Source organism: Giraffa tippelskirchi, chromosome 9 (assembly GCF_054371585.1).
Source record: "Giraffa tippelskirchi isolate mGirTip1 chromosome 9, T2T-mGirTip1v1.2.pri, whole genome shotgun sequence".
NCBI classification, from domain to species: Eukaryota; Metazoa; Chordata; class Mammalia; order Artiodactyla; family Giraffidae; genus Giraffa; species Giraffa tippelskirchi.
Window position 1 is genome coordinate 92,824,422 of NC_137283.1, and position 144,179 is coordinate 92,968,600.

Below are 144,179 nucleotides of genomic sequence, written 5' to 3' on the forward strand. Positions count from 1 at the left end.
CAGCAATGTGGCCTTGTGGGAAGAGCAGTGGTCCAAAGATTTCCAGATGACTCTGACTAATAAGTCATAACACTTTAGGCAAGTGACTTGGCCTCTCACTTACTGTTTTTAAACAGTGAAATTGGAAAAATAATGGCTATCTGAGAAAATTAATTCATAAGTAATACAAACTGCAAAAGTCATAAAAACATAAAATCCACCATTTTACTCAATAGCAGGATATGGCCTTAAGTTAACTACCTAATTTCCACAATAGATATGGTATTCTGAGAAGTCACAAAGTTTAACTAACGTATCTAGAATTTCTCCCTCCAGACAAATGGAGCCTAGCAGAACATCAGAAATTCAGAAACACAGAAGATACTATAATCATGATGGCTGATAGATTAAACACTCTATTGGTACAAAAAGCAAGCATAATATGAAAATAAATATACAGATTTTCATAAAGAAGATAAGAAAGATAATGTACTTGTTATTTTTTACACTTTCATTTTACAAGCTTTATCAAATTTTAGTTTTCTCCCTTCTGAAAGAGGTATTAAAAACAAACTTTCCAAAGGCCAGGAAAACTACTTTCAATAGGACAGAAAGCAATCCTTATTACACATAAAGTTGGGATGGTTTAAGACAAAGAAGGGAAGTTTTAACCCACTCTCTTAATGTAAAAGTTCATTCTGAAGAGGATATAACCAATCGTTCTGTACCATGAAATGAAAGAGTTTTAAAACATTAGCAGAGATACTTGTAAAATTTAGCACAATAGGCCACAATAGGGATTATTTTATAATGTTTCATTATTTGGATAAGCATTAAAACAGACTGTTATGACAAGGCATATCACTAGGATCTCTAAGAAAAGAATATAGTTCATCTGGAATGGCTTGGCCTTATCTTTGCTAAAGCTTGGGGTACTTGAACATTGATCTTTGAGATCACTTCCAGTACTTATATTTTATAGCTTAGTCTTAGAAAAGAATGGACATTCTCAGATTGACTGTGGTTTACAGTTTCTTATTTTATTACACTTATTGTACTTCTAACACACCATCTTTGCAAAGTTAATAGCAATATTTTAAAGGAAGATGAGAAGTTCTGTACTCAGTAATGAGCTTAATGCCAACTAATCACTTTAACAAGAGCAGTTTTGACACAGGTTAGCTATAAAGTGATTGAATTTCTAACTTATTTTAATACACACAATAAATACTAGTGGGTTTTTCATTTCTAAAGGTAAGCATAATTGCACATGTCTGGCCAGATATAATTAAGTCTGAAAAGCTGAAACCTTTTAGCCAATACTCAGAGAAAGACATGTAATAGTATGTGTTCATTATTAAATGTTACATACCCTATAAAATGCCACAGAAGAGACATTTCATTTTTTAAGTATTATTGGTTATATTCAAAATGACCTTCTGGACCATTAGGTAAAATTTGTTTTCTCAGAGAGCTGAAAGTGATACAGCCCCCATGATCTAACTGCTGATCTCTTGGTTCCCACAGATTCCAGAACTAGAATTTGGCCTGCTGAGTTTTGGCAAGCCTTATGTTGGTATCAAGCAAACTGCCTTCCAAAAAAGTGTTGGATAGCCCTACCATAACTCTGAATTGTACTGAAATTCAAATGTGAATTTCCTGGAACACATATGGGAACATGTAGTCAACAGATTTCTGAAACTGCATACCAACACTTTGCTTTTTTGTCTCTACAAGTGCTTGCCTATCTTGGAAGAAAATCTATTAAAGTCTTTTCCAATGGATTCAGAGATAAAATGCTGCAACTAAAATGGACACTTTGCTAGCTAGTCAGCTTCAAAGTATGGTATCCTGTGTGTGTGTGTCTGTGTGTCTAGTTGCTCAGTCGTGTCTGACTCTTGCAACCCCACGGGCTGTAGCCCACCAGACTCCTCTGTCCATGGGATACTCCAGGCCAGAATACCAGAGTGAGCTGCCATTCCCTTCTCCAGGTGATATTCCCAACCCAGGGTTCAGACCCACATCTTGAGCATTGCAGGCAGATTCTTTAGCCACCAGGCCATCAGGGAACTTCCAGATAAAGCTGAGTGAATATGAAATGTTTATTATGTATATATGAGGGAATACTTCCACTATAGCAAAAGCGTGTGTGTGTTAGTTACTCAGTCATGTCTGACTCTTTGTGACCCCATGGACTGTAGCCCACCAGGCTTCTCTGTCCATGGGATTCTCCAGGCAAGAATACTGGAGTGAGCTGCCATTCCCTTCTCCAGGGGATCTTCCTGACCCAGGGATTGAACCCAGGCCTCCCTCATTGCAGGCAGATTCTTTACCACCTGAGCCACCAGAGAAGCCTTAGCAAAAGAGTAGAGTGACAGTAACAAAATCACAATCATCATTATCCTCTATGCAAATTTCCTTAAATTCAGCTTTTTCTCCCTACAATTAGGACAAGGTAGAATCTTAAGACTCAAATTTGCTGTTTCTCCTTTGTCCAATTAGAGTTTTTGCTAAAGGCTGTTTTACATTGCATTTTCTTAAACTACCTGACTAAAACACTGGTTTCCAGATATTTTAAAAACTCTTTTTACTTATTTCCCACCGCCTGCCATGTCTTATTCCTAAAGAAATTCTCTTGAGTTTTACCTGAACATGTTCTCCACTTTTCAGATTTCAGGCACCACAAGGTCAAGGGTACAGCCCAGTCACTTTCTACTTTGTCAAACCAATAGTCTAGAAAGTCAAGTTAACTTGAGGAATGCTTAATCCACAAGTAACCAATGAGTTTGTGATGGATGCCAAGTATTTTACACTCTGGAACCTCTCAGGTAATCCTAGGATTCGGTAAGTATCAAGACAAATTCTGGCACAGCACCTAATATACAGTAAAAAGAGGGAAGGACAGGGGGAGTTACACATGGAAATAAATTTTCTGGAATCTGAAGAGCTGCTAAATATAGTAGAAATGATACCTCTCCTCAGAATAAAAATTATTTAAAAATAAGATCATGTATTTTCCTAAATGAAATTTGTCATACATTATCTAAAAAACATAAATGAATTTTTGAAGCTACTAGACTGGTGTATAGAATTGACATTGATAGAGATGAGCCTCAGAGCAAAGAATTCAGGACTGACAGGCCTCTGATGCGCAAGCTAGGCAAATTTACGTGAATCCAGGATGGTTGACACAAAGTCACTGTTTTCTCTTACCACTTCTAACCCAAAATGTGTGTGTGTGTGTTTTTTAATGTGTTTTGATCACAAAATGATCACCTGATAAAATGTCTTCTGATCTGAAGTAATAGAGTGAACTGTTGTTTTAGATCTGTTTGAGCCACGTTTATGGTAATGGCTATGAAATGGAGAGAGAGAGTCTGTCAACATGCAGAAAGTCCTCAGTAAAGCTTCGGACGTGTGCCCAGCTCAGATTCTTGACAGATGTGTCCAAGTCTGGGAGACTCTGGGTAAGCCAGAAAAATGCCTCCTTGGACACAAGTCCGTTCTATTGGGTTAGATAGCCAAGTTCAGAGACTTTCACAATAAAAACAATGAGCTGGTCAGTGAAGTTGATACAAAGTGTGATAGATAGTACAATAAAAAGTCCACTAATAATCAGATTTGCCTTCTGACTCATCTTGTTATATGAGTTTTAGGGAAATAAAGACTACAAGTTGAGGGGGGTAGGGAATGAGCTGTTAAAAAAAAAAAAAACCTTGTAAGATATTGAGGTTCAAGCCAATCTTTGAGTACATACACACTGGGAAAAAAAATAGTACTAAGACTATAAAAAGATATACTTCTCAATGGCCTCGCAGAATATTGTAGGGTACAGGATTTCAGCTGTACCCTAGCTCTGGGGGGAATGGGATGCAGCACACAGCTCACATGCCTGCAGTGGCTGTTCTTCCCAAAGCAATAATATTGGGGATGGAGAGGGTAGAGAGATCATGGCTACTTAAGGAGGCTGAGAACATGTTAGAGAGCATATGTATGTTAGCCAGCATAATTCTCAGATATAAGTAAGGAAGACTTGAATATAGTCAAGTCTCAAAGTGTACTGTTGAAGCCTGGCTTGGAGAATTTTGAGCATTATTTTACTAGTGTGTGAGATGAGTGCAACTGTGCAGTAGTGTGAGCATACTTTGGCATTGCCTTTCTTTGGGATTGGAATGAAAACTGACCTTTTCCAGTCCTGTGGCTACTACTGAGTTTTCCAAGTTTGCTGGCATATTGAGCGCAGCACTTTCACAGCATTATCATTTAGGATTTGAAATAGCTCAACTGGAATTCGATTACCTTCACTAGCTTTGTTCGAAGTGATGCTTCCTAAGGCCCACTTGACTTCACATTCCAGGATGTCTGGCCCTAAGTGAGTGATCACACCATTGTGGTTATCTGGGTCATTACAATCTTTTTTGTATAGTTTTTCTGTGTATTCTTGTCACTTCTTTTTAATATCTTCTGCTTCTTTTAGGTCCATACCATTTCTGTCCTTTATTGTGCCCATCTTTGCATAAAATGTTCCCTTGGTATCTCTAATTTTCTTGAAGAGATCTCTAGTCTTTCCCATTCTGTTGTTTTTCTCTATTTCTTTGCATTGATCACCTAGGAAGGCTTTCTTATTTCTCCTTGCTATTCTTTGGAACTCTACATTCAGATGGGTAAATGCTTTCTTTCCTCCTTTATCTTTCTAGAACCAAAAATTTTCAGATGCTCAACCTGGATTTAGAAAAGGCAGAGAAATGAGAGATCAAATCGCCAACATCCTTTGGATCATAGTAAAAGCAAGAGAATTCCAGAAAAAAAATCTACTTCTGCTTTACTGACTACGCCAAAGCCTTTGACTGTGTGGATCACAACAAACTGGAAGATTCTTAAAGGGATGGGAATCCCAGACCACCTTACTTGCCTCCTGGAAAATCTGTATGCAGGTCAGGAAGCAACAGTTAGAACCAGACATGGAACAAAGAACTGATTCCAAATTTGGAAAGGAGTTAAGTCAAGGCTGTATATTGTCACCCTGTTTATTTAATATCTATGCAGAGTACATCATGTGAAATGCCAGGCTGAATGAAGCACAAGCTGGAATCAAGATTGCCAGAAGAAATATCAATAACCTCAGATATGCAGAGATGACACCACCTTTATGGCAGAAAGTGAAGAGGGACTAAAGAGCCTCTTGAAGAAAGTGAAAGAGGAGAGTGAAAAAGCTGGCTTAAAACTCAAGATTCAAAAAAATAAGATCATGGCATCCAGTCCCATCACGTCACAACAAATAGATGGGGAAACAATGGAAACAGTGACAGACTTTATTTTCTTGGGCTCCAAAATCATTGCACATGGTGAGTGCAGCCATGAAATGAAAAAACGCTTACTTTTTGGAAGAAAAGCTATAACCTACCTGGACAGCATATTAAAAAGCAGAGACATTACTTTGCTGACAAAGTCCATCTACTCAAAGCTATGGTTTTTCCAGTAGTCATGTATGGATGTGAGAATTGGACCATAAGGAAAGCTGAGTGCTGTAGAATTGATGCCTTTGAGCTGTGGTGTTGGAGAGACTCTTGAAAGTCCCTTGGATGCAAGGTGATCCAACCAGTCCATCCTAAAGGAAATCAGTCCTGAATATTCATTGGAAGGACTGATCTTGAAGCTGAAGCTCCAATAGTTTGGCCACCTGATGCAAAGAACTGACTCACTGGAAAAGACCCTGATGCTGGGAAAGAGTGAAGGCAGGAGGAGAAGGGGATGAGAGGATAAGACGGTTGGATGGCATCACCAACTCGATGGACATGAGTTTGAATAAGCTCCGGAAATTGGTGATGGACAGGGAAACCTGGCGTACTGTAGTCCATGGAGTTGCAAAGAGTTGGAAATGACGGAGCGACTGAACTGAACGGACTGAAGTCTCAAAATAACAGATGAAAATGAGAGCTAAGGAATACTGTTCATTCCTAATAATCCATCTCCATACGCCATCCTTCAGGTTGCTCTGGCCTGGAACAACATGGGCTGCATATTTACCATACATATCAACTAGGGCTTAGAAGTAGTTCAGGTTAGAGTGAAAGTGAAAAGTGTTTGTTGCTCAGTTGTGTCCAACTCTTTGCAACGCCATGGACTGTAGCCTACCAGGCTCCTCTGTCCATGGGATTTCCCAGGCAGAATACTGGAGTGAGTTGCCATTTCCTCCTCCAGGGGATTATCCTGACTCAAGGATTGAACCCAGGTCTCCTGCAGTGCAGGCAAATTTTTTTTCCATTTGAACCACCAGGCAAGCCAGGTTACAAGAACTCAGGAAAAATCTGATTCTTTGCCATTTCCAACTGAAGCAAGCAGTTTGTTAGAAGCTCATAAAATTTATTACTTAATAAACTAGCTTCATTTTGAAGCAGATGATTAAATCAGAAAATTGCCTAAAATATCAAATGCTCTTACATTAATCACTACTTCCTTCTTATTAAAACTATTTCCTTGGTTTTTATAAACTTGATTTTTGTCCCAATTTCTGACCCTTCCATATTGGACTTCTCAATTCTCTTTCTTCAGCCTTAAGTGCTCATGAGCTACAAAGTTCCATCTTTTATTTTCATATCTTTCTCTGTATGTTTTCCCTGGAAGACCTCAACCCAAATAAAGTTCAATTTACAATGTAAATGCTGACAATCTTCTTATGTAGTTAGTAGAGTTAAGAAACAAATCATTAAATAAATCAGGGAAAAGGTGAGGATTGGCAACCTAGTGAGTAGAGGTAAAAGAAGAAAAACGTTCAGGTAGAAAAAAAATTAAATTTGCTTATACCATGGTGTTTACACTATCTTTCAGATAACTGGTCTACTCAAAAGACAATTTACATGAACATGTTAACACTCGTAACCAAGGAGAGGTGTTTGTATTCTTTTTACCCATATAATCAGGCCCAGTTTGTGTTTCAGAAACAATCCCCAAATCTTATACATTTTGTTTAGCCAGGAAAAATCCGTGAAGGATGAGGGAATCTCAGACATTGCTCTGTTTTATTTCACCGGTTCAATTGTACATTTTTTAAAAAACTATGATCCAACATTAGCAGATTCAGAAAAAAAACACCAGGGTCAGAAAACTTGAGAGGCAAAAGAGAAAGTTAGGGTTTAATATGCCAAATTCAGGTCCCAGAGGAAGGCCCTCCTTCTAATCATCCAATGGGTTAGAAGATTATGTACTTTTAAATCAACAGGTATTTATCTCATAAAATCCAAATATTATACTATTTAACAACCACATTGGCTGCCCTTAAGATATTCAAGAGAAAATAGGAGGAAAAAACTCTCTTGTCCCAGAGGCAATGATTTGAACTGGCTTGACCACGTCTGTGTGCATGTGTGCAGCACAGTGGAGAGGAAGATAAAGTGAAAATGTGGTCTTTCTTATTTTGAAAAACATTCACTAGATGAACTGAAGATATCGACTATACAGATGTCAACATCTGGCCTCTTCCAGCACCCACTGCTCTGGAAGAGACGTCAAATCCTTCCCAAATCAGTGGAAAGATTTTCTTCTCACCAAGGCTTCCCAGGTGGTGCTAGTGTTAAAGAAAACACCTACCAATGCAGGAGACATAAGAGAGGTAGGTTCGATCCCTGGGTTGGGAAGACCCTTTGCAGGAGGGCATGGCAACTGACTCCAGTATTCTTGCCTGGAGAATCCCCATAAACAGAGAAGGCTGGCGGGCTGCATACAGTCCATAGGGTTGCAAAGAGTTGGACACGACTGAAGCAACTGAGCACACAGGCACACAAAGCCACAGTAAGGAAACCTCAGTCAGTGCAAAATAACACTCTTCTTGCTTCATGTGTTCACTGCCTAGCAAATGAATACATTGCCTGATACAGGCAATGAATGGTGTAATATGTAAATTACACTGATATGGTCAGTTCAGTTCAGTTGTTCAGTTGTGTCCGACTCTTTGCATGCGACCCCATGGACCGCAGCACGCCAGGCTTCCCTGTCCATCACCAACCTCCAGACCTTGCTCAAACTCATGTCCATCGAGTCAGTGATGCCATCCAACCATCTCATCCTCTGTTGTCCCCTTCTCCTCTTGTCTTCAGTCTTGCCCAGCATCAGTGTCTTTTCCAAGGAGTCAGTGCTTTGCATCAGGTGGCCAAAGTATTGGAGCTTCAGCTACAGCATCAGCCCTTCCAATGAATATTCAGGACTGATTTCCTTTAGGATGGACTGGTTGGATCTCCTTGCAGTCCAAGGGACTCTCAAGAGTCTTCTCCAACACCACAGTTCAAAAGCATCAATTCTGCGGTGCTCAGCTTTGTTTATAGTCTAACTCTCACATCCATACATGACTACTGGAAAAACCATAGCTTTGACTAGACAGACCTTTGTTGGCAAAGCAATGTCTCTGCTTTTTAATATGCTATCTAGGTTGGTCATAACTTTCCTTCCAAGGAGCAAATGTCTTTTAATTTCACGGCTGCAGCCATCATCTGCAGTGATTTTGGAGCCCAAGAAAATAAGGTCTGTCAGTGTTTCTGTTGTTTCCCCATCTACTTGCCATGAAGTGAGGGGACCAGATACTATGATCATTTTTTGAATGCTAATGTGTATTTTATGTTTTATTTGAATATATATGTATATATATAGGCTTCCCTGGTAGCTCAGCAGTAGAAAAGCAGATTTGATCCCTGGGTTGGGAAAATCCCCTGAAGAAGGAAATGGCAACCCACTCCAGTATTCTTGCCTGGGAAATCCCACGGACAGTGGAGACTCAAGGGCTACAGTTCATGGGGTCTCATAGTGTCAGATGCGATTTAGTGACCAAACAACAACAATGTGTGTGTGTGTGTGTGTGTGTGTGTGTGTGTGTGTATTCATATATAAGCAATCTTATAATACTGAATTAACGTTTAAATATATACTAGGCAAATCATTTTTTTTATATTGAACACTGGCTCATGTGACTCAGAGTTATAAAATGCCAAACTGAGTTTTACTTATATTTCCCTTAATCACTTATTTGTCAGTTAAAATTTAATATGTGCTGCACACCAGATATGTTCAAGAAACTGTGCTAATAAATCAGAGGTGGGAGGAAGCACAGGGAGAAATAAGATGTGGTCCCTGGATGAAAGAGCTCACCACCTATTCCAGATCGAACACAGGTCACCAACCCCAAAGCCAGGTATCCCATGATAAGTGAGATAACAGAGGCCACAGAATACTGTGGGAGAACAGATAGAGGAGACCCAGGGATTTGAAGATAAGTCTTCCCCAAGTGAGGAAGGATATTGCAGGCAGGACAAGTCAAAGGTCAAAGGTATGGAGGCATGGAGAAAACATATCAAAATTAAAATACTTCTTGTTGTCTTTGGCAGGAAAGGAAACAATCTGGGGGATGAGCAGAGGGGCATTTTCAGTATTGTTTGTATTCCACTTACTCTAGGGAATTTCTATACCTGTGGAAATTGCTTGACACACATTAAACCTGAAAAGGAAGAACTCTAAATGACTAATACATCTATTTTAAAATGGCAACCTAACTGGATAGCAGAGAAAAACAAATTAAAATATTTATTTTTTACTTATCAAATTAGAAGATAAAGATAATACTCTGATTTGGCAAGAGTGTGCATTTTTTTTGTATATTTCTTTGGCTTTATCCTAAGGAAATAATCATTAACCTTCAAGAAGAAACAATAACAAAAAGAATCATAGGGGCATTATTTAGCAAATCAAGTTCAACAATATATTAAAAGGATCATGCAGCAGGATCAAGTGGGATTTATCCCAGGGATGCAAGGACAGCTCAATATTCACAAATCAATCAATATGATACACCACATTAACAAATTGAAGAATAAAAGTTATATATGAGCATCTCAAAACACACAGAAAAAGCTTTTGACAAAATTCAAAGGCCACTTATGGTTAAAAATTTCAAGAAAGTTAGTATAGAGGGACACATCTCAACATAATAAAGACCATATATGACAAGACCACAACTAACATCATACTAAAAGCTAAAAGCATTTATTGTAAGATCAGGAACAAGACAAGAATAAGGATGCCCACTCTTAACATTTTTATTCACCATCGTATTATAACTCTAGTCACAGCAAATATATAAATAAATGGAATCCAAATTGGAAAGAAAGAAGCAAAACTGTCACAAATTGCAAATGACATGATACTATATATAGAAAATCCTAAGGATATCAACAAAAAACTATTAGAACTCATCAATGAATTCAGTAAAGTTGCAAGACACAAAATTAATATGTATAAATCTGTTGCAGTTTTAGACAATAACAACAAACTATTAGAAAGAAAAATTAAGAAAACAACCCCATTTAAAATTGCATCAAGAAAAAATCTAGGAAAAATCTAACCAAGGAGTTGAAAGATCTATAACTTGGAAAACTACTAAGACATTGATGAAAGAAATTGAATATGACACAAACAAATGGACAGATATACTGTGTTCATGGACTGGAAGGATTAATATTGTTAAAGTTACCATACTAATCAAGGAATCTATAGCTTCAATGCAATTTCTATCTAAACAACAATAGCACTTTTCACAGAACTAGAACAAGTACATTGAACATTTGTAAAAAAACAGAAAAGATTCTGAAGAGTCAAAACAATCTTAAGAAACAACAAAATTCATAGTATCACACTCTCTGTTTTCAAACTATACTACAGAGCTACAATATCAAAAAAGTATAGTCCTGACACAAAAACAGACACATACATCAATGAAACTGAATAGAGTGTCCAGAAATAAACCCACATTTATGTGGTCAATTAATCTACAATGAAGGAGGCAAGAATATACAGTGGTGAAAATATCGCCTCTTCAATAAATGGTGCTGGGGGAATTGGACAGCTATATGCAAAAAAATCAAACAGAACTATTTTCTCACACCCTATACAAAAATAAACTCAAACTGGATTAAAAACTTAAAGGCGATACCAAAACCCATAAAAATCCTAGAAGAAAAAACAGGCAGTATGTCCTTTACATCAGCCTTGGAAATATTTTTTTTGGATTTGACTCTAAAAGCAAAAACTACATTTGTTGGATCATGGAGAAAGCAGGGAATTCCAGGAAAATATCTACTCCTGCTTCACTGACTACGTTAAAGCTCTGTGGATCACAACAAACTATGGAAAATTCTTAAAGAGATGAAAGTACCAGACCACCTTACTTGTCGCCTGAGAAACTTGTATATGGATTAAGAATCTACAGTTAGAACAAGACATGGAACAACGGACTGGTTCAAAATTGGGAAAGGAGTACAAAAAGGCTGTATACTGTCAACCTGGTTATTTAACTTACATGCAGAGTACATCATGTAAAACGCCAACCTGAATGAATCGCAAGCTAGAATGAAAATTACCAAGGGAAATATCAACATCCTCAGATATGCAGATGATGCAATTCTGATGGCAGAAAGTTAAGAGAAACTAAGGAGCCTCTTGATGAGGGTGAAAGAGGAGATCATAAATATGGATCTTAATTTTTTACCTGAAGTCATTCTGTATGGTATTTATCAGTAGTTTTATATCAATCTGTTCATTTCTGTACACTTAAAACAGATTCCATGAAGCGCCACACTGGACATCAATATAGCAGGTGGCAAAATTTTCTGCACCCTTTCTGTTTCCATTTAGAAAAAAATAGATGTAGAAGGTAGGGGAAGAGTCAGGTTCAAAAATAAAAAAACATTGAAATGATAATGACTACATTATAATGACTCATTCTCCTTTCTTGTTTTTAGTTTACAAAGATCTCCTTATACTTAAAACTGCACTTCTTTGAGATGAAAGAAATTTCTATAACCACTAGATGTCATTGTGATATAATTCAAATATTGATGGACAATCACATATCTGATAAAAAGTAAAGATTTAAGCAATTTTTCTGAAGGAGAAAATATGAAATGTCACTATCTTTTTAGAATTCATTTATGTTTTGCTTTGTAAGTTTTTAAATTTTTATTATAGTTGACTTAAAATGTTGCATAGTCTCTGCTGTACAGCAAAGTTTACCAGTTATACACATACATATATATACTCTTTTTTGGATTATTTTCCCATATACATCATTACGTAGTATTAAGAAGAGTTCCTTGTGCCATATACACAGTCAGTCTTTATCAGTTATCTATTTTATAATGAAATGTCATTATCTTGAAAATAGTGACAAAAACATTTCCTTCATCAAGGAAAGGCTTTATTCCCTGTTGAAAAGAATGCCCCAAAACTTGGGAAAACAGTTAAATGTGGTTATTTGACATCATTATAGTTTGACTGCCTCAGACGACGCTGTTCATTCTACACATGTGCTTTAATTCTGAAACTTTCAGCTGCTACTTTTGTTGTTACCTGCCTAACATTAAGTAGAAAAAAAATAAATGTGTGAAAGCAGTTCAAGGTAAACTTTCAGGTGAAGAGGAAAGGGAGAAAGATAAAGAGGTCCTTATCTCATAATCCCTATTTTCTCTGTGAGTTAGAGTGAAGGTAGGGTGATTTTTTTTTTTTTCATATTGACAAGAGGTGTGTAGCTGGTTGATAAAGAGAGATGAAGGTTTAACATACTTTTTTGCACCTAATGGAACAGTTTTATGGACTGTGTTATATGTTATAGATCTTACCATTTAAACTCATATGTTGAATCCCTAACCCCCAGTGTAACTATATTTGGAGACAGGGCCTTAAAGAGGTTAAGTAGGGTAAATGAGGTAATAAAGGTGGCGTCCTAATTCAATAGAACTACTGTGCTTGTAAGAAGAAGTGGAGACCCAGGACATGTATAGAGAGATGAAAGGCCATGTGAGGACACAGTGAGAAGGTGGTTATCAATGAGCCAAGGAGGCCTGTCAACTCAGTCAGTTCAGTCGCTCAGTCGTGTCCCACTCTTTGCAACCCTGTGAACTGCAGCACTCCAGGCCTCCCTGTCCATCACCAACTCCCGGAGTTTAGCCAAACTCATGTCCATCGAGTCAGTGATACCATCCAAGCATCTCATCCTCTGTCGTCCCCTTTACAGCCCACCTTCAATCTTTCCCAGCATCACGGTCTTTTCCAGTGAGTCAGTTCCTCCCATCAGGTGGCCAAAGTATTGGAGTTTCAGCTACAGCATCCATTCTTCCAATGAATATTCAGGACTTATTTCCTATAGGATGGACTGGTTGGAACTCCTTGCAGTCCAAGGGACTCTCAAGAGTCTTCTCCAACTGCACAGGTCAAAAGCATCAATTCTTCAGCACTCAGCTTTCTTTATGGTCCAATTCTCACATCCATACATGACTCCTGGAAAAACCATAGCTTTGACTAGACGGACCTTTGCTGGCAAAGTAATGTCTCTGCTTTTTAATATGCTGACTAGGTTGGTCATAGATTTTCTTCCAAGGAGCAAGTGTCTTTTAATTTCATGGCTACAGTCACTATTTGCAGTGATTTTGGAGCCCAAGAAAATAGACTGTCATTGTTTCCACTGTTTCCCAATCTATCTGTCATGAAGTGATGGGACCGGATGCCAAGATCGTAGTTTTCTGAATGTTGAGTTTTTAAGCCAATTTTTCACTCTCCTCTTTCACTTTCATCAACAGGCTCTTTAGTTCTTCACTTTCTGCCATAAGGGTGGTGTCATCTGCATATTTGAGGTTATTGATATTTCTCCCAGCAATCTTGATTCCAGCTTGTGCTTCCTCCAGCCCAGGGTTTCTCATGATGTACTGTGCATATAAGTTAAATAAGCAGGGTGACAATATACAGCCTTGAGGAAATCCTTTCCAGATTTGGAACCAGTCTATTGTTCCATTTTCAGTTTTAACTGTTGCTTCCTGACCTGCAAACTGATTTCTCAGGAGGCAGGTAAGGTGGTCTGGTAGTCCCATCTCTTTAAGAATTTTCCACAGTTTGTTGTGATCCACACATCAAAGGCTTTGGCATAGTCCATAAAGCAGAAGTAGATGTTCTTCAGGAATTCTCTTGCTTTTTCGATGATCCAACGGATGTTGGCAATTTGATCGCTGGTTCCTCTGCCTTTTTGAAATTCACTTGAACACCTGGAAGTTCAGGGTTAACATACTGTTGAAGTGTAGCTTGGAGAATTTTGAGCATTACTTTGCTAGCCTGTAAGATGAGTGCAATTGGGCGGTTGTATGAGCATTCTTTAGCATTGTCTTTCTTTGGGATTGGATTGAAAACTAAACTTTTATAGTTCTGTGGCCACTGCTGAGCTTTCTAAATTTGCTGGCATATTGAGTGCAGCACTTTGACAGCATCATCTTTTAGGATTTGAAATAGCTCAACTTGAATTCCATCACCTCCACTAGCTTTGTTCATAGCAAAGCTCCATAAAGCCCACTTGACTTTGCATTCCAGGATGTCTGGCTCTAGGTGAGTGATCACACCATCGTGATTTTCTGGGTCATAAAGATATTTTTTCTATAGTTCTTCTGTGTATTGTCGCCACGTCTTCTTAATATCTTCTGCTTCTGTTAGGTCCATACCATTTCTGTCCTTTACTGAGCCCATCTTTGCATGAAATGTTCCCTTGGTATTTCTTATTTTCTTGAAGAGATCTCTAATCTTTCTCATTCTATTGTTTTCCTCTATTTCTTTGCATTGATCACTGAAGAAGGCTTTCTTATCTCTCCTTTCTGTTTGGAACTCTGCATTCAGATGAGTATATCTTTCCTTTTCTTCTTCACCTTTCGCTTCTCTTCCTTTCACAGCTATTTGTAAGGCCTCCTCAGACAGCCATTTTGCCTTTTTGCATTTCTTTTTCTTGGGGATGGTCTTGATCTCTGCCTCCTGTACAATGTCACGAACCTCTGTCCATAGATCACCAGGCACTCTGTCTATCAGGTCTAATCCCTTGAATCTATTTGTCACTTCCACTGTATAATCATAAGGGATTTGATTTAGGTCATACCGGAATGGTCTAGTGGTTTTCTCTACTTTCTTCAATTTAAGTCTGATTTTTGCAAAAAGGAGTCCATGATCTGAGCCACAGTCAGCTCCCGGTCTTGATTTTGCTGACTATATAGAGCTTCTCCATCTTTGGGTGCAAAGAATATAATCAGTCTGATTTTGGTATTGACCATCAGGTGATGTCCATGTGTAGAGCCTTCTCTTGTGTTGTCAGAAGAGGGTTTTTGCTATGACTAGTGCGTTCTTTTGGCAAAACACTATTAGCCTTTGCCCTGCTTCATTCTGTACTCCAAGGCCATATTTGTCTGTTACTCCAGGTATTTTTTGACTTCCTACTTTTGCATTCCAGTCCCCTATGATGAAAAGGACATCTTTTATGGGTGTTAATTCTGGAAGGTCTTGTAGGTCTTCATAGAACCATTCAACTTCAGCTTCTTCAACGTTACTGGTTGGGGCATAGGCTTGGGTTACTGTGATATTAAATGGCTTACCTTGAAAATGAACAGAGATCATTCTGTCATTTTTGAGATTGGGTCCAAGTACTGCATTTTGGACTCTTTTGTTGACTATGATGGCTACTCCATTTCTTCTAAGCAATTCTTGCTCACAGTAATATATATAATGGTCATCTGTGTTAAATTCACCCATTCCAGTCCATTTTAGTTCACTGATTCCTAAAATGGCGATGTTCACTCTTGCCATCTCCTGATTGACCTCTTCCAGTTTGCCTTGATTCATGGACCTAACATTCTAGGTTCCTATGCAATATTGCTCTTTACAGCATTGTACTTTATTTCCATCACCAGTTACATCCACGATTGGCATTGTTTTTGCTTTGGCTCCATCTCTTCATTCTTTATGGAGTTATTTCTCCACTGATCTCCTGTAGCATGTTGGGCACATACCAATCTGGGAGTTCATGTTTCAGTGTCCTACCTTTTTGCCTTTTCATACTATTCATGGGGTTCTCAAGGCCAGAATATTGAAGTGGTTTGCCATTCCCTTCTCCAGTGAACCACATTTTGTCAGAACTCTCCACCATGACCCGTCCGTCTTGACCGGCCCTATGTGGCATTGCTCACAGTTTCATTGAGTTAGAAGATCCAAGGCTGTTGTCCTTGTTATCAGATCGCTTAGTTTTCTGTGATACCCCACGTCCAAGGACAAAGGAGAAGCCCCAGCAAGATGGTAGGAGGGGCAAAATTGCATTTAGAGTCAAACCCCATACCTCCAGAGACGCTCAGAGGGTTCAAACAAACCTTGTGCACAATAGGAGCCAGAGACCCCACAGAGACTGAGACAGAATTGGATTTGAGTATCTCCAGTGGAGATACGGGTCAGCAGTGGACTGCCGCAGGGGCAGGGGTTCTGGGTGCAACAGACCTGGGTATGGCATAAGCCCTCTTGGAGGAGGTCGCCATTAACCCCACCATAAAGGCACCAGAACTTACATAGGACTGGGAAACAGACTTTTGGAGGGCACAAACAGAGAAGTCTGAGGAAAAACCAAATTTTCTGATGCCTTGATCTTGGATTTCCAGACTCCAGAACTGTAAGAAAATAAATCTCTATTGTTTAAGCCTCTCATTCTGTGGCATTCTTTTTAAGGCAGTCCTAGCAAATTAATACAAAGAGGTATAAAGACACAGTTAGGTAAACCTCACCCATATATATTCTCTTCCCCTTCCTTACTAGGAAAATGTGATTTCATTAGGAGCAGCCATGTGTCCAGCTTCTATATTCATACCCTCTCTTTGGCCACAATTGGCGGTTCTGGACAAAACCAAAGAAGTTTGCTGAGGCATTTCTGAACTGTCTTGCTTTCCTAATATAGGCATTGTCACTTTTCTCCTTATTACTTCTTTTATTTTGTCCTGCCTGTTGTTTGTATGTGAGGCTGAAAAGAGTAAACGGCTTTCGGCCTTGAAACAATCGTGAGATAACCATGAGGATTAAAGCCAAATGATAAGGCTAGTGGAGCAAGAAGACAGAAGGAGCTTAGAATACTAATGACACAGGAATTACTATACCAGCCCTGGACTGTCAATGTCTGGACTTATTACTCTTATTAAAAGAATAAGCATCTTATTTAAGCCACTGTATTTGAGTATCCATTGCATGCATAAAATTGCAGTCCTTGACCGATAGAGATGATACATTTATAGACAGATTTATCAAAGACTGAAGTTTTGCCAGGAAATTACTGTAGAAACACTGAAGAATAAGTAAACTGAGGCAATTGATCAGAGACTGATGGAAGTCCAACTAGAGAATAAAACATGGGAAAAGTATAAAAGAAGATATATAAGGATGACACTGTTTAATTGGGAAAATTAGAAGAAAAAAGAATCTCTAAATAAAGTTGAATACTGTAAATGACTAGAAAAATAAAAGTGGTGATCAGAAAAATATAGTGTTTAAGATTTCATAATGGAATAGTTCCAGGTAGTGACAAGTTTCATGATCTAGCCAGAGGTAAGAGTGGCTCAGGGAGAGGAAAGTAAAGCTCTCTAAAGTTGAGATCAAGGATACTGCCATCTATTAAAACACAGCCAGGGATGACATGGGGGCAATATAGAAGCATATGAGCTTAAAAGGAAGACTACAAGTCATATTCTAAAAGTGTTAATGATCATATGTAAATGTCATCAACAGGTAACAATGTGTAAGAGAAGAGGATAGTATAGCTAGATTGCATGAATTTTAAGAGAATAAACATTCATAGAACAGGAGAGCAACAGGGGGATAAGCATACATATTTTCTCCCTAGTCTCTTAGTATGTGAAAGCAGTTTACCCCTATCTCCCCAATTCTCCCTTAAGCAGATAGTTATGAAATGTTTACTAAACAAATAAAGGAGGATTACCTACTCAGTCATAACCGTATTCATTCTTTCATGCCGAAGCCATCTGAATACCAGGAAGGAGCTAATGATATGATCTTAATTCACTTCCCTAAGAAAGAGAGCAGGTTGCCATTTTTAAAAGTTTTGAGACTTGGAAAGATGAACCTAGGCTCTGATGCGTGTCCCTATTTTAATACATTTTCACATAATAAATACCTTTTTCTCTGAAGGGCTCATTTGATTGTGAATCTTTTCCTTCGGTGGAAATAACAATACTTTCCAGTTAGGCCTCACAGTAGAACTTTCCTTCAAAGTTGCTTCCTGATGAGCACATAGAATGCCAGAATATCCATTTCTAAAGTCAATCTCCTCTTTCTTAATTGACCTCCCAGTGAATCTTTGCAGAAGATTTGGTCTAGATTTCGTGGCCTCTACCACAACAAAGAACTGGCTTCCCTGGTGGCTCAGCTGGTAAAGAATCCAGCTGCAATGTGGGAGACCTGAGTTCGATCCCTGGATTGGGAAAATCCCTTGGAGAAGGGAATGGCTACCCACTCTGGTATTCTGGCCGGGAGACTGTATATCCATGGGGTCACAAACAGTCGGACATGACTGAGCGACTTTCAAAACAAACAAACAAACAAAAAAAGAACTGCAGAGACATATATTCATCTTTACTAAGACAAATTAAGCTATACCACCAGAAGCTTTGATTTCCAGTTACTACACTGACAGATCATTTTAACCCTAATTATGTAAAGTTTATCTTTTAGTGCCTACCTAACATTTCTCTACTGAAATATAGCTAGAGAAGATACCAGATGCAAAGATACTTCTCTATTTGCTTACCCTAGTTTACTGAATCCTTAATCTGGCTTTAACCTCTTTCATCTCTGCTCATACTACTTTCCTGCATGCTAAGTCACTTTAGTCATGTCTGACTCTTTGCGATCCAGTGGACTGTAGCTCACCAGTCTCCTCTGTCCTTGGAATTCTCCAGGCAAGAATAGTGAAGTGGGCTGCCATGCCCTTCTTCCGGGGATCTTCCCAAACCAGGGAGCGAACCCTGGTTTTCCGCATTGCAGGCAGATTCTTTACTATCTGAGCCACCAGGGAAGATCTAGTTGGTACCTAAAGCACAGTACACTGATCTTCTTTATTTCCCTTGCACAGCCAAATCCTTTCTAATTTTGTCTTCTACCTGGAGTGCTCCACCATCCAATCCTTCCCACGTTTGGTTCCTTTATATTGCACAGATCTCAGCTTAAACATCCTTGTTCAGAGAGACTTTCCTGACCACCTAAAGAAGCAAGTTTGTGCTTTTTTAGCACCATCAATAGTAGTTCCCTTTGGCAGGCTGAATAATGGCCCTCTAAAGTTGCCTACATCCTCAAAGTAGGTGAATGTGCTACCATATAAGGCAAAAGACTACATGTCATTCAGTTAAGAATATAAGATGATTAGCCTGGACTAAACAAGGGGGTTGCAAAGTCAAGTGGGCCTTAGAAAGTATCACTATGAACAAAGCTAGTGGAGGTGCTGGAATTCCAGTTGAGCTATTTCAAAATCTAAAAGCTGATGCTGTGAAAGTGCTGCACTCAGTATGCCAGAAAATTTGGAAAACACAGCAATGGCCACAGGACTGGAAAATGTCAGTTTTCATTTCAATCCCAAAGAAAGGAAATGCCAAAGAATGTTCAAACTACCACACAATTGCACTCATCTCACATGCTGGCAAAGTAATGCTTAAAATTCTGCAAGACAGGCTTAAACAGAACATGAACTGAGAACTTCTAGATGTTCAAGCTGGATTTAGAAAAGGCAGATGAACCAGAGATCAAATTGCCAACATCCATTGAATCATAGAAAAAACAAAAGAATACCAGAAAAACATCTACTTCTGCCTTATTGACTACACCAAAGCCTTTGGTTGTGTGGATCACAACAAACTGTGGAAAACTCTTTTTTTTTTTTTTTTTTTTTATAAATTTATTTATTTTAGTTGGGGGCTAATTACTTTACAATATTGTAATAGTTTTTGCCATACATTGACATGAATCAGCCATGGGTTTACATGTGTTCCCCTTCCCGGACCCCCCACCCACCTCCCTCCCCATCCCATCCTTCTGGATCATCCCATTGCCCCGGCCCTGAGCCCTTGTCACATGCATCGAACATGGAAAAGGAAAACTCTTAAAGAGATGGGAATACCAGACCACCTGACCTTCCTCCTGAGAAATCTGTATGCAGGTCAAGAAGCAACAGTTAGAACCAGACATGGAACAATGGACTGGTTTCAAATTGGGAGAGGAGTAAGACAAGGCTGTATATTGTCATCCTGCTTATTTAACTTATATGCAGAGTACATCATGTGAAATGTCGGGCTGGATGAAGCTCAAGCTGGAATCAAGATTGCCAGGAGGAATATCAGTAACCTCAGATACGCAGATGACACCACCCTTATGGCAGAAAGTGAAGAACTAAAGAGCCTCTTGATGAATGTGAAAGAGGAAAGTGAAAAAGCTGGCTTAAAACTCAACATTCAAAAAACTGAGATCATGGCATCTGGTCCCATCACTTCTTGGCAAATAGATGGGGAAACAATGGAAACACTGACAGTCTTTATTTTCCTGGTCTCCAAAATCACTGCAGATGGTGACTGCAGCCATGAAATTAAAAGTCGCTTACTCCTTGGAAGGAAGGTTATGACCAACCTAGATAGCATATTAAAAAGCAGAGACATTACTTTGCTGACAAAGGTCATCTAGTCAAAATTATGGTTTTTCCAGTAGTCATGTATGGATGTGAGAGTTGGACTGTAAAGAAAGCTGAGCACTCAAGAACTGATTCTTTCAAACTGTGGTGCTGGAGAAGACTCTTGAGAGTCCTTTGGACTGCAAGGAGATAAACCAGGCCATCCTAAAGGAAATCAGTCCTGAATATTAATTGGAAGGATTGATGCTGAAGCTGAAGCTCCTATACTTTGGCCACCTGATGCAAAGAACTGACTCATTTGAAAAGACCCTGATGCTGGGAAAGATCGAAGGCAGTAGAAGGTGACGACTGAGGATGAGATGGTTGCATGGCATCACCAAGTGGATGGACATGAGTTTGAGCAAGCTCTTGGAGTTGGTGATGGACAGGGAAGTCTGGCATGCTGCAGTCCATGGAGTCACAAAGAGTTGGACAGGACAGAGTTACTGAACTCCAAACAAGTGGGTCTAATACAATTACAAGAATAATATATGATCCTACAAGCAGGAGGATCATGGTCAGAGAGAGGAAATATGATGACGGGAAAAGTTAGAGTTTTTCACTTTGAAAACGGAGAATGAACCAATAAGTCAAAGAATGCAGGAGGAATATAGAAGCTGGAAAAAAGCAAGAGAATGGATTCCCCCCTAGATTCCCAGAGAATGCATAGCTCAGCTGACACCTTGATTTTGGCTCAGTGAAATCTGTATCAGACGGTTACCTCCATAACTACAAGACAATAAATTTGAGTTAAGTTGTTGTTGTTGTTTATGGAGAAGGTTGTTGTTGTTTAGTTGCTGAAGTTATGTCCAACTCTTTTGCAACTCCATGGACTGTAGCCCACCAGGCTCCTCTGTCCATGGGATTTCCCATGCAAGAACACCGGAGTGTGTTGCCATTTCCTTCTCCAGGGGACCTTTCCAACCCAGGGATCAAACCTGCATCTCCTGCATTGCAGGTGGAGTCTTTACCACTGAGCCAGAAGGGAAGCCCTTTAAGTCACTAAGCTTTTGGTAATTTGTTATAGTGGCAATAGAAAACTAATGCTCTGACACCTTTCTTATTTTATTCACTTATATATCATGGGTCTCTCCTCATTAGAATGTAAACTGTCTAAGGACAAAAGCCTTGTGTTTTATACTGATTTCTGTTCATAGAGCTGTGCATGAAACACAGTAAGCACTCAATAAAGTTGAATTGAGTGAATAACACAAAATTTGCATTTTGTCTGCCAAAAAATTTTATTGTTTCCCTAAACTTCAAACTTTATGCTTTCTGACTAGGAAAGGAAAAAGAAATGCTTGGCAGAGATAAAAGTGCATTGGCCATTTAAATCTCAGTATCAGAGGATTGTCATGTTTAGTGATTCCTATACTAACAATATGATCCTTCTCATTTTGATTTAGCTCCCTTATAAAAAGGACAAGATGTTGCAATCCTTTTCCAAGGCACATGCTGTTGGGTTTTGAGTCTTCAGATCTCCATGTAGTCTATTAACTGGAGAGCTGACATAATTATCTTTAGAGCTATAAACAGTGGAGGAGCTGCCATCACCTTATCTGGAGTTTATTTGGAATTGAAAAATTATTTCATCATTGCTTATTTTTCTAGGGATATGTGAAAAATTCCTGGAAATATTGATTTTAAAATACACCTTAATATTTGTAGGTTTTAGCACATAAATATAGCAACCATTTTGCTTCTAGTTTTAGACTAAGACACTATTTATGAACTTTCACAAGATGGACTCTGTAGACCATGTCAAAAACAACATTTCCAAGTTTCTTTAACCACTGACATAATTTCCCCTGGGCCTATGTATATCCAGAGTTGGGCTGGAGGAATACAGAGTTGCAAAGACTGAGATAGTTAAGAGCTTTCAGTTTAAAAGTTATCTTTTGTTGAAGATTCTCACCAGTTCTATTCTCATGGATTTCACTTATTTTTAATCAAAATCTTATTGTCAGTGGTTGATGTCAGTCTTGTCTATATCCAGTGTTTCTAATCCAATGGTTATATCCTGATTTAGTAAAAAAAAAAAAAAAATATTGAGAAACAAACAACAACAAAAAGACTTAACCTTAGATTGTTAATGAGAAATTCAAAATAGAACATAAAAAGGCTATTTGGAAACATTCAACTTATATGTTAGAAACACTATTCTGCCTCCAAAAAGCCTAAGTTTAGTCAATAAATTTTGTAGACTCTGGGTTTAACCATGAGAATCAATAAGAGACATATTTGAGAGATTTAATCACAATATTATAGCTGTACTTTTTTTTAAAAAAAGAGAATTACAAAAAATAAAAATAAAAAAATAAAAAGAGAATTACAGAACACAAATTTCTATCAATGACTGTGAATATTAATCCTCTCAGATTTATCATTTCAGTTTATTATCTTAAATTTGGTAAAGTCTTCTATGACCAGATCTAGTTATTTCTCCTTTTATAGTTTATCTGAATAAAAATATTAAGTAAAACATATAGGAAAATATTTTGCACCAGGTTTTCTCAATATCTGTTCCAATTTATGAATTCTAATATAATCACTCCCCTTAAACCCAGGGCCATAAGGATCCCCCAAAATCTCACATAGGAACCTTCTTGACAATTTTGACTCAGATTAAGTACTTCAAACTCCACCTGCCATCCATCCGCTCATAACATTTTGCACTCATGATCTCTCCAATATTCATTACTTTGGCTTCATACTGGGATTTTTTCCCCCTCATTCTATCCACTTTGGATTTATGAATTCTGGCTGGTTTCTCTTTCTATCTCTTTCTCACTCCTTCTCTTCCTTTCTCCTTTTATTAAATTAATACAAAAAATTAAACAATAAAATTGTTACCAAAAACTAACAACAAACAAACAAAAACAATAGCACTAGTGCATAGTGCTGTTGTATCTCTGGATTTCAATCTCAAGAATTCAGCAGGATAAACTTGCAGCTGATTCACCTAGATGATTCCAAAAGATGTTCCTCTTCAAGTTAGGTTGTTTATTTGAGAGTTTTGTTTCTTGAGGCAGGTCTGCATCACTATAAACTTTTTTTTATAACTGTTTCTGTTGGATTCTATGGATTTTAGAATGTTGCATTTTCATTTTCTATTTGTCTTGAGGTATATAATTCTTTGTTATTCTCTTTCTGCCTTTAGAATTCTCTCTTTAGATTTTGCCTTTTAAATTAAATCTTGATGTGGGTCTGTTTGGGTTTATATTATCAGGGACCCTCTGCCATTCCTGTACCTGGATATCTGCTTCCTTCTTCAGGTTTGGGTTGTTTTAAGCCATAATTTCATCAAATATATTTTCAACACCCCTTTCTCTCTTACCCTTCTAGGATCCCTATCATGTAAATGCTGTCAAAGTTATGTTGTCCCGGATATCTTTTAAACAGATCTCTTTGTGTTTCTTTTTGCTCTTCTGATTGAATGATTTCCATTATTCTATCTTCGAGATCATTTATCTATTCTTCTGTGTCACTTAGTCGGCTGTAATTCTTTCTAGTGTGTTTTTCATTGCAGTTACTGTATTCTTCAGTTCCATTAATTTTTATATTTTCTAGTTCCTTGTTAAATGCCTCACATATTTATCTACTTTTTTCCGTAATTCAATAGCATTCTTATTACTAGTGCTTTGAACTCTTTATCTGGTAAATTGTTTATGTCGCTAATTTTTTTTTCAGAGGTTTTACTCTTGCTCTTTCAGTTGAAACAAAATCCTCTGTCTTCTTATTTTGCTTAACTTTCTCATCTTTAGAAAACTAGGTGCAATAGTTACCTACTATGCTCTTGCAGGGATGTCCCTGTATGGGAGCATCTCTTTACAGTTTGTGAATGCCCAGTGACTTTGGTGGAAGAGCTGGATCTGACATAAATACAATTTCTTTCCTTAGGGTGTGCTGGTAACTGTCACCTTGGTAGCAAGTGGAGATGGAGCTGGAGTTGCTGGGCCAGAGCCAGGTGTGAACAGGTGCTTCTTTTCTTCGGTAGCTGTCACTGCCTTATTTAGGACAGGGGCAGGTACCAAGTTTCTGGAGCAGAAGCCCTGGGAGCCAGGTCCGAGCTGGCTCTCCACACTCCCAGCACTGGCAACCTCACCAGAGGGTAGCAGTGCTGGGGCAACATTGGTAGTATGGGTGTTCAGCTTGGATCATGGAACAGGCTGTGGAGGTTGGGTCACGGAGAGAGATTGGGCTGCTTCTGACATACTGCCTGTGTTAGCATCAGTAATGCTCCCCCACTGTGCTCATTCAGTTACCCCTTGAGTCTGAGCTGCACTTGTCTCTTAGTCAAGGTCTCTCCTCAGTTGCAACAGCCCTCACCCCAGTGTGGAGCTGCATTGTGAAGCAAGTGAGCCTGGAGCAGTTGCTCTGCTCAGGCTGGGGTCAGGCAGGGGTCACACTGGGGCCATTGCAGGGAAACTGGTCATCTATGCTTACAGTTTTAATCCACCCTCTCCATCGTGCTCAGGGTGTAAGCAAACTTGTGTGCACTTTTCACGAGTCCAGACTTCCCATAGCTCTCCTATTAGTCCCTCCAGCCCTCCAACCAGTCAAGGGAACTGTCTTCCCAGTGTCAGAACCCAGGGTTGGGGTGCCCAATATGTGGCTCTAACTGCTCACTCCCCAGGGAGGGTCTCTGCCCATGCAATCTCGCTTCTCTTCTGAGTACCCTCCCAGGGCACTGATCACTTCTCTTCCATTCCAATCAAATTCTGTGTGGATCTTTAACAGCCTTGGCCATACAGGAGTCTTTCTGCCAGTCTCCTGTTAGTTTTCAATGAGAACCCTTCCACATGTAGATGTATTTTTGATGTGTTCATGGGAGGAAGTGAGTTTTGCATCCTCCTACTCCCACCATTTTGATCTCACTGTAATCGTTCAGTTTCTCAGTTTTCCATTTCTTTCAACGATGCTATGTAGTTTTCAGTTTGTCTTACGATTCCTTTGTTTATTTATTCCAAAGCATTTTATTCTTTCAGATGCTATTATATATTTTTTTTCTTTCTTCACACATTATAATAATTCATTCTCTGTTATGGTCCCTCCTTTTGTGTCCCTTGCACACCTTATATTTGCGCTCCATGTTTGGTAGGTCTATTATTCACCTTGTCAGTGGGGAAGAGAATTTCCATGAATGGAGGAATAACTTGCTGTGTCTCTTGGTGTGTAGTCCCAAACAATGATGCTTTCTAATACAGAAATATTAATACTAATTTATTAAAGCTTTATCTTTCTTCCTTTAAAACATACTCTTTTCTTTTAACTAATTAATCATTGAATGAGTTAGTACACCCCTGGATAATTAAGAGTTGGACATATTATTTTTGTGCACGTTTCCAAGTATTCTTTGCTTTATCCAGTACAAAATGGGAAACAAACGACTATACACATAAAAAGATAGTAGAATATTTGAGACTTATATTTGAAGCTAAGTTGAAGTCATTTGAGCACTGGCAAACTCTCAATAAAAAAACTTACGATTTGCTGGGATGAAGTAACAAGAGAGATATTTTCAAACCCAATAGCTTTCATTTTTCTTAACATTAGTCTCATATTGATCTAAAGAATAATTCCATCTTTTTTATAATAGAAAGAGAGAAACTAGAGAGAAGCAAGTATAATATAGAAGGGATGAGTAGAAAACAAGTTAAAGAATTCAAAATTTAGATAGTAAAGTTCATCTAGGGGAAATACTAAAGAAATAAAAGAGTCAGAGTTGATTACCTAATTGCTTTAATATATTAAACCAAAGGTAATAATCTGTATTTCCTCTCCACTGGGAGATAAGCTGGCAACAAGAAAATTATATTTCAGAAAAAAAAAAGAAGTTATTTTAGATATAAAGGATATATTGACTATAAAATAATTAGAACAGAAAAGAAACTATATAAAAGTTTTAAAATGCTTTCTAGTGAGGACCAGGATAACATAGTAAATGGACATCAGCTTTCTCATGGGTGGCCTAGGTTGTTGTGATAAGTTTCAAGTAAGATGGATCTAGCACCTTTTTCTATTTCTGAGGTTCTCCAACTCATCTGCATTATACTCAGCCTTCAACCAGTGGTTATATTTTTAAAGGGTAACATAACCCCAAATTCAGCTACCAGAGTTATCACTAAGTAAAAAAGAAAGCAATCACACACACACACAAGCCTATATATATATGGCACTTTATTTCCAGATTCAGTAATTCATTTAGTTATAAAAATAGACCTCATTGGAAAGTAGGTAAGAATAATTTTTTTATAACATACGTTGCTAAGCTGCTAAGTCACTTCAGTCGTGTCCGACTCTGTGTGACCCCACAGACGGCAGCCCACCAGGCTCCGCCGTCCCTGGGATTCTCCAGGCAAGAATACTGGAGTGGGTTGCCATTTCCTTCTCCAGTGCATGAAAGGGAAAAGTGAAAGTGAAGTCACTCAGTCGTGTCCGACTCCTAGCGACCCCATGGACTGTAGCCTACCAGGCTCCTCCGTCCATGGGTTTTTCCAGGCAAGAGTACTGGAGTGGGTTGCCATTTCCTTCTCCTATAACATACGTTAGGATTCCAAAAATATTTTTATACAGCAATTCCTCCTGTGTCTAATGTGTTTAGTTACAGTAGCCATGGAAAAACCTCAAGAAGTGTTAGATTTTGCAGATTCAACACATTTTAATTTTAGCGTCAAAAGAGCAGACAAGAATCTAATTTCCTACCATAGAATGCAGAGCTAAACATAGCATTTGGAGATAGATACCAGAAAAATCACTTCTCTAGAACATGACTTCATAGCACTACTGTTCTACCCAGAAGAAGATGAACAATCTGTGTTATCTGGTACTAACTGAATAGATGATTATTTGGCCTGCATAATTATCCAAAGTAAAACCACACAGGTTTACAGCCACTGAGTCTTATTTTGGTTATTAGCAATTTTAGTTTCCATAAGTATTTAGGATGATTGTTAATGGACAAAACCATAATTTGTCTTAATTTGCAAAATGTTCAGAAGAATTCAGTTACATTAAAATTAAAAAAAAAACTCAAATGCAAAACATTTTACCTGAAACACTTACATAATTAATGAAAGATAATACTTTTTCTCTTTAGATAAATTAGCTCACTAAATAAGTGAATTTACCAGGATACAGGGCTTCCCAGGTGGCTCAGACGGTAAAGCGTATGTCTGCAATGCTGGAGACCTGCGTTCGATCCCTGGGTCAGGAAGATCCCCTGGAGAAGGAAATGGCAACCCACTCCAGTACTCTTGCCTGGAAAATCCTATGGACAGAGGAGCCTGGTAGGCTACAGTCCATGGGGTTGCAAAGAGTCGGACACGACTGAGCTACTTTACTTTTTACTTTTACCAGGATACAAAGATCAATTGCATTTCTATACACTAACAATGAACAATCTGAAAAGGAAATCATAAAAAAAAGAAATGTCATCTGCAATAGCATCAGAAAAAAATACATACAAATGAATTTAACCAAGGAGGTGAAAGATTTGTCAAATAAAAACTACAAAACATTGCTGAAGAAAATGAAAGAAAACATAAATAAATGGAAACATATACCATTTTCATGAATTAAAATAGTTAATATTGTTAAGATGCCAATACTACCCAAGCAATCTAGAGATTCAATGCAATCCCTATCAAAATCCTAATGACATTTCATGCAAGAACAGAAAGCCTATCATAAAATTCTCATGGAAATTAAGGGGCCCCAAATAGCCAAAAAAAATCTTGAAAAAGATTCTTGTAGGAATCATACTTCCTGATGTCAAAACTTAACATAAAACTACAGTAATCAAAACAGTTTGGTACTAGCATAAACACAGACATGTAGAACAATGGAATAGAATAGAGAGTCCAAAAATAAACGTTCTTATATACAGTCAAATAATTTTTGACCATCGTGCCAAGACCATCAACAGGGAAAGGACAATCTTTTTAAGAAATGGTGCTGGGAAAACTGAATATTCACAAGAAAAGAATGAAGTTGGATTCTTACTTAACATTGTACACAGAATTAACTTAAAATGGATCAGTATCTAAATGTAAGCCATAAGCTATAAAACTCTTAAAAGAAAACACAGAGTAAAACCTTACAAAATTGAATTCGGCAGTGATTTCTTGGATATGTCACCAAAAGCTCATCAACAAGAGAAAAAATGGACAAGTTGAATTTCATGAAAATTTTTTAAATGTGTACATCAAATGATAGTATCAACAGAGTAAAATGGGAACTTCAGATAAAGAATCTCAGGAGAAAAATTCCTTATTGCTGAGCCACCTCTCCACTAAATAAGGTATAGAAATGGTGAACGAGCACATGAGAAAATGCTCAACATTAATAACAATTAGGAAAATGCAAATGAAAACTACAATGAGATACCACCTCATATCCATTAGTATTATTACTACCAAAAAAATCAGAAAATAAATATTAGTGAGGATCTGGAGAAATTAAAACCCTTGTGTATATTTGTTAGGACTGTAAAATGTTATAGCTGTAGAAAAAAAGTACAGCTTTTCCTCAAAAAATTAAAAATAAAAATACCATATCAAGCAGTTTCACTTTTGGGAGAAAGAATCCAAAGAATAGAAAGCAAGGTCTCAAAGAAATAATGGTACATCCAAGTGCATAGCAGCATTATTCAGCTAAAACGTGAAAGTCACCCAACTCTCCAATGACAGGAGAACAGATAGGGAAAAGTATAAACATATAATGGAGTACTATTCAGACTTTTAAGAAAGGAAATTCTGACATATGCTATAACATGGATGAAACTTGAGGACATTATGCTAAGTGAATTAAATCAGACAAGGACAAATATTGTATGATATTATTTATACGTGGAATAATAAGAAAAAAGACAAATATAGTATAACCCCATTTATATGAGGTACTTCGGTTCAGTTGAGTTGCTGAGTCGTGTCTAACTCTTTGCGACCCCATGGACTGCAGCACGCCAGGCTTCCCTGTCCATCACCAACCCCCAGTGGTGTCAAACTCATGTCCATCAAGTCAGTGATGCCATCCAGCCATCTCATCCTCCGTCATCCCCTTCTCCTGCCCTCAATCTTTCCCAGCATCAGGGACTTTTCCAGTGAGTCAGTTCTTCACATCAGGTGGCCAAAGTATTGGAGTTTCAGCTTCAGCATCAGTCCTTCCAATGAATATTCACGACTGATTTCCTTTAGGATGGACAGGTTTAATCTCCTTGCAGACCAAGAGACTTTCAAGAGTCTTCTCCAACCCCACAGTTCAAAATCATCAATTCTTTAGCATTCAGCTTTCTTTATAGTTCATCTCTCACATCCATACATGACTACTGGAAAAACCATAGCTTTGATTAGATGGACTTTTGTTGGCAAAGTAATGTCCCTGCTTTTTAATATACTGTCTAGGTTGGTCATAAATTTACTCCCAAGGAGAAAGCGTCTTTTAACTTTATGGCTGCAGTCACCATCTGCAGTGATTTTGGAACCCCCAAAATTAAAGTTTCTCACTGTTTCATTTCCCCATGTATTTGCCATGAAGTGATGGGACTAGATGCCATGATCTTAGTTTTTTGAATGTTGAGTTTTAAGCAGGCTTTTTCACTCTCCTCTTTCACTTTCATCAAGAGGCTCTTTAGTTCTTCACTTTCTGCCATAAGGGTGGTGCCATTTGCGTATCTGAGGTTATTGATATTTCTCCCAGCAATCTTGACTTCAGCTTGTGCTTCATCCAGCCTGACATTTCATGTGATGTACTCTGCATATAAGTTAAATAAGCAGAGTGACAATATACAGCCTTGACCTACTCCTTTCCTGATTTGGAACCAGTCTTTGTTCCATGTCCAGTTCTAACTGTTGCTTCTTGATCTGCATACAGATTTCTCAGGAGGCAGGTCAGGTGGTCTGGCATTCCCACCTCTTGAAGAATTTTCCCGTTTATTGTGATCCACACAGTCAAAGGATTTGGCATAGTCAATAAAGCAAAAGTAGATGTTTTTCTGGAACTCTCTTGCTTTTTTCATGATCCAGAGAATGTTGGCAATTTGATCTCTGGTTCCTCTGCCTTTCCCAAATCCAGCATGAACATCTGGAAGTTCACAGTTCACATACCGCTGAAGCCTGGTTTGGAGAATTTTGAGCATTACTTTGCTAGCATGTGAGATGAGCGCAATTGTGCCTTAGTTTGAACATTCTTTGGCATTGCCTTTCTTTGGGATTGGAATGAAAACTGACCTTTTCAGTCCTGTGGCCAGTGCTGAGTTTTCCAGATTTGCTGGCATATTGAGTGCAGCACTTTCACAGCATCAGCTTTTAGATTTTGAAATAGCTCAACTGGAATTCCAGCACCTCCACTAGCTTTGTTCATAGCAAAGCTTCATAAGGCCTATTTGATTTCACATTCCAGTATGTCTGGTACTAAGCGAGTGATCACACCATCATGGTTATTTGCGTCATGAAGATCTTTTTTGTATAGTTCTTCTGTATATTCTTGCCACCTCTTCTTAATATCTTCTGCTTCTGTTAGGTCCATAACATGTCTGTCCTTTATTGTGCCCATCTTTGCATGAAATTTTCCCTTGGTATCTCTAATTTTCTTGAAGAGATCTCTAGTCTTTCCCATTCTATTCTTTTCCTCTATTTCTTTGCATTGATAACTGAGCAAGGCTTTCTTATCTCCCCTTGCTATTCTTTGGAACTCTTCATTCAAATGGGTATATCTTTCCTTATCTCCTTTGCCTTTTGCTTCTCTTCTTTTCTCAGCTATTTGTAAGGCATCCTCAGACAACCATTTTGCCTTTTTGCATTTCTTTTTCTTGGGGATGGTCTTGATCACTGCCTCCTGTACAATGTTAGAACAGTCAAAATCATAGAGACAGAAAGTAGAATGGTGGTTCCTGGGTCTGAGGTGAGAGGGAAAAAAAACACTGTTTAACGGGTATAGAAGTTCAGTTTTACAAGATGAAAACAGTCAATGAAGATGGATGGCAGTGATGGTTATACATTTTGTATGCATTTAATGCACTGAATTATACACTTAAAAATTGTGAAGATGGTAAATTTTGTGTTATGTGTATTTTACCACAATAAAAATAAACTGCAAAAACCAATGTATCTAAAAAAGAGAGAGAGAATAATCGGGATGCATTGCAGAAAATGGATCATAAGATGGCAAGAACTGTTATAGTAAACCATTTTGATTTGCTAGAGCTGGGTATTATGGAACTCAAAATCTTAAGCCATGAAGATAATTGACGTAAGTTTACACACATAAAGCTCCATTGCTCTCACAATGTAAACTAGTTTGAGTAGATTGCATGAGGCTGAGTTTCAGAGAAAAGAGAAATGTACTCTTCTCTTCAGAGACAGAAATGGAGGGAGAAGTGGTGGACAACAGAATCCCTTGAGATGGCTTGGGGAAATCCATGCCTGGTTTACTAAATGAAGACTCGGGAGGTAGAAACCTCATGAAAAAGTTTCCTTTTTAATAAAGGGAAAAAGGTATGGCTTCAGCAACATTTAAAAAGTTTAACCAGCCCCATCTTCCCCATAAGGTCCCACACTGCAATGTCATGGCAGCAGCAGAGATGGCTGGAAATTATCCTGTGTTGGAAGGAAGTTGGAAGCAGTTAGAGACTGACAGGTAAAATGTAGCAAATGCACACAGAAGTATTATGCTACAGTTAAAAGAAACAGATCATGTAAACAAAGCTACAAAGATGAATCTTAAAATGATAGGGTTTAGGGAAAACCTCAGAAATAGAATGAGATCTACAAGCTTACCATTCATATACTAATCCACTCCCTTCATAACTATCAAGTGTATGAAAATTCTTTGAATGCTTGTTTTTCCATCTATTCATTAAACAAATATTTAAGCCCCTGTTACGTACCAGCCCCTAGGTACGTAACATAGCCCCTAGGCTATGTCCAGGCTATTCAGCATTGAATAAGGCATATGTATGCCCTCAAGAAGCTTAAAATCTACTAGCAGAGGCAGAGAAGTATATAGTCAATCACAATGCAATTGAGTAATTACTAAACTTTATTTATTCTCTTTCTTACCTTTTTCATGTTTTTCCAGGTGACATGTCAGTTTCATAAATGACAGAAAGAAATTTCACACTTTAGGAGGTACCACAATAAGTGCCTAAGAATTCAAATGGCTATCATAGCCTTTAAGTATGTCAACCAAGTGAGCAATGTCTTATACATTACCTCTTAGACAGCTGAAACTCATTAGTTGTCTTGGGCAGTCCCATGAAAAACGTCCTCCACCCAAACATGAACAACAGTAGGTCCTGACCTTAGTCAGAAAACAGACAACCAAACGTCCTGTGTGCTATCCATCTGTGGTATTCACTACGACAACAAGAACCACTTCAAAAAACAATATGTGGCATTTGATAAAATAGAAGGTGCTGGAGGGAAGAGGCCATCAGTTCAGTGAAATTAGATCCAGCTGTAAGCCACTCAGGCCAGGGCTATCTGTAAATCGCTTTTTTCCCTGCCCTGTACATTATTTAACAATCTACTACAGATCACAAGAGCACAGCCAAAAGCCATATGTTTGGCATCATGTGGACAGCATCTGGTATTTTTTAAGATACAACTAAAAACGTTGAAAACACAATAAAACAACTGTCATTCACTTAATGCTTGTGCTTATATCTCAGCTCATGGATGGTTTTATGACAAATAAACAGTTGTATAAAGTCTCAGTTTAGTCACCTTCCTTTATATATTTCTTTCCTTGGTGAATTACACTTTCATCTTTCCTTTTGGCTTTGTCCAAGTGTGCTTTTATATAATGCATGTGTGCTACTGTAGAAGGTGAAACATTGCTGTATAAGCAGAACGAAACTGTCTTTTAAGGTAGCTTCAGCCAAGTCATCTACATGACAATAAATATTATTTACACTCAATTCTTTTTACTAAAAGTCAGGATGGGTCTGGTTAATATGTTTCATAATGTCTAGAATTCAGGTTTATATTGGAGTAGTAAGGGAGAAACAAATGTGGTTGGCACTTGGGAAAGAGTACCTGGGCAATTTTGAAGGCCCTTCTAAATGATATATGAACTACCATTCCAGATCAAGTCTACCCTTTTATTTGAAAACTCATTTAGGTATTCTGACAAGTATACCTGTTAATAATTGGTAGCCCCAAAACAGTTTAGGTAAATCTTGGAAGAGTTGTAAGCCTCTTACTTATTGATTTAGGAAGACACTTAAGCTCTTGCTTGAACAAATTAATAACACTAATTCACTTCTTTGCATCTGTCCATACAGTACTGCTGTTAGCTTTAAAACTCTCAGATAGGGACATGTTAGCTTTCTCAGTTTGGATGTTCATTAAGGATAGTATACTAATTGCCTTTAAAAGCATTTAATATGTTACATCATATCGTGAAACTGTTAAAGTTATTATGACAGGTTTTTAATTTTAGTTAGAAAACCAAAGTTTAAAAATAGAAACTCTCTTCTGTAAAATTTGTATGTAATTTCCAAAATCAAAGTACATTGAGTATTAAGGTATGCAAAATCAAGGTACATCACATTTAAATTTGACTCCTCTAACCACTTTTTCATACTCTAGACATTTTTTCACTGTCATTTATTTGGAGGAGTTGCCAAGATGTGGCCTGGTCTGGCAGATACATAGATTTCATGTCCCAGAAAGATTTTGGTAGAGTTCACTGAGAGCTAGAACCAAAAAAAAAAAAACCAATTAGGATAGAGTTTTTAGCAGAAAGTAGAAAGGTTTAGCGGAGAAGGCAATGGCACCCCACTCCAGTACTCTTGCCTGGAAAATCCCATGGACGGAGGAGCCTGGTGGGCTGCAGTCCATGGGGTTGCTAAGAGTCGGACACGGCTGAGCGACTTCACTTTCACTTTTCCCTTTCATGCACTGGAGAAGGAAATGGCAACCCACTCCAGTGTTCTTGCCTGGAGAATCCCAGGGACGGGGGAGCCTGCTGGGCTGCCGTCTATGGGGTCGCACAGAGTCGGATATGACTGAAGCGACTTAGCAGCAGCAGCAGCAGCAGAAAGGTTTAGACTATACTTATATGGATAAAAACTAGAAAACAATCTTATTAGTTATTTAATTTATAACTAAAATTAAGTGATCATACTTTGGATTCATCTTTTTGTTAAGACACTGAGTTTCTTAGTTTGTGCATGCGTGCCAAGTTTCTATGGTTGTGTTCGACTCTTTGTGACCTCGTGGACCATAGCCCACCAGGCTCCTCTGTCCACAGGATTTGTCCAGCAAGAATTCTGGAGTGGGTTGCCATGCCCTCCTCCAGGGGATCTTCCTGACCCAGGGAACCTGCATCTCCTGTGTCTCCTGCGTTGCAGGTGGATTCTATACCCCTGAGCTACTGAGGAAGCCTCCTTAGCTGTGTTTCTCTAAATCTCTAAATAAATCACTGAGTTATTTAAAAAAAAATGTAATTCATCTACAGTAAGTTGTAAGTAATTGTTTAATTAGTGGTCATGTTTAATAGTGTTATTACATAGATTAAGTTCCAAAAGCTTGGCTCCATTCAAGTGGAGAATGTCATTTCAAATCTTGTTGCTTCTCACTTTTGTGCTTCACACAATTCATCTATATGCCAACCATAGTGCTTATCAAGATGCACTATAATGACTATTAATAGATTATTAATTCTTCAAGACGATGTGCCAAGGCCATGTCTTATTCATCTCTGTGACCCTAGTATTGACTTTGAAGAAGCTGACAAGGGGAAATAAAAGTATTGAATGAAAGAATAAATTATTTGACAATAAAGGGAAAAGCCAATTTGGGGATTGTTTCTCTGATGTACACTGTCCAGCTATTCAATCATCTCAAAAATTAAACACTAATCTGTTTAAGGGCTTCCCAGGTGACTCGGTGGTGAAGAATCTACCTGCCAATGCAGGAGACACAGAAGATACAGGCTCAATCCCTGGATCAGGCAGATCCCCTGGAGGAGGAAATAGCAACCCACTCTAGTATTCTTGCCTGGAAAATTCCATGGACAGAGGAGGCTGGTGGGCTGCAGTCCATAGGGTCACAAAGAGTTGGACATGACTGAGCAACTGAGCACACACGTGAAAATCTGTTTAAGGCTCTTGCCTACCTGAAGCATAAGACCATTAAAATGGCAGAAAACAGTATACAGGAATATGTGTAAACTCACTGACACAGTATACAAGAATGGATCCAAAGAAATGAACCAAAAAGAAATTAAAAAAAAAAAATGTTCAGAAAAATGGAGAGTGAAAAAGTTGGCTTAAAACTCAGTATTCAGAAAACTAAGATCATGACATCCAGTCCCATCACTTCATGGCAAATAGATGGGGAAACGGTAAGACTTTATTTTCTTGGGCTCCAAAATCACTGCAGATGGTGACTGCAGCCATTAAATTAAAAGACGATTGCTCCTTGGAAGAAAAGTTAGGACCAACCTAGACAGCGTATTAAAAAGCAGAGACATTACTTTGCCAATAAAAGTCTGTCTAGTCAAAGCTTTGGTTTTTCCAGTAGTCATGTATGCATGTGAGAGTTGGACTGTGAAGAAAGCTGAGTGCCGAAGAATTGATGCTTTTGAACTGTGGTGTTAGAGAAGACTCTTGAGAGTCCCTTGGACTGCAAGGAGATCCAACCAGTCCATCCTAAAGGAGATCAGTTCTGAATATTCATTGGAAGGACTGATGTTGAAGCTGAAACTCCAATGCTTTGGCCATCTAATGGGAGGAACTGACTCACTGGAAAAGACTCTGATGCTGGGAAAGATTGAAGGCAGGAGGAGAAGGTGACGACAGAGGATGAGATGGTTGGATTGCATCACCGACTCAATAGACATGAGTTGAGTAAGCTCTGGGAGTTGGTGATGGACAAGGAAGCCCAGCGTGCTGCAGTCCATGAGGTTGCAAAGAGTCCGACACAACTGAGCTGAACTGAGCTGAACTGAGGTGATCCCTGACCCAGGGATGGAACATGTGTCTCCTGCATTACAGGTGAATTCTTCACCACTGAGCCACAGGGGAAGCTTCCAAATCACTTTTACCTTTAATATAATTCTATATTTCAAAAGAATGTATTTATATTGCAATTTCTTGATTTATAATATTTATATATTATCAATTAAATTTCGGGTTATATATAAGTTTATTAGCTTATTTACAAGACTATCTCTTCACCTCTTTCTTCCCAATATGGGAAGTGGATACAATGATCATGATGATCATGGCGGGGGGCGGGGGGAGAGATGGGGAGGAGTATGTAGTGCCCTGCTGTTGCTTCAGTTGTGTCTGACTCTTTGCGACCCCATGGACCATAACCCACCAGGCTCCTCTGTCCATGGGATTCCCTAGACAAGAATACTGGAGTGGGTTGCCCTGCCCTCCTCGAGGGAATCTTCCCAATCCAGGGATTGAACCCATGTCTACTGTGGCTCCTGCATTGTAGACAGATTCTTTACTGCTGAGCCACCAGGGAAGCCAAAGTATGTAGTAGATGGTACCAAATGCAGTATTTTGAGAAGATGCCAAATCAAAAACTTGGTCAACTTCCCATCAATACAAAGAATGAATCAGAGGGAAAGATCCTGGAGCAAAATCAGCAGAATAGAGCCTGGGAAGCCCAGTCAAGAGAAAAGATTAGAAGTGAAACTGGGATTCGGGGAGATGATGGGGAGGAGGGGGTGCAGACAGATAGACAAATTTTCTACACCCACAATAACCCCTGGCAACTCTTACAGAGATTAGAACTGGACATGAGAAAACCAGTAGAAAAACTAAACTATGGTAAAAAGTACAGTAAGATTTTTTCTCTTAAATCATTTCAATTTCGAAGTAATTTATAGAAAATAATATGTTGGAAACACTGTAAAGTCTGTCACCAAATAACCAGTTATCCTAGTGAACGCTAACATTTGGGAGCCCTGGGGCAAGAGCAAGAATAGCAAGAACAAAAATGGAAGCCAACACACTATATTCTATACATTTAAAAGTTATAAATCAAGTCAACTTTTAAACAGAATATACTGTCTATTTACACTGACAAATATAATTTCATAACAGAGAGAAAATGTGCAAAGCTATGTTTTTTTATACATAAATGAAAGAAAAATAATGGATAATTAAATTTAATAGTTTTCTGTGATTGTGGGTTTCATTGTCTGCCCTCTGAAGGATAAGAGGTTTATGGAAGCTTCCTGTTGGGAGAGACTGACTGTAGGGGAAACTGGGTCAGGTTCTGATGGGAGGGGCAATTTTCTACTGATGGGCAGGGCTGTGTTCCCCCCCTGTTGTTTGACCTGAGACTAAACTATGGTGGAAGTAATGAAGATAATGGCGACCTCCTTCAAAACGTCCCATGCACCCATGGGACCACAGCCTTGTCTAACTAAGAAACTATGCACCATGCCATGTAGGGCCACTCAAGATGAACAGGTCAGGGTGGAGAGTTCTGAGAACACGTGGTTCACTGGAGAACAGAATGGCAAACCTCTTCAGTATTTTTGCCTTGAGAAACCCATAAACAGTATGAAAAGGCAAAAAGATAGGACATTGAAAGATGAACTCCCCAGGTTGGTAGGTGCCCAATATGCTACTGGAGAAGAGTGGAGAAATAACTCCAGAAAGAATGAAGAGACAGAGCCAAAGCGAAAACAACACCAGTTGTGGATGTGACTGGTGGTGGAAGTAAAGTCCGATGCTGTAAAGAACAATATTGCATAGGAACCTGGAATGTTAGGTTCAGGAATCAACGTAAATGGGTAGTGGTCAAATAGGATATTCCAAGAGTGAAAATCAACATTTTAGGAATCAGTGAACTAAAACGGACTGGAATGGGCACATTTAATTCAGATGATCATTATATCTACTACTGTGGGCAAGAATCCCTTAGAAAAAATGGAGTAGTGCTCATAGTTAACAAAAGAGTCTAAAATGCAGTTCTTGGGTACAATCTCAAAAATGACAGAATGATCTCTTGTTTGTTTCCAAGGTAGGCCATTCAATATCACAGTAATCCAAGTCTATGAACCTACCAGCAATGCTGAAGGTGAAGTTGAATGGTTCTATGAAGACCTACAAGACTTTCTAGAACTAACACCCAAAAAACATGTCCTTTTCATTATAGGGGACTGGAATGCAAAAGTAGGAACTCAAGAAATACTTGGAGTAACAGGCAAATTTGGCCTTGGAGTACAAAGTGAAGCAGGACAAAGGCTAACAGAGTTTTGCCAAGAGAACTCACTGGTCATAGCAAACACCCTCTTCCAACAACACAAGAGAAGACTCTACACATGGACATCACCAGATGGCCAATACCAAAATCAGATTCATTATAATCTTTGCAGCCAAAGATGGAGAAGCTCTATAGAGTTAGCAAAAACAAGACTGGGAGCTGACTGTGGCTGAGATAATGAACTCCTTATTGCAAAATTCAGACTTAAATTGAAGAAAGTAGGGAAAACAACTAGACCATTCAGGTATGACCTAAATCAAATCCCTTATGATTATACAGTGGAAGTGACGAATAGATTCAAGGGATTAGAGTTGATAGACAGAGTGCCTGAACAACTATGGACGGAGGTTCGTGACACTGTCAGGAGGCAAAGATCAAGACCATCCCCAAGAAAAAGAAATGCAAAAGGGAAAAATGGTGGTCTGAGGAGGCCTTACAAATAGCTGAGAAAAGAAGAAAAGCACAAGGCAAAGGAGAAAAGGAAAGATATACCCATTTGAATACAGAGTTCCAAAGAATCGCAAGGAGAGATAAGAAAGCCTTCCTCAGTGATCAATACAAAGAAATAGAGGAAAAGAATGGAATGGGAAAGACTAGAGATCTCTTCAAGAAAATTAGAGATACCAAGGGAACATTTAATGCAAAGATGGACACAATAAAGGACAGAAATGGTATGGACCTAACAGAAGCAGAAGATATTAAGAAGAGGTGGCAACAATACACAGAACTATACAAAAAAGATCTTCATGACGCAAATAACCATGATGGTGTGATCACTCACTTAGAACCAGACATACTGGAATGTGAAATCAAATAGGCCTTATGAAGCTTTGCTATGAACAAAGCTAGTGGAGGTGATGGAATTCCAGTTGAGCTATTTCAAATCCTAAAAGATGATGCTGTGAAATTGCTGCACTCAATATGCCAGCAAATTTGGAAAACTCAGCAGTGGCCACAGGACTGGAAAAGGTCAGTTTCATTCCAATTCCAAAGAAAGGCAATGCCAAAGAATGTTCAAACTACCATACAATTGCACTCATCTCACACACTAGCAAGGTAATGCTCAAAATTCTCCATGTCAGGCTTTGAACTTCCAGATGTTCAAGCTGGATTTAGAAAAGGTAGATGAACCAGAGATTAAATTGCCAACATCCGTTGGATCATCGAAAAAGCATGAGAATACCAGAAAAACATATACTTCTACTTTATTGATTACACCAAAGCTTTTGACTGTGTAGATCACATCTAACTGTGGGCAATTCTACAAGAGATGAGAATACCAGACCACCTGACCTGCCTCCTGAGAAATCTGCATGCAGGTCAATAAGCAACAGTTAGAACTGGACATGGAACAACAGACTGGTTCCAAATTGGGAAAGGAGTAAGTCAAGGCTATATATTGTCATCTAGCGTATTTAACTTATATGCAGAGTACATCATGCAAAATGTACTGGATGGATGCACAAGCTGGATGAAGCACAAGCTGGAATCAAGATTGCCTTGAGAAATATCAATAACCTCAGATACACAGATGACACCACCCTTACGGCAGAAAGTGAAGAACTAAAGAACCTCTTAATGAAATTGAAAGAGGAGAGTGAAAAAGCTGGATTAATATTCAACATTCAAAAAACTAAGATCATGTCATCCAGTCCCATCACTTCATGGCAAATAGATGGGGAAACAATGGAAAGAGTGACAGACTTTATTTTCCTGAGCTTCAAAATCACTGCAGATGGTGAGGGAAACCGAGTAATTAAAAGACGCTTGCTCCTTGGAAGAAAAGCTATGACCAACCTAGACAGCATATTAAAAGCAGAGACATTACTTTGCTGACAAAGGTCCATCTAATCAAAGCTATGGTTTTTCCAGTAGTCATGTATGGATGTGAGAATTGGACTATAAGGAAAGCTGAGTGCCAAAGAACTGATGCTTTTGAACTGTGGTGTTGGAGATAACTCTTAAGAGTCTCTTGGACTGCAAGTAGATCAGAACATTCAATCCTAAAGGAAATCAGTCCTGAATGTTCATTGGAAGAATTGATGCTGAAGCTGAAACTCCAATACTTTGGCCACGTGATGTGAAGAACTGACTCCTTGGAAAAGACCCTGATGCTGGTAAAGATTGAAGGCAAGAGGAGAAGGGGATGACAAAGGATGAGATGTTTGGATGACATCACCGACTCGATGGACATGAGTTTAAGCTAACTCCAGGAGTTGGTGATGGACAGGGAAGCCCGGTGTGCTGCAGTCCATGGGATCACAAAGAGTCGGACTCAACTGAGCAACTGAACTAACTGAAATTTAATAAGTATTATAGTTGTGTAAGTGGTCTGTGGATGGACTGAGTAATAAAATAAACAAATCCATAAATCATTAATTTTTTATAAAATCATTTTACTTACCTTAATTTCAGCAAAGCCACTATTACAACAGTGTCTTATAGAGGCCCCTGTTTGTTTACCCTGAATACTAGTTGCACCATACTTGGTGCATAATAGAATCTTAATAAATACTTGTTAAATAATGAAATATTTTGTGCCTACTACACATTATGTGATGGGGGCTTCCCTCATAGCTCTGTTGTTAAAGAATCTGCCTGCAATGCAGGAGACACTTTTCGATTCCTGGGTCGGGAAGATTCTCTGGAGAAGGGAATTGAAACCCACTCCAGTATTCTCACCTGGAGAATCCCATGGACAGAGGAGCCTGGTAGGCTACAGTCCATGGTATCACAGGAGTTGGACACGACTTAGCGACTAAACCACCACTACCACACATCATGTGATGTGTTAGCCTTAGAACAGGGAGTGCTTCCTGCCCATGACCTCATGGAGACATCTAAAACATGATTCACATGCCAGAGTAGGATTTGTCAACCTCTTCAGTCCTTTGAGTGACTTCTGTGACAGCTCAACCTAAAGCAGACAGAATCCTCTGTCATGATCGGCGTTAGAGACAACAGCATGGCCACTGCTCATCACTAATCTCAATGGTGGCTTTCTGGATTAAATCAGTACCAGATCTGAGGTCTCATTATTTCTATTCGATACACAATTTGAAAGCAACCCAGCGAATCTGGGAGAACCATTTCAGTACTATGACAGACTTATTCCAGCTTCAGTGTGGAGTTTGGCTCCTTCTCTCCCTCTGCTCCCCAGCTTAAATCAGCTGTCAGTCTCTGTTCCAAATTGGAGTCATGCCACAAGCATTTCCCCTGGCAATGAGTCATTTCACCCATATCTTTAGGGGATGGTGGCAGAACCCATGAACTCAAACTGGAGGGTAGGTCATTTGAAACTAGGTTCAGTTCATCAGCTGCCAAGATCTGATTGAAATATTTAAATCCATCTATCCAAGTTTCAGATAATTTATAGAGACTTTATAAAAAGAAAAATAAAGATTGTTACAACAAAATGAAACACATTTTTGGAAAATGCCTACTTTTATAACTGTCAAAAATTATAGTTTTCATGGAATTATACTATAATTCTTTTGATTTTTCTTTCTCCAGAATAATCACACTTAGCCAGACTGCCAGCCCAGGTAATTACCTGAGTATGTTGACTCATTTAATGTCAGCATGGAGCTTTTACCAGTTATGAGTAAATAATGTATTTGTACAACTGGAAGTGGTTTGCAACAAATTTGACTTATCAAGCAATACCAAGTTTAGCACTGATAAATATTAGTAAAATGTTGGATGGAATTCAGACCACATTGGTTGGAATAAATCAGTGTAGGTTTCAGGGGAAGCAGAACAGCATATAAAAATCAAAAGCATTAAATTCACCTAAAAGGCCAATCTGACAGCACTGGGGGCCAGTATCTTTTCTTCATTCCTAAAGTACATATAATGTAGACTTCAGGCTCAAGTATTAGCAAAATCTCCTCCAGTATTCTTCTGATAAATTTACCCATTTTCCATGAAGGAACATTTTACAAGGAGAAAAAGGCAAAGTCTTGACATCATAATTTTAGGGGTTACTCTTACAACTTTTCAACAATTTTTCGTGGGATTATGGGAACCTCCACCTTCAGTTTCATGTATTTGGGACTCCTTAGAGATAGGAAATGGCAACCCACTCCAGTGTTCTTGCCTGGAGAATCCCAGGGACTTGGGAGCCTGGTGGGCTGCCATCTATGGGGTCGCTCATAGTCGGACACGACTGAAGCGATTTAGCAGCAGCAGTAGCAGCAGAGATAGTCTATTACCTGTATAACCCATGTCCTTCCCAGAGAGGACTTGGTACCAAGCTGGTGCGCTGCTATGCTTAGCAAGTAGATTTATTAGTTACTATCACTGATTCATTTTTCAGCATTACATTTTTTATTTGTCAATCTCAATAAATAACAATTAACACAGAATTAGCAATCAGCATAAAGAGGCCAGATGCACGTGTGCATGTGTGTGTGCTAAGTTGCTTCAGTTGTGTCCGACTCTTTGCAACCCTATGGACTGTAGCACACCAGGTTCCTCTGTCTATGGGATTCTCCAGGCAAGCACACTGGAGTGGATTGCCATGCCCTCCTCCAGGGGATCTTCCCGACCCAGGGATCGAACCCGTGTCTCTTGTGTCTCATGCACTGGCAGGCAGGTTCTGTTGTTCACTAGCAACAGCTGCTGCTGCTAAGTCGCTTCAGTCGTGTCCGACTCTGTACAACCCCACAGAGGGCAGCCCACCAGGCTCCCCCATCCCTGGGATTCTCCAGGCAAGAACACTGGTGTGGGTTGCCATTGCCTTCTCCAATGCATGAAAGTGAAAAGTGAAAGTGAAGCCGCTCAGTCGTGTCCGACTCTTAGCGATCCCATGGACTGCAGCCTACCAGGCTCCTCCATCCATGGGATTTTCCAGGCAAGAGTACTGGAGTGGGGTGCCACCGGAAGCCCAAAAAGACCAGATACTGAAGTACCAATTATTTATCTACCAAAAAGAAAATGCTTCCTGAGATGTAACAACGTATCAACAGAAAAGAAAATGTTTATTTCTTCTACACTTAAAACCAGGTCAAAATTCTTTAAGTTTTAATATAAAATGTATTTTCATTTACAACACTAGTAGCTAACCTCTCCTGCTTCTTCTTTATTCACTTACTTATCCATGAACTTCTTCTTCCATCAAGAATCTGTAATGGATTTCCTCTTCCTCCAAGGAGTGCAGCTATGGGAATCAGGAACAATATTTTCAAATTGTCACAGAAATATGTCTGACATTATGCATTCTATGATTCTTATTGTGTGCACACAGCTCTGATTCTCTTCTGGACTTTAGTTCATACCATCAACATAAGATTAATAGCTCTTCCTTGTTTTATGCACCCAACGTGCATTCGGCAATTTATCACAGCAAGAATGAGTTCTGAAGCACTATGATAAAATATCTCACCACATAGCTTTACTTTATTCAGGGATAGAATGTTTAAGCTCAGTACATTATTTTTGTTTTGTTTCCATCTGTAGTGGTTGAAATAAATGTAATGTTAGAAAGAAACTCGAGGGACATTTTAACTTTAATGGCCCTTGTATTCGGAGTTATAACTAAGTGTAAAACTACTAAAATGAAGTTGGTGTACCATGGTTTTATGGTACTATAACAATTACCTGGGAATTGCATCCATGCTGAGAAACTCCACAAGTGATCAATCACTGTGGACTCTGCAGCAGAAAAGCACTAATACATGAAAATTGTATCTCTGTACAGAGTCACTAGTAGTCAGATGACAAATGCTTACAAGGCAGGAAATACAGAAGCATCAGAAATAATGGCACTTAACATTCACGCATACTCAACTCCTACCTTCATTCCAGCAGGTTAACAGTTGGAAGTATTTTGGTGGAAAAGTTTGTTTTCTTTGAAACAAAGGAAGAGATAATTTGTAACACTCAGACCTTAAGAGTGTTGGGTACAGCCAAGGCTGTAGCTAATTTGGGGTTTCAGAGATGGAAGAGCACCCCCTGGTTATTTCATACCACTTCCCCCTTTGAAGGAGTTCTTCAGCAAATATTTACCTTGTCATCATGTGTAACTTGGGCAATACGTCCTGAGTATTATAGGGTTATGTGTTCCCCACTGTGGGTTATTCACAAAATTTCCTGAAGTTGTGTAAAGCAAGTCACTGTGAAGGTTCTCCAAGGTTCTGGTTGACTTACGTTTGGAATAAGTCTTTTGTTGTTATTTGCTTTCTGACAGAGGAACTGGAAATTGTCTGGACTTGGAACTGACTTTGTAATGCTTGGATAGTGCTCTTAAAGTGTGTGGTGTGTTAGCATGTGGTTTACTTATGCAAAACAAGACAAAAGATGAATTTAAAGTACATTTAGGTGTGTTTTTGAGACAAGTTTCTAACAGTCCCAATTTTAGCCAGACTCACACTGGCTAAAAAAATCTGGCAATGTACTTAAATACCACCTTCTACAACCTGAGTTTAGCAACACTGTGGAAACTGTTACTAGGTTTGTTTCTCCCTTCCTCCTCATATTCACTTATTAAAAAAGGGTAGCTTACTTAAGAACCACATCTTGAAAATTAAGTAGACAGTGACAGCACTTGTCTGCTACTATATTTTACCAGAGATTAAAGTATTTTCAATAGCAGCAACTCAAACCTACCTCAATTCTGTAGCAAATAATTCTGGACTATTTCCTTTACAATAGGAAGCTGGGGGTAGATAAACTGATGCATATGTAAAGTGGTGAGCAGTTAATTGGAAAATGCATGTTTCCATAAAAGGATGCACTCTTTACCTTAAATTGTATCTCTGTAATTATTCGTATAACTTTAGTTGAAGGAAAGCAATATAATGTGATACTCTTCCTGAATAAAGGTCTGGGTCAAAGGGCTCTCCTGCTCTCCCCAATTCACACATCCCCCTTTCTGCACACAACTAGGAGAAAAGACCCTGCATTCTTTTATCTCTCTCTCCAATTTCTAAAATTTAAAAATAAAATTTAATTAAAGAATGTATTTAATTGACATACTGCTGAGTTCCTTCACCTATAAAAATAGAACATCACCTTTACCTAAAGATGTGTGCACACAGACTGAACTGCACATATAGAATAAATTAATCATGTGGCAGTTTTATCAAAATGAGAACCAGTGTGCCACCCATAGCACCATCCTAGACACACAGAAGCCCAAGGGTGCTGCCATCGGCACAAGGCATCTGTGTTCTTCCCACCTTCTCTCCTTTTATTAATCAATGGTACTTTACTTATCTTGAGGAATAGTTTTCTGCTGGCAGTTCCTAAGTTAACGAAAAGTATTACACACCCTTCAGTTTGCCTTTAGGGAATATTTAAGTGTTTTAATAATATAGCTAGAAACATGATTTGCATGGCAGCATGCATGCGTGCTCAGCTGTATCCAACTCTTTGAGACCCCCTGCCATTGACTGTAGCCCGCCAGGCTCCTCTGTCCATGGAATTTTCCCAGCAAGAATACTGGAATGAATTGCAATTTCCTACTCCAGGGGATTGAAACCACATCTCCTGCACTGGCAAGCAGATTCTTTACCATTGCGTCACCTGGGAAGCACTTGTATGGCAGAATTAGCCACAGAAATTCTGACAGTGGTCATTCCTAAGAAATGCCCAGTTCCAAAACTTCAGTTGCAGTAACTACTCTGGCTGTGCTCTCTTAACCATCCTGGCCCTTGCCTTGTTAACTCTATTACTGTTCATAGGAGATCTAACTGGCTAATCTAACATTAATGACAGGAATGACAAGAGAAGCTATTTATAACGTAGTATTATATAAAACAAAATGTAGATGGAATCCCAGGCCAGGAATATGTTGACCTTGAAAGACGCCCATCCTATCTCAGAAGGAAGGTGTACTGCCTGGTACACTTGTATGCCTATGTCCTAAGATTTGGTCTGGGAGATGAAAGCCACTAAGAAAGTATAAATATACACAAAGATACACGGCTATCAGCTTGGGTAGACTATAAAATCCTTCCTCTTCCGTAGCAAATTTTTATTTCATTTATTCACTTAGTCATTCCTAGCACCAAGTAAAACTCATAAGCACAGCCATATCAGAACTGGGTATCTCAGCCAGTTTCAGCTGCAGGACATGCATGCTGTATTTACTGATAGCTTCCTATTATGAGCCACTGCAATTTGAGACCTCTGCAGGGTCAGTCAAGGACACAATGAGAACTAGTTCTACACACCCCTGTATAGGACAGAAAAACTAGATCTGAGTATTTTAAATGGACCCCTCATTTGCCTCCTCAAAAGGATAAAAAAAATTAGTCTCATCAGTGAATAGGAGTAAGGCAGCCTATGTAAGGCTTGCATAAAGCTAAAGTAGTGATGAGTAACTGAGCGACTTCACTTTCACTTTTCACTCTCATGCATTAGAGAAGGAAATGGCAACCCACTCCAGTGTTCTTGCCTGGAGAATCCCATGGATGGGGGAGCCTGGTGGGCTGCCATCTATGGGGTCACACAGAGTCGGACACGACTAAAGTGACTTAGCAGCAGCAGGAGCAGTGATGAGTAACAGAGAAAAGGGAAAAATCAGAAACAAATGATACGAAAAAAAAAAAAACAGGAGAGGAATATGGGCAAGAAACAACAGAGGAAGTAAAGTAGGAGAGAAAAGAGGGCTGGAAAAGGTGTGAAATGCTGTGAGGCCCAAGATAGGCACTCACTAACTGGTCGACAGGAAAGGGGAAATATGTAGAGAGCAAAAATGGGATGGACAAAGGGGTAAGGGGCAGAGAGCATCCAGTTCAGTTCAGTTCAGGTGCTCAGTTGTGTCCTACTCTTTGCAAACCCATGAATCACAGCACACCAGGCCTCCCTGTCCATCACCAACTCCCGGAGTTTACCCAAACTCATGTACATCGAGTCGGTGATGCCATCCAACCATCTCATCCTCTGTCGTCCCCTTCTCCTCCCGCCCGCAATCCTTCCCAGCACTAGAGTCTTTTCCAATGAGTCAACTCTTCTCATGAGGTGGCCAAAGTATTGGAGTTTCAGCTTCAGCATCAGTCCTTTCAATGACTATTCAGAACTGATTTCCTTTAGGATGGACTGGTTGGATCTCCTTGCAGTCCAAGGGACTCTCAAGAGTCTTCTCCAACACCACAGTTCAAAAGCATCAATTCTTTGGCGCTCAGCTTTCTTCACAGTCCAACTTTCACATCCATACATGACTACTGGAAAAACCATAGCCTTGACTAGACGGACCTTTGTTGGCAAAGTAATATCTCAGCTTTTTAATATGCTAAGTTGGTCATAACTTTCCTTCTAAGGAGTAAGTGTCTTTTAATTTCATGGCTGCAATCACCATCTGCAGTATAACATGCCATTATATGTTGATCTCCTAGCCTGGCTTCCCTGGTAGCTCAGATAGAAAAGAATCTACCTACAGGAGACCTGGGTTTGATTCTTGGGTCTGGAAGATCCCCTGGAGAACGGAATGACAACCCACTCCCGTGTTCTTGTCTGGAGAATCCCACGGACAGAGGAACCTAGCAGGCTACAGTCCACTGGGTCATAAAGAGTCAGACATGACTGAGAGACTAACACCTTCACTCTTACTCTCAGCCTGGCACCTGCCTTTCTAAATCTTTCTGTGTATTCCAAATATTTCAAACATAGGGCCCTTACTATAGGAAATTGCCTTCCAAGAACATAGAAAGGTTAGAAACAGTAAACTGCAATACAAAAAGAATCCAAGTGAGAAACATAAAGGAGAAAAAAAACAAGTGATACCAGAGAACACGGGATATTAATACTCCTAGCTGGTAATACTCCTAGCTGGAGCCCATGAGCTCACATTTCCTAAAACATGACTGGAAATGCTCTCATATTCCCTTCTGTATTCACAACAAGAACAACCAATACTGCTTCTCCCTGACTGCTCAATTCACGAACTATCTCACCCACTGCTCTGTCCGTCACTTTCAGCACCTGCTAGCTGTGGGTTTCAGATGTAGGGATTTTTCTGCTGTTTTTCTATAATCTTATCTTCAGTTAGTGTCTGCTGGCCTCCCATTGGAAGTACCCAACAGGAAGTCATTTGGCAATTGAACTGGAAAATTAGAGTTTGTACATCCCCAGCCCAGCAACACACAGAGAGCATCCAACATCTCACCAATTCCTTACTTCAACCTAATGCAGGTGGCTATCATCTCTGTTGACTATTGTAACGTAACAGCTTCCTGACATCCTCCTAGCCCTTGCTCCTCTACACTTTCTCTTCCATCAAGAATCAGAAATAAAAGCTAAATTATAGTCATGTCACTTCCCTGCTCAAAACATTCCAATATCTTCCCTCCTCACTCAGAATAAATTTCAAAGTCCTTATTATGGCCTCAGATGCCACACGTTATCTGTTCTAACTTATCTCTTCTTCTGCATGCTACAGCAAGGCTAATATTCTGTCCCTTGAATACATTAGGTTTACTTTCTTCTTCAGGGCTTTTGTGCTCCAACCAGATCTCAAAGCTGAATCCTTCTCATAATACAGGTCACAGTTCAAAAGACATCTTGACTTGTTTCTAACTCATACATGGAATTCGACAAATGCCTGAATGAATGTGAATTACGAAAGCTTTAGCATAGCATTAACTTTGAAAAACCTAGGGAACAAACAAGACTTGGTCACTGGGAATGTTTGTTTCTCCAGATTGTTTAGGAATATCTTGTAGAAGAGATTAATTTATGTTCATCCCCTTGTGGCTCAGCTGATAAAAAATCTGCCTGTAATGTGGGAGACCTGCGTTCGATCCCTGGGTTGGGAAGATCCTCTGGAGAAGGGAAAGGCTACCCACTCCAGTATTCTGGCCTGGAGAATTCCATGGACTGTATAGTCCATGGGGTCTCAAAGAGTCGGACACGACTGAGAGACTTTCACTTCACTTCACTTCAGATCACAGAAAGTGTCAATATATGGAAATAACAGGAACATTCCAGACAAATAAAGAACTTCCTAAAAATGAGAACAGTTTACACATCATTGCATTTCCTCAGTATTGAACAATTCATATAGCAAATAGTCAACAAAAGTGTTGAATGAATGAATGGAATTATTATATGCCTGAAGCTAATTTTGTTATTCAAATTTCAAAGTGGCAGCAGTTTAATAATTTGCTTTACTAAGAATTCATATAAGACTCTTATTTCACAGTATACATAACTACATTAAGGTCAAGACTTCTTTGCTCTCAGGAGTGTGTATTGTCTGAGCTATTGGGTCTCACCTCGGTGCTGATAAATACAAGCTCAGTTGCCATAAATCTGCACTCTACCAAACTTAATCATCCAAGAGGCAAAATTCCCAAGCCATGTCTACATGTCTTTCTTTACTTGTCTTGCATTCAAGTGGCATGATGCATTAGACTGGCATTGTCGAGCTGCCTGAATAAAATCTCAACTCTTAAAAAAAAAAAAAAAGTCTCCCAAATCAAATTTTGCCATCTCATTTCTAAGTTCAAAATGGTTCAATTTTTAAAAGTCACTGGCCTTGCTGTTTTTAAATATGCTCCATATGTAGAACTACATCAGGCTTTTAAAATCATCTACTCCCTGTGCATCTTCACCAGTCCTTTCTATATTAATTGAAATAGGCAATGTTAGTTCTGATGGCTATTACTTTGGGCCAATTTTTTAAAAATTTTTATTAGAGTCCTTATTAACCTAATGACTTTGTTTTTCCATCTGTGTACCTTTGCAAATGCTATCCTTCTTGAGAATCCCATAACCCCCTCTGCTCCCAGCTTCCCTGATATCTCCTCCATGCCTCTTTTTAACTCAGGAAAAAGCCTAAGCTAATCTTTACGGATTTCCTTAGTCACTCAAATTCAGAGAAACCTCCATTTCTGAGAACTCCTAAAGCAAGGCCTAGACCGCGAATCAGGCAGTGTGCTGCCTAATCTCCAAAGACAGCCTTCAAGAATACCACCATTACCTATGTGCTCTCCCTCACATCCAGCGTTTATTCCCCTACCACAGCACAGGTTGCTCTTGTGACTGCCTTGACCAATGGAAAGGGGGTTAAAATGGATATCCTGGTACTTTTGATCCAAGTACATTTAACAGTACTAAAAATGTCTACTTCCTGATTCTTGGAGCCTTAATCAATGATTTAAAGCAGCCCCATTGGATAGAGGCCACATGAAGATGTTCTAGAGGATGAGACATTATGGGAAGAGAGAATCAACTTGGAAGAGACCCGAGGCCCAGATACATGAGTGAAGAAGTCATCTTGGATATCCCAGCCCAGTTATCATGACTGCAATGGTATGAGACTTCAAGTGAAACCAGCAGAAGAACAGCCCAGCTGAGCTCCAACCAATCCAAAAAATCATAAGAAACAATAAAAGCGCCATTGTCTTAAGCCATTAAGTTTTAGGGTGACTTGTCAAACAGCAATAACCAAAACAGGCAATCTATGCTGTTAGTAGCATAGATTTTTATGGGTGAAATTGCATTAAATATTGGTTAACTGTCCTGTGTCATGAGCTATTCCCTGTGCTATTTGCTCAAACTATATACTTCTTAAGGACAAAGAATGTGTTTTAATTGTTTTTATGCCCCTCACTTTCCAGCACAGTGCCCTAAAAATACCAGCTGCTGAAATAATACTAACTTGTCCACAGACTACTTTATAGAGACCCATCTAATTTATTTTGGCTCTTGGAAGTCTCAGAATAAAGCTAATTTTGTTACAAAATCATTTCCTTACATACATAAAAATCTTTGAGGACTATATAATTCACAAAATTTCAGAATCCAAAAACATTATCATTTATATCTTGCACCTTCATTATTTTTCACATGTGAAGAAACATTGTTTACATAGTTATTCAACTATAAGAAAATATAATCACTTTGAGGCCTCCCCTAGATACCAAAAAGAAAACTGACTCAGCTGCATCTAGAAATAAAGTAACATTTAAAATTCCAAATGACTAAGAGAAACATTTTATTTTATTACTCAAGGGCATAGAATCTATATTACTGGTAATATCCCAAAACACTTTAGAAGACTTATGTAACAATGAAATGATTGCATTTCCAGAAAGACACTTACCAAGTTTATTGCTGGTTCTTTCTGCACTTCTTCAGTGATTCAGTCTTTTGGCTAGACATTTTAACTTTTCTGCATCACTGGAAACTTGTCCAAAATATATTTCAAATAACCACATACATTCAGAACCTCATTCTTAAAACTTATAGGAATATTTCACCAATTCAGTGATCTCACTAACTAAATATCTTTGGCTATACAATTCCACACCTACATCACATATCATTTGGGGAACAGGGTGTACTAGGTACCCTGATAATCTATCTGGCTATATTTATTTCCTAGTATTGAATTGTTTTAAGTACACCAGTCATTTAAAGTGAAGGTTACTTTACCTGGGATCACAGATAATATTAGAAAGCAAGAGAATAAAATGACACACAACTTTGAAAATATAATTTAAGATGTTGAACATTAAAACTATAAATAAGATATATAAAATGTTTTATTTAAACATGTTTGAAACCACATATGTATGTATTATTTTTCATATTCATAAATTGGCCCTCCAATTACAAATCTTTTCCACATTTTCTCACTAGCAAAATCTGGATTTCCTCTGGCCACACAGTCTGAGAAAGCAATAAGATGAAAAAGAGTAACAAATGTCCTGATTCTGTACTCAACAGCTGAAAGAACTCCAGCCTAATATGTTAAGGCTTTAAACTTAATGATTTTAATATACATCTTTTGTAGAATCAGTGGGTTCTACAAAACAGCTCTTCTGCCAGAGACACATATCTAATATGTGCTTTTCCTTTCTTTAATGACAGAACCTTGACTGTGTTCAGAGAAAGTGCCAAAAACACTAAAATCCTTATGAATAAAATTTAACCAAGGATGTAAAAGGCCTGAATGCTGAAAAACTATGAGATCCTGAGGAAAGAAATTGAAGACACAAACAAATGGAAACAGATATCATGTTCTTGGATTTGAAGAAGCAATTTTGTCAAAACGTTCATACCCAAATCAATCTACAGATTCATTGCAATCCCTATCAGAAGTCCACTGGCATTTTTCACAAAAAAATAATAAATAAATAAACTATCCTAAAATTTCTATGGAACTGCAAAAGACCCCCAAAAGTCAAAGCAATCCTAAGATGGAAGAACAAAGCTGGAGGCATAATACTTCCTGGTTTCAAGCTATACTACAAAGCTATAGTAATCAAAATCATATGGTACAGGTATTAAAAAAAAAAGACACATAGACCAGGAGAACAGAGGAGAGAGTCCAGATATAATCCCATGCATATATGACCAACTCATTTTTAAAATATTCATTTGGCTGCATTGAGTCTTGGTTGTGGCATGGGAGATCTTCACTGCATCATGCAGGATATTTCAGTACGCAGGCTCAGTTGCTCTGTGACATATGGGATCTTAGATCCCAAACTAGAGATCAAACCTATTTCCCCTGCATTGTAAGGCAGATTCTTAACCACTGCAACACCAGAGAAGTCCCTGACCAACCCAATTTTGACAAGGGTGCCAAACACATAATGGGGAAATAATAGATCTTAAATAAATGGGGTTGGGAAAACTGAATATCTACATGCAAAGGAATGAAACCAAACCCCTTTCTTACACCACACACAAAAATTAACTCAAAATGGATCAAACACTAAATATAAGAACTGAAGCGAAACATAACTATAAGGCACATACATCAGATTGCATTGTTTTTCTCTGCACAGAAAATACTTATTAAAATAGCAATTTTATTTTTCAAATTTGAATTTTTAGTATTTATGCTTTACTACTACAAAGTCTTAAAATTTAATGCCAGTAGGGATCAAAATTAATGCTTTTCCTCATTTAAATCTTGGCAGACTTAACGCTCAAAACTCAGAGATAAAATTTGATTTAAAAGCCCACTAAGAACAAATTGCTTAACCAGAAACCTGGACTTCACAATTAAGGTATTTCATCACCCACAAAATACAGGGAAAAGAAACACATATGGCCACAAAACATAAAAATGCTCCTTTTCATTTAATGCTTTGTGGATAAGATGTAGGAAAAAGAAAAACAGAAATGTTTTTCTTGCTTAACTAGTTACTGAAATCCCTAAACAGTAGCTTTGAATAGACTCTTTTCATCATAAACACATATTTTTACACATAGATAACACTGTTTTTCTTTATACTGTGCTATGCTAGCTGTGGTTTGATCACAACTCACATATATCTCTGAAAATGTGTAAAAGAATCAAAGTTCCATTTTAATTATCTCTGAGCCCCAAGTTTACAATATTTAAAGATTAGGCTAGGTGAACTGAATTCATTATGCTATGACTCCAGCAGTATGTGGTTGTACCTGAAAATTATGAAATTCTAGTCATTTCACATCACTCAGATCTCAAGACTCACCAGGATCATTTTCTTCAGTGTTTTTATCTGCTTGAAAATTGCCCAGCACATGCAATTTTGAGCATGATTATGAGCACCAAACTACTGCTCTATGAATCTGAGTTTCCTGATTTGCATTGAAGTGCATAATTGTGAATAACAACTATCTTTTCAGGCCTCTAGTAAAAACAAAATATCTCTGTTCAGTTCAGTCGCTCAGTTGTGTCCAACTCTTTGTGACCCCATGGACTGCAGCACGCCAGGCTTACCTGTCAATCACCAACTTCCAGAGCTTATTCAAATTCATGTCCATCAAGGTGGTGACACCATCCAATCATCTCATCCTCTGTTGACCCCTTCTCCTCCCACACTCAATCTTTCCCAGCATCAGGGTCTTTTCAAATGAGTCTGTTCTAAGCATCAGGTGGCCAAAGGATTGGAGCTTCATTTTCAGCATCAGTCCTTCCAATGAATATTCAGGACTGATTTCCTTTAGGATTGATTGGTTTGATCTCCTTGCAGTCCAAGGGACTCTCAAGAGTCTTCTCTAACACCACAGTTCAAAAGGCATCAATTCCTCGGTGCTCAGCTTTCTTCACCATCCAACTCTCACATCCATACATGACCACTGGAAAAACCATAGCTTTGACTAGACGGACCTTTGTTGGCAAAATGTCTCTGGTTTTTAATATGCTGTCCAGCTTGGTCATAACTTTTCTTCCAAAGACTAAGTGTCTTTTAATTTCATGCCTGCAGTCACCATCTGCAGTGATTTTGGAGCCCCCAAAAAAGTCAGTCACTGTTTCCATTGTTTCCCCATCTATTTGCCATGAAGTGATGGGACCAGATGCCAAGATCTTAGTTTTCTGAATCTTGAACTTTAAGCCAACTTTTTCACTCTCTTCTTTCACTTTCATCAAGAAAAGAAGAACTCTAGTTCTTCTTCACTTTCTGCCATAGGGTGGTGTCATCTGCATATCTGAAGTTATTTCTCCCAGCAATCTTGATTCCAGCTTGTGCTTCATCCAGCCCGGCATTTCACATGATGTATTCTGCATATAAGTTAAACAAGCAGGGTGACAATATACAGCCTTGACATACTCCTTTTCCAATTTAGAACCAGTCTATTGTTCCATAATCTCAATCGTCATGAGACAAGATTGAGAAATATCTCAATCATCCTGCAAATGAGGTGTCTTCTGAGCTGCCTTTACTCAGTAACAACTTGCCTCAATACTAAATTTACTTTATCCTACACTATTTTATTAACTCTTCTTCATGTCTCTCAATCATGGTTAGGTAGATGTTGGGGAACTGTGTAATTTCCTTGGTTCTGTCTCACCGCAGCAAAAACCTGAAGCGAGGGGCAGACCAGTGTTACAGCTCTGTGTTACAACTCAGTTTTATCTGACAAGCAAAACAAAATACATCCTTGAGGCATGAGGGCGGGCCAACCCAAAAGATGAGAGAAGAGAGATTCCCGGCTCAATTTTGGCTCCTCTTCCTATATATTTTTTTCTCCTCCCCCTGAGCCTACCCTATGTAAACTGGGCTAGCCAGGAGGGCTGTTTATTTTGCCTGAGGTCCTCACTCCGGTCCTCAGACCTTCCTTTGTTCTACTTTCACATGTTTTTCCCTTCTTTGTCTTTTAGGCACAGCTATTCTGGACTCCTTTTTCCTATTCTAACTACATAACAGTAGATAAGAGAATTTTGAAAGCGAACAAGATAAGAAGCACACTAAATGTCTGTCATTCAAGTTTTCTAAAGTGGACAATTTTATTCACCCATTCACAAGAGCTGAGTCTCATGAGAAAAGCAACCTTGACAGAAAAGTTACATTTAGAATGGATAGTGGGTGGGGGTAGCACCAGACATAAAGGGTCAGGTGGTCACAGGAATATTTGAAAGCTCAGTGCAGGGGAAAAAGAGGAGGCACTATTAAACCCTGAGGGATAATGGTGTGGCAGTCTGGCAGAGAGAGTGAAAGAAGCAGAAATTTTCAGAAATCATAAGTAGGGAAGTGAAATCTATCAGAAGAAAAACTTCAGAAGCTTTCTGGATAAAATACAGAAAAGTGAATATTGTACCTTTAAGAAAGCCTGAAGTTACCTTTAGGTAAATTTTGAAGACAGGTTTTTATTCCTTTAAATGTGATACAAAAAAGACAACATCAAAAGGGGCTTGGTTTTAAGGTGTTAAGTGATGGTTTCTGTCTTTCATCCATTCAACAGTTATATAGTCAAATGCTTAATTGATGCTGGCACAGTAGCACATTCTGTGGGACTATAATGCAGAATTCTGGATCTCAGGTTTAGTACCAAATGCCTCTAGGAGACAGCTTAGAACTACGTGTAGAGTGCATCGCATCATTCCTGTCAAATTCTTTGACTCAGAATGCAATGGACTGAATGTAAGATAAATAGTGTGCACTGTTATGGTTCCTGGTACAGCATCATAAAGGAAAAAGAGACACTACTGAGCTAAGTACAATTTGAAAAGGTCTTTCTTGGTGCTGAATATACAGAAAAGCAAATTCTATATAGTTCTATTATTTGTGCACTATATGAAGGAAGTCTAAGAAACTCATGTGTGTTAGCCGCTCAGTTGTGTCCGACTTTTTGCAACACCATGGACTGTAACCCACCAGGCTCCCCTGCCTGGAATTCTCCAGGCAAGAATACTGGAGTGGGTAGCCATTCCCTTCTCTAGGGGATCTTCCCGACCCAGGGATCAAACCCGGGTCTCCTGGATTGCAGGCAGATTCTTTACCAACTGAGCCATGGGGAAGTTGCAAATTGGACAGAAGTCTTAATCCAACTTACACGGAAACAGGAAATCTTAAGATATTTGAGTCTCTTTTGGATGGGAGAGGTGACGTTGATGCGAGATATGCTTGAATGGGCTCAAATATTTAGCCCAACTTCTACTGCCCAAGACCAGATTCTTTAAGAATCTGGCTGCTACTATTCAACTTGTAATTGAGCAAGCTTTGGAACCAATGATACAAAGCTAAGTGCTACCAGAAACTTGAGAAACAGAAAATAACTGAGTCATAGCTAGGGCATGCCACTAAAATTGACCAGGAATGTCAAAAGAAATGCCAATTTTTAAGTGTTCAAATGGGTTGTGATTTCAAATACCTACAGAAATGTAGCAGTTAACTAAGGCAGGCCTGACTAAGTGAAGTGAACCAAATACCAAAGAATGTCTTCATCTGAAAGGAGAGGTTATATAGGACCAACTGATTCTGGCTGCATGATTTCCATATTGCACAATTTTTCAAAAGAAGCCAGAAATTAAAGTTGCATGTAGAATTTAATTATTAATATGTGATCAACTAATTCAGTGTTTAAAAAAATTATATGGATTAAACAATACTTCTCTGCAGGCCAAACACGGTACTTCGGAGAACAATTTATGATCTCTGGTTATTCCACCCCATAATAGATGGCCAGCTGGGAGTCCAACAAAGAATTTTCAAACTGAGAATTAACAGATGTAGGCCATTTTTCTTTTGAAATGTATTTCTATGTTTTGTTTTTAAAATAAAATTTGACTATAAATACCAAAACTGTCCCAACATCACCAAGATATATCCTTGAAACAACATCTATCTCCCAGCAGTGCTATTTTTACCTTTTAAATTTCCTAGTTCAGCTATTATTTTAAAATAAAGTCAAATGAAAAAATAAGATTAATTTTACCTACATTTACAGAACTCTTGAGCATTACAGGTTCTAGTTGCATTTTTTTTTCAAACTTACACTCATGAGAAATCCCATTATCTGTAATTTATCTTCATACTAAACAATTTCATATCAAAAATGTGTATTTATATTGCAAGTTAAGACATTGAAATCTTGGTACAATAATGCTTTAAAAGAATTGTGAACTTTTACGTCAGACTAAGAATCTATGAGGCTTTCTGTCCAAGATGAACCATACACACATGCTTTCCCTCCTTAGACTTTATTAAAATAATAAAGTATAAAAAGGTATAAACCAAAATTGAATAGCTAAGATGTAGACTTTAAGAATTTTCTAGATGCAAAGAGGATAATATTCTGAGTGCTGAGGCACAGCCAAAGAGGTTACAGGCAACAACAGGAGTAGCAGATGCTGCAGCAGACAGCTGACCTGTCCAAGCAGAACTCTGGGGCCTCTCCCGAGTCCAGATTGCCACATACGATGCAGGATGAGTGAGACGGGGCAATAACAAAATGATTAAGTGAAGACCTAAATGTTGGACAGTCCATTCTCAGAAAGTTTATCCCAGGAGGGAGAGGGGATGGATTCTTCTCTAAGGAAATCAGGTTAATTACAGAGAGGCCACGAGGATGAGTGTGGATAGTTCATGATAAAGTTCTCCATGTTCTGAATTTTTAGAGTTCCCTAGCATTAATACCCAGCTCTCGGCTCATTAATTCACTCACCTCCAAAGAAAGCTTGATAAAAAATAATCTCTGCCTATACATACATATCTCTAAGTTTCAGACCACAAATAGTAATAACCAGACTCAGAAGTTTCATTTTAATCTAAAATTATGAGCCACAGAAAGATGCTCAATGGAAACATGATTGGGTATACATTTTATTCAAAGACAATTCCAGTTCTGTGGAGATGGACTAGAGGCTGAAGATAGGATAGGAAACTATGGAGTCAAGGAAACCACATAGGATGCTGTAATAATTCAGGTGTCAGGTACATATTTCCTGTATTAGACATTGAAAGAGAATCTGAAATGAAGCAGTGGGTATGGAAAGAGGTAGGGATAGACTTAAGATTCAAAGTCAGATCTTCGCAACCTATTTAACTGAATAAGGGAAGGAGGCAGATGGATGTGAAACAGGAAGACTCAAGGATAAATCTCAGGTTTTTAGTTTAGCTAACTCCAAGAATGGACTGCAATGGAAAATAAATGAATTTGAGGGAAAAGTTGAGTTCAGATTTACATACATTAAAAGACAAATGGAGTTAAGGGTCAGCTTAACACTATCTGTATGTCCTATGTGCACTAGCTTACTAGATGCATGCCTTATAAAAAGAAGTGCTACAGGAAATCAGTGGATAGATTTGAGCAGGCTTACTAAGAAAGTGGTTAAGTTGGGTTTTAAGGAATTTAAATGTGAAGTGGATAAGACATAATTATACCTGAGATATGTTTCCCTCAAAGTGGATAGGAGGACAAATACAATTTCCTACTAATTTATATTATAAAATGTGATTGTTGTTATTCAGTTACTCAGTTGTGTCAAACTCTTTGTGACCCCATGGACTGCAGCACATCAGGCTTCCCTGTCCTTCGCTATCTCCCGGAGTTTGCTCAAACTCAAACTCATGTCCATTGAGTCGATGATGCCATCCAATTATCTCATCCTGTATTGCCCCCTTCTTCTCTTGCCCTCAATCTTTCCCAGCATCAGGGTCTTTTCCAATGAGTCAGTTCTTTGCATCAGGTGGTCAAAGTTTTGGAGCTTCAGCTTCAGCATCAGTCCTTCCTATGAACATTTAGGGTTGATTTCCTTTAGTATTGACTGGTTTGATCTCCAGCTTCAGCATCAGTCCTTCCTATGAACATTTAGGGTTGATTTCCTTTAGTATTGACTGGTTTGATCTCCTTGCTGTCCAAGGGACTCTCGAGAGTCTTCTCCAACACCACAGTTCAAAAACATCAATTCTTTGTCCCTCAGCCTTCTTTACAGTCCAACTCTCACTACTGAAATAACTATAGCTTTGACTAGATGGACCTTTGTTGGCAAAGTATTATTTCTGAGTTTTCCAAATTTGCTGGCATATTGAGTGCAGCACTATAAGAGCATAATCTTTTAGGATTTGATATAGCTCAGCTGGAATTCCATCACCTCCATTAGCTTTGTCCATAGCAATGCTTCCTGAGGCCCACTTGACTTGGCATTCCAGGATGTCTGGCTCCAGGTGAGTGATCACATCATCATGGTTATCCAGGTCATTAAGACATTTTTTGTACAGTTCTGTATATTCTTGCCACTGGTTCTTCATATCTTCTGCTTCTGTTAGTTCCATACTGTTTCTGTACTTTATTGTGCCCATCTTTGCATGAACATTCCCTTGGTATCTCTAATCTTCTTGAAGAGGTCTTTCCAAACCTATTGTTTTCCTCTATTTCTTTGCATTGATCACTGAGGAAGATTCTCTTATCTCTCATGCTATTTTTGGAACTCTGCATTCAGATGGGTGTATCTTTCCTTTTCTTCTTTGCCTTTTGCTTTTCTTTTGTCAGCTATTTGTCAGGCCATCTTAGACAACCATTTTGCTTTTTCACATTTCTTTTTCTTGGGCATGGTTTTGGTCACCACCTCTTGTACAATGTTATGAACCTCCATCCGCAGTACTTCAGACACTCTGTCTGAACATATAAAACGTGATACATACACTTAAAGAATTTACATGTTCCACAACCCAGCAATCCCACTGCTGGGCATACACACTAAGGAAACCAGAATTGAAAGAGACACGTGTACCCCAATGTTCATCGCAGCACTGTTTACAATAGCCAGGATGTGGAAGAAACCTAGATGTCCATCAGCAGATGAATGGATAAGAAAGCTGTGGTACATATACACAATGGAATATTACTCAGCCATTAAAGAGAATGCATTTGAATCAGTTCTAATGAGGTGGATGAAATTGGAGCCTATTTTACAGAGTGAAGTAAATCAGAAAGAAAAACACCAGTACAGTATACTAATGCATATATATGGAATTTAGAAAGATAGTAACGATGACCCTAAATGCGAGATAGCAAAAGAGACACAGGTGTAAAGAACAGTCTTTTGGACTCTGTGGGAGAAGGCGAGGGTGGGATGATTTGAGAGAATAGCATTGAAACATGTATATTATCATATGTGAATCAGATTGCCAGTCCAGGTCTGATGCATGAGACAGGGTGCTCAGAGCTGCTGCACTGGGATGACCCTGAGGGATGGAATAGGGCGGGAGGTGGGAGGGGGGGTTCAGGATGGGGAACACATGTACACCCATGGCTGATTCATGTCAATGTATGGTAAAAACCACTACAATATTGTAAAGTAATTAGCTTCCAATTAAAAAAAAAAGATTTACATGTTCCAAGCCATGTATTGGACACTAGAAGAAGTGAAGTCCTAGTCAGCTATATACTGGATGCTGTTTTGCTGTTTAGCTGCTAAGTCGTGTCTGTCTCTTTGTGACCCCACAGACTGTAGCCCACCAGGCTTCTACCCACCAGGCTTCTATGTCCATGGCATTTCCTAGGCAAGAATACTCGAGTGGGTTGCCATTTTCTTCTCCAGGGGATCTTTCTGACCCAGGGATTGAACCCAGGTCTCCTGCTAAGGAGGCAGATTCTTTACCACAGAGCCACCTGGGAAGCCCCATACTGTATAGAGAAATTTAAAAAAAAAAATGTTTAAGATAAATTCTTTTAAGTTGGTGGTAGATTTCCACATCTGCCAGATGTACAGTACATGTACACCAGACAGTACAAGAGAGGAAAGTAAAAAATTATGGGAAGGGTTGAGGCATTTTTCAACATAAGTATCAAAAGGAACAAGCCAAAGCTGCTTAACAATTGGAGGACCCAATCTTCAAAAGGAAAACAAAGTTTCAGTTCATCTCATAGGGGAATTATGTTAAGTACATTTCAAGAATTGCAATATCGTTATAATAGGATATCCTAGAACTCTCATTTTATTTCCAAATTGTGCTAAACTGTAATTATGTAATTCAAAATAATTGATTTTATTCAACATACCATCATTAACTAAAACCAAGAGCCAACTCTATGTTGGGCACTTTCTGTAATACTTCAAAACTCCGAGGAAACCAGGACATAAATTACAAGTAGGACAAAATTCTGATTTACCTAGCAAGCCACAAGGGAAGCCCATTAAAATTTTAGGTGGGAGAATCCAAAATAAATATAAATGGACTTGTGATTCATTAATTAGGGGTCTCAAATCTATCTACTAACCACAAAAGCAGTACTGGCATTCACCAGGGCCAAAAGTATATTACAAAACTCTGACAAATTCCAAACTGGCACTGTAGTTAATGAGATCATTTTGTGTGACAATTTTCAAGATTTTTTTTTCCTTTTGTAATATTTATTAACAATAAAATATTTTACTTAGCTGCTGGTAATTCCATCAAAGTCTTTCAGAACTTCTGTTTTCAAGAAGATAGAACAAACATATTTTACATACATGTGTGGGCAGATGTGTGTGAAACAGAAGAAAAGACAAAGAACTAGCTATGAACTTAGGACCAAAGGAAAATAACAGTGCTGAGTTCCCTATATTTGTCAAAAATCAAACACAAAGATTCAGTGACCTCTAAATAGTATATACCCAATAAAATCCATGGCAAAACACAATCACAGTCAAATTTCATTGCCAGGAGAAACATCAATAACCTCAGATATGCAGATGACACCACCCTTAAGGCAGAAAGTGAAGAAGAACTAGAGTCTTTTGATGAAAGTGAGAGGAAAGTGAAAAAGTTGGCTTAAAGCTCAACATTCAGAAAACTAAGACCTTGGCATCTGGTCCCACCACTTCATGGCAAATAGATGGGGAAACAGTGGAAACAGTGGCTGACTTTATTTTTCTAGGCTCCAAAATCACCGCAGATGGTGATTGCAGCCATGAAATTAAAAGACGCTTACTCCTTGGAAGGAAAGTTATGACCAACCTAGACAGCATATTAAAATGCAGAGACATTACTTTGTCAATAAAGGTCCGTCTAGTCAAGGCTATGGTTTTTCCAGTAGTCATGTATGGATGTGAGAGTTGGACTAGAAAGAAAGTTGAGTGCCGAAGAATTGATGCCTTTGAACTGTGGTGTTGGAGAAGACTCTTGAGAGTCCCTTGGACTGCAAGAAGATCCAACCAGTCCATCTTAAAGGAAATCAGTTCTGAATAGTCATTGGAAGGACTGATGCTGAAGCTGAAACTTCAATACTTGTGAAGAACTGACTCATTTGAAAAGACCCTGATGCTGGGAAATATTGAAGGCAGGAGGAGACGGGGACGAGAAAGGATGCGATGTTTGGATGGCATCACCAAGTCGATGGACATGAGTGTGAGCAAGCTCCAGGAGTTGGTGATGGACAGGGAGGCCTGGAATGCTGCAGTCCATCGGGTTGCAAAGAGTCAGACACGACTGACTGATTGAACTGAACTGAAATATTAACTTACCATTCAATCCAGCACCAATCATACTCCTGGGCATTTATCCCAGTGAAATTAAAATTGCATAAAAGCTGGTACACAATTGTTCATAACAGCTTTATTTATGATAACCAAAAAAAAAAAAAAACCTAGAAATAATCAAAATATCCCTAATGAGTAAACTGTGGTATATAAATACCAGGAAATAGGATGACTCAGTAATAAAACAGGAACAAAGTGCTATATGCAACAACTTGGAGGATCAAGAAAGTTAAGACAACTGAAAAAATCAAATTTCCCAAAGTCAAAACCTGTATGATTCCATCAGAATGGCAAAACCATAAAGATGGAGAACAGATTAGCGGTTGCCAGGGCTTAGAGATGGTAGGGGTATGAGGGGGGTTGTATGTGCAGTGGTTGTGGGGAGCTGGGTGTAATTATTAAAGAAAAGCACAATGGAGAACTTTGTGGTGATGAAATAGTTCTATATCTTGATAGTAGTGGTGGTTACATAAATCTGCAAATGTGCTAAAATGGTACAGAATTATGCACATATTGTACCAAGTCAAATTCCTGGCTTTGATACTGTACCCTAATTATTTACATTGGGAGAAAACAAGGGGACTTCTCTGTACTACTTTTGCAACTTCAAGTTGCAACATAATTATTTAAAAGCAAAATGGAAAAACACAACTATTAGATGATATGCAAAAACTTCTAAAAGATTTCTTGGGGGGAACAGATGCTCATCTATTAAATCTGTGTGACTTGAAGAAAATCAGTCCGTTTGCTCTGTAACTTTTTTTTTTTGGTTTTGAAGAGAAATAGGTTTTGAAAACACTCTGCTGGTGTTTACAGTCAAGAAATTATTTCAGTATACTATTGGCCTAACATAAAAGCAGACTGCATTGCTTATGCAAAGGTATTAAATAGTTAAAATATTTAAAATGTATCTAGATTTGACTGTACATTGTCTTCCTTCAGAGATTAAATTGATTCCCTAACTAACAGTGAGTACATCTAAATACTTATAAACTTAATTCTAAGAAATACATTTCTTCAAGCTACTTCATACACTAAGATTTCATTTTTGATATGTAAAACATTTGCAATACCAACAAAAGGGAAGTAGGATGAACTTGAAATAATTCCTCAAAAACAAAGATTATATAGTTCTATGTGTTTGAGATATTTCAATACCAGCAAAAAAACATACAAATACACAACTAGCCAATATTTTAATACACAATATTAACTGCTTTATAAAAAGTGCTTTCATGATCTGTTACCACCTAAAATAATACATCATACAATTTTCAAAAATGTGTTCTTTGACTTCTAACCTCTGCTCTTCTTTAGAATTACCTGTGAGGGGGAGAAAATGAAGATTTACATTATACCTAGGGCAAATGAAACACAATTCCTCAACAAAAAGTTTAAAAGTCCTATGTGTATAATACGCAAGTCTCTGAATCCATAAAAACCCAATTTGGAATGTGATTAGGGAATCTTTTGCCTTATAAATTGTCTTAGACTTTTCTAAAATAGTCTAATTCTCTCAGAGAATGTGAAACATGCCTAGATTCTCAAAATCTGGTTTTATAATAGTCACTTCTAGATGTTAACTTCTTCAATTGTGCCAAAAGTGTTCAGATTAATGGCTCTTGAGGTTTATAGAAAATTTAGTAATTCAGGGAATTAAGATATGTTCTAAAGCTTGAAAATCCTATTATAAACCAGGAATGTAACAACCATAAAGCAATACAAATCCATCCAAACACCAAATTTCCTGTATTTAGGGTGGAATTATATCAGAGACCAAGGCCAGTTATCTCAAGCTGAAAAGCTTGTTATGTAGGTAATTTTCACAACATGAAGCCCAGAAGAAAAAGTAAACAAAATGAAATCTTAAGTTGTAAGGGACAAAGAACATTAAAGACCAGAAATATATATATATATAAAAATGCTTTTATAGAACTTACCTTCTTTTAGGTAAGTCTACTTATAATTCACTAATAAAAGCAAACCAATACTAAATTTAAGATATACACATAGACTCCTCATGTTTTTAAGCTTTGCTTTACCTGTAGAAAACACTTACATTGACTTTAACAGTCCAGAAACTAGTTGAAATGTTTATAATTGTAAGAGAATTTAAAGCCCCTTAAAAAATGCCAGGGCATGCCATTTCTAGAATCTCACAAAAGTCATCAATCTCTAGACTCTCTCACTGGCCTAGAAGTACTAGGCCAGTACTTCTCTGTTCTACAAGATGTTAATATGGGGACTGCAAAATAAAATACTATGTACTCAAATTCATTTAAAAAATTCTAAGTACATTATATACCCAAATTTACAAAAAGGTAAGTTAAACAGAGTTCAACAAATTACTGGTGTATTTCTCATAACTGTTGATAACTATATATATATTATAACTATAACTATATATGAGATAACTTCTCATAACTTTACATTAACTATAGTTACATAAAAATGTTTACATTGTGGGAAGCTGGATAAAAGGTACAGTGGAAATAGTATAGTATTTTTGTACCTTCCATGGGTCTATAATTAGTTCAAAATATTGAAATGTTAAATAAAAAATGCTTATAAAGCGGTAAACCATAAAAAATAAGTCTCTCTCACATCATCCCCTAGTGAACCATGTGCCCGTTCCTTGCATATCCTCACAGAAAGGAGCTCTCTATACATAACACTGTAACTGTTCAGGGAGGTACAGTAAGTTAGGCTATATAAACTCATCTGACCCCAGAAGCCTTTCCTGTTGGGGCCTCTATTAACATCACGTGAAAATAATCTTGGGAACATATATGGAAAAAAACTCTGCCTTAAGTTATCACACTCTTACATTATATAGAAGTATCAGTAAGAAGCAATCTTCTCTGCTTATGTAAGCAATTTGATTCAGAAGTCACTCAACTCAAAACAAGTTTAGAAAAATAATTAGGTAAACTTAAAATGATCAAGAAGAAAAGTTTTCATAAATTTTAAGGTAATAACGCTACTACAAATCACACAGATTAGCAGTCAAACATTCATTTTCCCCTAAAGCAATAAAGCAATGGCCATGAATCTTTCCATCAGAAATCCATACTATATATAATAAAGAAAATCTAACTGTAATTAAAATTCATGAAAAGCTAAGCATCAACTCAGTCAAGAAAACTGAATAAGGAATCTAAATCAGGCAGCGGTGACGAACTAGGTGGTGTTTCAAGGTAACTGTGCTCAAGAAAAGAACTTCAGATCTTACCTTCGCTGCAGCCAGTACATGCTCCTTTTTAATGACTCCACACTTACTCCCACAAGCATTTATCCGTGACTCTTCTGCTAATCGATGAACAAAGAGTAAACAGTTCAGATGTATCTGTAAAAAAGAAAATTCAAAATGATTTTTAAACTCAAACATTGATATTTTGAAATAATGACTTTTAAAAAGAAGATCCCAAATTTTAATGCTACACTATTTACTACTGTGATTCAATCACTTAACTTATTTAAGGTAACACAGAATTCATTTTAATATAGGTCCATGTTAAAATTCCATAAAAAAGAGACTTAGTTACTACAGTACATGAAATAAGGCTGTGTAAAGCTGATCAAAGGCCATAGACAACAGTATTACTTTAAAGGATCATTATATAAAACCTTAGGTAGGACTCTAACAAGAACAAATATTTCTGTTTTCCATTCCAGCTAAAGTTAAGTTTCTAATGTAATTTAAAATCCCCCCTAAGAAAAACATATCAACTACTGTATTTAAGGCTAATCATCTCTCATTCTACAATCCAAGGTGTAAAAATTTTTAAGCAGATATTTAATTTAAAATGTCTAATCAAAAAAAATTTAATAATTGAAATTTTAAAAGTTTATTGAATTGAAAAGAGTAGATACAAAGGTCAAGTTACTTGTCATACAACAACATGAGAATAATCATATCTACTATTAATAATTTTAAAATTTCTTTAAAAATAGCCTTAAACTAGATAAAATAAGCAGAGAATACAAAATTAAAAAGTGCACAAAGAACTAGAGTTATATATTAGCATTGTGGGAAGCTGAAGAAAACGAATGGGAATTCTGTAGTATTTTTGCCACTTCTTATGAATCTACAGTTATTTCAAAATTAACATATAAAGCAAAAAATCTATAAAGATAAACTGACAAAAGTAAACCTCTCTTCAACTTCATTCCCCAGTCAATTATGATTGCCAGTTTCTTGCATATTCTTATAGAAATAACTTCTACATATATGTAAAATATATATATGTATCATAAGAAGTGTGTATAGATATGTACCTTTATTTAACCTCACTATTTGAATATGTACAACATTTTGCCAAATATATTACTCAAAGTTCACTAGTCAGTCAAAAAGTGCTACTCATTCTATATGCATATACCTTGAAAACAGTTAAAAGTAGAGCACAAAACCCAAGCAAGTGAGAATGTATCCTAAAAATTCCCACCAAATAAAATGTAACTCTCAACTCTTAAAAAAAAAGCAAGACTAAAGTGAGTTGCTGTCCTGTTTCAATTCTCCACTAGTATTGACTCTAGTGCTCTTGTATTTAAGTTATTGGTAATACGCCATCCTTTGTTTCTGACAGGTACCTGAAGGCACTACCAATTCAGGTTCAATTATACAGTATCTTTAACATATAACTTCTTTGGTCATTTACTTAAGGTACACATTCTTTGGGCTTCTCTGGTAGCTCAGATGGTAAAGAATCCGCCTACAATGAAGGAGACCTGGATTCCATTTTTGGGTTGAGAAGATCCCCTGGAGAAGGGAATGGCAGCCCATGCCAATATTCTTGCCTGGAGAATTCCATGGACAGAGGAGCCTGGCGGGCTATGGTCCATGGCATCGCAAAGAGTCTGACATACTGGGCAACTAACACTTTCTTTCACTTTTACACATTCTTTGCAGTGAGATCAATTAATACACAACACTTAACTCTTCCCCCACAATTCACTAAATGCTAAATAACTAGGTAATGTGGTCCTTTAAATTATTACTTATTATTATATAGCAGAAATCTTTAGTGGATTGTTGATGTTTAGGAATGTTTTAGTGATAACTGGGAAAGTAGAGTAGGGGATTTAAATTGAACGTGACAGAGAACCTTTGGAAGGAGATTTTCTTTTGGTCTTCTTTAACTTTTGTAAGAACTCTGAGGTAAATCACCCAATTGATTCTTTACACTATACCATGTCATTCAAAATATGTTTAAATTTCCAGTGATATACCATTTCGTTTTGCAACAAAAACACTCCATAATATGGCACAATTTCTTCCATTAATCTTCATTCTCTACTTCTAAACCTAAATAGCTTCCAGATACCCTCAGGATAAATTCCAAATTCCTTAATACTAAACCCCATCTGACTAGGACTTTCCAATTCCGTCTCACCTTTTCCAGCTTCCAGTTCTACGCTAGGCCTTCTGAATTTCTTTCAGTATTCAAATACAATTTTGCCTACTGCCATGCTACTGGTCTATACTGAAAAGCCAAGTCCTCCCAATACATAAGGTTACACTGATCTATGGTACCCCGAACTTCTTATAACTGTACATACACATACATTAGGCAGCAATTTCTCACCTCTCTTCCTCAATGTAAGGGCAAAACCATGTCTACCTTCCCAGACATTGTATCCCAGTGACCTGTAGCCTGTGGCCCAGTTAAGCAGTCTATAATTATCATTGCATGAGCAAAAAATCCATCCATATCTCCCCAAATTAGGCAAACAAAAATTTTTAGGCTATCCCAAATAAACTACATTCTGTTTTGAGACTTGAGTCCTTTACTCTTCATGGGCATGAAACATAGACACTGAGTTAATATTTTTTTTTAACATCAGAATTTTTTTTTTAAACAACCTATTTCTCTGTCATAAAACAGTTAACTGGTGCCACTCAAGTGCACTAAGGTTTAAATTTAAATAGTCAGAAAAAAGCAAATTTTAAGGTTTCAGGTAGATATTCAACCTTGGAAAAGGTAAGCCATTCTGTTAAGAACTTACTTTGGAAAAATTTAAAAATTAGCTTCTTTGAAAGGTAAGCTAAAAGATAATTTAAAAAGAAATACCCATTTGATTAAAAGACTGGGCCAGCATGACTTCCTCCCCACTTCCTCATAGCACTTTTGAGTTTTACATAAACCATAAGTACTCAGATATTTGCACAGTATCCCTTAGTGATAAATCTAAAAACTAACTCAGCTACAAGAAAGCTGAACAATTTGAGATTAACGTATGCTCCCCAGTACTGGCCCTGGTGACATAAAATCAAGTAAGCTATAAAACAAAACAACAACAAAAAGCCAGTGCAGGAGAACTATAACATAACACAAAGAAGTTATGAATAAAATGTTACAAATATCAATCCACACATAGTTACATCACTCTCAAATTGTACACTCAGAATGTTCAAGGTATAATGCTAAACACTAGGAATACAAAAAGTTCCCAATTTAAAGTTCCCAGTCAGACAGGAGAACAAAACCCTTAAGAAACTAAAGACAAATGTGTGACAGTAGATGATAATGGAAGATAAGATGGATCGTTTCTAAGATGACGAAGGAAGACTTCACTGAGTAAGAGGCATTTGAACTCAATTTTGAAAGAACTGGGGTTTGCCAAGTGGAGTGGAATGAGGACATCTTCATGCAGAAGAAACATCTTATGCAAAGACAGCAGAAAAGTAGATTAGTTTTGTGTTAAAGACAATGGGAGACACAAAAGGAGATATGTTTGGTTCCTTCTCCTCAAGAAGCTGTGTACCACACTGGGAGACAACACTGATATACAAAACTCTTAGAGAACACTGTCAGGGTCCCAGTAGCTAAACTGTATGATGTAAACTCTTACGGCTATCAAAGTTTAGAAAAAAAGAAATAAAAACAGACTGCCTCAATTGTAGAGAAGTTTACGGATGCTGTGGGACACCTGCTGGGTAAGATTATTAAGTGCCAATGGCAAGCAGAAAACCATAAGTAAAGAAACCAGACAGTGAAGGAGAAATAATGAAAGCCAAAGATAAGCATACAATCTAGGGATACACAGTGGCCAAAAGAACTTCCTTTGCCCTACCACTGCAAATGCTTATGAATTTCACCTCCCATCCTTTCCTGTACCACTTGGATCCCACTCCACAACAGAGCCCACCTGTCCATGGGTCACTTTGGGGCAGGCAAGTTTGAATGTGGGAGGAATCTGACTACTTGAGAAATTTCTGGCCAACAATTTGCACCAACTGGTAATCTCCTTCCCCTCCATTTAGAACCCCAACACCAGTGAAAATTTCAGAATTAATAACCTAAAATTCTTTTGAAAATCAATTTCACTTTAATACAGCTCACTTGTGCCACCTTAATCACTACCTTTGGAGAAGGAAAGTAATAAAACAATATGTATTGTCTTTTCTTACAGAGTCTAAGAAAGGAACCAAAAAGAAGGACAGGAGATATTAGAAAGGCTACTTTTATAAGAAAAAAAAACCAGTAGTTTTGGCTTCAGAGAAAGGAAAAGTGAGGACAATTCTATAGTAATCTAGCAAAAATAGAAATCCTAAAATTACCGGAGCCAGTAGAGAACTGGCAGAGGCTACAGAGAAAAGAGATGGGGAGGTGAGGGAGAAAAAAAAACAATGTAGCTTAGGAACAAACAATTGCATTCTGAAGACACTCTCCATGTCATATATTCCTATTATCCAAAATTCTTTATCCTTGATCTCCTGGAAATTAGGTGCCCACCTGTAGTGGTTCCTTTACTCAAAGAGCTCTTATAACAAACCACAGGAGGTGCCTCCTATGGTACAAACCCAGGGAAAGTGTTCATTCTGCTAGAGGGATAATATATTCCAGGCATTCAACATAAAAGCCCTCAATTTATTTCAAAACAGAAATATTAGAGTGGTTTGACTGTGGCTTTTTATTAGGTGAGCATTATGCAGTAGTTACTATGAGTCAGGTAAAATTTTAACTGTTGGCTTGAAAACTAAACTAATAGGTGTTCTCCTTGTCTAGGAAAACGAATTCACACTTGGGAGCATACTATTTACAAACTTTTGGATCAGTGTTCTTTAGTAAGTAAGCTGAAGTGGAAGAAATGGCAATATATTTAATAATATACTTAATAACATAAAGAGAAGGGGAAGGAAAGAAGACCAGGAGAAATGCACTTTTGAAAAGCATGCCACAAATGCCTTTTACAGTAGTTAAATGAAAGTAACCCACCCTGAATTTCAAAATCGATTTTTAAAAAACTCTATCTTCGAACCTTCACAAATTACACTAAGCACGGTGTAAGTACCAGACTGCTCCTGAAGAGTGATACCTAAAAACTAAAAGCAGTTAATTTTTTCCTTAAACTGATGTGGCTAAAAGCCTCCCGTTTGAAAAAAAAAAAAAAGACAGGATATCTACATTTCAGCGGGCCCCAAAACAACTTAGCGTCGGGAATACTAACAGGCCCAGGTTTTGCTGCGAATGCCTCAAGCGTAGGCCTCAAAGAGCTAAATTAGCTGTTACCGTTCAGTCGCTGAGTTGTGTTCGACCCTATGAACTGCAGCACACCAGGCTTCCCCGTCCTTCCTTATTCTCCCTGAGTTTTCTCAAACTCATGTCGATTGAGTCAATGATGCCAGCCAACCATCTCATCCTCTGTTGCCCTCTTCTCCTCTTGCCCTGTCTTTCCCAGCATCAAAACCTTTACCATCCCAGCATCAGAGTCTTTACCAACGAGTGGACTCTTTGGCATCAGGTGGTCAAAGTATTGGAGCTTTAGCAGACTGGCTGGGGGTGGCAGCGAAATACAGCCTGGGGTTTATTTCCCCGATTTATCGCAGCCCCACTGCCAGTCTATGAAGGGACAAAATCTCACCAGTAGGTCGCTACTCGTCTCCAAACGAAGGTGAGGCTTCTGTCGTTTGAAAACGCGCTTTAGAAAGCCGCGAGGAGCCTTGCGCCTTATCATCTTCCTCTGCGAGACCGTGGTGGACAGCGCCATTCTCACCCTCGGGTTTTAGCAGCAGCCGTCTCAACTTCCCGGCTCCTCCCTGCGCCGCACTGAAGCTCACGCCAGCGAGTACACCAAGAACCCCGACTCAGACGCTCCCACAGGCCCCGAGACGCCGGCCGGAACTTTTGAATCTACCGCCACAGAGCGCGCCCGGCGCCCGGTAGTGACGTTAGGGGTGCGCAAGCCCTCCCCTTGGCGCCCGGATGTTGGTGGAACACACCCTCGGTGGGCGTTCCATGACGTCACAGACGGGGAGGGCTGCGGGTTTCACCGTAAGTAGCTGTTGGAAGCAATTCCTCCAGTGTTCCATAAAGATGTTGGAAATTTGTGGAAAATGCTGGTATGCCAAGTCAGTCACGCTTACTGTCCCAGCTCTCACTCTCTACTGAGCCTAAGACCAATGAACGAAAAAGTAGATGAATAGAAGGAAGTTTGTCATGTTTTATAAGGCTTCTTAAAGAGCCAATGCCTTCTTAGCAGGGCTTGATTTTCTGCCGCCGTCTATGGGGTCACACAGAGTTGGACACGACTGAAGTGACTTAGCAGCAGCAGCAGCTAATATTTTTCACTTTTACATAATTTTATCTGATCTTACCTGAAGTCTTTTCATGAGTCAGGCTTTCCTTTACAAATGCTGCTCACTTTAATTTAAGCCCTCTCTGCTTAACCTTGCGATAACTTCTGGCGTAGTTTAAATGCTACCTGTTTGAAATCTTCATTTGCAAGCAGTTAACTCGTTTTCCGTGCCACCCCTGTAAATTCTCACACTTCATCCTACAGCACCTGGAGCACCACCCACTGGTTTCTTGGTTTAATAGATCTGGATGTGCCTGCACTAAGTCACTTCAGTCCTGTCTGATTCTTTAGGACCCTATGGACTGTAGCCCACCAGGCCACTCTGTCCGTGGGATTCTCCAGGCAAGAATACTGGAATAGATTGCCATGCCCTCCTCCAGGGGATATTCCCTGCCAATGGATCCAACAGGTCTATTGCCTCTCCTGCAATGACAGGCTGTTTACTTTGGCCACCTCATGCGAAGAGTTGACTCATTGGAAAAGACCCTAATGCTGGGTAGGATTGGGGGCAGAAGGAGAAGGGGACGACAGAGGATGAGATGGCTGGATGGCATCACTGACTCGATGGGCATGGGTTTGGATAGACTCTGGGAGTTGGTGATGGACAGAGAGGCCTGGCGTGCTGCAATTCATGGGGTCGCTAAGAGTCGGACACGACTGAGCGACTGAACTGAACTGAGCACCACCTAGGAAGCCCCAATAGGTCTGGATGAGACTTTAGAATTTGCGTTTCTCAGCTCAGTTCAGTCGCTCAGTCGTATCCGACACTTTGTGACCCCATGGACCTCAGCATGCCAGGCCTCCTGGTCCATTGCCAACTCCTGGAGTTTAACCAGACTCATGTCCATTGAGTTGGTGATGCCATCCAAGCATCTCATCCTGTGTTGTCTCCTTCTCCTCCTGCTTTCAGTCTTTTCCAGCATCAGGGTCTTTTCAAGTGAGTCGCGTTTCTAACAAGTACTTAAGTTATGTTGGCACTGCTAGTCTGACCACTCTGGTATCTCTGTGGTTTATTTTAATTACCTCTACCACTGGGCTTCCCTGGTGGCTCAGCTGGTAAAGAATCCACGTGAAATGCGGGAGACCCAGGTTTGCTCCCTGGGTGGGAAAGATCCCCTGGAAAAGAGAATGGCTTCCTGCTCCAGTGTTCTTCCTGGAGAATCCCATGGACACCCTGGCAGGATACAGTCCAGAGGGTCCCAAAGAGTCCGACATGACTGCTGTGGTAGTGATTGTGCTTTCAGAATCCACATGGATGATCTATCTGGCCTCGCATTTTCAAGCTCTGGCTCTGCCAATAATCTTATCTTTCACCCTATGTGCTATTTACACCTGTGTTCATACACTAGGCCTTATCATTGCTAATACCTCTCCATATTCCCAGTTCAGTTGCATTACTCGTCAACCTTCTCTCTTGAACTCACTCCCTCCAGTATCTACACTTCAACAATTTTTACATGCCGTCCTCTCTGTCTCTACTATGCCCTTAACCTTAATCTGTATTTTTATCCTCCTTCATGTAGTCTGTTGTGCATCATCATAATATTGCCTTGCATTTCTCCTTAACTCTGTTCAGGCTCTTTTTTCCCCCTCATGCCACTTGACAAAAACCTAGCTCTGCTTAAGTTAAAAATCTCAATCCATCTATGTTTGCATCTGTGCATTGACATTGGATGATGCCTTCTGCTTTTAAAGCTTTACATACTTAAAAGAATATTTGAATAGAATATGATGGTAATAAGTGTTTATCCCTGTAATGAAGTATGTTCTTACACATTATCTTATTTGATTTAACAAAATTATAACATTAGTAAGGCTCAAATGGGTGTCATTGTTTCTATTTGACATGAAATTAAATAGAGTTTAAGTGGCTCTAAGTAAAAGAGTTTATGTGGAAAATTTAAGACATTAATCCTGGTGTTTCAACTTTCCATTATGTTGTACTGTCTTTAAGTGTAAAGGAAGCATCTAAATTCTGCTTATTGCTTTTCTAAAGTTTTTATTTTTTATAGATTTCACCTTCATTTAGTAGTCACAGAGTAAAACATTAGTAAATTTCATCATAATTTAAATGTTCACAATGGCCTCCTTTTCTCTTATGGTTTTTCAATAATTTAAGTTTCTTTGATCCAAAGAGTTAAAAATCACAAGGCAGGTATTGAAACCCTAACCACACAAGTAGACTCTTCTCCCCAAACTGTACATGCTTTGAGTGATGACAGCCCTTGACTCCAAATCCAGGGAAAGTAAAAGGGAATCTAGATAGGAAGGACAAGATCTGGACAGGATCTTGACACCAGCAGGATAAATACATCCCTTTCTTTATCCCAACTTTTTTTTCTTCTAAAGTAAATTTTGCCTTCATTTGAAAAGGGCAAGTTCCCTTTGACACTGCTGTTTACATTGAGAAGACAAAAATAAAATGTATTCACGAAAAACTATTGAAGGATTTTACCCCCTCTCATGTTATTCTAAGGAGTTGCTGTAAATCAGAAACGATCAAGCTATTGAGAATTTTTGTCTTTTCTTGATGACTACTGCTAAGATTCTTTTTAAAACAATGATGCATTTGTTTTTCAAAATCTGTCCTATAAGGAAATTACCCTAAATATAAGATTCATTTTATGCACAGAGTTTTTTTTTGAAAGTTTTTAAAACATGTCTAATGTGTAAATTTGGGTACATGCATTCAGTTAACTATTACTATGGCCAGGTTAAAAATGACACTTATGAAAGTTATCAATAGCCTGGAAGAAGGTTCAAGTTTGTGCCAAATGGGAGAAAAATACCTGTACACCAAACTAAATCTAATATGATCCCAATAATATTGAATGCATGCACACATACACAACATTGGGAGGAAGCATACTGAAATATGAGCAGTTTTTAGGTACTGGGAATATGGATAATTTTGTTTTATTATTTTAATGTTATCCAACATTCTGTAATAAACATACCTAAAGAAATAATAAGATGCTTCATATTTTAGGTAACTGATGTTGTATATGGTTTAAGTGTTTACTGAATGAATTTCATTAAAATACCTCTATAAGAAAATTACTTACATTAGAAAAACCTAAAAATTGACAATACTTTCTGATGTGTGACAAAATCTTGGAAAATAATTTGACTTTGCTTTTCATGTTTTTCAGTCCCTCAGTCGTGTCCTACTCTTTGCAACCCCATGGACTGCAGCTCGCCAGGCTTCCCTGTCCTTCACCATCTCCCGGAGCTTGCTCAGACTCATGTCCATTGAGTCAGTGATGCCATCCAACCATCTCATCCTCTGTCATCCCCTTCTCCTCCCCTGCCTTTAATGTTTCCCAACATTAAGGTATTTTCTAATGAATCAGCTCTTTGCATCAGGTAGCCAAAGTATTGGAGCTTCAGTGTCAGTCCTTCCAATGAATATTCAGGATTAATTTCCTTTAGGATTCCTTTTCATAAGTTGTACTAATGCATACATATGGAAAATGCTACTAGTAATGTATTCCTGTGAATTAGCATTTTTGGATCATTTTTAAGTGAAATGAATGATTTAAAAGATTATGTCTGTCTTGTACTTTTGTGCTCATCAGCAAAATGTTACAAATTGTTAATTGTAATTAACACTGTTTAGGTAGAATCTTGGGCTTGCCTGGCTCAGACTATAGAGAATTTGCCTGCAATATAGGAGGACAAGAGTTCAATCCCTGGGCCAGGAAGTTACCCTGGAGAAGGGAATGGCAACTGATTCCAGCATTCTTGCCTGGAGAATCTCATGAACAGAGGAGCATGGTGGGCTACAGTCCATGATGTTGTAGAGTTGGACATGACTTAGCAAACACTTCATGCTTTCACAGGTAGAATCTCATAGTTTGCAAAAGGTTTTGACACATTGTGTTGTTTGGTCCTTAAAATATCATGTTGATTATAATGGTTAAAATAAAAATTTAATCTGCCACTTGAAGCACAGTTGCCAAAAATTTCTGTAACTTTAAAACACCTGTTATGGCTTCCATTCATCATTTGTGAGATACAGAACTTCACAAAACTTTGGAATGTGCACTATTTCAGTTTTTCATCAGTCCAGTGGTTTGTAAGACTAATTGCTCCAGGAGCTTTAGAAATGTTCACCTTACTTGTGAGGCCTCTTAAATAATATTCATATTTCAAATGTTTGGCTCTCATAAGTACATCTCTTCTTCCCATCACTAGTTATGTCATTTTTTCAGATTGCATATAGAGTGGTTACAGGGACACAAATTTGTTATCTAGTATTGATAAAAAGATACTGGCTTCGAAACCAATTCTTGTTAAAGAGTGCCAGACATCTTAGACTTCTTGATGTGTTTTCCATAATAAAAGATGCCTTTAAATAAGACATAATAATTCAAAAGAAATGGATATTGTTATGAAATACAAAGTGGAAATAAAATCATAAGTTAGAGTAAAATCTACATTACTAACAATAATTTTTCTGCAACATTTTATGTTGGTTGGTACACTAAGATGAATAACAGTTAGTAGAATATTATTTGGGACAGGATAGGGTAAAAAAAAGTGAAAGTCACTCAGTCGTGTCCAACTCCTTGTAGCCAGAATACTGGAGTGAGTAACCTTTCCCTTCTCCAGGGGATCTTCCCAACCCAGGGAACAAACCCAGGTCTCCCACATTGCAGGCAGATTCTTTACCATCTGAGCCACCAGGGAAGCCCAAGAATATTGGAGTGGGCAGCCTATCCCTTCTCCAGGGGTCTTGCTGACCCAGGAATTGAACCGGGGTCTCCCGCATTGCAGGCGGATTCTTTACCAGCTAAGCCACACTGAAAGATAAACTCTCCATGTAGATAAGTACCCAACAGGCTACTGCAGAAGAGTGGAGAAATGACTCCAGAGTGAAAGAAGAGATGGAGTCAAAGTGAAAACAACACCCAGTTGTGGATATGACTGGTGATGGAAGTAAAGTCTGAAGCTGTCAAGCGCAATATTGCATAGGAACCTGGAATGTTAGGTCCAGGAATCAAGGTAAATCAGAAGTGGTCAAATAGGAGATGGCAAGAGTGAACTAAAATAGACTGGAATGAGTGAATTTAATTCAGAAGATGACCATTGTATCTACTACTGTGGGCAAGAAACCCTTAGAAGAAATGGATTAGCCATCATAGTCAACAAAAGAGTCCAAAATGTAGTACTTGGGTGCAATCTCAGAAATGTAACAGAATGATCTCTGTTCATTTCCAAGGCAAACCATTAAAATCACAGTAATCCAAGTCTATGCCCCAACCAGTAATGCTTAAGAGGCTAAAGTTGAATTGTATTGTAAAGACCTACAAGACCTTCTAGAATTAACACCCAAAAAAGATGTCCTTTTCATCATAGGGGACGGGATTGCAAAAGTAGGAAGTCAAGAGATACCTGGAAAGTGAAAGTGAAAGTTGCTCAGATATGTCTGACTCTTTGCTACCCCATGGACTATACAGTCCATGGAATTCTCCAGGCCAGAATATTGGAGTGGGTAGCCGCTCCCTTCTCCAGGGTATCTTCCCAACCCATGGATTGAACCCAGGTCTCCTGAATTGCAGGTGGATTCTTTACCAGCTGAGCCACAAGGGAAGCCCAAGAATACTGGAGTGGGTAGCCTATCCCTTCTCTAGCGGACCTTCACGACCCAGGAATTGAATAGGGGTCTCCTGCATTGCAGGCAGATTCTTTATCAACTGAGCTATGAGAGATACCTGGAGTAACAGGTATCTCTGTATCTCTTCATTTTGTACTCCAAGTTTGGCCCTGGAGTACAAAATGAAGCAGGGCAAAGGCTAGCAGACACCCTCTTCCAACAACACAAGAGAAGACTCTACACATGGACATCACCAGATGGTCAATACCAAAATCAGATTCATTATATTCTTTGCAGCCAAAGATGGAGAAGCTCTATATAGTCAGCAAAAACAAGACTGGAAGCTGACTGTGGCTCAGATCATGAACTCCTTAGTGCAAAATTCTGACTTAAATTAAAGAAAGCAGGAAAAACCACTAGACCATTCAGGTATGACCTAAATCAAATCCCTTATGATTATACAGTGGAAGTGACAAATAGATTCAAGGGATTAGGTCTGATAGAGTGCCTTAAGAAATATGGACAGAGAGAGGTTTGTGACATTGTACAGAAGGCAGTGATCAAGACGATCCCCAAGAAAAAGAAATGCAAAAAGGCAAAATGTTGTCTGAAGATGCCTTACAAATACCTGAGCAAAGAAGAGAAGTGAAAGGCAAAGGAGAAAAGGAAAGATATACTCATTTGAATGAAGAGTTCCAAAGAATAGCAAAGAGAGATAAGAAAGCCTTTCTCAGTGATCAATGCAAAGAAATAGAGGAAAACAATAGAATGGGAAAGACTAGAGATCTCTTCAAGAAAATCAGGGATGCCGAGGGAATATTTCATGTAAAGATGGGCACAATAAAGGACAGAAACGGTATGGACCTAACAGAAGCAGAAAATAGTAAGAAGAGGTGACAAGAATACACAGAAGAACTATTAAAAAAAAAAAAAAGATCTTCATGACCCAGATAACCACAATGGTGTGATCACCCACTCACCTAGAGCCAGACATCCTGGAATGTGAAGTCAAGTGGGCCTTAAGAAGCATCACTATGAATAAAGCAAGTGGAGGTGATGGAATTCCAGTTGAGCTATTTCAAATCCTATAAGATGATGCTATGAAAGTGCTGCACTCAATATGCCAGCAAATCTGGAAAACTCAGCAGTGGCCACAGGACTGGAAATGATCAGTTTTCATTCCAATCCTAAGAAAGGCAATGCTAAAGAATGCTCAAACTACCACACAATTGCACTCATCTCACACACTAGTAAAGTAATGCTCAAAATTCTCCAAGCCAGGCTTCAACAGTACATGAACTATGAATTTCCAGGTGTTCAAGCTGGATTCAGGAAAGGCAGAGGAACCAGAGATCACATTGCCAACATCTGTTGGATCATAGAAACAGCAAGAGAATTCCAGAGAGAAACATCTGCTTTTGCTTTACTCATTGTGCCAAAGCCTTTGACTGTGTAGATCACTACAAACTGGAAAATTCTTCAAGAGATGGGAATACCAGACCACCTGACCTGCCTCCTGAGAAATCTGTATGCAGGTCAAGAAACAGTAGTTAGAACTGGACATGGAACAACAGACTAATTCCAAATTGGGAAAAGAGTACACCAAGGTTTGTCACCCTGCTTATTTAACATATGCAGAGTACATCATGAGAAACACTGGGCTGGATGAAGCACAAGTTGGGAATCAAGATTGCTGGGAGAAATATCAATAACCTCAGATACACAGATGACACCACCTTTACGGCAGAAAGTGAAGAGGAACAGAAGAGCCTCTTGATGCAAGTGAAAGAGGAAAGTGAAAAAGCTAGCTTAAAACTCAGCATTCAAAAAACTAAGATCATGGTATCCTGGTCCCATCACTTCATGTCAAATAGATGGGGAAACAATGGAAACAGTGAGAAGACTTTATTTTCTTGGGTTCCAAAATCACTGCAGATGGTGACTGCAGCCATGAAATTAAAAGACGCTTGCTCTTTGGGAGTAAAGCTATGACCAACCTAGACAGCATATTGAAAAGCAGAGACATTACTTTGCCAACAAAGTTCCATCTAGTCAAAGCTGTGTTTTTTCCAGTAGTCATGTATGGATGTGAGAGTTGGACTATAAAGAAAGCTGAGCACCGAAGAATTGATGCTTTTGAACTGTGGTGTTGGAGAAGACTTTTGAGAGTCTCTTGGACTGCAAGGAGATCCAACCAGTCAATCCTAAAGGAAATCAGTTCTGAATATACATTGGAAGGACTGATGCTTAAGCTGAAGCTCCAATATTTTGGCCACCTGATGCAAAGAACTGACTCCTTGGAAAAGACCCTGATGATGGGAAAAATTGAAAGCAAGGGGAGAAGGGGATGACAGAGGATGAGATGGTTGGATGGCACCACCCACTCGATGGATATGAGTTTGAGCAAGCTCCAGGCATTGGTTATGGACAGAGAGGCCTGGTGTGCTGCAGTCCATGGGGTCGCAAAGGGTCAGACACGACTGAGGGACTGAACCGAACTCAGGGCAAAAGAAGAGAAACACTACAGTTTAAAAATTTTACTCATCTGGTAATGGACCCACCTCAGATCATCAGGGGTTGTTTTTTTTTATTTTCCTCATTTTGTGACTACAGGGATTTTTCAAATTGGCAAGGTTTTCAATGAACAGATAGTTAAGATTTCTGTAAGAAAGCTGAATGACATCCATATCAGTTAATACCCAAAAAAAGAAAAGAATGCTAATCATTTCTCGAAGGGCAAAACTTTTTGTCTTAAATCCCTAAAAAAGCCGTGACATTTATCTGGGAGAAAAAAACAAAATGAAGAAATTTTCAACATTACTTATTACTTAGCAAATTTTATTAGAAAGTAGGAGGGGAGAGAGCATGTAGCTGTAATGAAGAAAGTAATACATGTTTCTCTCCCACTTCAGGATCCCAGTCTGGATCAGGTACAAGGATTAGCTGGAGAGAAGCTTTAAATTGTGTATGAGTTCAAAGTTTAAAGTTTTACTCTAGACTGTATTGCAATGATGGACTAATTATGAGAGTAGACTAGATGTTTTATCATCAAAACAGGGGGCTTTTAGTTTATTACCAATGAGAGACAGTTAAATTGTGAACTTTCCATCTAAGAAAGAGAAAAAGAACAGGTTTTGAGGGAGAAAGAGAGAAGGAATAGAGTTAGTTTCTGCTTAGACTTCATCAAGTCTATCTTTCTCAATCAACTCAAGCGATTAAAATATATGACTTTGAAAAGTTTTGTCCTTTATGTTTACCATGTGCCAGGAATTGCTCTGTACACCTAGGAGCAAATGTGAATTTAATCTTCTCTAGGATTTTAAAAATAAGTATCATCATTATCTTCTTTTAAAGAGAAAGAAAGAGAGACCCAGAGGTAACGTTCTAAAATGGACCCTTTCGGTACATGGTGAAAATAAAATTTATCACAGAAAATAACTGGCAACAATATAAAATGCACAATTAAATAAATGCAGTGGCTCCACAGAGTGTCATGCACTCACTTAAAATGATGGTTTTAACCCCAGGTAGAAATATATAAAAATATAGCTTAATTGAAAAAAACAAATAAGATATTCTATTATTGGTGCTTTTGTTTGTATGTCTTTTGTTAAAAATAAAGCTTATTAAAATTGTTAGAAAAATCACAAAATGTGAATGAAAAGATGTGAATTTATGGGTGACTTTCTTCTCCATAATTTCCTACTTGTTTCTAATGTGGTGACATTACTCATCTATAGGAAAATAAATGTATAATAAAATGGGGAGAGGAATCAACTTTTGAAACTTTTGAACATATCTAGTCAACGTGATTTATATTTTAAAAGTTGATTTAAACTAGGTTTTTCGTACAACTGACTGCTGAACAACATGGGTTTGAACTACTGAAGTCCATTCATATGTGGATTTTTCCCCCAATAAATATATACTACACAATTAGTCTGATTGAATTTGTGGATATGAAACCTTCAATAAGGGTAATTTACTAACTGTGGTGACATAGATTTCTGACTGTGGTAGGTGTGGGTGCTCTTAACCCCTGCATTGCTCAAGTATTAACTGTGTTATGAATCTAGCAATGGCCATAGCAAAATTGTCTTATTATTTTTTAACTATTTTTCTTAACTTGGGTACATCCTTAAACTTGATCTTCTATAAGCATCAGTGCTCCAGCAAGAACAAACGAGAAAGTGGAAATGAACCACATGCCCCTTTCTTTACAATCAGTATCTGAAAATCACACATACAGTTGATCCTCCATCAGTTCAGTTCAGTTCAGTTGCTCAGTCGTGTCCAACTCTTTGCAACCTCATGGACTGCAGCACACCAGGCCTCCTTGTTCTTCATCTCCCAGAGTTTACTCAACTCATGTCAATCGAGTCGGTGATCCCATCCAACCATCTCATCCTCTGTCATCCCCTTCTCCTCCCACCTTCAATCTTTCCCAGCATCAGGGTCATTTCAAATGAGTCAGTTCAAAAACATCAATTCTTCGGCACTCAGCTTTCTTTATGGTCCAACTCTCACATCCATGGATGACTACTGGAAAAATCATAGCTTTGACTAGATGGAACTTTGTTGGCAAAGTAATGTCTCTGCTTTTAATATGCTGTCTAGGTTGGTCATAGCTTTTCTTCCAAGGAGCAAGTGTCTTTTAATTTCATGGCTGCAGTCACCACCTGCAGTGATCTTGGAGCCCCCCCCACCCCGGCCAAAAAAGTCTGTCACTGATTCCATTGTCTCCCCATCTATTTGCCATTAAGTATTGGGACCAGATGCCACAATCTTAGTTTTCTGAATGTTGAGTTTTAAGCCAACTTTTTCACTCTCCTCTTTCACTTTCATCAAGAGGCTCTTTAGTTCTTCTTTGCTTTCTGCCATAAGGGTGATGTCATCTGCATATCTGAGGTTATTGATATTTCTCCCGGCAATCTTGATTTCAGCTTGTGCTTCATCCAGCCCAGCATTTCTCATGATGTACTCTGCATATAAGTTAAATAAGCAGGGTGACAACATACAGCCTTGATGTACTCCTTTTCCTACTTGGAACCAGTCTGTTGTTCCATGTCCAGTTCTAACTGTTGCTTCTTGACCTGCATACAGATTTCTTAGGAGGCAGGTGAGGTGGTCTGGTATTCCCATCTCTTGAAGAATTTTCCACAGTTTGTTGTGATCCACACAGTCAAAGGCTTTGGCATAGTCAGTAAAGCAGAAGTAGATGATTTTCGGGTATGGGGTTTGATTCTAAATATGACTTCACCCCTCCTACCATCTTGCTGGGGCTTCTCCTTTGCTTGACTCTCCATATCAGCAGATGTATAACCAGCCCACTGTGCTGTGCCATGTTATATAAGGAACTTGAGCATGGAGAGTTTGGTATGTGGCAGGAAGGCGAGGGTCCTAGAATCAGTTCTACCCCTTCAACCAAGGGACAATGATACCATATCATTTCTAGTCCTCCGGACAGAACTCTGATACATGACCACTCCAAGATATAACTTGGGGTACAAAATGCTATTTGTATTTGGGCTACCATGTATCTAGCTAAAAACCAAAGGATGTGTAAAACAGTCAGGCTGTGACACTGGAGATTTTTACTGGAAGTCAATATGTGTAGAGATTACAATGGATTTTGAACTCAAATGAACTGGAATCAGACTACATATCTGTCACTTTTTAGCTTTGAGAATTTGGGTGAGTGGCTTAATCTCTCTAAACAAGGATTATGTTATCTGAAAAGAGGGAAATACCTAGGGCTATAGTGATAGTGTACATTTCCCATATTTTGGCAACCTTCTTGTTTTCATAGGAAATAATCATTGTGTGACTCTTGTAAAGCTATCATCACATTATATGACACACAATTTTCTATACATATCAAGATCCCATAATGGTTTATTATTATGCTGTGTAAAATATTTTTCTACCAAAATTAATTAATCATTAAATTTTATGATTAGTTCAATTATAATAATCATACACCAAATATAAAGATGTGCTTTAAAATAAAAAACTTGCATTTAACTTCGCAGTAGATGATGACAGCAGTATCCTTGTATTAGCCTCCAAAATTCAAGTTTCTATTTACCTCTGTACATAATTTTAATGCACTATTAGAGAACATGTAAAGAAACTAACCAACAGCAGCAAACACAAGAGAAGTAACAGACACCTGAAATAGATCCTTAAGAATATTAGATGAAGAAATAATTGAATAAAGATATAAAATAAATATGTTAAAAGATTCTAAATTAAAATTGTCATTACCAAAATATGAAGTCAGTCATTTTTTAAAAAATAAAACAAACAAAAAAAAGTTAAAAAAAAAAACAACAAAAAAAAACAGAATATCAATAAATTTTCAAAGAATATTCTAGAAACACATTAGAAAGACTCCTTAATACATTGACAAAGGAAACATGGTAAACGGGTCTAGAAGTTAACCACAGCCTACAAAAGAAGAAAAATAAGCTAATAACATAATTCTCTATAGTAACCATAGAAGCCTAAAGACAGTGAAAAATAACTTCTGTTTAAAGCTAGTAACACTCAATGTAGAATTTTACAACTATCATTCAGAGAGAGGGCAATATAAAAGACATTTTCAGACAAACCAAACAAGATCAATACTGTCAATAACTTTTACAGAAAGAATGTCTATAGGATCCTCTTTGGGAAAAAAGAAATTAAAACCAGAAAGAAGAAATTGGATATAAACAGCAAAACACAAGTGAATAAATCTAAACAAACATTGATTCTATGAAATAATAATATACAATTTGGGAGAATTTAATGGAAATTAAATCTTGGACAACAATGACGTGTGAGATAGGAGAAAGGATAATCAGAATGAAAATCTTCTATTTTGGGGAAATAAAATGGAAATATTGGATAAGTTTATATTTTACTAAATGTGTATATTAAAATATTAAATCAATGTTTTTAAAAGAAGAGAAATAAAAATATAATTATACACACACACTGCCATCCAAAGAAAGCAGAATTAGCCAAGTCATATGGTACAAACAGCAACATTTTATTCACAGGTATATGAAATAATAGAGTAAAAATTTAAAGGAGAATAGAAATATCAGTCTTAAAATGACTAAAGATGGAATAAAAGCTAAAGAGAGTCATTTAACTGGAAAACAGATTTAAGGAAATTATCTAGAACATGGAACAGAGATACATTGTATAAAATTGTGAAGTGAAGTGAAATCACTGAAGTGAAATGAAGAGATGTTGAGATTAGAATGAAAATGCCCAACATAAATTAAAGATGAGTTTCATATTGAGGGACTAGAGAGAATAAGGGAGAGGCAATACCTTTTTAAAATGGCTTAGAATTTTCCAGAGTTGACTAACAACATGAAATCTCAGATTCCTAAAGTAGAAGCAGGAAAAAAGAAATTAGTATACAGCAAATGCACCTTAGGAAAATGGCAGAAAACCTCAGAAATAAGAAGATATTAACAAGAGAAAGATGAGAGGGAATATTTCTTAACTATTTTAAGGAAGACAATATAGTTGTCACATAAAACTATATAGATAAGAACAATAAAACAAAAAGTATATAGGAAGATCTTACTTGTGAACTAGACAGAAAATTCTAAACAAAAATCTTTCCAAAAAGAATCAGCAATAGATTGAGAAATACATTTAACCCAGGAATATAAGGACTATTAACTTTGGAATAACTACTAATAAAAATCTATCTCAGTTACGTATTAAAGGAGAAAAATACCATATGATGATCCTTACAGTGACATAAGACAAAAGAGAGGGAAAAAATAGGAGGTAGAAGAAAGAAGAATTTGGAAAACTGTCACTATTTTTAGAAAATATTGTAAGAATGCTGATAATTTCAGAGAATACAAGAGGATAGCAGGTTTGTTTGATATGATTTTAGTATATAAAATTAGGCGTCTCAATGCACTTTAACAACAAACGAAAATACACCTTATAAAATGATATTACTACAATGGTAACAAAAACCATACATTTCCTGAGAATAAATCTAATAAATGAGATACAATCAACAACCTAGGTTCCAGGTTCATCCATCTCATTAGAATTGACTCAAATGCATTCCTTTTTATAGCTGAGTAATATTCCATTGTGTTGTATGTACTTTATCCATTCAGGATAAGGATAACTTCCTTATCCATTCAGCTGTCAATGGACATCTAGGCTGCTCCCATGTCCTAGCTATTATAAATAGTGCTGCAATGAACATGAGGGTACATGTGTCTCTTTCAAATTCTGGTTTCCTCAGGGTTTATGCCCAGCAGTGGGATTGCTGGGTTGTATGGCAGTTCTATTCCCAGTTTTTTAAGGAATCTCCATACTGTTCTCCATAGTGAGTGTACCAGTTTGCATTCGCACCAACAGTGTAAAAGGGTTCCCTTTTCTCCACACCCTCTCCAGCATTTATTGTTTGTGGACTTTTTGATGATGGCCATTCTGACTGGTGTGAGATGATACCTCAGTGTGGTTTTGATCTGCATTTCTCTAATAATGAGTGATGTTAAGCATCTTTTCATGTGTTTATTAGTCATCTATATGTCTTCTTTGGAGAGCTATCTGTTTAGGTCTTTTGCCCACTTTTTGACCGTGTTGTTCATTTTTCTGGTATTGAGCTGTATGAGCTGCTTGTATATTTTGGAGGTTAGTTCTTTGTCAGTTGTTTCATTTATTTTCATTTTCTCCCATTCTGAGGGCTGTTGTTTCACCTTACTTATAGTTTTCTTCGTTGTGCAACAGTTTTTAAGTTTAATTAGGTCCCATTTGTTTATTTTTGTTTTTATTTCCATTACTACAGCAGCACTGCCTGTAATTGCAAAGAAATAATTTCTCTATTTATGGATGTTCAAATGGATCAACTTGAACATCTGTAAATACAGAAATTATTAAGCAAATTATAGTACATCATACTCAGGAGAGCTATCAAAGAGTAGTATAAACCTATATGAATGTGTGTTTGATTGATTGCATTGATGGCCCCAATTCTTTACTCCTTCTATTAAAGGTAGGGCATTCTGCTCCACTCTTTCACTCTGAGCTAGATACAATACTCTCATTGGCCACTGAAATGTTATCAATCAGGACACAGTCAGAGGTGAGAGAAGTTCCTGTGCGTTGGGATTCACTCTCTTACTGCCCTTGCTCCTTCTCCAGAACCATGAGGACATCTCTGGGTGAGCTTGCCAGGAAATTGTGAGGAACACCTGGAGGAGAGCTGTGTTATCACTATGCTCACTATGTGGACCATCCTACTCCAACCAGGCCCTTCAGAGCCTCCAGCTGACTAGAGATAGAGGTCTGAGAGACCCACACTGTGATCAGCCAGACTAAACCCAGATCGGTAGTGCCTAGATGATCACAGACTTACGAAACAAAAATAAATTGTTTCAGTCCTTTTACCCAAATGGTAAATAACCAAGGAAAATTCTAGTTGAAAAAAGACTGTCATAGAATATTTACAACATCATTTTCTAATCAGAATTTTTCCTGATAATTTATCTTTTGGGTAAAAGAGAACTGAAACATTTGTCACCATCACCTCCCCTTAAATGTATCCTTTTTTAATTGGCTCTAAAGAGAGTTATTTTGATTTGAAACAAATAGACTGCCAGATATTTCTCTAGCAAAGATGGGTTTATTTGGGATGAGCTATACTGTGCTTAGTTGCTCAGTTGTGTCCAACTCTTTGATACCCCATGGACTATAGTCTGCCAGGCTCCTCTGTCCATGGAGGTTCTCCAGGCAAGAATACTGGAGTGGGTTGCCATTTCCTTCTCCAGGGGATCTTCCTGACCCAGGGATCAAACCCAGGTCTCCCACGTTGCAGGCAGATTCTTTGCCATCTGAGCCACCATGGAAGCAGAGTTTGAATTTACAGTCTGCAACTATAAAGAAATGCATGCAAATCCCTTGAAGGCAAGGGAAGAAGAACTCTTTTATAGAAAAAGTAAGTTGGAAGGCTGTAGTTACTATAGTCATGTCTGACTATGACTGCAACTGTATGGACTATATCCCGCCAGGCTCCTCTGTCCATGGGATTCTCAAGGCAAGAATACTCGAGTGGGTTGCCCTCCTCTCTTCCAGGGGATCTTCCCTACCCAGGGATCAAACTTGCGGATCGAATCTGCTTCTCTTACATCTCCTGCATTGGCAGGCAGGGTTTTTTTTTACCACTACCACCACCTGGGAAGCCCATAGAATCCATGGCTTTTCACTGGCTGAGCCGTTGCCAGGAAAGAACAGTCTTCCTTTTTCTTGTTGGGCTCTGTTTCTGTCACAGGGCATAACAGCTTCCCTTTCTGGTCTCCTATATCTAATTGAAATTTCTGTTATTAAGTTTTTTACAGAATTGAATTTGCATTCAGTACTTCAGTTATAATTAGTATCTAGAAATTTACATTTGCTAAAATTTAGAGTTAGAAAACCTCAGCGTATATCAGAAACAAACTTCTGTAAGGACCAGTTGCTTCCAGAATGTAACATTTTAACAAGTGGTTAAAGAGAATTATTAACAGGGTTTCAAAAAGTCTAAAGCAAGTTCTTTACATTAAAAATGTAAATACACTTTACAATTGTACCGTTATAAGATTGGAATTACTCAGCCATTAAAAAAAATACATTTGAATCGGTTCTATTGAGATGGATGAAACTGGAGCCCATTATACAGAGTGAAGTAAGCCAGAAAGAAAAACACCAATACAGTATACTAATGCATATATATGGAATTTGAAAGATGGTAATGATAACCCTATATGCGAGACAGAATAAGAGACACAGATGTATAGAACAGTCTTATGGACTCTGAGGGAGAAGGTAAGGGTGGGACGTTCTGGGAGAATAGCATTGAAACATGTATATTATCATATGTGAAACAGAACACCATTCCATGTTCGATGCATAAGACAAATGCTCAGGGCTGGGGCAATGGGATGACCGAGAGGGATGGGATGGGGAGGGAGGTGGGAGAGGGGTTCAGGAAGGGGAACACATGTAAACCCATGGCTGATTCATGTCTATGTATGGCAAAAACTACTACAATATTGTAAAGTAATTAGCCCCCAACTAAAATAAATAAATTTATTAAAAAAAAAAAAAGATTGGAAGGATCCACAGGAGATTGCTTGGTTTCAACGCCTAAATTTTAAATCATCATTCATTTTAGGAAATAAATTAATATGTGCATCTCTTTTATCTCTGCTCTCTATTTTATTTTTTTCTCTCTATTTTATTAAAATACTATGCTATGCAGAGTAGAGTCATGATTTGTTTGTCAGAATTTTGCAAAGCAGGTACTGTCTTAGAAAACAAATAGCAGACACATTTTTCTGTTTGGGTAAATGTTAATAATCACAGCTGGTTTGGTAATTCAGTTATTCAGCCAAGACATTATAAACTACTTAAAAAGAAACCATCTGGTTTGCAGTTGTAAAACTGAAACCAATTAAAACATTTAAATGGCATTTTGTTTTTCATATTAATCTGTAAAAATATATTTCGCAAGTTCTAATTAGTGGTTGATTTTTCTCTATTACTTTTATAATATGAATCTGACTCTCGAATAACTTTTAAGTTCAACAAAGCTGTTTGTATGGTTATTTTATTGGGATGCGAGGTGAGTTAAATGATAAAGAATATGAAATATCCATACACTGATACCCATAGACCCAAACAGTATAATATACAGAGTTCATCGTATCAGACTTGATAAAACAAAAGATGCCGCTTCACAAGAATTGATTGGTTAGGTATAGCTTAAGAACCTGCAAATTCAGTTCAGGTACTATCACTGTGAAAGAAAGAAGAGGAAGAAAGATTGTAATCAAAAATATACTTTTTTCCCACTCTTACTTTGAAACTTATTCGGTGATGTGAGCTTTTCACTTTGCCTATGGAATAAAGCACAAGTAGCCCCATGACTCTTCTTCTCACTTTCAGATAATAAAAAGAGTTATGATCACTCTGGGTTTGGTACTATAGTCAAAGCCTGGATTTGGTACTAGAATGTCCAATCTCATGTTACAGTCAAAGCATCGAACTGCATTCAAAATTAGAGCTACTCCCAGTCCTCCAGGTGGATCTTGGAGGCCTGTAATTAGCAATAAACCAGTAAAGCTGAGAGGATACTAATTTTGTATCTTTTTGTCTCTGATTCTTCCCCTTAGATCTTCTCTCCTTCACCTCCATCTAACCATGATATTTGAACCTTCCCTCCAGACCCAGTGTGAGAGGAGGACAAGGGATGAGCTGGGGGCAGGAAAATTCTTGACTGCCACTATCTTAAGTTGCTTTCTCTTTCTCAAGGGCTGGCAGATGTTCAAAGTCAACACTTTCTCCTTTGGGCAACTTTTACGTTTGTATAGATACAGAGACGGAGAAGGCAATGGCAACCCACTTCAGTCCTCTTGCCTGGAAAATCCCATGGATGGAGGAGCCTGGTAGACTGCAGTCCATGGGGTCGCTAGGAGTCAGAGACGACTGAGCGACTTCACTTTCACTTTTCACTTTCACGCATTGGAGAAGGAGATGGCAACCCACTCCAGTGGTCTTGCCTGGAGAATCCCAGGGATGGGGGAGCCTGGTGGGCTGCCATCTATGGGGTCACACAGAGTCAGACACGACTGAAGCGACTTAGCAGCAGCAGCAGCAGCAGCAGATACAGAGAACAGTAGTGATTACCAAAAGTAAAGGGGGTAGGGAGGGCAACCTGGGTCAAAAGAGTCAACAGTATGGTTATGGAAACTAAACTTTTGGTGATGAGTTCCCTGTAGTATAAACAGAAGTCCAAGTATAATACTGTATACATGAAACTTACATAGTGTTAGAAAAACCAATTGAAAAAGAAAACAAATAACCCACCCACCAAAATGCCTAGCCTACCCATTCCCCATTCCAAGTGGTCCCTGGCCTGCAGTTCCCCTGACAAGAGCAAATGCACTCCCTTTCAGTGGTTGCTGACTTCTCCACCATAATGAGTCTGATGATTCACCTCTAACTTCTCCTTTTGAGGCTCGTTTGGCCTCTTGTGGACTTGCTTGTATAGTATCTTATAAAGCATCTGCTCCAACTCTCTCGCTGAACCTTCTATGATGTGCAACAAACACTCAGACATCCTTAACCCCACATACCTAATACAGCGTGACACTCCCCATAGAGGAACTTCATTCCACTTTCATTGCTGCTAACCATTCCCTCACTCTCTAGACTTCCCTGTGACTCCCTAGCTGCAGGGCCATAGCTCAGCCTTTCTGAGTAATCCTGGTAGAAATCCTCTCTTGAGATGAAGAGGGAATCATAATTTTGTTCAAAAGAGACTTTTCACTAATCTCTCCTCCCTGCTTTCTTTATTATTTATATTTCTAATGAGAGTAAAGAAGGCTGAGTGCTGAAGAATTGATGCTTTCAAATTGTGATGCCGGAGAAGACTCTTGAGAGTCACTTGGACAGCAAGGAGGTTAAACCAGTCAATCCTAAAGGATATCAACCCCGAATATTAGTTGAAAGGACTGATGCTGAAGCTCCAATACTCGGCCACCTATTGTGAAGTCGTGTTTATGTGTTAGTCACTCAGTTGTGTCCAACTCTTCGCCGTCTCATAGACTGTAGCCTACCAGGCTCCCCTGTCCGTAGAATTCTCCAGGCAAGAATACTGGAGTGGGTTGCCATTCCCTTAGCCAGGGGATTTTCCCAACCCAGATCTCCTGCATTGCGGGCAGATTCTTTACCTCCTGAGCTACCAGGGAAGCCCGAGGAGCCAACTCATTGGAAAAGCCCCTAGTGCTGAGAAAGACTAACGGCAGGAGGAGATGGGGGTGACAGAGGATTAGATGGTCAGATGTCATCACCAACTCAATGGACATGAATCTGAGTAAACTCTGGGAGATAGTGAAGGACAGGGAAGCCTAGCATGCTGCAGTCCATGGGTCGTGAAGAGTCAGATACAACTTAGCAACTGAACAACAACGCTAGTAAGGAGTCTTTTTTAACAGACAATTCCTTTGAAAAATATCATCTTGGCCTGGCAGCTCACTTTAAAATTTCATAACCCATTACATATTAATATTGCAATTAAATTTTCTTGTTAACATCTGGCCTCAATAGTGGTGGTTTCTTATTCTTTTTTTTTTTCCCATAATAATTCCTGTGCTCTGCTACGCTTAGTCGCTCAGTCGTGTCTGACTCTTTGCAACCTCATGGACTGTGGCCCATCAGGCTCCTCTGTCCATGGGGATTCTCCAGGCAAGAATACTGGAGTAGGTTGTTGCGCCTCCTCCAGGGGCTCGTCCCAACCCAGGGATCAAACCTAGGTCTCCCACATTGCAGGCAGATTCTTACCAGCTGAGCTACCAGGAAAGGTAGTAGTAATCCCTAGCCAGAGCAAATATTTAAATGTTATACAGACACCTTTCCACCTTTACATTAATAGTACCATTACAAATATTTGAGTCTTTTTTTCCCTTATAATCTCAATAATGTTATAGACTTAGGAATCAAGATTGCCGGGAGAAATATCAATAACCTCAGATATGTGGATGACACCACCCTTATGGCAGAAAGTGAAGAAGAACTAAAGAGCCTCTTGATGAAGGTGAAAGACGAGAGTGAAAAAGTTGGCTTAAAGCTCAATGTTCAGAAAACTAAGATCATGGCATCTGGTCCCATCACTTCATGGGAAATAGATGGGGAAACAGTGGAAACAGTGTCAGACTTTATTTTTTTGGGCTCCAGAATCACTGCTGATGGTGACTGCAGCCATGAAATTAAAAGACGCTTACTCCTTGGAAGGAAGGTTATGGCCAACCTAGATAGTATATTTAAAAGCAGAGACATTACTTTGCCAACAAAAGTCCGTCTAGTCAAGGCTATGGTTTTTCCAGTGGTCATGTATGGATGTGAGAGTTGGACGGTGAAGAAAGCTGAGCACCGAAGAACTGATGCTTTTGAACTGTGGTGTTGGAGAAGACGCTTGAGAGTCCCTTGGACTACAAGGAGATCCAATCAGTCCTTAAAAGAGATCAATCCTGGGTGTTCATTGGAAGGTCTGATGTTGAAGCTGAAACTCCAATACTTTGGCCACCTCATGCGAAGGGTTGACTCATTGGAAAAGACCCTAATGCTGGGTAGGATTGGGGGCGGGAGGAGAAGGGGACGACAGAGGATGAGATGGTTGGATGGCATCACCGACTCGATGGACATGGGTTTGAGTAGACTCCGGGAGTTGGTGATGGACAGAGAGGCCTGGCGTGCTGCAATTCATGGGGTCGCAAAGAGTCGGATACGACTGAGCGACTGAACTGAACTGAACTGAAATCAAAGGGGTTTCTTTTTGTAGTGGCTATTGCCATGGCTGGCCCAGTATCCCCATCATCATCCTTTGAAAAACAGTCCCCTACTACCCTGACCACAGAGATGATCATGTGACCCAGGCTGGATCACTTTTAATTTGCTTTAGTTGGGGTCAGAGGGATTGGTCCGGGAATGTGTACATGCATCAAGGTGAGCCAATCAGAGTTCTTCCCAAGGATTTTTTTGCTAGAAATGATAAAAATCTTTCTTTCCTCCCTGGTCACGAAGCTCCAAGTCTGAGACCCCAGAACTTCCAGCAACCATGTCCGGAATGCCCAGAAAGAAGCACAGATTAGAGGCAGAATGTTTCTGACATCCCTTAGGCTATCATAGCTCTCAATAGCTTCCTTCATGTGGTCTCTCCCAGCATCTTTCCAATAAATCTCCTTTTTCATTAAGCTAGTTTGAGAAACAGCTTTACATTAAGCTGTTTCTATCACTTTTAATCCAACATGATGGACTCTTGATTGTTAATTTCTCCAAGTATATATTGTATCTGGGATCTTAAAACATTCTACACCCAAATAAACAGGATTAAGCTCAATTTTAAAGGCATATAGTATCAATGATACTAAAAGTAGCTACAATTATTCTAAAGGTATGGACAAAATAAAAATAGACATTCACTATTAAACATTCAAAGGAATGAATTGACAGTAACAATGGAAAACAATAAGCACATCCTTTCAATTACTTGATTTTTGTGATACCTAAGTGACCAATGCTCCTGTTTCTTTGAGGTCTTTTGGGGGGACTAAAGATCAATGTAGCAAGCTCAAATAGATTAATTAATAATTAAATAAGAGCATTGTTTTTAATTACAAAATATATATAGTAGGAAAAACATGTAAATGTCTTCTCAACAAAAACAAAAACATAAGAGGACATACAGAGAATTAATTACCTAAATCCAAATATTTAAAAAATATATACATGCTGTTACCTGGTTGTTACTCTTCTCATTCAAAGAAAGACTTGAAGTAGTAAAGGAGCAAGCACTTGTTTTCCAAACAGCAATTTGAACACTCTTTTCAAAGAGTCTCAGATATACTTTAGACACATCATATTCATGTAATCATCTTATGAATAATTTCTCCATTATTATTTGTTTCTGGATTCAGACACTTTTCATAGAACGTATAAAGTTGAAATCCATTTAATTCTCTTGAAATTTAGAAATATTGTCATGTGAGCAGTACAGTTTCATATTTAAATAACAAGCTGAACTAAATCATATTTCTCATCTTGCCTTTAAATGCATTTTAGATTATGAACCTAGAGACAGCCTTATGTAGAATGAAGAAAGAATTCATAGGATGGATAACTTATCTGTGATTCATGGTGTCAACTTATTTTCTCCTAGCTACTTTTAACCAGATCATTTATTTATTTACTCATCATATATTAATTGAGCTTTATTTATTTAATAAGTGTACAATAAGAAGGTATATTCCATGTCTTTCTGTGATCACATAGAGAAGATAACCAGGCAAACAGGATATACGTTAAAATGTGAGCATGGCTCCAATGCAAGTGTGCATGTGTGTTTACATGTGTATGTGTGTCCATGTAAAATGTAATAACATCTTAGAGGAGGAAGACTTAAACTTACCTCAGTTGGGGTGGGGTTAGAACATTGAAGAAATTTACACAGAAGAGGTAACGTCTGATTTGAGAATTGAATTGAAGTTTCACTTTAGGCCTGAAAAGCTTATGCCTGGTGCAGAAGTGACTTTAGTGACCAAATTACTAGTTAGGAGTCTATATAGTTATATTTACAGAGCTAGTGGGAAGGATGCTGAATTCAGGTTGGAGGGGGATAGTCCAATGTAGTAAGTATTCCGTATAGACTGAGTGAAAAGTGGTTGCCAGCTGAGTCACTTGAAGTTTTCCAGGACTTCATGGAACCTCCAGAGCTTCTTAAGGGGGACCTTATATTTCTTAATGCATTGTAAATTTTTAAAATTATATCTATATTAATTATAAATGGATATTCTTGAAGTGTTAATTTGTCTAAATATACTGTTAAAATAAAAATGCTTTTTCTTAGAACTTTTTAAAGTAGTTTGTTTTTAGAAAGAACACAACAGTTTGCCAGAATCTTATCATTATAAAGTAGCTTTTCTTGAGTAGAAAAAAAGGCCTTAAATCAAATATAATTATCTTCTAAATTTCCATTTTCTCTTTGTAAAGTAGAACATTCAGAACAGAAGAAACTTTGAACTCTATTATCAAACAAACATGTATCTATTACCTTTCATGTGTTTCTTATAATCCCTTTAACTATCACAGACAGTTGTCAAAGCTACAGTTAAACAGGATTTTGCTTTCTCCTAGCTTGAGTTCTCTATCTATTTGATCCTAAAGTGAGATGTTGAATTTGTGACATCAAAACCCTATCTAGGGCAACCATTTATTATTGTGGTCAATCATGGCTTTACAATCTCACTGTAAGAAATGAGAAAAAGTGCAGAAAAGAGACTATTTGTACAAATTGTTCTCACAGTGGTAAAAAAATTATTCTCTTAGCAAAAGAAAATAATAGCTAACATAGCTGCTTCTTTATTATAGTTCTCAGTTCCTACATTCACAGAAGTATAAAACATCCCTTTTTTAAAAATTAGCACCATCCCTTTTTTAAAGACCCTGTTCTTACATACATGCAAATATATGCAACTTGTACCAAATCACCATGTAATGTTCCCATTTGATCAGATTAAATATTAAATATTAAAGTTGGGGGTGGGGGCAGAGAGACAGTGAGAGGCCAGAAAGGAGATGACTTGGTTATATCTCCCAGAACTTTGAACCATATTTTTGGCATCAAAAACAAAGAGAAACATATTATCCATTGCTGCAGTGTTTCAATACAAATGAGCTTTATGCACAAGGGTCATATATTTGTATTTTTCTCTATTGTAATGGATTAAGTTTGAATCCCATAGCACTATAATATTTGTATTTACAAATAGAAACCATATTTATTCTGAATGCATTTGTAACCAAGTATACAATTCACAGCTTTATCACTTGTTTTATGAGTCCATTTGCGTTGGCACAGAAAAAAAATAATCAGGTCTGTCGATTGCAGGGCCTGGTCTTTATTTATGCAGAAACTGCTTATTTATTAACATTAAGCATCTCCCATTTGGTCTAAAAGAGATGTATAGTTACATGGAAACAGAACAGCTTTCAGTGGATGATTGCAAAACTACAGATGCTTTTTTCCTGACACTGTCACAGCTGAGGAGGTCCCACCAAATGAAAAACAGTTCTGATGAAGTGAGAAACAGAACAGCGGTACCATGCTAACGCTCTTACATAATAAAATGCAGGCCAGCACATATTTTTTTAACTCTCTTTATTAAATTTACGTGAATCAAGAGAAAAGGGTGAAAAGTATATTTACTGATGATAAAAATGATTTTCTGGATAATCTTAGCCATCTCATTTAAAATTTATTTTTTATAAGTTTCTAGTTTTCTCTACTTCCTTTTAGCTCTCTGTCATCTACCCCAAAGTTAAACTTTGGGGATTTAATAAAGAAATAGAATTTGCAGGTGGTATGCTCCTGAACATTCTAATATTAAGTGACATTACAGAACAACTAAATGAAAATTAGTAGGCTGTCCTCACTAATCCTAGCCTTAAAAATATTTTCATATCATTTGTCTTAACCTGTTTCAATAGTCATGTTGGAGTGTGTGTCAATTCTGCCCCACTGGGAATGATGCCAGCCAGAAAATGCATGAAATCATGGGATGTGTTATGATGCTATTCCTGAAAGATTTCCAGCCTCAGCTATACTCACAGCATTATACCACAGGGAGCCTAGCACCCCGATGGATTCTTAAAGTACATGCAGATGTGTTTTACTGAATATACAGAGCTAGAAATATTGCTTATCCTCCTGGAATGTGCTAATATAGACAAAGATACAAATATTAGAATCAGTAGTTGTAAAACATATATAAATGGGTTAAGGATATTTATTTCTTGCTTCCAAAAGCATTGTTTCTCTATTACTTATTATATGTGTTTGTGTGTGCATATATATATAAAGTTTTGCCATATACTCTATTGTTTTAGTTAAAGCAATTATCACTGAGCATATTCCCTCATATTCAATTAGTGTACCTGTATTGGTACTGAGAATAATTTTTGTTCATTGCCATTAACATACATTAAGCTTTTATTATTTGCCCAAAAAGTGTGTTGAATGTTTAATGTATATCATCTCACTTAATAGTTACAACAGCTTTATGAATTAGGTATTTTTATGCTGTTTCACCAGTGAGGAAACCGTTCATCTGAGAAACTGGAGAATATGTGAGACAACCCATTCTTTACCCTCTGAGCCACCAGGGAAGTCCAGTTAACAAGTAGAGAAACCAAAATCCAAATTCAGGCTCTAGTTTCAAAGCTATTCTGCTTAACCAGTATTTCTTTCAAGCCAGCTAACCAATAAACTAACTCAATATTTTAGCACAAAAGGGATAAAAAAAGGATTGCAATTAAGTATGCTTCATTAAAGAGATCCTAACAAATGAATAAAATGCATTCATTTTAACTAAATGCACTAGGAGAGAATTTATAGCTCTACTGATTCTTTAGCCCTAAATGTCTTTCTGCTTCCTTATACCAACATCCAAAAATATTTGAGAGAAATATAAATCTATCATAGGGTCTGACATAGGTTGATGCTTTACATTTGTATACCATTTCTTTCAATATTATTAATTATTTAATTTATATGGCTTTGTTATTTGCTCAAGTTAAAGCCACCCAAGAATGCTTTGCAAACTCTTCCTTCAAGAGATTGCATCACACATTTAGTTTCTATACAGTGAGTTCTATTCTTTCAGCATTCATTTTCCCTTCTGCCTTTTGTACTCTCTTCAGAGATACATCGAAAGATAGAAAAGATAGGAATGAAATGAAAGGGTCCTATTACCATAAACTTCCGAGAAAGCAGGGATGAAGTATTATCGAAGTCTGTTGCTTGTTTGGATTTAATGGTCATCTGTAGTGTTGCTTCCAGCATAACCATTTTGAATTCTTTTCCTGAGAGAGCAAAAGAGGATGAAGCTAGCATCTATTTTAATATAAGTAAATCTAGAGTCAGCCATTCACGCTGGCAAGTAATATTTGAAGCCCCAATCTACTAGACTTGTCAAAGTTTGCATCATCATTCCTTTTTATTGGACAGCAAAAGTAGGTATAGTCTTCACCCAGGACATACAAACAGATCAATAAAACATACTTTGATGCTATAGCCAATGAGATTGTTTTTGACAGACTAATACAGAGTCAATTCCTTTTTCAAAATGTGGGAAATTAAGTAGTACTGAACTTGTAAATCTTCTTTTTCCTTCCTCTACTCTAAGTGAATCTATATAACCTTTTTTCTCAAGGACAGAGAGAAATTATGCAAAGACAGAGCAGTGTAAAGAAAGAGGGTTGAATTTTAGAGCAGATATTTTTCCAACTTTAGTGTTGGAGAAGAGTGAAAATCTTTTTATGTTATAATTTTACAGAATATATTTTCTGTAGCAATTTGGGAACAATAGTAGCTTTAGTCACAAAAATGCAATTAAATGTGACTGATCTGAACTCTAAGCAATAGTAGATTAAGAGATTATGAATTCTTTATAGTCACTATAAAATCATGATAAAATAATGCAACCATTCTGCCATTGTCTAGCCTGAGATATGTTGTTGAAACTAAAAGAGAACAAACACATGACGTGGAGACAGGATGATAAATGAATGGCAGAATCTATATAAGAGTCAGACAAGGCTTTCCCATAACACATCTGAACAAAATTCTCACCATTTCATTGTAATGAAAATTAAAAGTTAATACATATTTGTACTATTTAAATTACAAATGCATGTACCCTTTAAACTGGGATATTAATTATAGGAACTGACATATATACATGGTTAACCACTTCAGCATTTCTGAAACAACAAAAGATTGGAAACAAACCAGATTTCCATCAAACGGCACTCATTTTCTATATCCATAAAATAGAATACTAGCAGCTATAAGAAATAATAAGGAATCTCTCTATGCACTATTGATAGACAGAGTGCCTGATGAACTATAGACAGAGGTTCCTGACATTGTACAGGAGACAGGGATCAAGACCATCCCAGTTAAGTCTAACAGATGGCTAACAAACACATGAAAACATGCTCAACATCACTAATTATCAGAGAAATGCAAATCAAGACCACAATGAGGTACCATTTCACGCCAGTCAGAATGGCTGCTATCCAAAAGTCTACAAGCAATAAATGCTGGAGAGGGTGTGGAGAAAAGGAAACCCTATTACGTTGTTGGTGGGAATGCAAACTAGTACAGCCACTGTGGAGAACAGTGTGGAGATTCCTCAAAAAACTGGACATAGAACTGCCATATGACCCAGCAATCCCACTGCTGGGCATACACACTGAGGAAACCAGAATTGAAAGAGACACGTGTACCCCAATGTTCATCGCAGCACTGTTTATAATAGCCAGGACATGGAAGCAGCCTAGATGCCCATCAGCAGACAAACGGATAAGGAAGCTGTGGTACATACACACTATGGAATATTACTCAGCTATTAAAAAGAATACATTCGAATCAGTTCTAATGAAGTGGATGAAACTGGAGCCTATTATACTGAGTGAAGTAAGCCAGAAAGAAAAACACCAATACAGTATACTAACGCATATATATGGAATTTAGTAAATCGGTAAAGATAACCCAGTATGCGAGACAGCAAAAGAGACACAGATGTATAGAACAGTATTTTGGGCTCTATGGGAGAGGGTGAGGGTGTGATGATATGGGAGAATGACATTGAAGCATGTAAATTATCATATGTGAAATGAATTGCCAGCCCAGGTTCAATGGGATACAGGGTGTTCGTGGCTGGTGCACTGGGATGACCCAGAGGGATGGGATGGGGAGGGAGGTGGGAGGGGGGTTCTGGGAGGGGAACACATGTACACCCATGGTGGATTCATGTCAATGTATGGCAAAACCAATACAATATTGTAAAGCAAAATAAACAAATAAATAAATTTTTAAAAAATGAAAAAAAAAAGACCATCTTCAAGAAAAAGAAATGCAAAAAAGCAAAATGGCTGTCTGAGGAGGCCTTACGAATAACTGTGAAAAGAAGAAAAGCAAAAAGCAAAGGAGAAAAGGAAAGATATACCCATTTGAATGCAGAGTTCCAAAGAATAGCAAGGAGAGATGAGAAAGCATTCCTCAGCAATCAGTGGAAAGAAATAGAGAAAAAACAATAGAATGGGAAAGACGACAGATCTCGTCAAGAAAATTAGAGATACCAAGGGAATATTTCATGCAAAGATGGGCTCAATAAAAGACAGAAACTGTATGGATCTAACAGAAGCAGAAGATATTAAGAAAAGGGGGCAAGAATACACAGAGTTACGTTCATTCAGTCGCTCAGTCGTGTCCGACTCTTTGCAACCCTATGAATGGCAGCACGCCAGGCCTCCCTGTCCATCACCAACTCCTGGAGTCTACCCAAACCCACGTCCATCAAGTCGGTGATGCCATCCAGCCATCTCATCCTCTATCGTCCTCTTCTCCTCCTGCCCCCAATCCTTCCCAGCATTAGGGTCTTTTCCAATGGGTCAACTCTTTGCATGACGTGGCCAAAGTTTTGGAGTTTCAGCTTCAACATCAGTCCTTCCACTGAACACCCAAGATTGATCTCCTTTAGGATGGACTGGTTGGATCTCCTTGCAGTCCAAGGGACTCTCAAGAGTCTTCTCTAACACCACAGTTCAAAAGCATCAGTTCTTCAGCACTCAGCTTTCTTCACCGTCCAACTCTCACATCCATACATGCCCACTGGAAAAACCACAGCCTGGACTAGACGGACCTTTGTTGGCAAAGTAATGTCTCTGCTTTTAAATATGTTATCTAGGTTGGCTATAACCTTCCTTCCAAGGAGTAAGCGCCTTTTAATTTCATGGCTGCAATCACCATCTGCAGTGATTTTGGAGCCCCCAAAAATAAAGTCTGACACTGTTTCCACTGTTTGCCCATCTATTTCCCATGAAGTGATGGGACCAGATGCCATGATCTTAGTCTTCTGAACATTGAGCTTTAAGCCAACTTTTTCACTCTCCTCTTTCACTTTCATCAAGAAGCTCTTAAGTTCTTCTTTGCTTTCTGCCATAAGGGTGATGTCATCTGCATATCTGAGGTTATTTATATTTCTCCCAGCAATCTTGATTCCAGCTTGTGTTTCTTCCAGCACAGCAATTCTCATGATGTACTCTGCATATAAGTTAAATAAGCAGGGTGACAATATACAGCCTTGATGTACTCCTTTTCCTATTTGGAACCAGTCTGTTATTCCATGTCCAGTTCTAACTATTGCTTCCTGACATGCATACAGGTTTCTCAAGAGGCAGGTCAGGTGGTATGGTATTCCCATCTCTTTCAGAATTTTCCACAGTTTATTGTGATCCACACAGTCAAAGGCTTTGGCATAGTCAATAAAGCAGAAGCAGAAGTTTTTCTGGAACTCTCTTGTTTTTTCGATAATCCAGCAGATGTTGGCAATTTGATCTCTGGTTCCTCTGCCTTTTAAAAACCAGCTTGAACATCTGGAAATTCACAGTTCAGGTATTGCTGGCTTGGAAAATTCTGAGCAGTACTTTACTAGCATGTGAGATGAGTGCAATTGTGCAGTAGTTCGAGCATTCTTTGGCATTGCCTTTCTTTGGGATTGGAATGAAAACTGGACTTTTCCAGTCCTGTGGCCACTGCTGAGTTTTCCAGATTTGCTGGCATATTGAGTGCAGCACTTTCACGGCATCATCTTTCAGGATTTGAAATAGCTCAATGGGAATTCCATCACCTCCACTAGTTTTGTTTGTAGTGATGCTTTCTAAGGCCCACTTGACGTCACATTCCAGGATGTCTGGCTCTAGGTGAGTGATCACACCATCGTGATTATCTGGGTCTTGAAGATATTTTTTGTACAGTTCTTCTGTGTATTCTTGCCACCTATTCTTAATAGCTTCTGCTTCTGTTAGGTCCATACCATTTCTGTCCTTTATTGAGCCCATCTTTGCATGAAATATTCCCTTGGTATCGCTAATTTTCTTGAAGAGATCTGTAGTCTTTCCCACTCTGTTGTTTCCCTCTATTTCTTTGCACTGATCACTGAGGAAGGCTTTCTTATCTTTCCTTGCTATTCTTTGGAACTCTGCATTCAGATGGGAATATCTTTCCTTTTCTCCTTTGCTTTTCACTTCTCTTCTTTTTACAGCTATTTGTAAGGCTTCTTCAGACAGGCATTTTGCTTTTTTGCATTTCTTTCCCATGGGGATGGTCTTGATCCCTCTCTCCCATACAATGTCACGAACCTCTGTCCATAGTTCATCAGGCACTCTGTCTATCAGATCTAGTCCCTTAAATCGATTTGTCACTTCCACTGTATAATCATAAGGAATTTGATTTAGGTCATACCTGAATGGTCTAGTTGTTTTCCATACTTTCTTCAATTTAAGTCTGAATTTGACAATAAGGAGTTCATGATCTGAGCCACAGTCCATTCCTGGTCTTGTTTTTGCTGACTGTATAGAGCTTCTTCATCTTTGGCTGCAAAGAATACAATCAATCTGATTTCGGTATTGACCATCTGGTGATGTCCATGTGTAGAGTCTTCTCTTGTGTTATTGGATGAGGATGTTTGCTATTACCAGTGCATTCTCTTGGCAAAACTCTATTAGCCTTTGCCTTGCTTCATTCTGTATTCAAAGGCCAAATTTGCCTGTTATGCCAGGTGTTTCCTGACTTCCTACTTTTGCATTCCAGTCCTCTATAATGCAAAGGACATCTTTCTTGGGTGTTAGTTCTAAAAGGTCTCGTAGGTCTTCATAGAACCGTTCAACTTCAGCTTCTTCAGCGTTACTGGTCGGGGCATAGACTTGGATTACCGTTATATTGAATGGTTTGCCTCGGAAACAAACACAGATCATCCTGTCATTTTTGAGATTGCATCCAAGTACTGCATTTCAGACTCTTTTGTTGACCATGATGGCTACTCCATTTCTTCTGAGGGATTCCTGTCCACAGTAGTAGATATAATGGTCATCTGAGTTAAATTCACCCATTCCAGTCCATCTTAGGTGGCTGTTTCCTAGAATGTCGATGTTTAATCTTGCCATCTCCTGTTCGACCACTTCCAAACACAGAAGAACTGTACAAAAAAGATCTTCATGATCCAGATAATCACGATAGTGTGATCACTCACCTAGAGCCAGATATCCTGGAATGTGAAGTCAAGTGGGCCTTAGGAAATATCACTACAAACAAAGCTAGTGAAGGCGATGGAATTCCAAGTGAGCTATTTCAAATCCTAAAAGAGGATGCTGTGAAAGTGTTGCACTCAATATGTCAGCAAATTTGGAAAACTCATCAGTGGCCACAGGACTGGAAGTCCAATCCCAAAGAAAGGCAACGCGGAAGAATGCTCAAACTACTGCACAATTGCACTCATCTCATACGCTAGTAAAGTAATGCACAAAATTCTCTAAGCCAGGCTTCAGCAATACCTGAACCGTGAATTTCCAGATGTTCAAGCTGGTTTTTAAAAGGCAGAGGAACCAGAGATCAAATTGCCAACATCCGCTGGATCATTGAGAAAGCAAGAGAGTTCCAGGAAAACATCTACTTTTGCTTTATTGACTGTGCCAAAGCCTTTGACTGTGTGGATCACAATAAACTGGAAAATTCTGAAAGAGATGGGAATACCAGACCACCTGACCTGCCTCTTGAGAAACTTGTATGCATGTCAGGAAGCAACAGTTAGAACTGGACATGGAACAACAGACTGGTTCCAAATAGGAAAAGGAGTACATCAAAGCTGTATATTATCACTCTGCTTATTTAACTTATATGCAGAGTATGTCATGAGAAACTCTGGGCTGGAAGAAGCACAAACTGGAATCAAGATTGCTGGGAGAAATATCAATAACCTCAGATATGCAGATGACATCACCCTTACGGCAGAAAGCGAAGAAGAACTAAAGAGTCTCCTGATGAAAGTGAAAGAGGAGAGTGAAAAAGTTGGCTTAAAGCTCAACGTTCAGAAAACTAAGATCATGGCATCTGGTCCCATCACTTCATGGCAAATAGATGGAGAATCAATGAAAACAATGCTGACTTTATTTTCTGGGTTCCAAAATCACTGCAGATGGTGATTGCAGCCATGAAATTCGACGGCTCCGCGCAGAAGCGAGGCGGCTGCAACGGCTCTGCGCAGAAGCGTGGCCGAGAGGTGCTAGGCCAGGCGGGGGGCCGAGGGCGATGGCCGGCATGGGCTAGGTGGTGCTGGTGGGCTGGGGGCGGCTGCCGACAGGAGCTAGGCCAGGCCGGGGGCCGAGAGGGGCTAGGCGGCGCCGGGGGTGGCTGCCGACAGGGGGTGGCTGCAGACGGGGGCTAGGCCGGGCCGGGGGCTGGGGGCGGCAGCAAAAGGAGTTACCCAAGGCCCAAGGAGCAGGGGCTGCGTGGGCACAGGAGGGCGGAGAGGATTTACTCCACATTCAAGGTCAGGAGGGGCTGTCATGAGTAGATACCCCTTGTCCAAGGTAAGGAGCAACGGCTGTACTTTGCTGGAGCAGCCGTGAAGAAATACCCCACGTACAACGTAAGGGAAACCCAAGTAAGACGGTAAGTGTTGTGAGAGGGCATCAGAAGGCAGACACACTGAAACTAAAATTACAGAAAACTAGCTAATCTGATCACACGGACCACGGCCTTGTCTATCTCAGTGAAACTAAGCCATGCCATGTGGGGCCACCCAAGATGGATGGGTCATGGTGGAGAGGTCTGACAGAATGTGGTCCACTGGAGAAGGGCATGGCAAACCACTTCAGTATTCTTGCCTTGAGAACCCCATGAACAGTATGAAAAGGCAAAAAGATAGGACTCTGAAAGATGAACTCCCCAGGTCAGTACGTGCCCAATATGCTAATGGAGATCAGTGGAGAAATAACTCCAGAAAGCATGATGGGATGGAGCCAAAGCAAAAACAATACCCAGCTGTGGAGGTGACTGGTGATAGACGCAAAGTTCGATGCTGTAAAGAGCAATATTGCATAGGAACCTGGAATGTTAGGTCCATGAATCAAGGCAAATTAGAAGTGGTCAAACAGGAGATGGCAAGAGTGAACGTCGACATTCTAGGAATCAGTGAACTCAGATGGACTGGAATGGGTGAATTTAACTCAGATGACCATTATATCTACTACTGTGGGCAAGAATCCCTTAGAAGAAATGGAGTAGCCATCATGGTCAACAAAAGAGTCAGAAATGCAGTACTTGGATACAATCTCAAAAACGATAGAATGATCTCTGTTCGTTACCAAGGCAAACCATTCAATATAACGGTAATCCAAGTCTATGCCCCGACCAGCTACGCCGAAGAAGCTGAAGTTGAACAGTTCTATGAAGACCTACAAGACCTTCTAGAACTAACACCCAAAAAAGATGTCCTTTTCATTATAGAGGACTGGAATGCAAAAGTAGGAAGTCAAGAAACACCTGGCGTAACAGGCAAATTTGGCCTTGGAGTACAGAATGAAGTAGGGCAAAGGCTAATAGAGTTTTGCCAAGAGAACTCGCTGGTAATAGCAAACACCCTCTTCCAACAACACAAGAGAAGACTACACGTGGACATCACCAGATGGTCAACACCGAAATCAGATTGATTGTATTCTTTGCAGCCAAAGATGAAGAAGCTCTCTCTATACAGTCAGCAAAAACAAGACCGGGAGCTGACTGTGGCTCAGATCATGAACTGCTTATTGCCAAATTCAGACTTAAATTGAAGATGGGGTCACAAAGAGTCAGACAGAACTGAGCAACTGAACTGAACTGATTCAAAAATAAAATTTTAAAAAATAAAAGAAAAATTGCATGGATACTGTAGTTGAATAAAGTGAAACAATAATAAAATGTGTGGTTGATGTAAAAGAAGTAGGAGTGAATACGATAGTAGCTAGAAGAAACCTAAATATCAAGGCCAACTTTGGTGACCTTAACCCATTTATCATGATAGAACATTTGTATCCCAGAGTGAATTCACCAAAGTAATACAAATTTCAAATTTTGGTTTTCATTGTAACAATGCTGGATTACCTGCTATTGTTTTCCTTCAAATTCTTGCTAAAAAAAAAATAAATAAATAAGGTATGAACATGAAATCCAACAAAGGACTACAGGCTAGATTATTGGTCATAAGTAAAGTTTAAGATTTTAAATTTTTGGCAAATGGATGTGTCACATTTGTAAGGAATTTTCAAATTCATAATTATTAGTCATCCTTTTCCATTATATAGTTCAATATGGTGGTGATAAGCTACATAGTTCAAAATGCAACAAGTTCTAAACTCTCAGCCTCAAATCTTGGCCCCTTGTTTTGACTCTAATCAATGCGAAGTTCAGATTTGAAAGTCAGTCAGTATGTTCAAATGAAAATCCCAATAAAGAAGTCAGCAGTTGATAATCTTAGCAGACTCATGGCAATTGGTATCTATCCACTATCTTTGCTGGCACAGAGCTGATACTCCCATCATAGCAAGTGTTGTCATTTATCAGGGGTTCATCATAGTAAAATGAAACTAAACTTGAAAGAATTGAAAGCAAAACTTCATAGAATGTCTGTACACTCCAGAAATAAGAAGATGTTTTACAGGAATAAATACGTGTTGGCAACACATCTCTTCTCCTATTTCAAGGACAAAATTGAAACCACGTTTCCATGGGGTGCAAACATTGATTGCTATATGTTCTTGTAAACAGAGAACTACAAACAGTACTGCAGCATTCTCTTGATCCTCCTTTACTTTCATGTGCATTCCAAAAATGTATCAGTTAAAGGGGGCTTCTGAATTCAATTCAGAACACAGACAGGAATTCATATGCCAAGAAGAGAGGCAGAGCATGCTCCAGGTAAGAGTAAAAACAAACAAAACACAGTTGTATTCAATTTGAAAGATTTAAAACTATTATTCATTAATGGGTATAAAATAAGCAAGCACAAATTATAGATTATCTCAGTTTCATTTAAATTGGGAGTTTTGTCCTTTCATTTCTCTTCCTTCCTCCACTAATGGTCAGGCTGGGTCATTCAGTGCCACGCAGCCAAAGTATTTCTTAATCCCTCCCCACTTAATTCCCTTCAGAAGCTTCATCGTCACTCACAAGGCACTGCATTGTTTAGCTCCTACCATCCTTTGAAGCCTCAGCTCTCACCCGTCTCCTTTCTCTACTAGGCCCCAGCCACACTGAATTTCTTTCAGTTCCGAATGCTCCCAGGGCCTTTCTTCTTAGGATATTAGCATGTTACTCCCTCTGCCGGGAAAACCATTTCCACTAGATGCCACCTGGCTATTTGTATGCATTCTTTAGATTTCAATTTTTATGCCATTCACTCCACAAAGATGACACCCCCCCTCCATCAAGATGGTCTCAAGACTCCTATAATGTTCTTCCATCACAACATTTGCTTCTTAGTAGTATTTATGATTACAGCCAAATCATTACTTTTGAAATTATTTATGGATTGCTTGAGTGACGGTTTCTTAAAGACTGACATCTGTCTTGTTGGTCACTGGGTCCTAAGTACAAAAGTAGTGCTCTCAATACTTAAGCACATGAACAATCGTTTGGGAGGGAAGGAAAGTAGGTAGAGAAGGAGGTGGAAAGTGAAAAAGGGAGGAGGAGAAAGAAAATAAGAAAGGTGGAAGAGAGAAAAGAGAAATGAAAGGAGGAGGGGAATGGAGGGAAGGAAAAAAATGGAGGAAAAAGTTGAATGTCTATTAACTAAGTTCTATTGTGTGAAACCAGAGGGCAATTATCAAATGTTATGTATAAGGATTCAATCACCAAGTGGAAAATCATGTTTAAAACTTATCCTAAGCAAGTGTCAAGAGTTCAGGGAGGAAAAGCAGAGAAATTGAACTCAAATAGCAGCAGGTGGGATCATAGAGTGTGATGGTTAGTGTTATGTCAACTTGACTGCACATGGTGTGTCTGGATTAAAAGTTACTTGCAGGTGTGTCTATGAGGGTGCTTCTGGATGGGATCAGCATTTGAATTGGTGGACTCAGTAAAATAGATTGCCCTCCCCAATGTGAATGGATATCATCCAATCCATTGAGGGTCTGAGTAGAAGGAAAGGCAGAGTGCTTAAAGATAATAATATGGTTGTTGTATTAAGAAACTAAGCTTGGGTATCATTAGTACCACAGCAGTAGATGAAAAGCATACAGCCATGAAATTTATTTTACTATAGATTAAACACCACAGAAATAAATGCTACAAAGTTTGAATACTGTGTAGAAAAGTTCTGATTTGCATTTTTAGTTCTCTTTAGAGATTAATTCATAAATACCTTCAATCTCTTTAAGAGTAAAGATTCTGAATGGGTTCGTTCTAGATTTTATCTCAAATATTCTGCAAGTTCTGCATTTCCTCTTCTACCTAGTCCATGCTTTACTCATACTAAAGTGTCCACGTTAAGATTATGTTCCAAGTTTTTTTCAGCATAATACAAAAATCATTATTTTGTTTAAATACATTTTCCAAGCTGATGTTTCCTGTAGCATCATTTTATTGAACACGATGTATTCAGTAGAAGACGAGCAAAAAACAACTACATTCTTTCTTAAAAGTTCCTGCTAAATGTAGTTTGACAGATAGTTCTTTCCCTGCCCTTAAGCCAAATCTTGCAGAATTTCTCATAGCTTTAATAATAACTCATAAATAATTGATGGATACTCTCCTTTTCAAGGTATTATAAAGTCCTGTTCCATGTCTCCTTTCATGTAGCTTGAGACTTCCCTGGGCTCAGAAGATGGCTAAGGTAGAGGAAGTGTGGGTGGAGGACGGGATGAGTTGGTGTCAGAGCACCTTGGCTCTATCTCCCACCCTCCTCACTTGGCTGGTGCATTTGAAATCTGGTGTCGGTTTACAGTAGGGGCAGAAGTGCATGTCTTATCCCGTGAAGGACAATTGTGGGTTCCTCCAGAATCTGCTTGCTGGGGGACTCTGACATCGTTTCCCTTCATCCTGGAAGTATATCCTCTGGATGCCGCTATTGATTTCTCCCTCAGCTCTTACTTTATGGCAATCCATTTCTCCATTAGGGTTCCTTCTCCCCTAGGACAACTTCAGGCCCGTTTTGTTTGTGGGATCCACACTGGTTTGGGGAAACAGCCACTTTTCCCCTCCAGGACTATACACACACTTCACTCTCACTATGATACCTCTTTGCTCTGCTGCCAGTCTGTTTGATCCAGCCCTTAGGCTTGTGCAAGTTTCCTGATGGGAGGGACTGGCTGGGGGGAAAACTGGGTCTTGCTGTGGTCAAGGCAGGGTCATGCTCAGTAAAACTTTTATACAATTGCTGATGAGTGGGGCTGTGCTCCATCCCTGTTAGTTGCTTGGCCTGAGGTGACTCAGTCCTGGAGTACAGACTTCTACAGTAGGGCTATTGGTGACCCCCAAGAGAACTTATGCTAGGATGCATCTCCCAGGACTGTTTCTGCCAGTGCCCCTGTCCCTGTGGCAGGCCACTACCAACCCACACCTCTGCAGGAGACTCTCAAACACTCACAAGCAGCTCTGATTCAGTATCCTGTGGGGTCACTGCTCCTTTCTCCTGGGTCCTGGTGTGCACAAGATTTTGTTTGTAACTTCCAAGAGTCTCTATTTCCCCCCGTCCTAAGGAAGCTCTGTAATCAAATCCCTCTGGCCTTCAAAGTCAGATTCCCTGGGGATTCCTAATTCCTTGGCTGGATCCCCAGGCTGGGGAGACTGCTGTGGGGTCTTGAACCTTCACAAAACTGCGAGAACTTCTTTGGTATTATTGTTCTCCAGTTTGTGAGTCACCCACCCAGAGGGTATAGGATTTGATTTATCATAATTGTGCCCCTCCTATCATTTCTTTGTGGCTTCTCCTTTGTCCTTGGGTGTGGGGTATCTTTTTTTTAAATGGGCTTCAGTGTCTTCCTGTCAATGGTTGTTCAACAACTAGTTGCAATTTTGGTGCTATGGCAGGAGAAGATGAGTGCATGTCCTTCTACTCTGCCATCTTGAACTCATCCCTGATCTAGTCCTTAGGTTTGAATAGGTGAGAGTCAAATATCAATCCTTATGCCCCTCTAATCACCTAATGAGACATATCTTGAAGCCTCCCTTGGTTAATTTGAATTGAAGAGAATGTTCCCTGTCACTTTTACCCTACAGTAGGATAAAAGGAACAGACAGTACTCTACTAATGCTTTCTCAAGAAAAAAATTCATTAGCTCATCTTAGTTCTCCAAGTGAACACTGTCCTTCTTTCTTGTAGGCTAGGGACAAATGATGGGTCAGTGGAAATTCGGTCCCTCCTCCAGTGTTTGAAGGAGCCTGATCAAGGGTACAAATGGAGGCCCACCTGACATGCATCTGAATCAGGCTAATAAACAGTTCAATAAAATATGTTCTATCCTCTGACCTTGACAAATATACCTTCCTAACATTAAAATTAAAGATATGTGTATAGCTCTGTTTCTACATGAACTAAAATTGATAAAATGAGCTGAATTTAACTACCATTGGGTATTTCTGAGCATGCTGTTTGCCAACTAGTGATGTTTTGTTGTTGTTTAGTCACTAAGTTGTGTCTGACTCTTTTGTGACTCAGTGGACTGTAGCCTGCCAGGCTTCTCTGTCCATGGGATTTCCCAGGCAAGAGTACTAGAGCGAGTTGCCATTTCCTTCTCCAGGGCATCTACCCAATCCAAAGATCAAACCCATGTCTCCTGCTTGGCAGGTGGATTCTTTACCACTGAGCCACCAGAGAAGCCTAAGCAATGTTTAGATAAGTAATGAAATAAAGACAAACTAATTGCACTCATCTCACACGCTAGTAAAGTAATGCTCAAAATTCTCCAAGCCAGGCTTCAGCAATACGTGAACCGTGAACTTCCAGATGTTCAAGCTGGTTGTAGAAAAGGCAGAGGAACCAGAGATCAAATTGCCAATATCCGCTGGATCATCGAAAAAGCAAGAGAGTTCCAGAAAAACATCTATTTCTGCTTTATCGACTATGCCAAAGCCTTTGACTGTGTGGATCACAATAAACTGTGGACAATTCTGAAAGAGATGGGAATACCAGACCATCTGACCTGTCTCTTGAGAAACCTGTATGCAGGTCAGGAAGCAACAGTTAGAACTGGACACGGAACAACAGACTGGTTCCAAATAGGAAAAGGAGTACGTCAAGGCTGTATATTGTCACCCTGCTTATTTAACTTATATGCAGAGTACATCATGAGAAACGCTGGGCTGGAAGAAACACAAGCTGGAATCAAGATTGCCGGGAGAAATATCAATAACCTCAGATATGCGGATGACACCACTCTTATGGCGGAGAGTGAAGAAGAACTAAAGAGCCTCTAGATGAAGGTGAAGGAGGAGAGTGAAAAAGTTGGCTTAAAGCTCAACATTCAGAAAACCAAGATCATGGCATCTGGTCCCATCACTCCATGGGAAATAGATGGGGAAACAGTGGAAACAGTGTCAGACTTTACTTTTTTGGGCTCCAAAATCACTGCTGATGGTGACTGCAGCCATGAAATTAAAAGACGCTTACTCCTTGGAAGGAAGGTTATGGCCAACCTAGATAGCATATTTAAAAGCAGAAACATTACTTTGCCAACAAAAGTCCATCTAGTCAAGGCTATGGTTTTTCCAGTGGTCATGTATGGATGTGAGAGTTGGACGGTGAAGAAAGCTGAGCGCCGCAGAATTGATGCTTTTGAACTGTGGTGTTGGAGAAGACTCTTGAGAGTCCCTTGGACTGCAAGGAGATCCAATCAATCCATCCTAAAAGAGATCAATCCTGGGTGTTCATTGGAAGGTCTGATGTTGAAGCTGAAACTCCAATACTTTGGCCACCTCATGCGAAGGGTTGACTCATTGGAAAAGACCCTAATGCTGGGTAGGATTGGGGGTGGGAGGAGAAGGGGACGACAGAGGATGAGATGGTTGGATGGCATCACCGACTCGATGGACATGGGTTTGAGTAGACTCCGGGAGTTGGTGATGGACAGAGAGGCCTGGCGTGCTGCAATTCATGGGGTTGCAGAGAGTCGGACACGACTGAGCGACTGAACTGAACTGATGGTTATATATTTATGTCATAAAATATGCCTTGCCCTAGTGATTTAACAAAATCACTATTTATGTCATTATAATCAGTAGTTTTACATAATTTATTTTCTATTAAGAGTGATGTCAAATTAAACAACATTTCTTGAACCAATGTACTTCTTAAGTAGGATTTTATAAAATGCAATTTGTAGAAACTTTTTTCTTCTGGGAAAGTAGAAATAAAATCAATAAAATTGTTTACAAAATTGTTTAGGATTTGGAAATGAACCATAAATGTTACATATCATTTTTAAATAATAAAATGAATAATAAATATTTATAATCATAGAAATGTTAAAAAATATTTTGAATTTCATCAAATGAAGATTTCATGGAATTACTACTGCTTCATGAATTTTCACCCATCTTTTAAAGCAATGTCTGGATCCATGCAATAATGTAAACTCAGTATCATCCTTCACTTATGTCCATAATTATACAAGAACTTAAGAATAATATAAATTATTTACTATTGCTGTTTTCATATTGCTAAATGTTCTTCACCAACCATGTGCAATGGCTACATTAATCACATAAATTTGTGATTGCTTCTGAAATCATAAAATGGAATATGAAGAGAAGGAAGAAATGGACAGTGAGTATTCCTGGGACACCATACTTTAACGTGTAAGACTCTACTATGTTAGCACTAAGAGAAAGGATTTGACAAGCTAATTAATTTGCCTTTTCTCTTACCCCTAAGCTCTTTTGCCATTCAAATCCTCTCTCTACTTCAAATCTCTGTCCACCACCAATATTGATAGTTGCATATACAAGCAGCATAGGAATAATGGGCAGAAAGGTGATGATGAGGCTGAAAATCATAATAATGACAATGACAATCTTTTACACGGAGAATTCAAACTCTGTCACTAAAGTTGCACACACAGTACTTCCTTTGTGGTGAATGCTTAATAAATTGCTGCTTTATTTGGACTTTATTAGACTCATAGGAAAGAAATGCAAATATTTATGGAATATCTTAGAAGACATTCTATTGTAAAGACTTTGATGGACAAAATAAAACTTTCTACCTTATTTTAAATCCCCAAAACCCATGACAATTCTGGATATATAATAGATGCTCATGAACTAAAGTTTATCAAATGTTGAATAGCAAATAAATACCAAAAAACTTTGCCAATCAGAGCTAGGGGAGTAGTACATCTTGTCTTGCATTTCCTTATATATTAGCCTTTTAAGTTCTTGGAACTAATGTTTTTTGGTTTTCACAATATGACAGCATCTATGAAAGGATCTGACTTATAATGATTTGATTTGGGCTTAGGAACAAATTGCAACTGAACATACCATAGGGTTGGTTCACTAGAAAGAGACTAACCTACTAGCAAGAATCCACTTCTTGATATAATTAATTATTTTCTTATTTTAACAGAAATAGTAAAACTTCTGAAATCACAAATTTTATTTCTTGGGAAAATATCTCTGAAAATGAAATCAACCCCTAGTTGTCATGATGGGAGTGAAGTCCAAGCATGGTAGTGAATGGAGCAGTGGGTGTAAGAAAACATATTCTAGTGGTTCAGAAGTTCAGGATAATGCTAGTGAGTTTTTTTTTTCCCTCCCCACATCCACATTTCACTAAATTCTTTTTTATGACCATATTCAATTAGTGATCAGCAATGAAATTTAAATAAATTATGAGAGCAGATAGAAAATTCTCTGATGGTTTTATTGTGTGAATGATTCTACCATGTTTCTTTTGTAAACAAGAAAGTAATTTGTAAAATTACTTTAGTAGGTGCTTTTAGCCTGACAAAATTATAAGTAGAAAAAAAAGTAAACATTGTAAAGATGTTAGCTTATAACCTATTCAGAAAATGTGCAGCTGTTAACATAAATTTATTTGGGAAAATGTCAGGAGCCTGTAGAAATACATCTCTAAAGCTATAGTTGGCATATTACTAGTGTAAGTAAAGGAATAATTTTTTCTAAAACTACAACAAGATATCACCCCACACCAGTCAAAATGGCTGTCATCAAAAAAAAAAAATAAATTCACAAACAACAAATGCTAGAGAGTGTATGGAGAGAAGGGAGCCCTCATACACTGTTGGTGGGAATGTAAATTGGTTCAGCCACTATGGAGAACAGTATGGAGGTTCCAATGGACACGAGTTTAAGCAAACTCTCAGAGACAGTGAAGGACAGAGAAGTCTGATGTGCTGAGTTCATAGGCTCACAAAGAGTCAGATACAACTTAATGACTAAACAACAACAACAATGGTGGTTCCTTAAAAAACTAAAAATAGAGCTGCCATATGACCCTGCAATCCCACTCTTGGGCATATAGCCAAAGAAATACATGGTCCAAAAGGGTACATACACCCTAATGTTCATTGCAGCTCTATTTACAATAGCCAAGACATGGAAGCAACCTAAATGTCCATCAACAGAGGGAAGGATGAAGATTTGGTACATATATACAATGGAATATTACTCAGCTATTAAAAAGAATGAAATAATGCCATCCATTTGCAGCAACATGGATGGACTTAGAGGCTGTCATACTGAGTGAAGCAAGTCAGACAGAGAAGGAGAAATATCCCATGACATCCCTTATATGCAGAATCTAAAAAGAAATGATGCAAATGAACTTATTTTCAAAATAGAAACAGACTCACAGACTCAGAGAAGAAGCTTGAGGTTGCCAGCAGGGAAGGATAGGTGGAAGGGATAGTCAGGGAGTTTGGTATGGACATGTATACTAAAAATGGATAACCAACAAGGACCTACTGTATAGTACAGAGAACTCTGCTCAATGTTATGTGGCAGCCTGGATTGGAGGGGTATTTGGGGGAGAGTAGATACGCGTATATGTATGGCTGAGTCCCTTTGCAGTCCACCTGAAACCATTACAACATTGTTCATTGGCTTTACTCCAAAATAAAATAAAAGGTGAAGAAAAATAAAAAATAGACTTCAAAAAATTTAGGAGTCTGTAGAAACATGTCTTTAATGCTGTAGATGGCATATTACTAGTTCAGGTACAGGAGTAATTTTTTATCATGCAGTAAGATTTTTTTTAAATTTGAAGGACCATGTAACTTTGCATAATGTGAAGTAAATTGAAAAGGCAGAATTTTAAGACCTCTAGATAGAATCTAAACCTCATACATAGAATCATAACCTCATACATATGTTATCCTCCCAAGCTAAAGAAACACATAAAGAAGGCTAAAATAACATTCAGCCTAAAATGAAACTGGTTGGAAGAAATTGCCTTGGTGAGAATACCCAAGGGAAAGAAAGCACAAGTTTTCAGTTGCCAGAGTCAAACTGGCTTTGAATTTAGGGCAGTGCAGTTGGTAGGGTATTAAGCCATGCTTATTTACCATTCTACAAAATGCAGGGCACCAAGAGCCCAGATTTTCTTGGCAGATATGTATGAAAATGTGGATCATGGCAGATCTCTTTTGAGACAGGTTTAATAAATGTTTTGGCCAAAAGTATAAAAATATATTACTTCCCATAACTGTGAATTTAAGGTTCTGTTAATAATATATCAAATATGCACAAGGTCTTCCATTTTTATGGCTAAGTGTCAGTTAATATGCTATTCCTTCCCTCTAATATCATGACTCTCTCCCAGCCTTCTAAACCAAAGCATGATTACATAAACACTATGGGGAAAAAAAAAATCTAAGTGCTGTGCCAGTGTTTGGCAGAATGAGAACTTGCTTCTATGACCACACTGCTACAAGACTGATGAATATTAAATCTTTAGTGGGTGAGGTGAAATCTAAAAAGTGAATTTTTTAGAAAGCTATGTGGGTGAGGGCAGTGTTCCATCCACAGATGATGGCATGATGCCATCATGAGAGTTGCATAGAAAGTGAGTGGTGAAGATCTTGTGGGCAACATTGTAGGCCATGAAGAAGAGCTGGTTCACAGTGCAGAAAACCAGGGAATCTGATTTCAAAGTGGCAACAACTGCAACATTAAGGAATTAGAGCCAACTATTTTGGATTTTTGAAAATATGCTGAGGCCTTTTAATATGCAAATGCAAAGCTGCCAACACATAAATCTATTAGTCATGATTAATAAATAATCATTAGCTATTTTTCAGGAAATGCAAAAATAATTGTCAAAGGCAAAATAATACTGCCATTCATAATGTTCCTTAATAACCTAACATTTTGCAAGCCACCTCCCTCTGGTATCCTTCCATAAAGTGCTTTCCCATTCTTTCCCTCCTATTCTTTGCCACCCACTTCTTCCATAAGGTCTACATGCATTATAAAAGAGAAAGCCTCATCTAAAATTAGTATTGTTAGATAAGGTTAAAGTTAATATTACAAAATAATAATGCCTGCTGTGTCATGTACAGCTTACTTTATGGTGCAATCTATGTAAAATCCTTGTAAATGGCTTCACCCCTATATTAAAAGAATCATGAATGGACTGAAGGAGTCACATTTTAAAATATAAAGTAATTCGTTGGGGGCAAAGGGTAAAGCATGTGTCATAGGATTATTTGAAAATTTGGAGATTCACAGATTTCCAAGGATATAGCTCAATGGTACACACACTAGAAAGAATGACAGTGAACCTTCCCTGTTATCCTTTTGTAATGAAAATAGGATCCATGTACACTGTCCTTCCCTTAAGCTTTGTAATCATATTTTCAGTTTGTGGAGAATGGAAACTATACCCTTCAGAATATGAAGTCTTCCTTTATATCATGATCTATAGAAGTTGTAAGTTAAAATGCTTAAGTAGGAGATGAAAGTATTTCTACAGACTGAGTGTTTGATTTCAGTTGATACTGTGTTTTCATAACTGTTGGACTTTAGAGGTAAATCAAGATTTTTCTTCATCTCCAAACCCACCCATCTTTTATCTCCACTTGTCTCTCAAGGTGGAGCAGGGTTAGTATAACTAGTCAAAGTCCCAGACCTTACATTAGTTACAGTTGCATTGGGTAGAGTCTTAAAGGAGAGGAAATGCAGAGCTTCCTTAAATGCGGCCTTTTTGAGTGCACCCTCTCCTCCCACACAGCTTTGTAAAACAGGAAGCACCAGTGTCCCAGTCCACTCTGCTCTTAGAACTGATGCAAGCTCTCTCACTACTTTTCCTGGCATCTCGATCTACCTTCCCCCTTCCTCACCGCCCTTCCCTTCTCCAGGGGTCGACCCTTCCTTTCCCAACCCAGGGATCGAACCCAAGCTTCCCGCTTTGCATGCAGATACTTGACCATCTGAGCCACCTGGGAAGCCCCCAAAGAGCAGCAGACCAAGCGATTGAGGTGGAGTCTGCAGAACGAGATAGGAACTGAATGGTAGGTTAGCTATCAAACTAAAACATGTGAAGAGAGAACACGATCAGCCCCTGTGAGAAATGAGAAGTAGTTAGAGGATTTTTAAGAAGTTTTGCTATGTGTGACACAATGTAGTTTCCTCTTTACCGCTTCGTCGGGAGATCTGCAATAAATACCTACCTATTTTTAAAGTTTTATGTGGTTGCATTCATATTTCTTTTAGACACTCTGCTAATACTGGCCTAAGACAAACCATTTTTCTTCCAGTTCTGTGGGTGATCCTGAAAGCTTGGCCAAATACTGTCATCCAATTTTAGCATTTCTTATATTAGTCATTTGGATTAATGTGTTCTGAAAACTCAAGTCCAACATCATCATTTTTGGTACAAAAATACTAAAATATACGGATGATGTAAGTTATTCTACTTTAGAAGGAGGGGGAGTGTTTTTCTACAAATCATACTTTTAAAAAACTTCAATATATTAGGTATGACTATTTAAAAAGTATTTTAACAGCACATAGCAATATGACTACATCTCATCTTTAATTAAAAGTTGCATTTATTTATGGCATATTTATTCTGAATGCTGATTAAGCAAAACTGAAATTTAAAAATGTAAATCTCTTAGAGTTACAATTTGCCCCAACTTGTATCCATAATGGCTGTCAATTGTGTACATCAACTATAAAACCTTATAACTTTCAAAACATTTTGAACTCCTAAAGGATTTTGCTTGGAAAATAAATTATGCTAATATAAAATTATTTAAAAGTATAAATGCCCAGCTTGATAAATATAAAATCTTAAAAAACAATAGCTATTTTTGAGAACTTACCCTATGCCAGCCACAGATCTAAGGGCTGTTTATACTCTTCTTTAACCCTCTCAACAACCCAACTGAGGTAGATTCCATTTTGCCTATTTTACACATGAGGAAATAGGTGCATAAAGGTGAAAAATCTTGCTCAAGATCAAGTTGGAAAAGAATAGGAAATACTAAAGCAGTTTAACTGCCAAACCAGTACACTTAACTATTATCTTATATATGTTGGCATCTAAGATATCTGGCCCTGTAGATGTATCCATGGTAATATATAATAATACTCATGTTCAAAACCTATATTTGATATGGCTACAACCAGGATTAAAATATAACATATTTAGTCATTTTTTTTTAAAAAAATCTAATACTATGCCCGTTAATAATTTATTACCTCTTTGCTCCAAATTCACTCTTTTTGCATTCTATGTGAAAATGGATCCAGAGCCTTTGCTTTGTTCTTTACCAGCAGGCTCTGAAGCTCTCTCAGTAGAGGGCCCCGGAGAGGCACGGCCAGAGGAAAAGAGATTCATTTCCTTGTTTCCATTTGCTCACTAGGTAGGAACTCACAGCACAGGTAGCTCCTCTAGCACCAGGCTCCTACAGTGCAGCAGTTTCCAGTGGTCATCAGCTTTCCACAGCAGACCCCTCAGATTTCTGATGAGACACCTCCCTCTGAATAGCTTTCCCTAACACATAAAAGGGTGGGTTTCCAGCACATTCTACTAATATGGCATCACAGTGACCTTTGGGCCATCCAGTAAGCCAACAAGACTTGTGTCTCAAACTTGGGAGAATGGAGATTCTTCACTGAGTATCTATCTTGGGCCTAGGAGTAGTGCCTGCTTCTTACATCTGCTGGTCATATATTCTTGAGTTCTCTCCACTTCTTACTTAGCCAATCCCACACTACACCAATTCCTGATATAGTTAATAGCATGTTACATTAAACTTTCTCTGTTCAAATTACTGTGTGTTTTTCTCTCCTAATGGGGTCCTGACAGAAAGAGATACTTATCCCAAATGATAAATTTTATTTAAAGTACTCTTGTGACAAGTGATTATCTAATGTATTTTATTAAACCTTAAAAACTTACTAGGACATCTACAAATAAAATATTGTTTTACAAATAAATGTGCAATTATTTGATTTATAATCATTAATTTACTTGAAATGTTAAATGAAATAATCATCAATCATGTTGAAATCTGTAGTAGTTTTCTCTTTTAAAAGGAAGTCTTTTGTCTATTATTTTGGTTCCTGTTTATTACAATATCTAATGGGGAGTAAATGAGTGAAATATCTAACATACTGATTATGACCAAATAAAGCATTTAGGTTAATAATTATTTAGTTATGCAAATAAACCCAAATATACCAAATTTAATAGACATATGCTGTAATCATTATCTGACTCTGCAACTTAATAAGTATGTAAATGTCTTTTTTATTTTGACCATAATATAGCCTGAGCCCATATTTCTCAAAGTCTTGGGAGTGTTTCAAGCCAGAAAGAAATAAAAAATATTAGTTGAGTTTAATTCCTTTCAGCCAGTTATGCCTAGGGAAATATATATTGGAATGCAGAAAGTCAGCTCTGTTGTGTTTGAAGTGAAAAATTAATCAGAAAGCAGCGTTTGTAGAACTCAGTAATACAGCTATTGGTAACTTTAAAAATCCATAAAATTTAAATCTAAGGAAAAGTTGGCAGAGAGCAACTGATTTTCAAGTACGATGAATTTCATCACAGGTCTAGCCTATTCAGTTATGATGACTGAAAGGTAAATGTCTAGGAGTGCTTACTGAGAAGTTCATTGCCAGTTGAAAACATGACTCTTAAAACTTTTGTTTATGCATAGAAGTGTGACCTTAAGGATTGGAAAAATCTATGTTAACAAAAGCTAAACTTTTCTGAAACTTAGGACCACCCTGGGCTGTGACTTTCTCAGTCCTCATAAAATAAACTATGTCTAACTTTGTCATTACTTGGAAGGAAGACCACCAAAGAAAATCCAAGGTGTGACTACATGCAGTGATTCAATAAATAGGCCTTTTTGTGGAATCAGCATTTAATAGTACCTTCAAAATAATGTTCAAAACTGTCCAAATCACACACAGTCTATATGGACTGCTTCGGTTCCATGATTTCTGATTTAGAATTCGACCCCTTGGAGATTATGGAGAAGTCAATGACTAAAAGTGAAAATGCTGTAAGATTGATTCAACTCTAAAGATGGTGGGAAAGTAGCAGGCTTGAGTGTGATGTCTGTGTTCAGATCATCTCTCCATGGAATTTTGACTCCCTCAACTGGTGTTGTTAGCCTAGTACAATTCACTTTATATTTCTAATCCTTGGTTTCCTCATCTGTTAACATAGAGATAATAATTTCAACTCTTAGTGTTCCCATGTGGAGTAAATGAAATCATCTGTATAGTGTTCTGCACACAGTAAAGGTAGTTCCCCTCACCTCTGCCTCATCCCCATTCCTCTGAACATATTTTTGCAGTTCAGTCTTGTGAGAGTAAGTGACAAAAAGGAGGTGGAAAGGAAGGTATACAAGTCATGAAAATTAGATCTAAAAACTGGAAAGGAGAGAAAAGTGGAGGGTAACGTAGAGACAAAAGAATTCGTTGCTGTTCTACTCAAATTCTTTTTTTCCCTTTTATAATCTGGGCTTTCCATCACTGTATTACCTGACATCTTAATAGCAACTTGCAAGAGAAAGCAAATAGAATATACTTCACCACACAATCAAAGAACATTTTACCCAAGAAACCACTGGCCTCAGATGATATTTTTTATTTATGTAATACGGCATTTTCTAGGTTAATAGGCAAAGTAATGCCCATGTGATGCAAAGGATTCTAATGATCAGAATGCCTTTGCTCTGTTTTAAATTATGTGGCATAAAACCAGTCATGCTAACTTTCTGGCAATGTACACACACACACACACACATACATACACTTTTTAACATATGCATTATTTCACTTATTCCTTTTTCATAAAGCATTTCACATTAAAAAGACCACACTAGTCCATTGTCAATAGTAAATTTTAAGACAATACTGAAAAAAGTCAAAATTTTTATTTTAAATTAAGTCAAGTCATAATATTTATACTCAGAGAACAACAAATAATATACAGAAAAAAAATTTTAAAGAAGCTACTTGAACACACAATTCTGAAGAAGGGTCATATATTTTGTTTGGGTTATTCTGGGCCCAGAATTTTGTCCATAAAGCAAGCTCAGCCCAGTCCAAGCACATATATATGTGCTTTCTAAGTAGGCACTTTATGAGAATGAAGTATTGATTTATGACTAAACCCATTTTCTATAACAATACGCATTCAGTTCACTTCAGTCGCTCCATCGTGTCCGACCCTTTGCAACCCCATGGACTGCAGCACACCAGGCCCCCCTGTCCATAACCAGCTCCCAGAGCTTGCTCAAACTCATGTCCATTGAGTCGGTGATGCCTTCCAACCATCTCATCCTCTGTCGTCCCCTTCTTCTCCTGCCTTCAATCTTTCCCAGCATCAGGGTCTTTTCCAATGAGTCAGCTCTTTGCATCAGGTGGCCAAGTACTGGAGTTTCAGCTTCAGTATCAGTCTTTCCAATGAATATTCAGGACTGATTTCCTTTAGGATTGACTCCTTGCAGTCCAAGGAACTTTCAAGAGTCTTCCCCAACACCACAGTTCAAAAGCATCAATTCTTTGGGCTCAGCTTTCTTTATAGTCCAGCTCTCATAGTCATATATGACTACTGGAAAAACCATAGCTTTGACTATCTGGACCTTTGTTGGCATTGTCTCTGCTTTTTAATATGCTGTCTAGGTTGGTCATAGCTTTTCTTCCAAGGAGCAAGCGTCTTTTAATTTCATGGCTGCAGCCATCATCTGCAGTGATTTTGGAGCCCAAGAAGATGAAGTCTTTCACTGTTTCCACTGTTTCCCCATCTATTTGCCATGAAGTGATAGGACCGGATGCCATGATCTTAGTTTTCTGAATGTTGAGTTTTAAGCCAACTTTTTCACTCTCCTCTTTCACTTTCATCAAGAGGCTCTTTAGTTCTTTGCTTTCTGCCATAAGGATAGTATCATTTGCATATCTAAGGTTATTGATATTCCTCCCAGCAATCTTGATTCCAGCTTGTGCTTCATCCAGCCCAGCATTTTGCATGATATACTCTGCATATAAGTTAAATATACAGCCTTAACATACTCCTTTCTTGATTTGGGACCAGTCTGTTTTTCCATGTCCAGTTCTAACTGTTGCTTCTTGACCTGCATACAGATTTCTCAAGTGCAAGTACTAATTTGTACTTCTATATAAACCAACTATAAAGGTTTCCCAGGTGGCACAGTGGTAAAGAATCCCCCGGGCAATGTAGGAGATGCAAGGGACATGGGTTCAGTCCCTGGGTCAGGAAGACCCCAGGAGAAGGAAATGGCAACCCACTCTAGTATTCTTGCCTGGAAAAATTCCCTGGACGGAGGAGCCTGATAGGCTACAGTCCAGGGGTTGCAAAGAGTGGGACACAACCAAGCGACTGAGCACACACACACAGACTAACTACGTAATGTTCAGCATTCTGACAGTTGCCTTTAATTTCTCCTCAATAAGATACCGATGACAATCCTGATCCAATGTAAGTCTGGACATAGTCCTTGTCCCCTCCAGATTGTCTTCTCAGTGTCCTGCATTGTTCTTGTCTAGTGCAATCTGGCCTTTCCTGACACTTCTTTGTTCTGGGCCCTAAGCAACATACACAGAAAACAAGGCCTGCTTTCCTCCGCCTCTCAGACAACTGCTCTTTAATTTGCGTTCTCGATGAAAGCTCAGCATTCTATAGCTGTTCTCCTGGTGACCTCCTTGGGATCTTTTCTCTTTTTTTCAAATGGTGTAACTTTGGTTGGTGAATTATAAGCCTCTTTCTCTAGGTAAAATAAAATCATAATATTCCTAGAGTCATAACTGAAAATGGATCCCCTTTTAACTCAACCCCTTGACACTTCAGGTTCAATTCACTTTATATTCTTTGACAACAGTGTCAGTCCCTAAATGCTCAGCATTGTATAGATGACATTTCAGTTCAGTTCAGCTCAGTTCAGTTGCTCAGTTGCGTCCGACTCTCTGCGACCCCATGAACTGCAGCACACCAGGCCTCCCTGTCCATCACCAACTCCCTGAGTCCACCCAAACTCATGTCCATCGAGTCGGTGATGCCATCCAGCCATCTCATCCTCTGTCGTCCCCTTCTCCTCCTGCCCCCAATCCTTCCCAGCATTAGGGTCTTTTTCCAGTGAGTCAGCTCTTTGCAACAGGTGGCCAAAGTATTGGAGTTTCAGCTTCAACATCAGTCCTTCCAATGAACACCCAGGACTGATTTCCTTTAGGATGGACTGGTTGGATCTCCTTGCAGTCCAAGGGACTCTCAAGAGTCTTCTCTAACACCACAGTTCAAAAGCATCAATTATTCGGCCCTCAGCTTTGTTTGTAGTCCAACTCTCACATCCATACATGACTACTGGAAAAACCATAGCCTTGACTAGATGGACCTTTGTTGGCAAAGTAATGTCTCTGCTTTTTAATATGCTATCTAGGTTGGTCATAACTTTCCTTCCAAGGAGTAAGCGTCTTTTAATTTCATGGCTGCAGTCACCATCTGCAGTGATTTTGGAGCCCAGAAAAATAAAGTCTGCCACTGTTTCCACTGTTTCCCCATCTATCTGCCATGAAGTATGGGACTGGATACCATGATCTTAGTTTTCTGAATGTTGAGCTTTAAGCCAACTTTTTCACTCTCCACTTTCACTTTCATCAAGAGGCTTTTTAGTTCTTCTTCTTGCATAGATGGCATATGCAAGATGTTAAATCCAACATTTTGCTAAATAGTCTATACGTTTCTTTTTCAGCAGAATTTAATAGGACACATTTTTACTATATCAGAAATATTTTGGCCTGAAAATTCTCTTGATATATATCTTTAATGGCCAGTAATATTCTATGTGTGTGATGTGTGTGTGTGGGGGGGGGTGGGTGTGTGTGTGTGTTCTCAGTCGCTTCACTTATGTCCAACTCTTTGCAACCCTTTGGACTATAGCCTGCCATGTCCATGGAATTTTCCAGACAAGAATACTGAAGTGGGTTGCCATTTCTTTCTCCAGGGGATCTTCCTGACCCAGAGATTGAACCTGTATCTCCTACAGCTCCTGCATTGACAGCCAGATTCTTTCCCACTTGACCCACCTGGGAAGCCCATTAACATTCTACAAAAAGTTTCAAACATGGGTTATCTATATGTAAACCATTTGGAAAATAAGAAACGAAATGATTGGAAGGAGAAAGCATTAAAATAACACAATATCAGTTTTGCTCTCTCATTTTACTAAAATTTCTGCAGTCAGTGTCCCAAACCAAAGCCATGGGACAAGACTTTTTACTCTTGAAAAAAATGTGTGAGGAGAACATGTTTGGAGCCAACTGAAAGATGATCCTTCAGGAACACTGGTTTTATGTGTACACAAAATTAAATAAAAAATATTTGAAAAATGCCAGCAAAAGGATCAGAAGATGATATGTTCTGAAAAGTAAGAACACACAATGTGCTTTTCAAGTACTTACAAAATCATAGAAAGGATCAAGGTTTAAAAACACTAGAGAATAAAAAAGTGAAGTAAAAATACATAAATGCATCTTATTTTTCTTGGCAAAAAGATATGAGGGAATAAATTCAGAATGTTATACGTGACTTTATCTTTATGTTTTCCTTTTGATCCATGACTGAGGATAGAATCATGTTTTGCATTTAGGTGTCATGTTCCTTGAGTCTCCATTAACCTGGAAAAGTATCTCTGTTTTCTGTGTCACTCATGGCATTGATATTTTTGGAAAAGAAGTATGTTAGAAACCATGAGGTTATTCTGATACCACCAATTACAGTCCAACTTCACAAGGTTCCTCCTTGCCACTCCTGTAGTATATTGTGTCACCCCTTCTCCAAAGTGAGAACCCTTGCTTCCATCATCAATGCCTGTACCCATTTGATAATTCTATTATAACAACAAGGAGTTTCAGAATTCCTACTTTCATACAACTAGAAAAAGGAAACCTCCTAAAAGAGTTTAAGATATAGAATCAAAGCACTGTATTCAAATTATTTGGATTAGTTCTTTTAATCCTTAAATGTGCTTATGTCATTTATTTGAAATATTCTCTGCAATCATATTAGGGTTTTTTCTTCATCTTTATGAATTTAATTTTATTTTGAATTATGTAGGGTATTAACATGCTTTCAAATGCCAAGATTGAACAGCAAGGTATGCTCATATCCCTTCCACCCCATTCCTCCCTTGCAGGTAACCACTTTAAAAATTTCTTCATTTACCCTTTTAATGTTTCTTTCTGCAAAAGTAAGTACATATTTATTTCCTTATACCTCCTTATTTCTTGAACAGTAAGTACCTTACTACAGAAATTCTTTAAAACTTTGCTTTTTTCACTTAATAATATATCCTGCAAATCATTTCTTATCAGTTCATAGAGCTCCTCTTCATTTTTTTTTACACTTGCATAACATTTCATTGTGGTTTTCCAATCAATCTCCTATATTAAGCACTTTCAAATTATTTGCAATTACAGGTAATGCTATAATAAATAACTTTGTGTATATGTAATTTTGTAGAGTTGAACTGTCTCTTCAGAGTAACTTCCTAAAAATGACATTGCTGGGTCAAAAGGTAAGAGCATATATGCATACTTAGTCATGCTTCAGTCACCTCCAGCTCTTTGCAGTCCCCTGGGCTGTAGCCCGCCAGGCTCCTCTGTCCATGGGGATTCTCCAGGTAAGAATACTGAAGTGGGTCGCCATGATCTTCCAGACCCAGGGATCGAACCCACATCTCCTGTGGCTTTGGCATTGCTGGGCGAATTCTTTACCACTGTGCCACCTAGGAAGCCCAAGAGCATATATAGTTTTGTAAAATATCTACTTTATCTGGTATCAAGATCTAGCCTTCTGATTTTTTTTGTTTTTGTTTTTGTATGCCTTGTTTATTTTCCCCATGCTTTTCTTTCCAGCCTTTTTGAATGTTTGTATGTCTCCTGTGTAAATATAGAGTGTGCTTTGCTTTATCAACCAATTTGGAATTCTTTTTTCCTCTAATAGTTGATTTAGACCCATTCACATTTTTTATATGACTTGATGTGTTTTGTACCAACTCTTTCATATTATTTTGTAATTACTTGTTTTACAATGTATTTACCATTTTTGCTTTGCCTTGTAATATAATTCTTTGCTATATTTAAAACTTTTATTTGGTGTAGGAAGGCTTATTTTTGCCCTATACACTGAATTTTGGGTTTTAACACCCAATTTTCACAAAAAAAATAATGATGGTAAATAATAAATGGCCTTCCCAGCTGGTGCTAGTGATAAAGAAACCACCAGCCAATGCAGGAGACGTAAGAGATGTGGGTTCAATCCCTGGGTAGAGAAGATCCCCTGGAGGAGGGCATGGAAACCCACTCCAGTATTCTTGTTTGGGGAATTCCACAGGCAGAGAAGCCTAGTGGGCTACAGTCCATTGGATTGCAAAGTCAGACACAACTGAAGCAACTTAGCACACACGCAATAATAAATACTTTGGTTTAAATAAGATGCTTCTGAATACTAATAGACACTTTTATAACAGATCACAAACTTAGTTTTAACAGGGCTTGGGAGTGCAGGCCAACCACTGTGGCAAGATGTCCCAGGTGAGAAGGACAAGGCTCCAATCATGCCCGCACTTACACCACGTGGCATTCGTGGACCAAATTCTTGATTCTGTCAAGCTCAGTTGGCAAATAAATGATCTCAAAGGCTGAGAGTTCAGGACCTTTCACCTTACCTGTCTGTAGAGGTTGGATGGTTATGGGTACACCCTCTTACCCCAGCCTCTTCTTTACTCCCACACTATTATTTTGATACAGCTCAAGGCTCAACTCCCCAGCTCAACTCCAGTCCCTCCTAATGAGGGAAGCATAACACTATCCAGGCATCTCCCAGCACAGAGATTGGAACGTCATTGCTCTGCACAGCCTGATTTATATCAGGTTGGTTGAAAATCACCCACATGCTGGAAACCCCCTGTCGAGAGATGTGCACTGGCCCCAGGCCATCGCTCTCTTCTCTTTTTCTTGTTTTCGTCTCCCTGCCCCAAATCTGTAGTTGGAGGGACGTGCTGTGTATTTGTGAAATTATTCTCACGGGGACACAGAGAAGAACTTTGGCTTCCTTGAAATAATTTACACCTAACTTAGTTAAAGGAGCATACGTGATGGGACGGCTCTAACCCATCACTAAGAAGTATCACTTGCAGTACTTTCCATGCAAGGTTAGGGCACACACAGCAAACACTTTCTATCTTCTGCGGCTAGAAAATCTCTCTGAGTCAGAGATTATTCTTGACAATATGGTCCTAAATCCCTAGGAAAAAAAAAAGTCAGGGCAGATGGCCTGGGGCCAGTCAGGAAACCCTTAATCACCCGGAAAAACAAGGAACGGGAGAGGTCATTATTCTTAGTGGGCCAGACTGTTAAACAACGTTTTTAACAGATTTATAGCAAAGCACCTTGAAATATCTTAGGCAATTAAGAAGAACGAGACTGCTCCAAAAAGCATTATGCAAAATTTTCTTGCTCATTTTCCTTAAACTAAACTGTCTGACCATCTTCTAACTCAGTAGACGGCTTCCCTGTTGTCTCTCTCACAGGATTCTTTCACCATGGTAGATTGAGCACAATGACTAAGTTAATCCTAAACATCATAATAATTTAACAGAAGGGAAAATTAATTGGGGACAAGGTACACACACATTCATTTTCAAGCATATAATTTGGCTGTACTATCTTCTACCTGCAAGTGTAAAAAAAGCACAAGAAACTGACTAGAAGGTCGGTGGATGAGCAATAATGGACTAGGAGCAAAACATCCTAAAATTAAAGATTAATCAGAAAATGAAATTAATACTTTCTGAGCCCTGCACTGTGCCAGGCTTTCTCATAAAGGTCTTCATTATATCTTTATATAATATATACATTAAATCATTTCACACAACAACTATAATACAAAAGCTTATTGTTGATGTTTTTACAAATAGGAAAATTGTAACCCCCAACAGTTTAAGTGATTTGCCCAATCTCAGACAGCTGGCATGTGACAATGTTAAAATTCATTCCCAAAGTCCATGCTCACTCTAGGTTCCAAACTATCAGTGGGTAGGCCCCTGTGGAAACAGGGTCTAAAACCTGGTATGCACGTGTGGGTGTTAAGCAGCTTCAGTCGTGTCTGACTCTTTGCAACCCTATGGACTGTGGGCTGCCAGGCTCCTCTGTCCGTGGGATTTTCCAAGCAAGAATACTGCAGTGGGATACCATGCACTCCTCTAGGGGATCCTCCTGATCCAGGGATCAAAAACAAACCCACATTTCTTATATCTTCTGCATTGGCAGATGGGTTCTTTACCACTAGCACCACCTGGGAAGCCCAAAACCTAGTATACCAAAATATGTAATACTATCTTACAATAATAAAAATTAATAATAATGAACTATTTACATGTCAGTCTTACTTCCAGTACATTTTCACCAACAGTCATGATACTGCTTTATCTGAACAAGTAAAGGAGGGAGAGTACAAAGATAGTCTGTAGTTTTAACTCTATGCCTGTGTTGTCATGAATCTGAGACTATAAAGAAACCATGATTAGGCATGAAAGGAAATCATTGTAAAAGAACAATTTCCTTTTAGAAATAGGATGAAGCAAGGAAAATTTGCTGAAATCTCTAAAAGCAGTAGATTACTATGGCAATGAAAATAAAAATGGATTTTGTTTGAGACAGTATCAACCTGCAGTTTAATACAATAATGCAACATGAAAATAAGAGACCTTGGACCTCATTGTGTTTATTCCTTGCAAGATAAAAATATGGATAGCCTGTATAAAAAGGAAACCCCATGCAGAGAGAAGCCCTATATTAAATAATTTATACCTAAAATGAGAATTGAATATAAGAGTTTTGCATCGAGTACAGACATAGAGAAAATCTGGGGTATCTAAGTTCCTAGGACTTTAAAATGCTTACGACAAAAAGGAAAGCTGCCACTAGCTATTTAAATCAGCTATCAAACATGAAAACCTTACTGTGAGCACACCCAGGCATGTCACAAGGCAAGAAACTACTCAAATCACAGATTGAAAGTTTATTATTCACATTCTAAGTGGACCAAGTAATATTTCTGATTTTGGAATTTCTCAAGGCTCTTTTCACAAAGAAGGCAACACATCCTCTTGAAGAAATAACATCCACCAAAAGTCAGACAAATTTGTTTTAGTCCAGGTAAGTCACCCTATCTGGGCCACAGTTTCTACATCTATAAAATATTTTAAAATGCAACTTATATTATTGCTTATATTAAATACTAATTATTATTCAAGTAATAATTAGGTTAGAGTTAATCTAAGGTCATTTGTAATGGGAAAATTCTGATTATGAGCTATACTTTTGTCAATAAAGAATTTTTGTTTGAGTGGTTCATAATTCTGAGTTCTAAAGACTCTTTTCCCTGGAAGGAAATCAGATTAAGGGTTTATGGATACGCGATCACTTTTAGAGACAACTCCAACAAATTAAAGACATATGTTCCTTTTAACCTCTAATATTTATAAAGTTATATCTTGCCAATGTGGCTTTAAAAATGCTACATGACTAGTTAGCAAGATAGATTAATAGCTACAGATAATATTACTTTAAATTTTTCTTCTTTTTAGGTAATTTTTAGAGGGCCTTTGAACGTGTTATTCTAGAATTTTCCATAGTATTTTACTATTGCTTTGTGTCTTAATTTTTTTGCTTCAATGTTTCAGTTTCATAGTCATAAGAGTATATGGAACTAAACAACCATATAGAATTATGATTATTTTAATGGCAAAAATTTTGAATATCTTCCTTGAAGCCAAAATTTGGGAGAAATTTAAGAAAATATTTTCAATTATTAAGACCTTAGATTTTAGGGATAAATTAAGCCAATGATAATACCATAGAAGGAAAATACTACTATTATGCAATAGTGGGCAAGGTGAAGTGAGTCTATCTTCACAAGATTAGTTGTACTTGAGGACAAGACTCATCATTCTCTCTGATTAAGGAGTTCCACAGAAAAAGCCAAAGCTTTGTAACTCATACAGTGCATAAACGAGACACATAGTACGCACACAGTACACTGGTGTGCATACAGGTGTACATGTGTATATGTAAATGTGAACATATAATACACATTTGGACCAACTGAACTGTAAATTCAGTGAACAGAAAAAAATGTTTATATAAAGCGAGATTTATTGTAAGGCTCTGAAATTCAACAGAACGAAGTCTGACTTGGCTTCCCCACTTACGAGCTGTATTAGTCAGGATTTTACAGAGAAACAGAAACAAGAGGATGTGTGTGTATATATAGAAAGAGATTTACTTTTTAAGGAATTGGCTCACACAATTGTGGAGGCTTGGAGAGTCCAACAGGGGATGGGGAACAGGCTAGAGACCCAGAAAGAGCTACAATTAGAGTTCAAAGGCACTCCTGTCAGATCAGGAAGAACTGATGTTGCAGATGAGGTCTAGAGGCAGTCTGTTCCCTCTTGCTTGGGGAGGGAAGTCTTTTGTTCTAAGCAGGCCTTCAGTTGATGGAATTAGGCACCCCATATTATGGAAACCAATCTTATTTACTCTAAAGCCACCACTTTAAATGTGAATTTCATCGAAAAACACCCTCACAGAAATATCCAGAATAACATTTGACCAACCATCTGGGCACTGTGGTCCAAGCAAGTTGACACATAAAGTTAACCATCATGCTAGCTGGGCAATCTTAAGCAAATAAACAGCCCTCTCTGAATCTCATCCTCTGTTAAATTAGGCTAATAAAATCTACCTCTTAGAAATGTTGTTGGATTATGTACACACAGATAGCACATAGTAGGCAATTAACACATTTTAGTCTTCTACAGCTACGTATTATATGGTCATATGTGCATCCTAAGTCACTTCAGTCATGTCTGACTCTTTGCCATCCTATGGACTGTAGCCCAGGAGGCTCCCCTGTCCAAGGGATTCTCCAGGCAAGAATACTGGAGTGGGTTGCCATGCCCTCCTCCAGGGAAACTCCCCAACTCAGGGATCGAACCCGCATCTCTTATGTCTCCTGCACTGGCAAGCAGGTTCTTTACTACTAGCACTCCTGGGAAGCCCTGTATGTGTTCAGAATCCTTTGAGTGTAATTGGTATATTTAAAGTGAAATGAAACTGCAAAAATAAAAGAAAAAAAAACATGTCTTGAATATGTGTAATCCTCACAGAGTTGATAAAGAACAACACAACAGAAAATAATTTATTCTTATTTACTCTCTATGCTTACAGCAGACTGTATTTTATGGTGTGTCCACAACTTGATTTAAGGCTCCTTTTGGTGTGATGCCCTAAACCAAACCTAGGTATGCACTGATGATCAGTGACACACACTTTGCCATTTTGAAGCAATCACATGCTGTCAAACTCTTTTATTTGTGACATGCAAAACCAGCAGAGTTTCAGTTTTTAAAAGATTGTTTCACTGTATTTCCCAGCCAAGAACAAAGAAATATTAATGATCTTTCATCTGGAAGATTAAAATAGGATTTTTTTTTTTTAAGGATGAATGAAAGCAGCCAGATAAAATAGAAACTGTTCATAATCCCTAACCTTTGCTCCAAATTTAACCAAAGCCTCTTTCAGAGGTTTGAGGAAGCTCAGTGTTCCCCCCCACCCCCGCCCTGAGTTAGTCTTCATTTTTGCCTCTCTCTGCAGTTTTGGATTCCAGCTGGAATCAGACATACCCAAATACCCCAGATGAGGCTGTTCTCATAAGATAGCCAGCCCAGTTTTCAAGACTTGAGAGGTTCAGATAGTTCAGATAAGGTTTGAGATCAGCAGCCAAGCACTTGAATGGTTATCTGGACTGAACCTTCCAAGTTTTGCCCAATATTAGCTCCTAGAATTGGAGATAAATATTACCTCTAATTAGCTCTCCATTTCTTAGACACATCTGGATCTCACACGATGTTAAAATGTTATATATATGGCATTTTACATGTTTTGTGGAGATTTTTGTTTTGTGATATTTTAATAAATTACAGTCAAAAGAATAAATAGATAAAGAAGTGATTAGTGATTCATCTATATTTTCGCCAGTTACATGTGTTACTTTATTAAAGATCTACAAGGTTTAGAACCAGAAATAAAGATGACCTAATTCTATGGCAGATAGGAGCATATGATACAGAACAATGATTCATTATTTTTCCCCTAATATAACAAGTATGAATAATGTTTCAGAATCCAGATGGAAAACAATAAGCATTATTTCATTTCTATTTAAAATAAAATTAAAAAAAAAAAACAAACAAGCACAATTGCTCAAGATGGAAACTAAGCTGAATACAACTTTCCTTTCCTGCTAGAGATCCTGATAAAATGACAGGAAAGGATAAAGCTTTGACAATGAAGTGAAGAGAAAGGTGATAAAAGCAGTGAGGAGGCTGTAACAAATGGATGTAAATCAGAAATAAGATGGAAGGGTGTTGGTGAGGTCGAAACAGGGCAAGGAAGGGGCAGCCCGGAATATTTGGGAATGAAAGCCTTTACTGGTGGCTCAGATGGTAAAGAATCCACCTGCAGTGAGGGAGATCTGCGTTCAATCCCTGGGTTGGGAAAATCCCCTGGAGGAGGGCATGGCAACCCACTCCAGTATTCTTGCCTGGAGAATCCCCATGGACAGAGGAGCCTGGTGGGCTACAGTCCATAGGGTGGCAAAGAGTTGGACACAACTGAGTGACTAAGAACCGCACAGTATGAAGAAAGCTGATCTTCCACCCAAATGCAAAACAGTTTCAGGCACAGAATCAGAAGATAGTCAATTGTGAGAGTAAGAAGGGAGGCCAAAAATGCCGGCACTGTTAGTGATCAATCTGCCACAAGCATTGCTTTCATTATCAATGATCTCATTTCCTTTCAAAGCATAGCGCTATCCTGAATAATCCCAGTGGGGGTCCACTGTCCAGTTACTGGGTCTTATTCATCATCTAGGTAAGATTCTCCACCCATGAAGGAAACCTCTGTCTCTCTTGTAAGAGGAGAAAAGGGAATGCAGGAGACCAAGGTCGAGGCAGAAATCCCAGAAAGTAAATCATCTAGAGGAACATATCAGATCGTTGAGGAAGAGAAACAGTCTTGCCTCTGATAATGTTAATATTTTTTGTGACTTATAAGTATTGCCTGACTCACTCTGGGCTTCCCAGGTGGCACTAGTGGTAAAGAACCTGCCTGCCAATGCAGGAGATGTAAGAGATGTGAGTTCAATCCCTGGGTGGGGAAGAACCCCTGGAGGAGGGCATGGCAACCTCCTCCAGTAGTTTTGCCTAGAAAATCCCTTGGAAGGCTAAAGTCCACAGGGTCGCAAAGAGCTGGACACAACAGAAGCGACTGGGCACACACGCACAAGCCATTGGCTCTTCTTTTGAGTGACCAACAGCAGTGAGGGGATGAGAGACAGAAAAGCTTCTTGTGTTGAGGCAGTCAATTAACTAGTTAATACATACACAAATATCTCTGGGCCTGAGGGTCCTCAACTTTAAAATAAGGAAAGGAGATTTGTAGGTCAATTTTTCTCTAAGTTCTCTAGAGCTTTAACAGTCAATTATGCTTAAAAATACAAACAACCAATACATTTTATAAATGAAAAGATAGAAGATATTAGAAACTGAAGGCTATTGAGCATAATCATAAGGTTAAAGGTTATTGAGCATGATTATAAGATTCTTTCATGAGTCTTGCTCAAAAGTCTGTCAAGACTAAAAGAGGGATTAGGGCAACAGATATCCTTGAGAGGCATATATAAGCAAAGAACTGAATCTAATCATATCTATTAAATACAAAGTATGTGCAAGTATTTTGTTAAAACTAGGACTATAGCTGCAAACAAGGCATTTTCCCTACATTCCTGAGTGCCTATCAACAAAGGTAGAAAAAAAGAAAACAGATGATATGTGATCAAGGCCATGATGAGTTAGTGTAGGGGGGTGTGGAAAGCACAGAGGTAGAGTAACCCAGGCTTAAAGTGTCAGGAAAGGCTCCCCAGAAAAAATGTAGATGGTGACACAAGAGTTAGTTCAGCAAATAGTAGGAAAGACTGTTGGGAAATGGTTAAGACTGATTAAACAATTTCTTGCATTCTATCTCTGTATGACAACCATCAATTAAATAGGTGGACATTTTAATGGCCCATTCCAGGAATTAAAGACAAACTTACTAAGCAACCCATCTTTACTTCACCTATACCACAGAGAAGTGTTACCCTATAACAATTTTAAGCTCCATTACTATATGCTACAGACTAAATGTTTGCGTCCCCAAAAACTCATATGTTGAAATGTAATCCTCAATGTAATGGTATTTGGAGGTAGGGGTCTTTGGGGTGATTAGGTTATGAGGGTAGAGTCCCAGTGAATGGCAGTTTTGTTATTGTTCAGTGGCTAAGTCCTGTCTCACTCTCTTGTGACCCCACGGACTGTAGCCTACTGGGCTACTCTGTGCATGGGATTACCCAGACAAGAATACCGAAATGAGTGGCCATTTCCTTATCTAGGGGATCTTCCCAACCCAGGGATCAAACTCACCTCTCCTGCATTGGCATGTGGGTTCTTTACTACTGAGCCACCAGAGAAGCCCAATGAATGGCATTAATGCCATCATAAAAGAGACTCAGGTCTTCCCTGGTGGCTCGGTGGTAAAGAATCTACCTGCAATGCAGAAAATGTGGGTTCAATCCCCTGGGCTGGGAAGATGCCCTGGAGAAGAAAATGGCAACCCACTTCAGTATTCTTGCCTGGGAAATCCCATGGACAGAGGAGCCTGGCATGCAACAGTCTATAGGGTTGCAAGAGTTGGACAGGACTTGACTAAACCACCAGCAAAAGAGACTCCAGAGAGTGACCTTGCCACTCCCACAGTATGAGGACACAAAGAGAAGACGAGGACACCTATGAACCAGGAAGCAAGCCCTCACCAGACACTGAATCTTCTGGTGCCTTGATCTTGGACCTCCCAGCCTCCAGAGCTGTAAGAAATCTGTTGTTTATAAGCCACACAGTCTATAATACTTTGTTATAGCAGCTCAAATTGACTAAGACACGGTGTAATGTTCTGAAAAATAAACTTTTCAAGGGAGGAAGACAACAATGCAGTGGAGAGATGAAGGGGTAAAGAGAGAGATGACAGAAATAGAATTTTCCTGTTCTGCTAAAAATCAGAGGAGAGAGTTTTCCAATAAGACAAAATATTTCACTATAAGAAATAGCAATACCTAAGAAGACCTGTTGAAGAAAAGACAAACTAAATTAAAAGACCTAAAAGGCAGGATTGCATTCTGTCAAGCTGTATACAAAAAGATTGATATTTATAAAGTAAAACTGATAGAATTAAAGGATGAGCAATATAAACATACTTAAAATCTTGCAAGAAACTTTTAAAACATGTCAGAGACCATGTCTGATCACTGCTACTCCAAGAGGCTTTGAAGATAGAAGTTTCGAAGGGGAACACATGTAAACCCATGGCTGATTCTTGTCAATGTATGGCAAAAACTATTACAATATTGTAAAGTAATTAGCCCCCAAGTAAAATAAATAAATTTATAAAAAAAAAAAAAAAAAAAAGAGCGCAAAAGCTACAAAAAGGTTTTCATGGAGATTTGGTAAACAAAAGAGGGAGAATTAGATGAAACAAGAAAGGCTAGGACTTAAAGATCTCTGTAAAAGACATGGAAAATTTTCCATACACTTATTAAAATGCATTGGCAAAAGAAAAATCAGAAGGATAAAATACATTAGAAAACCCAAGAGTTAATTCCACAAATGTGGAAAATTTTAATATTGAGTTCAGAAGAAATACACTCATAATATTTCTGGAAATTTATATTTTTAGTAAGAGCATTTCCAGTAAAGGAACATAGACAATATATGAAAGAAACACATTTCACAAATAAAACAGTTTAGAAGAACAAATTCGGTAATGAGAACATTTAGTGGTGTATGAAGTATAACACAGATGTATTGTCATTAAAATACATGCTATTTGATTCTCAGGTATTTATAATCTATAAGTAAAACTTGTCATGTATTGTGTAATAGCGCATGGTGGGAAAAAATGAAAAAGGCTGTGTCTTGTAAACCTCAGATAACACAATGATCAATTATCAAATCATAAGCAAACAACACAGCCCATCTGCAATCACTTAGAAAGTCAAGCTTCATCAGATTAACAGTTGCAAGATATTGCTGCTGCTGGTAAGACACTTACTTGTTTATTAAAATAAAACTTCCTTTCAAGAATTTCTTTTTGTTTTAGTAGTATAACATTATCTTCAAGTTAAATTCTAACCAACAGAACTTTCTTTTTCTTTTTTTTTTAATTGGAGGATAATGCTTTGCAATGTTGTGTTAGTTTCTGCTGTTCATCAGCATGAATTGGCTATAAGTATACATACATCCCCTCCCTCTTGGGCCTCCCTTTCCCTCATCCTCCACCATAGAACTTCCTTAGATTAAAGCATAGTCATGGCATCTTTGGTTTTCTTCCCCATTGCACTTTCCCTAGCCTCTCCTCTTTGTATCAGACTACTTCTCTCATATCCAAGAATAAAGACAGAAACAGAGGCATGGAGGGTCTAGCCGGTTAATTCATTCAGTAGTATCTATTAAATTGCTAATTATGACAAGCACACAGTTCAGGTACAGGAGAAAGCAGAACAGGAAATGCATGTTCTCTGTTCTACTAAAATCACCCATGGCAGTGGGAGAAATAATAAATGAAGATGGACTGATAGGTAGGTAGGTAGATATAAATGAGAAGAATATTAGAGGTAAAGCTATGAAAAGAATTAAAATAGAGTGACCAGAAGACTATTTCAAATGAGGTGGTTAGGGAAGGCCTCTCTGAAGAAGGGCCAAATCTAAAGTATAAGAAGGAATGGGCTGTGTAAAATTGTGGAGGAATTAATTCATGTAGTGAGAAAAGAGGGCAAAGGCCCTATGGTAAGCAAATATAACACTTTTAAGAAGTATAGAGTGGGATTGGAATTTCCCAGAATAGAAGATGAGTGCTAAGGTGGGGTTGAGGAAAGATCACGTAGGGTTTTATAAGCCAGCAAAAGGCATTTGGCTTTTATCCTAAGAGTAATGTAAAGCATTGTTGTTCAGTTGCTAAGTTGTATCTGACTCTTTTGCAACCCCATGGACTGGAGCTCACCAGGCCCTTCTGTCCATGGGCTTTCCCAGGCAAGAAAAGCTGGTTGCCATTTCCTTCCCCAGGGGCTCTTCCCAACCCAGGGATCAAACATGGGTCTCCTGGATTGGCAGGCAGATTCATTACCGTGGAGCCACTATGGAAGCCCAATAGAAAGCATTGCTGAGTTTTTAACAAGAGAGTAGTAGGATGTGGTTTAAATTTGTTTTAAAAATATTTCTTTATTTATTTACCGTGACACTCTTAGTTGTGGCATACGGGATCTTTACTGGCAACATGCAAGCTCTTAGTTGCGGCGTGTAGGATCTAGTTTCCTGACCAGGGATCGAACCCAGCCGCCCTGCACTGGGAACACTGAGTCTTAGCCCCTGGACCACCTGGGAAGTCTTGGGTCTGGTTTAAGTCTTTAAAAACTGACCCAGGCTGCTAAGTGGGACAGAAGAGGAGGCTTGAAGTAGAAGGTACTTTGAGTGTTCAGGTGAGAGAAGATAGTGACGCACTTGAGTGTTCATAGAGCAGACAGAGAAAAGAGACAGATTGGGAGTTTTTTAAAGGTATTTTATTAGGAAATATATCATTTAGTGCAATATGTCAAATTGAGATACACCAGAATCAAAATAAAGTCTAGAAAGTACACAAACGTAATTTTCCCATAGAGTTTTCTGTCACAGAGTGTTTTATAGAACTAGAGTTTGGTTCAGATGGTAAAGAATCTGGCTGCAATGCAGGAGACCTGGGTTTGACCCCTGGGTTGGGAAGATCCCCTGGAGAAGGGAATGGCAACCCAGTATTCTTGCCTGGGGAATCCCATGGACAGAGGAGCCTGGTGGGCTACGGTCCATGGGGTCGCAGAGTCAGACGCAACTGAGTGACTAAGCACAGCACAGTAAAAACTGAGGAAACTACTCTCCATCACCTAACTTGCATATTGAACAACAGACCAATTACCCGTTTTCTCAGAGCAGCAGAAATTATCGATTTGAAGAACTGGTGTTTTAGATTATCCCTCTGAGTCCAGTTTGGTGGCCCCAGGATCAGATATATTATATTATCAAAGTTGATAGAAGAATATTCGTTGGACTAGTCAATGAGATCACACAGGTGATTTTTTATCATGATTTCTTGTTTTTCAGTAGTAATTAAATTATTTTATTTACCATGGGCATTGTGAATAATTCTTCAGCTTATTGTAATTTTCTGATTTTTAAAACCATTTCATTGCAAAATAACGTTCCACTTATTATAAAAGTAGGCTATGTTAATTACAGACTGGGAGCTCACAACTGGTCTGGTCTTATGTAGTCTTTGAGATATGCTCAGTGGTATTTATGTTTTTGTCATTATACTGTAATTTTTTTTGAATTGTCATAACAATTAGAATTACAGGTAGAAAAGTTGTATTATTAAAGTTAATATAGGAAATATAATTTTTATATTGGGAATCTGAAACTTTGTAGCCCCTAGTTTTCCCTCATTGAAAAATATTCATTTTTACAAGATAATACCTGATAGTACAAATATTCTGAGGAACCCAATATAAACATTACAGTAAAAAAATTTACCATATATTATATCAAATGAATCAGCAGGTATATGCTATACAATCAGGAAGATTATTTACCTATAAATACATTTTTAGGAACATATTAGATTAAAACTTCTGAAATTTAATCCTAAGGCATTGAAACATAAAGGCATTTGATGACATGTAAACTTACACCTAGGCTTCTCAGGCGGTGCTAGAGGTAAAGAATCTGACTGCCAACGAAGCGGACATAAGAGGCAAGGGTTTGATTCCCGGGTTGGGAAGATGCCCTGGAGGAGGGCATGGCAACCCACTCCAGTACTCTTGCCTGGAGGATCCCTTGGACAGAGGAGTCTGTCAGGCTATAGTCCATAGGGTTGGAAACAGTCAGACATGACTGAAGTGACTTAGAAAACTCACACAAACTTACACCCATGGATTCTCATTCAGGTTCTGTTGGAGTTGATGCTAGATTTGACCAGCACATACATATATTGCAATGGTTCAATCCTTGGGATGTTGTAACACAGAAAGAATTCAATTAATGCTAGTTTTTCCCCCTCCCCATTTACTTGATGAAGAAATATTTGAAAATGCATAAAGAAACTTAGAAGTTGATATTACGTGTGTTCACTAGTCTGAAAGTGTTCAATAAAGTCATTCTAAAATTCTAAAGAGATTTTTTTTAAATTGTCTTCAGTCATTTATGCATTACTAAAATGACTCCTTTCTTAAAAATCCTTTTGCCACCTGCTCATAGATACTTATATTTCTTCTCTTCACTGTTTGTTTTTTTCATTTCTTATCCTCTATAAAGAGAAAAATCATCTTAAGCAGCTAAATAAGCATTGTGATTATGTTAATCATAGCCACTAATTTGCCGACACTCCTCCTATCGAGAGGTTGCCTTGGTCCTCTCCCTTTAAGCTATGGTGGGCTTTTTTATTGCTTTTATCAATATAGTATGTTGGACATGATGCTATGTGAGTCCCAAGGCTAGTTCATAAGAGACCATGCAACTTCCCCTTGGACTCAGGGAAGACTCACTCTTAAAGAGCATTGAGCTGCTTTGTAAGAAATCCAGTTACAGTGACACTGCCATGCTAGAAAAGCCACATGTAGGCACTACTGTTGGCAACCCCAGGTGAGCCTAACCCTCAGCTGTCCCAGGCAGACACCAGACAAATGAAGAAGCCGTCTTGAGAGTGATCCTCCCACTCTCAGTAGTTCCAGCCCTGACGCTAGAGTTACCCCCAGCTGTTTGAGTCCTTCTAGCTGAGATCCCAAACTTATGGAGCAGAGAAGAGCAGTCCTTTCTGTGGCTTTCTGAATTCTTGATCTTCAATTTCCACAAGGATAATAAAATGGCTTTTACTCCACTCAGTTTTGTGGTAGTTTGTTACTAACTATCACCAACCAGGAGAAGCATTTTTAGTCACTGACATCTTATTCATGCATTTAACATTTGCAAGCGTGTGTGCTAAGTTGCTTCAGACTCTTTGAGACGCTATGGACTGTTGGCTGCCAGGTTCCTCTGTCCATGGGATTCTCCAGGCAAGAATACTGGAGTGGGTTGCCTTGCCTTCCTCAGGGGATCGATCTTCCTGACCCCAGGGATCGAACCTACGTCTCTTAAGTCTCCTACATTGACAGGTGGATTCTTGACCACTAACACCACCTGGGAAGCCCCTCACTTAATGTTTGTTGTCGTTTAGTTGCTCAGTCATGTCCGACTCTTTGGGACCCCATGGACTGTAGCCTACCAGGCTCCTCTGTCCATGGAATTTCCCAGGCAAGGATACTGGAGTGGGTTGCCATTTCCTTCTCGAGGGGATCTTCCCAACCCAGGGATCAAATCCGTGTCTCTTATGTGGCAGGTGGATTCTTTACCACTGAGCCATCTGGGAAGCCCTGCATTTAACATTTATCAATGGCCTAATGAGGTGAGCTTTACTTCAGGTTGGATGAATTTCTCTGATTCCTTCTGGAAATCAGGTTTTGCTAGAAGTTGTATTGCGGAGGCACTGGACAAGATGCTAAGTATATTAGAATTCTGGGCATGAATAAGCTGAGGGGCAGCACAGAGATAGAGCAAGAATGAGAACAAGAGAAAACAGAGGCAAAAAAGGGAACTTCAGATTTTTTTTCTTCAACCTAATCTGATTATAAAGATTGGTATCTGGCCCAGAAAGTCACCTTGAAATGGCAGAGGAACCTTGGTTTCATCCAGGGAGTAGCCTTGCTACTGAAGACAAGCTTCACTCAGTAATTGTTTCTGGATGACAGAGAGAGATGGTTTATCAATTTAGCACATTTGTCATAATCACTAAGGATTGGAGTATAATGTAGCCTTACTTTATGAAATGAAAAAAATCACTGATATTTCACTTTTCATAAATATGAGTGAATAGTCAGACATAGTCAAAGACCCCTCAGTCTTGTGCAATACAGAGACATAATTACTTCTCAATAGCTCTAGAAGCCTCTGTAGAGAATGTCTACAAAAGGCATACCTGAAAAGGTGAACTAAAGCAAGGAATGTGGGAGAAACCTTAAAACTGTAAAACTAAGCCTCCATGAAAATGTGTTGGATGCTTTCCTCATCCAAAATGGAAAGATGTAGATACAATATTTTCTTGGAAAGTCTTTATGTGACCATTTCATTCTCTTTGTATTTCATGATCCTTTCATTTAAGTTAAAGCTATTTAATACAATACAGTCTATTTTAAAATCTAAGTGATTATTAAACAATTATGTTCTTTAAATGTCAGCTATTTAACTTCCACCCACTCTCTCCCTTCCCTTGCTCATTGCAACTTCTTGAAAATAGTTTACATTTGTATCTGCTGCCCCTACTCCCCTTCATTCCTCATCAACTGTGTTTGCCTTGTAACCTTACTGTGTTCCTACTATTGGTGGGAACGGCACCCATTGGGTCTCTTCCCAGTTGCCAAATTCAATGAACTCTTGGTGCCTCTAAGATTTAGCATTTACTTTTGTTGCCTTTACACCTTCTTATATAATAATATGTATATGAAAGTGAAAGTGTTAGTGTCTGACTTTTTGTGACCCTATGGTCTGTAGCCTGCCAGGCTCCTCTGTGCATGGGATTCTCCAGGCAAGAATACTAGAGTGGGTTGCCATTTCCTTCTCCAGGGGATCTCCCCAACCCAGGGATTGAATCCAGGTCTCCTGCATTGCAGGCAGATTCTTTACCACCTGAGCCACCAGGGAAGCCCCTATATGTACATATCACTATATATATATATGATTTTTACTCAATGACAAAGTATACTCATTGCAGAAAAAAAAACCTGAAAACTATACTAAAGAGTTTAAAAAGTCCTCTCCTCACTATCCCTCCATCCCACATGGGGGAACCAAAGCTCACAGCTGAGGTTCATCAGACCAGATATTTTTCTGTGCATATCTAGCATATAATCTAAAATTTCAAGTCCAAACTGAGAGGATTTGAGACTAAAGAATTAACTACCCTTTACCGTCATTCTTCCTGGGCTTCCTGGTAGCTCCAAACAAAAACCCCAGCATTTACAGTATTATAATTATTTAAATGTTGTTCCCTGAAAAATCAAACAGTGACTGAATAGTGAGTGGAGATGGAGATGGCAGGGGCCATTAATTTTGTTCAGCTGGAAGGAGTACAAACCAACAAACAGGGAAGGGGGTAAGGCGCATTGCTTATGTTTGTTTATTTTTATGATTCCCTACTTCCTTTTTATCACCAAAGTCACTTAGCTTCTTAATCATGTTTTATTACAGGAAATTATTTTTGGAGCCATCTTATTCTCTGTTCTAATTTGCACCCTAAACCTCCTACATCACTGTCATCCTGGAATTATTTTTCCTTTTATAAAATCTTCTACTACCTATTTTTATTGATACCTGTTGTAAAAAAAAAATAACAGAGCAAAACATTTTCTCAGTACTCTTAAGACTGTGATCTAGCATTTGAAGTTTTCC

At 38.4% G+C, this 144,179-nt stretch overlaps 1 protein-coding gene across 3 annotated transcripts; it reads right to left on the reverse strand.

Annotated features, from left to right (window-relative positions):
- Window positions 1-32,590: 32,590 nt before the first annotated feature.
- Window positions 32,591-72,562, reverse strand: CENPW (centromere protein W). 3 transcript variants are annotated; one of them, XM_081529813.1, is made up of 4 exons: window positions 72,260-72,562; window positions 66,624-66,737; window positions 43,856-43,921; window positions 32,591-34,220 (listed from the first exon to the last, which is right to left on the reverse strand). In XM_081529813.1, the coding sequence occupies exons 1-3, from the start codon at window positions 72,383-72,385 to the stop codon at window positions 43,856-43,858; spliced, it is 306 nt and encodes a 101-aa protein (XP_081385939.1). In that variant the 5' UTR covers window positions 72,386-72,562; the 3' UTR covers window positions 32,591-34,220. The 3 variants fall into 3 exon arrangements, with proteins under 3 accessions (XP_081385939.1, XP_081385941.1, XP_081385940.1); XM_081529815.1 differs by lacking the exons at window positions 32,591-34,220; window positions 43,856-43,921 and adding an exon at window positions 64,569-64,714; XM_081529814.1 differs by lacking the exons at window positions 32,591-34,220; window positions 43,856-43,921 and adding an exon at window positions 64,569-64,714 and having other exon boundaries at window positions 66,624-66,739; window positions 72,220-72,562.
- Window positions 72,563-144,179: the final 71,617 nt, after the last annotated feature.

Bases quoted from the DNA above. Each gene is read 5' to 3' on its own strand.
- CENPW (XM_081529814.1), bottom strand. From the start codon at position 72,385: ATGGCGCTGTCCACCACGGTCTCGCAGAGGAAGATGATAAGGCGCAAG. The intron at 66,740-72,219 runs ATAAATCGGGGA...TTTCTTTTTTAC, and splicing joins AGACTGGCAGTGGGGCTGCG to AGATACATCTGAACTGTTTA. The intron at 64,715-66,623 runs GTAAGATCTGAA...TCCCCCTCACAG, and splicing joins ATGTACTGGCTGCAGCGAAG to GTAATTCTAAAGAAGAGCAG.